General features: G+C 47.2%; 2 protein-coding genes across 6 annotated transcripts; one reads left to right on the top strand and one right to left on the bottom strand.

The window, feature by feature from the left end:
- Window positions 1–2933: 2933 nt before the first annotated feature.
- DLL1 (delta like canonical Notch ligand 1) lies at window positions 2934–11454 on the bottom strand. The gene is made up of 11 exons (XM_063097047.1): window positions 10592–11454; window positions 10197–10493; window positions 9667–9727; window positions 9212–9469; window positions 7238–7298; window positions 6582–6712; window positions 6268–6437; window positions 5937–6153; window positions 4146–4944; window positions 3465–3579; window positions 2934–3359 (listed from the first exon to the last, which is right to left on the bottom strand). Exons 1-11 carry the CDS (start codon window positions 10655–10657, stop codon window positions 3354–3356), a joined length of 2181 nt encoding a protein of 726 aa, XP_062953117.1. The 5' UTR covers window positions 10658–11454; the 3' UTR covers window positions 2934–3353.
- Window positions 11455–24116: 12662 nt separating this feature from the next.
- Window positions 24117–110764, top strand: FAM120B (family with sequence similarity 120 member B). 5 transcript variants are annotated; one of them, XM_063097779.1, is made up of 11 exons: window positions 24117–24177; window positions 32572–34005; window positions 38004–38184; window positions 48563–48664; window positions 58118–58290; window positions 62539–62631; window positions 92179–92385; window positions 93909–94017; window positions 95774–95866; window positions 98607–98658; window positions 108746–110764. In XM_063097779.1, the coding sequence occupies exons 2-10, from the start codon at window positions 32593–32595 to the stop codon at window positions 98645–98647; spliced, it is 2412 nt and encodes an 803-aa protein (XP_062953849.1). In that variant the 5' UTR covers window positions 24117–24177; window positions 32572–32592; the 3' UTR covers window positions 98648–98658; window positions 108746–110764. The 5 variants fall into 5 exon arrangements, with proteins under 5 accessions (XP_062953849.1, XP_062953852.1, XP_062953853.1 ...); XM_063097780.1 differs by lacking the exon at window positions 24117–24177 and adding an exon at window positions 28984–29064; XM_063097782.1 differs by lacking the exon at window positions 48563–48664.
- Window positions 110765–143196: the final 32432 nt, after the last annotated feature.

Genomic DNA, 143196 nt, shown 5'->3' on the forward strand with positions numbered 1-143196 from the left:
GATTCAAGTTCAATCTTCTTGGCAAAAATACTTCCACGCTGGTGTTGGCCTGTGCATTTAATGTCTCCTTTACTCAACGACATAAAGCGTACGTGTGGAGACACGTCTGCACAGATGAGTCAACACAAGCTCCTCAAGGAGCGTTCACACGGCTGCCTGTTCACACCTTGGTGATTGCTCGTTGCTTTGAGGTTCACAGACACGCAAAATTAAAGATGCAGTTGTGCCATTCTCCACTGAGAAGGACCAGGGCTTGCTGAGAACAAGGGCAAATTCCGGGGCTGGGGTGGAGCAAGCACACAGTGAGCCTGGAATGTCCTGTGGAGCCTGAGAGTAAGACAGTGCTCAGAGATCATGGGACCTGCCAAATCCAGCGTCCACAGGGAAGCCACTTCTCACAGCCCCCACCGCTGGCTCGTCCAGGGCCCCCAAGCATCAGAAAAACGACGGTGACACGGTTACCCACTGAATTAAAATGATTCAGTCTACACTGACATGAATGAGTGAGTGAATGAATGAGTAGATGGGAAGGGGATGCCCACCCTAACTGCAGAAAGCCAAGTCACAAATATAGAAGCGCGACCAAGTCAGAAGCTCCCCACTTAACGACTTTAATAACGAGATTCTTTGTACTATTGCTGCAACATTTCTGGAAGTCCAAAATTATTATGTCCAAATAAAAAATGAAAGAAAGTAATCTAAGGAAAGGTACGTGTGCCCTGGTGTGTGGCATCGCCAACGTCTTAGTGCTGGTGCATGGAAGGTGGACTGGTGGGAGGTGGGGTTTGCAGCCTCCTGTTCCGCCGGCGGCCACGCTGCAGACACGTCTCAGGACTTGGGAATCCTGAAGCACAGCCCCAAGCTTCACTCCTGCTGAAGGGTCTGGCATTGCTACGTCATCATCGTAAGTGCATTTATGGTCCCCTCCTTCCCTACTCCTTGCAGCACACTTGGAGAGAAAAGCAGTATGGCCTTGGAGGCTGGTGCGGCTGGCATCGTTTGGTGTGGTGAGTCACAGCTAACCTATAAATCTCCAGGTTTTTCTTTGGCTGTTTTAAACTTCAGTGTACCTGCAGATGGCATAAACTCTGAAAGCCAAGGGACCAGCTGAGCTCACATAAAAATGTCAGTTTTGGAAGGGACTAAGGGCACCTAGTCCACAGAGCGCTGGCATTCCAAAGCAGGTTACTTGCCTGCCCCAGATGAAGGGTGAATTTCTTCCCTGACTTTACAGGAAGATCCGGGAAGGTGAAACTGAGGCTACCTCTGAGTGCTTTAAGTCTCTTTCGTAGTGTGTTACATATTCTCGAAGTGCATGAGCCACTTGATTACTTTCCGAGTCAGACCACTTCCGAAAGTGGAGCGCACAGCTATCAACCCTTCCCCCAGGCTAAGTGCACAACTTTCCTGGGCAAACCGAGACACAAGGCCACCGTGCTCTTTCAGCAGATCCTATGCACTATTGACAGAGCGTTGACATCTTCCTCGGTTATTCTAGAACTTGCTGCAGCACTCTGTGAGCAGACCAGGGAGAAGGCAGAGGTGGAGGCGGCCCAGAGGCCTGAACCCCAGCCACACTTTGGCCCGCCCCTGACTTCTATGTAGGGACAAAGTTAACTTCACTGGAGGTCATCACTTTGAAGCATTATCCCAAACCAACAGCCCGCGTTGGTCATCGCGGCAGGATCAGGGTGGGGGGTTCCTCGTGTGGTGTTCAGTCCTCTCTGACATGGGATTCTATCAGCAACCCCTCTGCACACCCTGACATGCTGACTTGCCGTGTGAAGACGGGCGTGAGCCGGGGTGGAGGCGAAGGCGGGGCAGTTACCTCTTCCTGTCAGTTAATCGGGCCCAGGAGCTCAGCCCACTGCCTGCCCCTGCTGACCAGAGGTGAGCCACCGTCCCCTAGCGTGGACCTGTCTCTTAGCCGACAGTCCCATGCAACCAAGTCGCAGGGCCTGTTAAATCCTCCAAATCTTGTTGGCAGGAAGTTGAGTCTCTGACGAATAATGAGTAATGATTAAACCAGAGTCTGGAGCCAGACTGCCAGGATTTGAACGTTGACGCTGCCACTCAAGACCACTAAGCAAGTAACTTCGCCTCTCCAAGACTCAGTTTCCTTGCCTGTAAAATGGGAATAAGGATAATACCTGCCTCAAGGGCGCACCCTCGGGATTAATGATTCACATCATGTGTCTGGCCTGGGTCTGGCACAGAAGCAGCACCCAACAGAGACTGCTTTCATTATTACTGTCACCTGTCCCCCCACGCCTGCAGCAGAGTTAGAAAGCAACTAACTTTTTTGAATTAACTGGAAATAAACTCACAAATGAACAAATCAGTATTATTCCAAGACAAAAAGCCTTTGCTGTGGCGATAAAAAAGTGCCCCATCAGTATTTGATCCCAAATGAGACCTGGTTCCAGTCCTTAGAAAAACAGGATCCAGAATGAGAGAAGGACGTGGCCAATCTCGGAACGTCGTCGGCACCACTGGGCCTGGCGTTGCGCAGCCCACCCGTCGGCGTCTCGGGTGCGGGGGGCGCTTTGCGGCCCTGCCCTCCGCGCCTCACCTCAGCGCGGCCAGGAGTGGAGCCGGAGCCGTGAACGCCAGGACCTGAGCAGAGAGAAGCTCGCACGACACGCCCAGAAAGCGCAAGCGACCGTGCCTCCTGGTTGTCGTTCATGATATTTATTTTGGAAAAATATTTTAAAAAGAAATTTCTTCATTAACAAAACAGTAAAAAACTCAAATAACATTTGCACAATATTCCATAAATACATTTATGTACAAAAAAATATAGTCACATAGACCCGAAGTGCCTTTGTACATATTTACCGAAATTTAAATTATAAAAAAATGAACATCACAAAATACTCAAGCTTTACAGATATCATGAAAAATATTTTTACAAATCCAAAAAATAACACACTTTTTTTTCTGTCTAGAAAAAACACATTTTAGTATCAAAAGGGACAATAAAGGCAGTGTTTGTGTTTCTAATCCGAGAAAAGACTGGCTCATCAGAATCTGAAATATACACTCCAGGCAGTGCATGCTCCGCACGTAGCAGTTCAGTCCGTTCACTTAAATATATTCTCTGTAAAAGCAACTGTCCGTAGTGCAAGGGAGCGTCGTCAGGCGGCGCAGCTGGGGCGAGAGCCCGCCGGGCCGGGCGCCGGCGCCGTCGCTTGGCTAACTTCAGGAAGAGAACCAGCTCGGTCCGAGTTAGTTTCTCAGCAGCAGTCCACGGAGGTCTCCCTTTCCTCTCTCAGCAGCATTCACGGGGGCATATATCCTTGGAATTTTATTTATCTTAAGAGAAACGGGAATTTTGCCATATCACTTCCACTTTACACCTAGAGGGGCCCACAAGACAGATGGGAAGTTAGTTCAAGACAGAGAGAAAGTCCCAGCCTCAGCCGCGTCCGGCCAGGGCAGGCAGGGCCGTGCTGCACACTGACCTCAGTTGCTATGACACACTCATCCTTTTCCGATATGACGTACACCGACTGGTACTTGGTGTCTTTTGAAGTAGAATAGACAGAGTCTGGCCTTTTTCTTTCAGATGATTCTCCACTGCAAAGAAAATCAAAAAGAACCACAGTAAACACGTGGAAACACTTCTGAATGACCAGAGCTTGGAGGAAGACACCCCCAGGCGGCTTTTCCGCCTGGCTCCTCCTGATCACATGGCCCCCCAGGATGTCAAGCCCATCACCAGGTGGCCTTTCTGCCTGGCCCTTGCTGACCCCACGGCCTTCCCAAACGTCAGGCCCTTGACCAGGTGACCTTCACGCCTGGCCCCTCAAGTCACGTTGTCCCCCCGGATGTCAGGCCCTTCCCCAGGTGGCCTTCCCGCCTGGCCCCTCCTGACCCCATGGCCTTCCCAAATATCAGGCCCTTGACCAGGTGACCTTCCCACCTGGCCCCTGCTGACCCCACGGCTTCCCAAACGTCAGGCCCTTGACCAGGTGGCCTTCCCGCCTGGCTCCTCCTGATCACATGGCCCCCCAGGATGTCAGGCCCTCCACCAGGTGGCCTTCCTGCCTGGCCCCTCCTGACCCCACAGCCTTCCCAAATGTCAAGCTGCTCCCCATGTGGCCTTCCCACCTGAGCCCTCCTGCCCAGCCCACAGCACGCACCCCCTGAGTGTGGTCGGGGTACCCTTCTCCTCCCCTGCGGAGCCCTGGGGCTGGCACTTGGCATCATGCTTGCTGTGTACATCCCTGATGGTGGTTTCGTCGCCCTTGAGGTCCTGTACGAGATTATAGTCCACTGCCGGGTAACGGGCTTTGAAGCCGTTCTTGTCGGCACTGTGGTCCCCATGGAAGTCTGCCTTCTTATTGGTGTTCTTGATCTGCGTGGCCCCGATGACGCTGACCGAGATGTCTTTCTCCCGCTGGCAGTTGGCCAGGTTGTTCATGGTCTCCGTCTCCCCGTGGGAGGGGTCAGCGGGGGGTCGGCGCTTCTGCAGCCTCAGCCGGATGCAGACCACCACAGCAGCGCAGCCCAGCAGCAGCATGAGGACCAGGACGACGCCGGCACACACTGCCACCCAGGGGAGCGGCCCGCCCTGCCCCTCCAGCTTCTCGGTGAGATCCACCACCATGGGGCCGGGGGCCGGCTCCGGGAGCAGGAATTGACAATTGGGGCCCCCGTAGCCCTGGGCGCACTCGCACACGTAGCGGTGGCCCCTCTCATGGCAGGTGGCCCCATTGTGGCAGGGCGCCTGCTCACACCTGCGGATGGGGGCGCTGCAGTTTTTGCCCGCATAGCCGGGGGGGCAGGTGCAGGAGTAGTCGTTCACGCCGTCCCGACAGGTGCCCCCATGGGTACATGGGGAGGAGGCACAGTCATCCACGTTGTCATCGCAGTGCCGCCCAGAGAAGCCGGCCTGGCAGCGGCACAGGTAGGCATCGCCGAGGTCAACACACTTGGCACCTGTAACACAGGGACAGGAGCAGTCACATCTCCTTGCAAGCATATTCACCAAACAAACATCCTGAAGCATCCCCTGCATGTCTGCCACTGTCAGACACCAGAGGAACAAAGACAGACCAAAGACAGCCACGGCCAAGCTGAGCCACAGCTGAATGCAACATATCGCATGAGCTCAAATACGAGCCGTTGGGAGGAGTCCAATCTAGCTCTACCACTTAGAAACCATAATAAGGGCTCTCGTCTCTTGCACAGTTGTTTCAACAGGCACTGTGCAAATGCTCTGCTGATGCTGCACTGATCTTCACGACAACCTGATGAGGGACCTGCCCACAGACTCAGGCTACCCATGGGGAAACTAAGGCTGAGAGAGAGTAACACATGGGCCCACAGTTGCACAGCAATGACAACAGCAGGGACTGAGAAGAAGGGAGGAAAGAAGGAAGGAAGGAAGGGATGGAGGAAGAACAATTGTTCCAGAATATTCTGGCCCACCTCAAGCCCAGCTTCTCCTTCTGTGAGTTTGCTTTGGGCACCCTGCCCCTCACACACTAGCACGAGGCCCCCTGTCCACAGACCACACCCCTCGCAAGCGACACATCAGACACTGTGCTGGGTGACAACGCAGAGATGGGCTTCCCTCCAAAAGCAAAGCAGCCCTGTTGCCATTTCAGCGTGGCCCCTGCAATAGGGACGGTCCCAGACCGAGGAGAGTGTGGCCCTGAGCAAGTGGTTTCACCTCTTGGCCGAGGCTTTCCCTACAGAACACGAGAACAAACGCTCCTGCCTGCCTTTCTCGCTCCCTGGGCATTTCCAGACTCAAGGATAAAGTTTTTATGGAAAATTCCTGACTGTCCGGACAAAAGGGCTCCGTGAACTCAAAGCAGCTCACAATGCAATGTACTTGGCTTGAAATTAAATGCACAAGCTTTCCAAAGCCTTCTTAGTGTTGACCACTTGACACAGCCTGAGCCATGGCAGCTGTGTCCCCTTACCATTAGAACAGGGTGAAGGGCTGCAGCGATCAATTTTCTTCTCGCAGTTGAAGCCAGAGTAGCCTACAGGGCAGCGGCAGGCATATCCCCCATCGGGGTTGTCTGAGCACCGTCCCCCGTTGAAGCAAGGGCCATCTGCACAGGTCATGGCGCTCAGCTCACAGACTTTGCCATAGAAGCCAGGGGGACAGATACAGGAATAGCTGTTCTCGAGATCCTATGTCATGGAGAAGATCAGAAAAAGCTCTCCAAAGTTGCTCCAAGACACCCACATGCTCTGTTCCAAAGCAGGGCTGTCAGCTTCAGAAGGAGACATGGAGTGCCCACTTACCGTACAGCTGCCCCCATTTCTGCAGGGGCTGCCCTCACACTCGTCCACCTCCAGCTCACATGTGGAGCCCGTGTACCCAGGCCGACAAGAGCAGGTGTAGCTGCCCTGCCCCGTGTTAGTGCAGGTGGCCCCATTCTTGCAGGGCTTATGGTGCGTGCAGTAGTTCAGGTCTGTGAGGGGCGGAGACAGGAAAAGGAGGAGACAGGAAGCCCAATGTCAAATGCAGGAAGACAATTTTTCCACTGACCAAAGAGCCAGGGAAGGCCAGGGCCTCTCTGGAAGGGGACCAGCCGCCTTGGGGAGAGGAAGCTTACCCTGGTTGCAGAAAAGGCCCCCCCAGCCTTCCTGGCAGTTACACTGCCAGGGCTGCTGGCAGGTGCCATGGAGACAGCCTGGGTATCGGATGCACTCATCACAGTACCGACCCTGCCAGCCCACTCGACACCTTGGGGAAAGCAGAACAGAACTGAGGGATGCTGGCCATTACCAGACAGACTGACATGTTCTCGCACACTAGAAACCACCTTCCAGCAGTGCCAATAAGCCACTGGTTCCCAAACAAGGCAGGGCACTAGATCACCTTGGGAGCTTTGAAACACAATGATGCCTGGATCCTGTCTCAGTAGTTCTGACCTAGTGGGCACGAGGGGCAGCCAGGTGCCAGTGTTTCTAAAAGCTCCCTAGGTGACTCTGATATGTGGCAAAGTTTGAGAACCACTGAGATGAACTCTCATTTTCTGTGCCAAGTCTTTTTAACTGCTATCTGTAAATTCTCACAACCATTAATGACCTTACACATTTCCTAATATTTATTAAGTAGGAACAGCAGGATAACAGCCCACCACTCAACTAACCTTCACAGAGTTTTCAAATGATCACCTAGGGACGCTTTACAAATGTGCCAGCATAAACAGATAACGGGAAAAAGCAAGGAACAAACCAACAACAATGACAACTTTTGCTGACTTACTTGCACTCCCCTGGCTTGTCACAAAACCCATGCAGCTCATCACACCCCGGCAAGCAGATTGCTGCAAGCAAACGAAGAAACACAGGGTTGAGCTCACCTCAGACCAGGGCTGCTACCTTGCCGGGCTGGGACAAAACTTGCTTGGCTTGGCCAGGACCCACAGCCCAGTGAATCTCCCCAGGCTGTGGAGCTCTGACCCATCCTGCCCAGCAGCTCTGGACTTCACCCTGGGGATGCGCACTCTTCTTAACACAGTGGCTCAAGGACAAAGGGCTCTCGGAAGCCCCCACCCCCATTCCATCCCCTTTTCTTCTAAGAGAGGGTCAGAAGTCTTCCCCCTCCTCCTCCCCCACTTCCCAATTCTATGCACAAAGCTCCACCTCTTAATATCCCAGAAAGTGTGGTGCAGATAAGAGTGGACAGCTGGTGTGCAGGGTGCCAGGGCAAGACAGCTGCTCTATTGTCTGGCCTCTCCTAGCAGCTGCCTCAGCGCAACAATACGGCCTCCCCCAGCCCCCAGGTCTCCACCCCTCACACACTCCCTTGGCGTGTACACACACACACACACACACACACACACACACACACACACACACACACACACACACACACACAGATGCCCTTTCCACCAATGGGAGCAGGCGGGTGTCCCCACTGCCTATCCCTGGACAGATCTAATCTATGGCACGCGCACGCTGGGGGCAGGGGAGAGACTCCAGTGTTTGAATAAGAAGAAAAAAGTTTAAGTTTCTGGCTGCCCCATGGCAAAGAAGAACAGGGAGGACAGCCAGGGTGGGAGGCAACAGGCGGCCAGAGGCGCCCGAGGGGGTCGAGGCAGCCGCTGAGGCTTTGAGCTGGCTCATGTCGCCTGGTTATGAAACTCATTAACGAGCAGCTCTGCAAGTTTTTAAGAAAACAGAACCAGCTCAGGCTAAGGCGGAGCTTAAAAGAGGCTCAGTGGAGTCCTCAAGGAGATTGGGGAAGCTAAGCAACAAGGACATTTAGGCATACACTGAATGTGAAGACCCACCCTCACCCACCCCAGGCTCAAATCAAAGCTGAGAAACTGCACCCCTGCCCTTCACCTCTCCAGGGCAGAATGAACGTTCACTGGGGTTTCTGGGTAGCTCCAGGACCCACCCAACCTCTGACTGTAGAGAAATCAATACCCAGGGAACGGGGCATCCTGGGCATGCAGGTGAGGCCTACTAAGGTCTGGATGAGCCAGAACCAGGAGCCAGCAGGGTCCCCACAGGTCCCCCACCCCCATCCTGGTCACCCCGCTGTCCATGGAATTAGGACACACCAATACCTAATAAGCAGGTGGGTGGAGCCTATGTCACTATCCTAAAGACACTTCTTTTCCAAGCAGGGTGCTGTGTGAGCATTCAAACAAGAAGGGGCATGTGTGCCCCTCACCCACACTGGACTTGCAGACCAGCCTCAGCACACAGCCTCTCAGTGTCCACAGACCACACAAGTGAAACCTCTCCTTTGGACCGTATCACTTGGAATATTTGGAAATGCCCTTGCACTTGCCAGTGAGACGCTGCCACAGCAAAGAGAACTTTGGCTAGAAGCACGCCCCTGCACACACAGACTCGGCTCTTTTCCTCCCTTCCTTCCTCCCCTCCCTCTCTGATACACACGCCTGGGGTGGCACAGGCTTTACTTCCTGACCCCTGGCCCTGGCTCTAAAATCCTCCCTGATTAAGAAAGGCAGCTTCCTATAGTGGATAAACACTGGCTTGGAAGTTAAACCTTCTGGGTTGACCCCAACTCTGCCACTGGTTAGCTGTGAGGGCTTAGCAAGTCACTTTGCTCTCTGGGTCTTGGTCTCCACACCAGAACATCTCCACAGTCCCCTGTCGTGCTAAATCCCACGATCCCAGTGGCTCATAAATACCCCTCGACCAGTGAATGGCCGTGTGAGTGGACGACTGAGGCGGGCAGGCGCCCTCCCTGGGGACTCACGTTCTGTGCAGTACTGGCCTTTCCAGCCAGGGTTGCAGACCTTCTCCCCTCTCTCTCCACAGGTGAAGTGGCCGAAGGCATCATCTCGGGGACGGCAGAAGACTGAGCAGCCGTCCCCGTAGTAGTGCTCGTCACACACAAACCGGTAGGAGTACTTGAGGTCCGTGCGGCCGCTGCTGTGCAGGTCCTGGGACCACTCCTCGCCCACCGTCAGGTGCCTCTGGGTGGCCAGGCGGCTGATGAGTCTTTCTGGGTTTTCTGTAGGGAGAAGATGCTCCGGGTTGGTTCCGAGGCATGGGACAGAGGAGCAGGTGCACTGGACGCCTGCTCCATCCTGAACTTTCCGCGGGCACGTGCAGAATGAAAGATGCTGAGTGTGTTTCTGGGGCGGGGTGGTGTGAAGTTAATTGGGGGGAGCAGCTTACAAGTTTGGGGGGTTGGCGTTTCGTTTTTACCTGTCGTGAGGTCATCAGGAGAATCTGTGTGGAGAGCCTCAATAATCAGAGAGAAGGTGCCCTGGGGGAAACGGGGAGAGGACATAAGATGAACCAGAAATGCAAAAAGGAAAAAATCAAAGTCCTTCGGGACAACCAAGTCGGGACAGAGGCCCGGTGGCTGCAGACCTGCATTCGGGGTCTCTGTATATGGTTTGCCCTCTTCTCACTTTGCTTAAGGAAATGGAAGAACTTTTAGAAGAGTGGTTTCCTGACGTGTTTTTTCAGCCTGTTAGCACAGGATATTACGTTCCAGAAAAAAGGAAAGGAGTGCGCGCAGGCCTGCGGGCGGGGCGGCGGGGAGGCCGCAGGGCAGCTGTCACTGGTCCCCGGGGACGGGACCCCGAGGGGGCAGGGCTGCCACGCCGCGCGGGTCATCGCACACCCAGCGCGCCCGGGAGCCGGGAAGCGAGACCCTCCCGGGCGCAGGCGCCCGTCGATGCGGGAGCCGGTCCGCTCGCGGCCCCGTCCGCCCGCAGGTGCGCACTCACCGGCCAGGTGAAGCCGAAGGGGAAGCGGATGGGGTTGCTGAAGGCGGGCCCGGCGCCCGCGCCGTCGGGCAGGCTGAAGGAGTCGACGCCCAGCACGGGCGTGACGGCGCTGCCGTAGGTGCAGGGCGGCTCGGGGGACACGCTGGCCTGGTAGTGCTTGAGGCACACGCGGAAGAAGGTCCTGCAGGCGCACGGCGGCGGCCCCGCGCCCCCGCGGCAGCAGTTGCGGTTGCCCAGCAGCCCCTTCTTGTTGACGAACTCCTGCAGCTTCAGCTCGAACACCCCCGAGCCCCGGACCTGCGCGGGGAAGGACGCGGTGAGCGCGCGGGCCGGAGGGGCCGGGGGGCGCCGCCCCGGAGTGTGGCTCCGGCCCGGCCGCGCACCCGAGCACCTACCTGACCCAGCAGGGCGGAGGCGACGGCCAGGGCCAGCGCCAGCGCCAGCGCGCGCCGGCCGCCCATGGTCTCCCCGCACGCGGCAGCGGACGGAGCCGGGGGTCGGGTGCCCCGGGCCGGGGGACCAGCGCCTCCTCCTCCCAGAGTGCGTCCCCAGCCCCTTCGGAGGCTGCGCTCCCTGGGTCCGCCCCTGGGTGTCCGGCGGCAGCTCCGGGGGCCGCGAGGAGAAGGCTGGCTCCGGGTCGCCGCCGCCGGCCGGCCGCTTTCGGTTTTCCTCCCCTTCGTCCGGTGCACGCGCAGGTGAGGGTCGTCCGCTTCCCGGTTAGCTTCGCGGGCGGCGGGAGAGCGGCGGCGTCCGGGTGCTCAGCCCAGCTCCCGAGGGCGCCGCAGAGGCCTCCTCCGCAGGCCGACCCAGGAGCCGCGGTCTGGAAGTCCCACCGGCGAGGCGATAATCCCGGGGCCCGGCAGGGCGCGCGGAGGGCGCGGCCGGTGGCGGGGCGGTGGCTGTCGCGGCGGCCCGGGGTCACTGGGCGGCGGCGGTCGTCCCGGGAGCGCTGCGGACTCTCCTCTCCGGTGCCGCCGCACGGACGCGCGTCGTTCCGCGGAGTCCGGCCGGTGCCATCCGAGTGAAGGCGCACGGAGCGGAGGGCCCGGGGCGCGGGGGAGGCTCAGCGCCGCGCTGCCCGTGCGCTCCGGCGACTGCCCCGGGCCGGGCCGGCTCTCCGCGGGCGCGCGCCGAGGATCTGGCTCCCGCCGGCGCCCGCCGCCTTATATCCCGCCGGCCTCCCGCGCGGCTAATGAGATGCAAACGAGCGGCCCCCGATCCGGCGAGAGCTGTCACAAAGGAGCCACTTTTCCAAGCCCTCCTCTCAATGGATCGCCAAATGGTCAGTGAGCTGTAAAATGTGCAACCCTCCTCCCCGCCCCCACCCCGCCCCGCCTTCCTCCCTCGCCGCACAAAACGCGCTCATTTACATTCCGGCGAAACGTCCGCCGCCGCAGTCCCCTCTGCTCCCGGCGCTGCCGCCGCCGCCCGCGTCCCCTCCGCACTCGCGCCCGCGGCCGCAGGCTCGCGGGGACCCCCGGCGACACGCGGGGGCGGCGCTGCGCCTCCCTCCCCGCGGCGAACGGCCCCACGCGCGCGGCCGGACTCGGCCTCCGGAGCTGCCCCGGCCGTGGCGCCCGCCGCCCGGTCTCTAGGGACGGCGCAGGGGGTCGCGGGGGACGAAGTGAGCGCCCGAGTGCTCGGCGGGCCGCGCCTCCCGCAGGACGCGCTCTTCCCAAGGAGGAGTCTCGGGCGCGGGCGGGAAGGGCGGGGGACGGTAGGAAGTGGGCGGGCGGAGCGGTGGGCAGCGGCGGCAGTTTCGGGAAGTTTGGGGAGGTCGGACACGGGCACACCCCCCGGCCGAGGATGGCGACGGCGCCTCGGGGAGCGCAGATGGGGCGCGCCCCGCTCCCCCGGGGACGCCGGCCTCCTCGCGTCCTCGGCCACGGGGGGTCGAGGTCGAGGTCGGGGTCCGGGCAGCGCGTCCCCGGAGCCAGGAGAGCCTGAAGCCGCGAGCCTTAGACTTTCCCCCTCGTGACAGACAGACGCGCGCACACACACAGACACACACTCACACGCACTCACGCGCGCGCGCTCACACACAGACACACACTCACACGCCCTCACGCGCGCGCACACACACACACTCACATGCACTCACGCTCGCGCACACACACACACTCACATGCACTCACGCGCGCGCACACACACACACTCACATGCACTCACGCGCGCGCACACACACACACTCACATGCACTCACGCGTGCGCACACACACACACTCACATGCACTCACGCGCGCGCACACACACACACTCACATGCACTCACGCGCGCGCACACACACACTCGCACACACCACCTCCCCCGCGCGACTCTCGGCCGCCGCCACCTTCCCGGGGTCTCGGGCCCCTCTCTCCTGGGTACTCCCCCTCGGCTTCCCCCCGCTTGGTAAAAAGTGAGTTTGGTGTGTGTCGCTCGCGTGGCTGTCATTAAGGCAGTGTGTTATTGTGCGAGGCTGAATCAGTGGCTCTTTGTGCGCTCAGCTGTATGGTAATGCACACAGCACCTGCTCCCTGCACAATGTGGAGAGAAAAAGCTCCCCTCCGCGCGCGCCGCGGCCTCTGCCACAATGTCCCGCACATGTTCTAAAGACCCTGCAGCCCCGGCCCCCCAACCCACAACCTTAACACAACCATCACCTTATTAGGTTGGTACACGTCCATCAGATACTAGCACTTTTGTGCTCGTTTTTTAAAGGGAAATGAGTTTATTGGGAGGGCCGAGAACACACATATCACAATGAATTATCTAAATTGCTCTCACACTCACAGGCGAGATGGACAAGTCGGTTGGGGCACAGACTCCTACTTCGGCATCTAGCTTTGTGCTGGGCACACACTCTTCCCCATGCCTGTCTGCTCCTCCTTAACACCCTCCCCCACACACACACACCTAGGTGGCAGTTTCATTAGGATACAAGGTGTGACAGTTGGAGTGAATGTTCCTTTGTAGCACCTGGCCACAGAATCCTCACCGTAGGTGTGTGATGGCTGTCTTATTGGTGAGAACACACACTGTCACGATGGCAGAATGTGACTTCCATCAAGACAGGTGTCTTGATCACAAAGTATGTGATGCACAAGAGAGGAGACGTTCTGAAACATCAAGTAAAACCATTGGCAACAGCAATCTAAAGAATGGTGAAGTCACCCACAGTGGTCCCTCTGGCTATTATGTGGCTGGAACCATGACTCTGTGGCTCCTTTTTCGGTGACCTGGACTGTGTCCTGCTACCTTGTCTCCCAGATGCCCGTAAAGTTTCAGGATCAACAGAGATGTTCACTTTAGGATTTCCATTCTGCCTCGTGGAAAAGTAAAGAGTTAATCAAAAGTAACATGCATATGTTTATGGCTGAGGTGAGAATGGCAGGCTTGGACCCCACCCCAAACCTGACTGTTGGTTTGAACTTGGACCCTACTGTTTGCTTCAGAACAAATGGAAGCTTCAAAAGATGCTGCCACCCCAGTGACAGTGGCAAACCCAGTGTGGCTGTCCTTGGGGCCTCTGTAAGGACTTCCTACATTGACAGGGTGGGGCCGGCTCGAATTCTAATTTAATCTTGCCACCTAGTGTCAGGATCCTTTTCTCTCTGGATCAGTGTTTCCTATGAAAGCTAGTTTCTGAGAACCCTGCTCCCTATGGCACAGGAGCTGCTCTATGGGGGGTGGGTTGGGTGAGAGGATTCCAGAAGCGGGGAGAAGCAAAAGAAGAAAGCAATGAATGTGAGGTCAGAATTCAGAATCCTCTGCGCCTGCGAGACTGAGCACAGATCTCAGTGAGAAATGAAATATCAGGAACCTTTTAATTAGGAAAATGGAAGTGGGAAACAGGCTCATTTGAATGCTTGTTTAGAAAACTGGAAATAAAAAGTTCCACGCGCAAGGGCTTAAACTTTACGGAAAAAAAGACTTGCCCCAAATCTTTAACAAACCCCCTCAGTATCGAGTGTTTGTTAAACTGACGTGGCACAGATTTCTCGATTACAGCGGCAAAGCGGAGCTGAAAGGCATCGTAAAATCCATCAGAATCCTGCCCAAAACGCTCATTCTTTCCCAACTTAATTTATGCCACGCGATTCTGTATTGGGGAAATCAAGCAGAAAGCCCTTTTCTTCTTCCCCTCCTCCTCCTGCTCCTGCTCCTGCTCCTGCCCCCCCCCACTTTCCACCCCCCCCCCCCAAGTCGGTTCCTCTCCCTCTCTCTTTCAAAAGCTGAGCTAACGGGGAGACTGTTTAACTTCAGCGCTTCTATAGGAGGCTGTTGTAGTTTAACTCCTGCGCACCAGTAGCTGGGATGAACAAAGGAGAGACTCGAGGTCCAACTATTCATCCTTTCTTTGCACTTTAATTTTCATTGATTGGGAAGACAAGGGGAGCCCTTAGGGATTTGAGCTGGAGGGGGACGACACGCCTTTAGACGCCATCAGCCCCCTAGCCAGCCATCTGCTCCGAACCAAATGGCGTTTTTTCACTCCCTAACTGCATGTCTCTATACTCCTACAACTAAGCGCTCTGAACCCCCCAAATGCAGGAGGGAGCTAAGCTAGAGGGTGTTAAATAGACTTTGCTCAGGGTTGGCCCTAGCCGCTGGATCCCCTCCTCCCCACGGACACCATAAATCCTCACCTTGCTCATTAGGAAAAAATAGGAAACTTTCTTTTAAATACTTTTTGATGTCTCAGCAAATTTACTGTAAAAAGTGAGGCTCATTAGGGCTTAGAAGACACCCAATACATCAGACACAGGAGGGAAAGGAGGAACTTCCTGCCTGGTGGTGCTGCTTTATTTTTCCCAGGCATACACAACCCGTAGACTAACGCCAGTGGCTGGGCTAGGCTCGGATTGTAACATCATCAGAATCATGGCCACAACAACCACACCTGAAGTTCTCTGTTTGCTGGAGATGCTGGTTATTTTCACCATTGTTTTGTTAGGCCACTTGGGAATAAAAGCTCATGGCCATAGTCTTATCAAATTAAACGTGCCCATCCTCAGCAATGTACATGACCTCGCACTGTGGTCACCCAATCCTATTCCAACCCCCCTTTGCCCAAAGAAAGGTTCTATTCTCAAGGTATGTGTGTGGTGTTGGCTGAGGGTAGGGGCTGGGGGGCCTGGACAGATTGCAATAAACAATGCCCAGAACAGGCTTCAGACCTAGGCCAGCAACAGGTTCAGATTTCTGTGTAAACAAGTCTGTAGACTTGAGTGGGGTTTGTGTTTTCTCAGACCCACTGAATACTGTATACCCAACAGAGAGGTTCTCTTATTCCCAAGAAGAATTAGGGTCCTTGTTCAGAACAACAAAATAAAAAACTTCCAGGCAGCAAATCTGGTGTTGATCAAACATGCCAACTTACTTGAAAAAAGAGGAAGAGGAGGGAACCTAAAGCACGTTTATTAATTAGCATCACTTTCACATCTTGCACCAACACACCCTTCTGCCCATTCTCCATTAGTCACAGTTTTGGAAACTTAAAGCAGTTAAAGTAGAGGAATTGACTTGCCTGCTGTCAGAGTAGGAGGCTCTTAGACTTTTGTGGTAAAGTCTCTGTGTGGTGTGGCTTCCTTATTTCCCATTCCCTAAGGCTGTCCCTGGACAGGTGAACATAGAGCTTAGGAACATCTCCCCCCCCCACCTTTGGCCTTCTCTGTTAGCCGGACACACTCACCCAAATGTACATACAGATGTGTTTGCAGGCGGTTGCAGTGATGTCTGGACCTCTGCATGCTCACCTAAGCCATCATCCATCCGCAGCCTGGAAAAGGAGGGGCGTCTCCTTTATGTTTAGACAGGAGTCAGCAGGCAGAGGACAAGCACCACCACAGCTACCCAGCACGGCCCCGCAGCACCCTCCCTGGCAGCGGCGTTCCCGAAGGGCACGACGGTCCCACAGACACCCGCGAAGGCGACCTCTGCTGCGGACAGGTTTGCGTGGGGGTGGAGGGTGCTGGTGTCAGAACAGAAGCCCGGGGGAAGACGGAATCAGCCCTGACGGCCCTGCTGGGCCTCTGTGCTAACCCCGGGCTGGGCTGTTGGAGACCCCGGGAGTGGGTCGGTGGCCCTGACTTTGTCACAGAACCTTTTCTTTTTTAAGGGGACAGGCAGCCGTGCTGAGAAAAGGAAGGAATGCTGCACCCCACCTAGGTGGTTTGGGGGCGTGGGCGTCGGGGCCGCGGTGCGCTGCATCGGGGACAGGCCACCTCTTCGTGTGCGTGGGGCCGCGAGGTGGCGGCTGCAGGTCTGCAGGAAGTTGCAAAGGCATGTGCTGATTTGCATGAGAAAGGGCGAGTCGCGTGGCTCAGCTGGCGGCCCCGAGCGCAGAGGACGGCCCGGCCCCGGCCCCCGTCTCCAGCGCGCCGGCCCCGCCGTGGCCTCGGCGGCTTCCCCCGCGCACCCGCGGCTCATCTGCTCAGGGCTGTCCCGCGCCTCATCTCCATGACAAAGCGCGTGTTTACCTGCGGCCGCAGCACCGGCGGGCGCGCCTTTGTCCCGGGATCAGATTCCCGCGGCAGCTGCTCCCGGCGCGGCCCCTGCGAACCCGCTACTGATTGAACGTGCCGGGGCCCGGGGGGAGCCAGGGCCGGGGGGCCGAGGTGGAGGCCGAGTTGTCCCCCGGCTGCTTTCGGTTTGATGGGCGCCGGAGCGTGAGATCCGCGCCGGGGAGCAGGCGCCCCCGAGGGCTTCCTGGAGGTGGTGGCGGCGCGGGCGGGGCCGGGAGGTGCCCCAGCGCGCGGGGTCTGCAGCGGGGCCGCGCAGTCGGTGGGGACGTGCGGGGGAGCGAGGGGCCCGGTGGGGGTCGAGGGGTCGCCGGGCGGGGCCGCCTGAGACCCCAGACCCAGGCGCCGGGAGGTGCGGCAGGAGCCCCTGCGGACCCGGGAGGTCGAGGCGTCGCACCTGGAACCCGCGAGCCTGTGACTTCGTAAAAGCGAACGAGGGGGAAGGAAAAGGCGCCGAGAGGGCCGTGGGAGGGTGGGCCGAGCCCCTCGCCCTCTCGGGACGCGCCCCCCGCGAGGAGGTTGCGGGCACCTGTCGCCCCGGCCCCCAGCGCGGCCTGTCGGTCCCCCGGGCCGGGCCCTGCTCGCCGCGAGCTGGGACACGCGGGGGCCGAACCACGACCTCAGAGACGCGGCGCGCACCCGCAGGACCCGACACGGCCTCCAGGGTGGCCGCGGGCACGTGCGGCTCACGGTGTGTCCCCGCGGGACCCCGCGCCACGCCGGCCGCCCCGCCTGCCCTCTCTGCGAGCATCTGCCGGAGAACAGATGTGCGCACCTGCGGTGACAGGCTGCGTATGTCCCGTCCCATTCACAGGCATTCAGACGTGGCCACAATGAGCAGCCTTTGTGTGCAGAGTCACTAAATATATTAATCTGTACTCCCCAGAGCACCGGCCTGTTTAATTTTTCACTAGCAATAACATCTGATCTAATCCTTAAATCGACTCCCAAAAGCCTTCCCTCCCGCCCACCCCTCTCCTGAAAAACGTGTGAAGTTATTCAACTTTCCACCTGTTGCCTCTGAATTGGGCGTGGGCGATCACGACATCTGACGTTGGTGCAGGCGGGGGGCGGGGGGCGACGGAGAGGGCACGTTTATGGCCAGGAGAGCGTGCAGTGTGGCTCCCCAAATATTGGGCAAACAAAGAACAATAATTATTAAACAGCTTCCAAAGCAACGCAGCATAGCCACCCTTTCCGAGTAAACGCCTTTAAAAATGTACATGAAGTTCCCAGTTACCTTTTATTCACCTAACCCTGGTGGTCACTGTACACGCCAGTCAACAGGCCACACAGCCGAAAGGAAACGAAAATCTCAGATGTAAGACTTAGATTTTTCTAGCAACTGTGTTGGATGACTTTTACCTTAGCACCCCTTACTCCATTTTGATTTGTTTTCAGCCACAGTGAGTCCTTTAGTGCCATTGTGGATGTCACAATGCACAGGGACATCAGGCTGTGAATGAAGACAAGAGGCAGTTCAAACAAACCAAGCTCTTTCTCTCCCCCGCCCATTGTCCTATGGATGGGCCTTCTGCACTGGCTGCTGGGAGACCGGCTGTGCAAGGCTCTACTCCAGTAAGTGGGGGGGGGGGGGGGGATCAGACCCCAATAAACAAGAGGAAAAAGAAAGAGGGGACACATCTAGGCAAATCAACATATTTTTAAATCTCAAACCATAAAACATAACTTCTAGCACCACATTCTTTGCTGTTCAACAGTTCCCTTCCTTCTCATCATTTTTATACTTACTCCGCCCTCCACTACTTCAATCAGGAGACACGGAATGCGGATAGCACTGAGCCACCATCGAGATTTGTTTTCTTTTCTTTTTTTTTTTTTCTTAAAGAAGATGGGTAAGGGGATCTTAACCCTTGACTTGGTGTTGTCAGCACCACGCTCTCCCACATGAGCCACAGGGCGACCCTAAGATTTGTTTTCAAAGTGCTTATTTTCTTTTTCTCTTTTAGAAAAATGGGAACGGGGTGGTGTGTGTATAAGTCATCATCACTAATAACTCATGATCATACAGTGCTTTCAAAATGTATGCACTGGACCATTGCCAGATCAGAAGCATGTTGGTGAGTCAGTTTCTTAGGAATGATGACAAACTATGATTTGTTCTAGTGGTCCTTGGAACTGCTTCTGTTCCTGTCAGGAAGCTGACTGAGGCAAGACAGGTAGCTGCTTTCAGGTTGTGAAGTTCCCAGGCGCGAGTGTGTCAGCAATGACCACCACCACCTGCCAGCAGACAGCCCCTCCTTTCTCAGTGGCTTTAACTGAGTCAGATGGCTACTGAGGAGCCAACCACTGTCCCAGCAAAAGCGAAACCATGGCTGACTTAGAGGTGGGGCTGGGGTCAGACGTGGCGGGAGGTAGAAAGCTGGTCCACTTACATCCACTCAGGATCGTGGGGCTGGGGCTCCACACTGAAGTCAGACCTGCCCTCTGCCACAATGGAAATTATAAAATGAGTCAGGGAAGATTTGCCTGTTTTTCCAATTTCTGACAGTTTACATGAGATTAATATTTCTTTCTCAAAAGCTTGACAGAATTCACCATGAGGCCATCAGCACCTGGCATTTTCTTTGTGGGAAGGTTTTCACTTACAAATTCAATTTTTTAAAATAAATATAGGGTTACTCAGCATTTCTATTTCTTCTTTGGTCAGCTCAAGGAATTTTTCATCTCATCTAAAGTTGTTCAGATATTACTTCTTTACCGCTTCACTGTAGCTAATACCTAGTGCTACCATCTTCCATTGCTAATATGGGTAATCTGTGTCTTCTCTCTTATCACAGTGGCTCGCTACACGTTTATCAGCTTTATCAATCTTGTCAAAGAGCCTGACTTTTGTTTTACTGATTTTCTCTGCTGATCTAGGCAGAGACCAGGGTAGCCATCAGCTCACCTTATTTGCTTCCCTTCTTTCAAGGATCTTCATTCTTCACTCCCTGTTATCTATTGCCTAAAAATATAATTTCATATTTTTGTCTAGTTTTCTATTTTAAAGTGGAAGAACAAGTCTGTAGGAATTATTCCTTCATGGGTGTTAGGTGAAACAGTTAGGATACTTTTGGCTGCACGTAACAGAAAATCTTGATTCAATACTTGACTATAAGGAAAAGATGTTATTTCATACAATTGTGGGGGGAGGGGCAGGTATGAATATTAGTTGAGTTAGTGACTCAACCGCATCATCAAGGCCCAAGGTGCCCCATCTCTCCACTCTGCCATTCTTGGCTTCTTAGGTAGCTCCATTCCCCGACAAAAGATGTCTAGAGCAGTCCCCAAAGTCACAGATGTAACAATGATCATCACAGGGACAGGGATATTTTCTCTCTGTATGATACCTTTTATCAGCAGCATTTCACGCACGTCAGCCACATACACATCTGTACGGTCTCATGGCTGTGGCTCTTCCTCTTTCCCAGTTTTTGGGCAGTGAACTGTGACCCAAATAAAACCTTGGGCCCAAGTGGTTGTTGTATTCAAAGAAATTCAGTTCAGCATCCAAATAAGATTAAAACTAACTGCAAATAAATCTTGCAGTCTATTCAGAGGGTCAACTTGTTACAAAGAGAAACTTGTCCCAGCCATCCCCACCCCATTTCACTTCCTGTGTTTCTCTCTCACAGCTGTGCAGTCTTTTTCTCCAACGTTTTACTCTCCATTAACCCCCAACTTCAACCCAGTTTTTCTTCCTCTTTCCTTCCTTTCCTAATTTTCTCTTCTTTGTAAGTCCCCCACTCCCTGTTTTTAGATTCTCTCCCAAACTGGTAAGTCAGATTTGTCTACTGGGGCAGAGGAAAGCGCACCCATCAGTGATGAGAAGCAGGAGGTGAAAGAATAACCATATCCTGATTTCTATGGACAACTTTCCTTCTAGTTGCCCAGGAAAGAGACTGTGAGGTCATCTTTGACTTTTCCTTTCTTTCACTGTAGTGTATTATAGTAAAAACAATTTTTAAAAGCCTTAGAATTTAGACGGGCAGATTGGAGTTTGAGTAACAAGTGTGCCACTTATTACCACTTGGACTAGCTATTTAACCATGTTTTAAAACTTAAATTAAAAAAAATTAAACATTTTCCTTTTATCAAAGTAATATGCTTACAGATTTTAAATTCAAACACTATTTCTAGGTTTGTAAGGACAATATCAGTTGTCCACACCCACTCCCAGGCCCCTCCCCTACGCTTCTCTCTTAGCTTCTTCTTTTGGGATTTACTCTCATTTTTGAAAAGGGGTTTCTAACACTGTCCTTACTCTCCAGTCGTGTATGTAGTCTGTGGCCTTCCTAGTCTACAAGAGGAAGACATAACTCTCCCACTCTCACTTCTTAGACACACACACATTTATAAACACACATTCCTTTCTTCAAAAACAGTTACAGCATCCTTTCTGATTAAATTACCATTCAGTATTTACCTTATACTTACGTGACTATTCTCCACAGCCGAGGCATATGCTATGATTACATTTCCTTTTTCATACATTGTTTTGTCTTTACTGGATTCCATATTTCCTGATTGATTTGCTTATTGACTTCCCTATCTAGCTATTATTTATCATCACCAAACTCTGAAGATCCCCTTCTAAACAAATCATTCCATGGGTTTCACTTATTTTCTGGAGATATTTCTCCTGGATGCCTCTGTACCCCAATCTAGGAGAATTTATTGCCTAGGACCTCCCTTCTCGTCTCTCCTCAGTTGGATTTCCTGCTGTCTAGGTCCTAAATATTCCTCTTTTTTGACCTGCTTCTTAATTTTAGAGAATATCCTGCAGTAGCTTTCAGAGATAATATTTTTGCGCTTCCATATCTGAAAATATCTTTATCCTGCCCACAAACTTAAATAATATATCCACTGAGAGTCAAATTCTATGTTGGAATTATTTCCTTCAGAATCTTAAGTTAATGCTCCATTGCATTTCAGTTTCCTGGGATTCTATGGAGAATTTCCATTCCATTCTGATTTCCAGTCCCTTATATGTGACATTTTTATTTTTCCTGCTGGAAACTTTTAAGATCTTTTCTTTATTCTTGGTGTTCTAAAATTTTGTGATGATGTGACTTGTGTATCTATTAGTTTTGTTGTGCTGGGTACTGGTTGGGCCCATTCAATATGAGAGCATGTCTCCTAGATCTGGAAGTTTTCTTGAATTATTTCTTGAGTAATTTCCTTCTGTTCATTTTCTCTATTCTCTTTTCCTATGTTTTCTGTTTTTTAAATGTCACACCTCTTAGATTAATCTTCTAATTTTCTTACATTTTCTCCAACTTTTTTTGTTTTATCATCCGAGATATCAAATTTATCTTCTCTTTCATTGATTTTTACATTTCAGTTGTTGCTTTTTTAGTTTTCAAGAGCTCTTTCTTATTCTCTGAATGTTCTTTTATATATATCTTTTTCCTTCTTTCATGGAAGTAATACCATCTTCAGAGACTGCAGATAAAGTTTTTTATAACATTTTTTTTCTTGAATTTTTTTCTTCTTCCTGCTACTTTTATTTTACTTATTTACTTTTTTGTCTGTCTTCCTCAAATGTCTGTTGGTCCTTGGTTTTCTGTATATATTTAGGAGTGAGGAAAAAATGCTACTGGAAGCTCTGTGCAGTAGATGTCAGCTGGTGGGACTCACTGTAATGACATAAGGACCTTGGTCTGTCTACCTCCCACGCCCTCCACATTCTGTTCTGTTTCTCTGCTGCCTCTCAGTATCAGCCCCCTGCTTCTGAGAGTTTGGTCTCCCTGGTCACTCCATCATATCACCTGAATTTTTTCCTCCAACTTTTTCCTAGATTTGCTCCTTCTCCCTGGGAGTCCTTCCTCTTCCGATACTGTCTCAGATCCTACTCTTCCTTCCAGACTCAGTTCACACATTAGCTCCTTGCAGTTTTTTTCATCCCTGTCTTAGTCTGTGCTGCTGCTATAACAAAGTGCCACAGACTGGGTGATTGAAAAACAACAGAAATTTATTTCTCACAATTGTGGAAGCTGGAAGTGGGAAACCAAGGTGTCAGCATCGTCAGGTTCTGGTGAGGGCTCTTCTGGTTGTAGGCTATGTTCTCACTGTATCCTCACATGGTGGAAAGAGGACAAGACAGCTAGCTGGCCTCTTGTAAGAGCACGAACCTATTCATGAAGGCTCCACCCTCATGACCTAACTACCTCCCAAAGGCCCCACCTCCAAATATCATTTCACTTGGAATTAGATTTCAACATATGAATGCTGGGGGACACACACGTTATAAACCTTACTATATGTTCACTTGCTTCCTAATACTTAATGGACTTTAGCTTGTGCCCCCAACCACAATGTGCATGCCTTAAGACTAGAGGTCATTTCACATACTTCTTAGTGTGACCCAGGACGTGATTGATTTTACTTAGAAGAAAAAAAACAAAAAGAAACTAAAGCCTTGTATGCTGAGAGATTCCTTCCCAGGTCCTTCAATGCACACATGGTGTCACTTCAATTTGACAGTGTGTTTTGCCTGCACAGTCAAGTGCTTTGCTGTGAAGGAAATCAACACCTAGGACAACGTTTGACCACTTTACTTCCCTGGTGGAGGCCTCTTAGCCCACCAGGGCTCACAGCAGCCCTGAGACAGGCCGTGCGTGACGACAGGTTTTGAGGTGCATTCTTAAGTAATTCGGTAGTATTATTAATTGAAGTATGTAAAACTTACTTTTTTAAAAAATAAATTAGATTGGTTTCAAGGTTATTCTTGTCTCGTCGCTCACATGTGGCTACCAGAATGTCTTCTCGGGTGTGATCCGGAGCGGGCACACCCTGCGTGCAGGGTGACCCTCGTCCACCCATGCCCCTTCTCTCCACCGCCCCTGTGCAGGCGTCGCGGTCGCCGAGCCCCTGGGAAGCATCACGGTCGCTCGCTGTCGCCGCTCCTGCCCCAGCCAGCCGCCTGGAACTCTTACATCCCATTCCAGATTGGCCAGCCCGCCCACGGAAGAACTCCAGCTCCCGAGTAATTCTCCACAGCAGCAGGGACAGTCGTGGCGTTCACCGCGAACGGCTCACGTGTGCAGGTGACATGACGTGCCCGAGGTCACGGGGCAGGCAAGAGCAGGAGCTTTTCACCACCCTCGCGGAGGCCCGTCGGTGGTAGGCAAGGCTGTCGGCTGGCAGCCGTCACGCCAGTCTCCGGCCACCAAGGGCCGTGCCGTCCCCGCAGGCGACAGAAACGCGAGTCAGGCGCGGAGCCCGCGCGCACCAGGGTGGCCTCCGCGGAACAAGGCAGGCGCTCGCTCCCGCCCCCGACGCCGCGCGCTCGCTCCCGCCCCACCGCCTGCGCGCTCGCCCCCGCCCCGGCCCGCCGCCTGCGTGCTCGCTCCTCCCGCGTCTCCGAAGCGGGGGGCGGGCCCTCGAGCGGAAGCGCCTCGAGCGGAAGCGGAAGTGCGGAAAGCGGCGGCGCGAAGGCGGAGCGTTCATAGACGGGTCGGACGCGTCTCTAGGTAGGGCCAGGGCTCCGCTGCCGCCTGTTTCCTGCGTTCGTCTCGGTGCGCGTCGGCCCTCCCTTCTTCGGACCCGGGCCCCAGCCCCCCGCGAGCGTTGGCTCCCCGGGGAACCGACGGGGGCGGCGGGCGGGCGGGCCGCGGCGCTGTCCGTGTGTCCGACGGGCCGTTCGGCGTTCCTGGACAGATGCGTGGGTTCGCGGAGGGGAGCGGCGGGGAGCCGACCAGAGTGCGGGGCGAGGCGGCGCGTGGGTCGCTGCGAGCGCCGGAAGGAGGCAGCGTGGCGAGCGTGGGTGCTGGTGCGCGGGAGCCGCAGGCCGGCAGCGGCTCTTGCAGCCCTTCGCGGAGCTGAGCGCCTGGAAGCGGCCGTGGGGAGGACTTGCAGGGCGTGAAGTGAGGCGGTGACCTCCCTGATGACCCGGGGCCCTGGAAGCGGCCGTGGGGAGGACTCGCAGAGCGTGAAGTGAGGCGGTGACCTCCCTGATGACCCGGGCCCCTGGAAGCGGCCGTGGGGAGGACTTGGAGGGCGTGAAGTGAGGCGGTGACCTCCCCGATGACCCGAGCCCCAGGAGGTGGCTGTGGGGAGGACTTGCGGGGCGTGAAGTGAGGCCGTGACCTCCTTGATGACCCGAGCTCCTGGAGGTGGCTGTGGGGAGGACGTGCAGGGTGTGAAGTGAGGCCGTGACCTCCCTGATGACCCGAGCCCCCAGTCGATGCACAGTGAGAAGCTCTAGCCCCGAGGTCCCTGCCACTCACTTCCCAGGTGTACTGGAGAGTCTCGCCTGTACCTGTGCTCCCAGGCTCCTCCACGTCGAGACCCATGCTTTTGTTTTTGACTCTGTCTCTGGTCTTCCCTCCACAACACCCGTCTGTTTACCTCACTGTAAGGAGCCACCCTCTCTGCCGCCGCCGCAGACTTCTTACAGTCCCTGTATGTTGATTTCCTCATCCCATTTCTGCCATCTCCAAGCTTCACCATTAGTGGGTTTTTCCTGACCTTGCCATTCCTTCTGGTTGGAACTCTGCTTTTCTACCAGTTGTGTTCTTGAGAGGCACTGACAACACTGTAGCTGTGTCAGGCCCCTCACCACACATCTTTTTACATACACCATTTCTTGACCACCTTACTTCCCAGTTTTTTTGTTTAATTTCTGACTACCTGATCTGCCAAACGTATTGCAGTCATTGATCAGGTCTGGCACGCTGAGAAGACTGGCACGGGCCAGCCCGTGGCTCACTCGGGAGAGTGCGGTGCTGAAAAGACTGGCACGCTGTACATGACATCTGAAGTCACTTGCTGTTCTTAGCATTCTGAGGTTCTACTTCATCCGTGTACCTGACTCTGGGTATCATTTGTGGTGCAGATTTACCGTAAAGCTAAGGAAGTTCAGTCTTCCAGGTCCCTCACTTGAATGGGCCCCTACCAAGGCACTGGGACCTCGGCAGCCTTGTGTTTATAATTTGTGTTCTTTTTTTAAAAGAGGGACCTTAAATTGTATGTTTCTGGCCCTTCACAACTTGAATCCTTACAAAACTCGCCTTTTGTCATATCCTGCTTCCCTGAGATTTGCTTTCTTATCCTTCAGACTCACCCCCACCCCCACCCCCTACCTCCTGCTCTTTTACCTTCTAATGTGTGCTTGTTATTGAGGCTTGTAGAGAAAATGTGCATGAATGGAACTAATCAAATTCCCGCTGCAACCTGGCTTTATCTTGCTCTTGTGTCAAGAGGGAGATGTTAGAGCTTGGTAACTCAGCACATTGGGCAGAATCTTTGTAATTTCTTGTTGCAAGTTTAAGAGCATGTATTATTAGATTTATTTTGCTGTGGAGTATACCACCCTCTTTCAGAAAAGGTTGATGGTAGGAACGATGGTCCACTTAATTGAGATCATAAAAGTGACATTTAGCTCCATGGAAACTAAAGTTATATACACTATGGAAAAATTCATTTAGAGGAATTTATTGCAACCTTTCTTGTATTACTTTGAAAATGAGGCAACCCTAATGCTGTCGGTTATTTTCATAGAGCTTTAGAACAAGTATAAACAACTATTTTCATTTACTTGTTAGACATCTGTTTCTTTGTACGGTGTTCTGTTGGAAAATCTTCAGAGGTTTAAAATGTTATTTAAAGTTTAACTTATTATATAAATATAAGGTATTTCTAAAGGATTTTTTAGTAGTAGTTTAAAATCCCCCAAATTTTAGAGGTAAATTATTATCTTATTTTTACAGATAAGGAAATCAGTGATGTTCAAAGAGGTTAAATGATTTGTCTTCAGCCATACAGTAAATCAGGGCCTTTGCCTAGCCAAAAAAGCCAGTTCCTGAGCACTGTTTTTCTTATAAACAAATATTATTCAATAAAGAGGAGTTTCTTTGTTGGCCTTTATTGAACATTTAATACAAAATGGACCAAATTGTATCCTTCAACATGTCTATATATCTGTATCTATCTATCAGCACACATCATATATGCACACTAGGTTCTGTAAAAGTAGGCAGTATTAATACTGTTCCTATTAGGACTTAAGCTGAAACAATTAAGTCTATATAATAAAGTCATTGACAGTAAAACCATGGCCAACAAGGACAACTTTCTGAAGAGGAGAGTTTTCTGGATAGTTCTGGCTTTTGCCAATTAAGCACCAAACTATGCCATTTAGGATGGGAATCTTTCTAAACTATATTATTTCTCAGTGTTCTTAAATAGAATGTGCTGAATGTTACATGAACTTAAGGATCTCGAGCAAACACTTGAAACATAATTTGCTGTGATGTAGACGGTGATGTTCTTAGGCTTGTTGAGGTATATACAGCTGTTTTTCTATTATTCCTTTGGAGTTTTTATGTCTGTACACTTTTTTGGGTTTTTCTGTCCTTTTGTTTTCCTCACGTCAGGTGTCAGCACCTCTTACTACTGTCAGTACCCCTGTCTAAAGTTTCTCTTTCCATATTTTACTGTGGGTTTAGGAGCTAATTATTAGAACTGATTAGAAAAACAGTCCATAAATGATAATGAGAGCCTGAGGAAGTTTGCTTTAAAAGTTTCATAGAAAGTAATCTAGCTTACAAAAATTGTAAATTTAGTAAAACCTCTCTAGAATTTATATGGCTTTGTTTTAAAGTTGGAGATAATTTAAGAATTTTGGCTGGTGCTGGGCTGATTTTACTAAACTTTAGGCAACTGATAGATGTTTAATGAACAAATTTATAATATAAGTATAAATAAAATTGTGCCACAACAATTGCTGAGGTGGTTCTGATAAACCTTATTTTGCAGATGCAGAAAGTGAAGCTTATGGAATGCAGTAAATTGCTCAAGATTTCACTGTTATTATGTGGCAATTCTGTTTTGTTCTCGGGCCTTTCCTTTCACTGCCTTTTGTTCTCTTCTCTCTGTGACATAGCTAAAAGGGAGTGTCTTGACATCGGCTGGCACTAGTGGTCATGGCCAGTCTGGCATGTGTTCTGGGGGGTCTTCCAGGGCACCCTGAGTCTACACATCTGTACCTAGACATATCAAAGTATATTATGATCGCTGTAGGCTTCCTGTTTCTCATTCCAATAGGCTTCTTTGAGATGCCATTGTTGAAGAAAATTCTGATGCTTGTTAAAATGGTTAAGGAAGACTTTATTTAAGGCTATAAATAGAGGAGAGAGATTGGGCTCAGCTCTGTATACAGCAGGGACAGTTGGGGATTTATACCCAATGAGCAGAGCAAGGCAGTGAGAGGATAGGAAACTACAGAGAGTTACATAAGTGGAAGAGGGGATTCTTGTTGAAGGCAGACAGGGACATCAGACATCAAGGGTGGGGGGCTCTCTCTAAACTATCTAAGTGAGATTCTTGCTGAAAGCCCAAGATTGAGGCCTGGTCAAGAAGAGGGCTCAGAGGGCCTAACTAAAATGTGAGCAAGGAGAGAGCCTTTGTCAGTAACAGGAGATTCCTGGAAAGCTCAGCAGTTGAATGAGCCCTTTACAGAGTTCCTCTGAAGCATCAAGACCAGCTTAAGTGGACCCACCCTTACTTTATTCATTCACGTGTTTGTGCATAAATATTCAATAAACATTGAGCAGATACTATCCCGTGTGCTGGCATGGAATAAGTAGTAATCTTTTAGGATTTTCAGTCCCTGTTTTCACCCTACTGGTATTTAAGGGATCCCTGTAAGTTTCACTTTTTAGGTGGAGCTAGTAGGGAAGAGAGGTAAGAAGAAGCAGAGCAGACCTCAGATAGTCCACATCCCCCCATGGGGAATGTCCTTGGGAGGGCCCAGGCCCAACCAGCAGTTAACTGACAGAAATTATTTCATCCTTGGAAATAAAGCAAGAAAAAAAGAATATTTTTATACTGTCATAGTGGGCTGTTGTTTAACAGATTCACCCAAGATTAACTACTTTTCTAACAGAATGTACCTTGGTTTGACTTTGCTCTTTAATCCTGATTAGGTCCCAAACACTGTGATATGATGATATGCTGATCTGTTGGTTATTTGTCTGTAGTAATGCAAATTATTTCTGTCTGGTAAAGATAACTCCAAAGGTTAACTCTAAAGGTTATAGCTTTATTGTCTCCAACTTAAAGAGCTTATTTTAGTGTGCCTTTCCTGTTGGGCTGTGTGAACTCCAGCTCCTCCAGTGCTCTGAACCAGCTTCCCTGTATCTCAAGCTCCCTCGCTAATTACTGTTTGCACGAGTTATGTCTTTTAGCTTTTGAAAATTATGCTTCGACACAGTTGAGATGCTGGGTGTGTTCGAAGGCTGCCACAGCTTCTAAGTACTGGTTGTCCTTCTGCAGAGGCTGCTCACCATGTGTGAAGTACCCCGTGGGCTGTCCACAGTTCCCTTGCCCCTGTGTCCAGGGGCATCTGTCAGTGTCAGGTAGGGTTGATATGTTTATGCTGAGGCATGCCACTCTGCTAATTTCTACAAGTGTTTGTAAGTTGAAGGGTTGTGAGGTAGGGGCTTCTGGACTTTTCTTTCCTCTTTCTGCATTGAGACTGGGCCAGCTATGAGGGGAGAGTGGGGCCAGTCCCGGGAGCTGTGCTTATGCTCTGGCAGCTCCTTACCAGATTTTCTTCATTGATGCTTTGCTTCCCACACCTTGGGGAGCTGCTGGAGGGCAGTGATTCTACTTTGTACCTTCTTTTTTTTTTTTTTTTTTTTGTCTTTTTTGTGACCGGTAAGGGGATCGCAACTCTTGGCTTGGTGTCGCCTGCACCGCGCTCAGCCAGTGAGTGCAGCGGCCAGCCCTATATAGGATCCGAACCTGCGGCGGGAGCGCCACACTCTCCCAAGTGCGCCACGGGGCTGGCCCTACTTTGTACCTTCTTTGGCCACATTTGGAGCCTATAAACTTGTCAATTCCTCATTTCTCTTTATGTACTGCCCTTGGATTCATTCATTTATTCATTCAAATATTTATTGGGCCCCTCACAGGCCAGACATTGTGCTGGGTGTCAGAATATTTCAGAGCCCACCGTAATGGTAGTGATTTCCTGAGGGTCCCAAGCTATATTTTGGGCAATAAGATGCCTACCTAATGAGATATAACTTCTGTTTTCTTTCTAAACAACAATTATCAAGGTAATGAAAATTTCCTGTATAATTTGTAGATAGGATTCATTTTATCTATTATTTTTTTTAGTCATCTTATCTATAATAACTACCTGTTGAGAGTGAAAAATCTCCGTATATGCTATTGGCAATAAAAGGCTAAAGCAGAAAAAAATTATTTAAAGTAATATCCACAGAGTTTTCTATATCTTTTTAGACATTTTATTTCACACCACACCAGTTGCACCGATTGGGTGTTGTGCCCATTTATTGCTTTGAAGATGCTGAAATACCTGAAGGCATCCTGTAATGTCACAAGTTCCCAAATCCTTTCCTACCCCAGTTTGTCTTGGTAAATGCCATAGAAGAGCACCCTACGTAATATAACACTCTGAGTTAGTTTGTGATTCAAAATGGGAAAGACAGGAAGAACTACTACCTGCTTAATTAAAATAGTGAGCTTTTCACTACTGAGAGGAGAAATGAGGAAAGCATTTGAATAAAATCAAAGCAGAACACTGAGCCTGACTTCTTGAAAAATAAAGGAGAATGTTTTAGGAAATTCAGTGTTGCAGCTTGCAGTTTTAGTTGGAAATGCTTGAAACAAAAATCCCGTTTTGTTGGCAAGAGAAGGCAGCCACATGTGGCAGAGCTGCTGCGCAGGTGTCTGGAGGGGAGAGGAGGGCTTGTTTTGCTCCCTCTCGCAGCTTCACCCCCCCCCAAGTCGTGTTGGCTTCTTGTGCATTTTGAGCAGTCCAGCCAGTAACTTTGGGAGCTGCCTGAGCCTGGGAGGCCTGCTGGCTGCTGGCTTCCGACCATGGTGGGCTGCAGGGAGGGCACCTCCAGTGGCTGGCTATGGGCTCTGTTGGAGCTTGGTGAGAGAAGTGGAGTCTTCTCTCACAACACAGAGACTAAGTCAGACTCCAGATTTGTAAGATTCACCTTTGGCCCACTCATCATCAGTAAACCTTGCAAGGCCTACAAATTCAAACCTGAGCGTACTAGACTTTGTCCATTCTGACCACCCTTACTTGTGTTCTTGTGTTTCCTGCCTACAGTGTTGGAATAATAAGGAGAAAAACACCCTTTGCAGAAATCAGAGTTTAACCTTCCTGGAAATAGGATCCATGCCCAGGAATCCAAACTGTAGAACCACTTTATAGTTGAGACCATCATGTTATGAAGCCCAGTTTCTACTTGAAAAATTCAAATACCTTGGCTTTGTTTCCACAATAAACTCTATACCAGTAATAACGTTATGGTGATTTGGAATACATGTATTCGTGTGTTTCATTATGTTTAAAGCCACATTTCAACATAAAATTTTTGTATATTTTCAGTATTAATGGTTATTTTTCTTTTTTTTTTTTTGACGTCTGGCTGGTAAGGGGATCTGAACCCTTTACCTTGGTGTTATAACACTGCTCTAACCAGCTGAGCTAACTGGCTGGCTCTACGAATGGTTATTAAACAGAAAACTTCAAATTCTACTGTTAGGAACGAGTGATCATTAACAATCAGTACATTCTTGAAAGTCCTGTGAGGGTGCCTTTCTCAACCTAATAATTTATTTATAGTTTCTTCACTTGTAAAATAGAGCTTATAATCTTTACCTGTCAGAGTGGCTTTAAAATTAAAGATTTTGTCTAGTAGTTGACGAGTACACTATATTATGAGAGTTGTTACCGATGTTGTGCTTAGTCAACATATGACTACTGTCCTCAGTCCTAAATCTAGGATAGAGGCATTGTTTGTTTTGTATGCTGTTTGCATGTAAAGGATTTTTGGTTGTGTTTTATCAAAAGATAAGAAGCCCTGATGATACAAAGAAAACTATAGTGAAAAAAATAGACCTTTAGGATAAAAGATGTCATCATGGAATTTTTTCTGACCTTTGATGGACGTTATTGCCTTACGTGAAGAACGTCTTGCATTATGTCTTACACTATGTTTGAGGACATCTTAATATATGCAGGACTCTGCTTAAATTTTTTTCCGGTGTTGAATTCTAACTCTTAAACTACTTTGGATCTGTTTTTAAATTTTAGAATGGGCAGTTTTCCATTCGAAGTCAGTCAGCCACTATCTCAAATGTTACAACATTTGGTTTAGTAAGTTTTTATGTAGTTTTCTTTTTAACACTTTTATTGAGTTTTACTTGACACATAGTTACAGTGTACTGTTTGATGTTTTAGCATATGTATACGCCTGTGAAATCATCACCATATAGTAGTGCACATATCTGTCACCCCCAAAAGTGTCTCCTTTGGAATCCCTCCCTCCCATCTGTCCCATCCCAGGCAGGCACAGATGTGTTTCTGTCACTACAGGTTAGGCTTAACTCTCAGTGAATTAGAATTTTATATAAATCTAATAATACAGTACATATTCTTTCTTTGTCTGGCTTCTTTTACACAGGAAAATTATTTTGAGAATTGTTCATGTTGTGTGTTTTAATTTATGTTTTAGGTTTTTAAAGACAATTTCTATTTGAGTCCCTAGATGGGAACTATTACTTCTTTGAGAACTGTTAACCTTTTCTTGAATTTGGCTGAGAAATACTTTGAATAATAGTGAACCTTAAAAGATTGCCACTATGTCTTCCTTGTGAAAGTCCAGTTCAAGTAATTAACTTATACTAAGGAAAAGTTTCTCAAGCATTTTAATTAAAGACCCTTTAGGCCCTAACCAGCTTATCATATTACCTTGGTGACAAGATTTTTTGGAAATGGAGAACAAATAATAAATATTGTCTTGTGTTTGCTTTGAAAGGTGCCATATATCCAGTGATAATGCTGTAATTACTAATTGCTAACTTTTTTTTCTTTCCAGATCCTTCCCCAGAGTTCAGTTATGGGTGTGAGAGGTTTGCAGGGATTTGTGGGAAGTACCTGTCCACATGTCTGTACAGTAGTAAATTTCAAAGACCTGGCTGAGCACCACCGCAGCAGGCATCCAGAGTGCACTCCTTCGGTTGTGGTTGATGCCATGTGTTGTCTCAGGTACTGGTATACTCCAGAATCTTGGATCTGCGGTGGCCAGTGGCGAGAGTACTTTTCGGCTTTGCGAGATTTCGTTAGAGCTTTTACGGCTGTTGGCATCAAGTTGATCTTCTTCTTTGATGGCATGGTGGAGCAGGGTAAGAGAGATGAGTGGGTGAAACGAAGACTCAAGAACAACAGGGAGATATCCAGGATTTTTCAGTATATCAAGTCACACAAGGAGCAGCCAGGCAGGAACATGTTCTTCATCCCCTCAGGGCTGGCTGTGTTTACGAGGTTTGCTCTCAAGACTCTGGGTCAGGAAACTGTGTGCTCCTTACAGGAGGCAGACTATGAGGTGGCCTCCTATGGTATGCAGCATAACTGTCTTGGGATTCTTGGGGAAGACACTGATTACTTAATTTATGATACTTGTCCCTACTTTTCAATTAGGGAGCTCTGCTTACAGACTTTAGACACTGTCATGCTCTGTAGAGAGAAGCTCTGTGAGAGTCTGGGCCTCAGCTTGGCAGACCTTCCTCTTCTGGCCTGCCTTCTTGGCAACGACATAATCCCGGAGGGTATGTTTGAAAGCTTTCGGTACAAATGCTTGTGCTCCTACACCTCTGTAAAAGAGAACTTTGACAAAAAAGGCAACGTTGTCTTAGCTGTTTCAGACCACATAGATAAAGTTCTTCGCTTGCATCAAGGTGAGAAAAAACTAGAGGAGATATTGCCTCTGGGACCAAATAAAGCTCTTTTTTATAAAGGAGTGGCATCATATCTTTTGCCAGGACAGAAATCCCCATGGTTTTTCCAAAAACCCAAAGATACAATAACTTTGGACAGGCAAATAATATCCATGAGTTCAGACCCTGAGTCCAAGCAAGAAGTTCCCGTGCATATGAACCCTGAATCCAAGCAAGAAATTCCTATGTGTACAGACCCTGAATCCAAGCAAGAAGTTCCCATGCATATGAACCCTGAATCCAAGCAAGAAATTCCTATGTGTACAGACCCTGAATCCAAGCAAGAAGTTCCCATGTGTACAGAACCTGAATCCAAGCAAGAAGTTCCCATGTGTACAGACCCTGAATCCAAGCAAGAAGTTCCCATGTGTACACACCCTGAAATGAAGCAAAAATTGCCTGTGGGAACAGACCCTGAATTTAAGCTAGAAGCATCCATATGTACAAACCCTGAAATTCAACAAGAAGACCCCATGAATATGGGGCCTGAAACAAAGCAACTAGTAACCATGGTTTCAGACCCTGAAATCTTAAAGGTATGTGGATGTTCCTATGTAAATCTAAAATGTCATGGTTGAAAATATATCTATTGATGGATTTGTTGGTGAATATTTACTGACTGCCTGCAATAGTTAAGGCACTTTGTGGGGAGGGAGGGGACACAGAATAGGAGCCTGTGAGTCTAGTTAGGAAGTGTGACATCATGTATGTGAACACTCACATTGTAACCTACATTTGATAATGTCCCATGAATATGACATAAGAGCTGTAGGAATTTGAGAGGGAGAGAACATGTGGGTTAAAGTACAGGGAGAAGTGCCCCAAAGAGGTAGAACTCTGGAGCCAACCTCATTGTGGACCAAAATTTGCTTTGAGCAGGCAAAGACTTGGGGGCTGTGGGAACACTAAAGGTGTGTTTGGAATATGTGTCACCTTGGGGCACAAGTAGAACAGACTGGAGCATGGGGTTTGAGGAGGAAAAGCAGGGAGAAAAAATTGGAAAAGGTAGACTGAAACCAGATTGTGAAGGTTATTAAATGCCACACTAGGAGTTTGGGCTTAATTCTGAAAGAATTATAGAACGTTTGAGGATTTTTGATGGAGGGCCACTGCTTATTAAGCACCTGTGTGCTAGGCACATGACATATCTTTTTCACTTGATCCTCTCAACAGCCCTGTGAGACAGGCCCTGTAGTCATTTTATAGATAATGCGCACGTCCGTGTGAATGTCTCAAAGGGACATCCATGAGTCTGGAAGCAGACTTAGGGTCTCACCTGAAAGCCTGTGTGTTCCTGGCATGGTGAGCACCCCATCTTTCATCTATTTACACAGGCTGCCAACTAGGGATTGTCTCTCCCACTTCTCATAACCAATATTCCCAAGTCTTGTTAATTTTACCTGTTAATGACTCTTGAAATATTTCCCTGTCCATTTCTGCCATCCTAGTTCAGGCTGTCTCTTGTTTAGATTACTGCAAGAACTCTTCCTAAACAGACTTTTGCTCCTTCCTATGCATTTGTCATGCTGTATGTAGAAATAAAGCCCTTTATTTGCATTTTTTAATCCTTAGGACAAAAACCAGTAGTCTTACCATGGCTGTGGCCTGCCAGCATCTGTCTCTACCCATGTCTCCGGCTTTGTGTTCACTGTTCTCTCTCTTTTCTGTATGGTCATCACAGCCTTGCACATGCTCTTCTGCCTCCTGGAAAGCTCCCTCTACCACTTCTAGTTAATGCCTACTCGTCTTTCCTGTGGTGACTCGGGAGTCACTTACTCAGAGAAGCACCATGTGGTCCCTGCTGGCGTGTGTGCCTGGCATCAGAGCACATGCCCAGTTGGAATTTCATGTTTGAGTGGACAGTGTCTTTCCTACTCGACAGTGGCAGTGCTGTGAGGCAGGCCCTTGTTTTATTTTCTCAGTGCTGAGTCCCTTATGCCTCACCTCCTTTCTTCCTCGTCGTAGCTGTTCGTTAAACATGTGCTAAGTGAGCTATACCCCTTTTCTTGTCCCTTTAGCTTCTCTCCTTAGTGACCCCTTCCCTTCCTCCTGTACAACTACATAGATCTCTCCTGTCTTTTAAAAGTCTTTAACCTCTTTCTCTGTTACATGCATTGTAGCAGTGAGCTAACTTATCAACACAGATAATTACAGTAAAAAGTAGAATGTGATGCATCTTCTAAGAGAGTTATAGGTGAAAAAGTATTAAGAAGCAAGCCGAGACTGTCCAGAGGCCTTAGATGACGATGGTCGTGTTCCAGGACAAGCTGGGCTGGCATCACCCGCCCTGCTAAGCTCTGCCTGACGCGTTACCTCTGAAGCTATGCATAGGACTCAAAGCAGGAGGCTTCTTCAGGAATTCTCTCACTTTCTTGCTTCTGGCCTACTGACCACACCCATGTCACCTCCCCAAGCATCAGTGAACATCTAGGCCAGCAGGAAAGGTGGATGTCATCTCGTTAAGTCAAATTTGGAGTCAAAGGCTTGGGTTTAAACCCTGGGTCTGCCCAGTGCTGCTGTCATACTGCAGGATGTCACTTCACCTGTGAACACATTTGCCCTCACGTGAGAAGGGAGACAAGAGCATCCTTCGTAACAGAGCTGTGTGATGGTTAAATGAGATAATGCAAGAAATGCCCTTTGATACTTATAAACCACTACATAAATTATATATCTTTATGGAGAATCAGCTCTGTATGATCTACATTAAGCTAGTACTTCTGCGTCCAATCTGCCAAAATTAAAGATTTCTTGGTAGAGTAAATGTAATTTATTAAAATTTTCTAGATAAATCTGTAAAAATATCAACTCTTTTGAAGTAAAAGAGATTAGAAGTGGAAGGAGGAGTGGACAAAGCATTGGAAGCGATTTTGCCCTTCAAGGATTGTGAAGTACGTGACGGGAGCACTTCTGATGGGCTTTGTATCAAAAGGCCCACAGAAGAACAGGCCCCTTCTGGTGATCTTCAGCTGGTCAGAGCATCGTTAGTACTCTATGACTCTATGATACAACTTAGATAATTCCGTAAACTTTTTTTTTTTTTTTTTTTTTAAACTTTACTGACCTTAAATATGCTGGCAGGTCTGCCTTGGTTTGAAGAAATTGTAGCAGTGAAGTAGACATTTTGTCATGTGTCTAGGTTCCAAGGAGAGCAATGCACTTGGATCGTCTCATAATAATCGTTAGTACTTATTGACAGTGAACTGTGTGCCAGGCCTCTAGGAGTAAGTGCTTTTCGTGTATTAATTCACTTAATCCTTACAACAGTCCAGTGAGGTTGGCACTTTTATTAAACCCATTTTATATATTAAGAAAGTGAGGAATAGAGAGATTAAGGGTCAGATTGACAATAATGAATCAATATAACTAGGACTACTTGTGTATGTATAAATGAGACACTCTGCTCTACAGAGTTTTTGATATTCCAGGTTATCCTGATGTCGTATTTTAAATGCCTGTACTAGCAGACTGTTTGGATTTAAGTTTTGGATAGTAATCTAGATGAATTTATTTCCACATTAATGAGAATGTTGTTCATAGGAAAATAAAACCTGTGTATTATAGACCTTATGATCTTAATTACTGATTTAATGAGAAAGTAAAATTCATTTAAATCATATATCTCATCACCTATGATGTGCCAGTACTGTCTTGGCATTGCAGAGGAGAAACAAATGTCCTTGGCACATAGTTTTTACTCAATAAACAGCTACTGAACAAGTGAATGAATGAAAGCAACACAGTTTCTAATCCCAAGCAGTTTGTAGTTTAATAGGAGAGGTCAGACAAAATAGAGAAATGAATCGAGCCCCCTACGGCAGGGGGGAGGTCAGTTTAGGTTGGGGGAGGAGAAAAGGGTTTATGGAGAAAGTGATGCTTTAGGTGAACAGTAACAGGAAAAGGCTTGTGAAATGGGATGTCACGAAGGAGTGAGGGAAAGATTGTAGGTGGGTAAGTTTTCGTGGTGCACAAGGCAGGGTAGGAGAGGATTGTGTATTCCTGAGGAACGGCGAAGATGTTTCATTGAGACTGGATTATGGCAGTTTCTGTGAGGGTGAAATGGTGTATAAGGCTGGAAAAAGGAGATCGAGGCCTTACAGTGGGACCTTGAATGTTACGGTGAAACATTTCTGGCAGCCATTCACGTGCGTTGAGGAAGGCAGTGACTGCACCTGTTTCTAAGAAGACAACAGGGTGGTATGAAAGATGGGCAGGAAAGGGAGAAACTGGGCTGGGGGTCAGTTAGGGGCCTTGCATAGCAGTGCTGATTACTGGGACGCTGTCAGGAAGACAGAAGTGAATACTGCGGAGGTGACAGGTGCGACTGGGATACCAAGAGAGAAGGAAGAGTGACTCAGAGTTTTGAACGTGTTAGCCCAAAGGAAGGAAAACACAAATGCCGGCTTGATGTCCTGAGTTTTAGTGGCAGTTATTCCATTTCTAGTTCCTTAAAAAAACTGGCATGTGATAAAAGGTGTTGGCTTTTTCTGTTTTGTTTTCAAGGAGAAATCAATTGCATTTAAATTTTTGACAGGTTGCGAGGACACATCACGTCCAGGCCGAGAGCTACCTTGTGTACAATGTCATGAGCAGTGGCGAAGTCGACTGTAGCAACACCCTGGAGGACGAGCTGGACCAGGCCCTCCCCAGCCAGGCCTTCATCTACCGTCCCGTCCGGCAGCGTGTTTACTTTCTCTTGTTGGGAGACTGTAAAGGTGAGAACTGGCTGGACTGCCTTAGTAATGGTCCTATTTGAAGTTGAATTCAAAGAAGTTAGCCAGATGAAGTAGAATGCATTCTTTCAGTACATGGAGACAATTAGCTAGGGTTTGTTTCTCTGTAAAATCTATAATCGAGAACCACTCGCATCTGTAAAAAATTAAGGATAAATGCTATGGGACATCTATGTCTCATTAGCAAGCAGTTGATCAGTATTCATTAAAAGAAGAATGCATTGTTTTTAAAACATGTCATATTTTTATGCCTTTAAAGGATTCATGCTTTTTTAAAAATGTGTAAACTCTTTTAGGAGTGTAGGGCATGTTTATTATGAGAAAAAGACAATCTCTACTTGGTCGCCCCTCAAAATGTGATTTTCGTAAAACGATTTTACAGAATCTGGTATATCATATTTTAAAATATAAACAACATTCTCCTTTAGAATTTTTGTAATTAAGTTTGTTTTTTTCCCATCTGTATTTCCCTTGCATACTTAGCAACAAGAGTAGGGGGAGGACTGTCAATGGCCAGAGCAGTGAAAATGAGAGGACTTTTAACACCAGATATAAAGTTGATCAGGACCCTGTGACTCACTATTAGAAAAGTTTGGGGGGGGACTCAGGAGTGCAGAAGAGCACTTCATATTATGAACCAGTTATGCTTAATGTATTTAGTTATCTCTTAAGTAAGACCTTGCTCATCTCAGACAGAGACCTAGACAGGTATTTTATGTTTTTATTTGAGAGTGCTTTGGTAAGACACATGGCTTAGCACACTATTATCAGGATAAGAGATGGAAGCAGTAGGATCCCCATGAAAGGATGCCTGTGATACATTTGCCTAAACAGCATTGTTTCCAAACATGGCGATGTTATTATTAATGTTATTCTGTTACTTCAGAAAATAAACATTTATATAACCTAAGGATGGTGATAGAATCATCAGATTAAAAAGTCCTCATTATGCTTTTTTGGGTGGTGGGGATAGGGGGATTCTTTGAATCCAGTTTCCTTTAAATTCCTGGCACCACCCAGCATGTACTGTGTTCTCCCATGTATGCTGCAAGACCTCAAACACTCACGACCTAAGGAGGAGGACACGAGGAGGGTGTTTAAGCTGACTTAAAAACAAAAATGAAACAACTTATGTAATAAACTTTGGGACCAAATATTGTCTAAATAATTGTTTTCTATTTCTTTTTCTTATGTGGCCCTCTGCCCATATTCTTTTTTTAAACATGAATGATTGCACGTTGACTCTAATTATTTTTTAAAAATATCTTCCTCATAAAAAATTTTTTACGTTTTAGAATAATACTTGGAATTGTTTTCATTAAATGAGATTAAACTATATAAACTTCACTAACTTAAATTTCATACTTTGTTAATGTGATTTATTTACAGTCATATGGATAACTTTATTAGATAATCACATAAACAGGAAGAACTACTCAAATTGACTTCTCTACATAGTTGATCTTTAATTCCTTTTCTTTTCCCTCAACTTTTTGGCTTTCTACGTGAAGTTTACAATTTTAAGATATGAAAATAAAATGTTGCTATTGCTGGTTTATTTATAATAATAACAATAAAGTATATTCTATGTTATTTGCTTGGCTTTATTTGTCCACATGTACTTGAAAGTGATGTATATTCTATAGTTGTTGAGCGTAGTGTTCTGTGAATATTGATAGTGTTGATAGGGTTGTTCAAGTCTTTTACTGATGTTCTGTCTACTCGTTCCTAGTTCCTGAGAGAAGAGTTGTTAAAATCTCCAGATAGCATTGTGAATTTGTCTGTTTATTCCTTCAGTTTTGTCAATTTTTGCTTCAGGTATTTTGAAGCTCTGTTTTAGGTGCATATACATTGAAAATTGTTATATTTCTTAGTGAATTGACCATTTTAATATTGTGAGATTTCCCCCTTTCTTAAAAATCTAGTAGGATTCCTTGACCTGAAGTTAGCTTTTTCTGATATGAATATATGTACTCCAGTTTTCTCACTGTTAATGTTTGCATGGTATATCTTTTTTTCTATCCTTTCACTTTTAAACTATTTCTTTATATTTAAAGTGCATCTCTTTTAAATAGAATATCCAGTTCTAACAATCTCTATCTTTTTTTAGAGTGTTTAGACCATTCACATTTAATGTAATTATTGACATGGTTAGGCTTAAATGTTCCATTTTGCCCTTTGCTCTGTACTTTTTCCTCCTTTTTTGACTTCTTTTGGATGATTAATTGAATATTTTGTTATATGTCCTCATCTGGATTATTAGATTTACCCTTTTTTGTGCGGTTTCTCTGAGGTTAACAATATATGTGTTTAACATCACAATTTACCTTCAAGTAACATTATACCACATTATGTCTAATGTAACCCTCTTATAGCAGGGTACTTTTATTATCCCCAACATTTTTGGTATTGTTGTTTTATGTCTTCTGTATATTTTAAAAAACTTTTTAGTTGGAAATAATTACTGACTCAAAGGGAGTTGCAAAAATAGTGCATAGATTTTCAAAAATAGTGCCTAGCTTCCCCCAAAGATGACAAGACAGAGTACAGTATCAAAACCATGAGATTGGTATTGGTACAAAAATGTTAACTATACTACAGACCTTATTCATTTTTTACCATTTCTTACATGCATATGGGGAGGGGGGTGGTTCTATGCAGTTTTATCCCATGTGAAGTTTCCTGTACACACCACCCCAGTCAAGATGCAGAGCTGGCACATCACCCCAGAGGAGCGCCCTGTACTGCCTGTGCTGTCCTTGTACATGCACAACTTTCCCACCCTGTTCTCAGGCATTCACTAATCTGTTCTCCATCTCTGTTTCCATTCCTTTTGAGATTGTTATATAAGTGGAAGCATATAGAATGTAACCTGTGGAGATTATGCAGATATTTAAAACCCCATAACACATGGTTATTACTTTTAGTTGAAACCAGGGGTTTGCAGACTTTTTCCGTGAAGGGTCAGATGAGAATGGATGCCGTAGGTGTTGGGACCAGGCTCTGTCACAGCTACTCTGGGGTTGTCCTGACAGAGCATCTGTGGACACTAGTACCTAAAAGACACATGTGGCTGTGTGCCAGTAAGCCTCTATGTAAGTTTCCCAGGTGACAGAATTTGAATTTTATATAATTTTCCTGAGTCACAAATTATTTTCATTTTTTCCCAACCATGTAAGAATATGAGAGGCATTATTAGCTTTCAGGCTGTATATAAACAAGCAGGGCAGACTTGGCCTGCAGGCTGTAGTTTGCCAACCCCTACTTTAAACAGTCAATTATCTTTTAAAGAAATTAATAAATGAGAAAATTCTTTTCTCTGTACCGTTTCCAGTGCTCTTCATCACCTTGTGCAGATCCAGGTTTCCATCTAGTGTCATCTCCATTAGAAGAGCTCACTTGGATGTTTCTTGCACACACTCTTCAGTCTTCTGAGTGTCTCCCCTGAATATGTCGTGTTCCATCTTTGCTTCTGAGGTGCAGTTTTGTTGAGTCTGGAGTTCGAGGTAGTTTTGTTCTGCACTGTAAGGTGTTGCGTTTTCCTCCGGCTTGCTTCTCTTTTCACAAGATGACAGTGGCCATCTTATTGTGTTTCCTCACATTGTCAACGTTTTTCTCTTGGTCACTGGTTCTCACTATTTGATTAAGATTAGCTTTGGAGTGGTTTACTTTGTGTTCTCCCATGTGGGGTTCTTGAGGTTCTTGGATCTGTGGCTTTATATTTCCTGTCAAATTTGAAAAAAAAAAAAAAAAATTGAGCATTATTTCATCAAATATTTTTTTCTTTCTTAATCTCTTCCACCTCTTCCTCTGGGTCATTTATTGACCTCTCCTCATAAGGGGACCACATATTTTTGCTTGTTCTCATATCTAGTATTTTTTTATTGTGTGCTGTAGCATTTCAGATTCTGTGAACATTGTTGAATTTTGTTCTGTCAGGCAGTTAATTTACCTGATCCTTTCAAGCCTTGCCTTTACACTTTATTAGGTGAGTCTGCTGTAACTTTTACTTTAGAGCTAGTGTGACCCTACTCCTGAGACAGGACTTTGCTGGGTCATCCCCTCAGTGCCCAGGTGTTTGATGAGGTCTGTTCATGCTGGCTGGTGTGAAGTCCCCTGTCTTCAAGCCCTGCACCAGCTCCAGTTGGTCAGCTCCCCAGCAGCTATTCTTGCCTGGCCTGTCTTGAGTCTTGCCCTGTGCACACACAGCTTCATCTTTAACCAGAGTCCCAGGGCGCCTGCTGTCTGCACAGCACCCCGCAGACCCAGTCATGACAGCTTACCTCCAGTCTCTGCCTCCTCGTCCCAGGGACTGTCTCCTTCTCTAGGCTGCAGTCTGGACAATGCCTCTGGATAGAATGTTGGGGTGATGGTGGGTTTAGCATTGTTTCCCTTCTCTCTGGGATCACAGTCTGACACTGCCCATTGCCCAGCACATGAGTGCAGTTTGTTGATGGCAGGAAACCATCCAGCAGCCCTCCCCCATCACGAGCATCACCCTCTGTCCTCCAGCATCATAGTTGCTGATGAAGCCAAGTGCTCGTGTGACTCATGTTCCTTTTTTGGTGACTTTTTTCCTTTGGAATGTTTTGAGATAGTCTCTTTATCCTTTATGTTTAGCAAATATCCTTTCCTCTATGACCTCTGTTTTCTGGTAGTAGAACTGCTGTGAGATGGATGTTGGACTCCCTGGGTCTCTGCTCTGTGTTTCTTCATCTTATAATCTCTGTCTCTTTGTTCTGCATAAGGGAGCATCTCACCTCTTCACTTCTCAACTCTTTGATGGAAGGGTTGCCCCTATCCCCCACCTCTCTCCATTGAGGCCCACTTTCCACATGCTCTGGATTGAGTCCCCTGCTTCCCACTTCTCCATTAGAGTGCTCTGCCTGTCTTTGCCAGCATGGGCCTGATGATTGGATTCATTCTGGAGTCTCTGGCTTGTGGGGAACACCACCTCTCCTCCCCTTCCCTCATAGACTCCTGCTCTCTGCTGACCCCTATATGTTGGAGCGCCTCACAGTCAAACCCACGCTATCTTGTTCACCTGGCATTGCTTTAAGAGACTGTGTCCATGTTGACAAATACAAAGTCTATTTTTCTGGCTTATGCCATTCCTCTGAAGTCTAGGTATGGTCCTCATCAATTCTGTGTATTCTTCAAGTCCTTAAAACGAATTCTCCCAAATTCTTCCCTTATTCCCTGTCAGAAGTCAGTTCCACTACCAAAGCATATTGTTGTTTTCACTCTCAGGCTCACCATAGCTTCACGTACATGGTTATTTATGTGGTAACGTGTCTGGTGCCTTTTCTCTCCCAGCTGAGAGCTGAGCTAATGGTGACCTCACAGTGGCGTTTTGCTGCACCTTGCAGATTTCTTGGTGGAAATTCGGTGATCGGTGTATGTTTTTTGAAGGTATGTTTAAAATGTTACCTTTTCAGGGATATTTGCATTTAGCATCGCATTCCTTAGAAAAGGGTAACTCTAATGGTTGACTTTCAGACACAGGTGAGGGAGTGACTTGGTCTCTGAAGTCCCATGAGATGAGTGGCGATCTCCATGTCCATCTGACTAGCAGGTGGGAATCCAGCCAAAGTGATATCTAGCGTCAGTGGTGCCTGTAAACCACAAGGTAGATTCTGAGCACTAGAGCCAATCTCTGAAACTTGCACAGCTTTAGACACTCAATTGAACCAAAAGGTCTCAAGTCACAGGCACTGAAGTGATAATGTTGATACTTCAAAGTTCCTCCTTACAGGTACATTTTGGATAGCCGATCCTCTGGACACTCCAACTCATGTGATTATCTCAGAGCGTACCTCTGTAGGGAGTGTTGGTTTTTTCTGCTCCTATATATATTTTTCTGCAGTTGTATATATGGTGTTTTGATATGCCAGATGGCATAGTGGCCAAAGACGGGGGACCCTGAGGGCACTCACAGTCCTCAGCCCTTGCCTGGCTCCATACCTGTTCTTGCCTCAGATTCTAATAGGTCTCCCTAAGGATAATCTTAGCTTAAATCACTTTATGGAACCTTACACATTTTAGGAAATAGAAGATACTCAGCAAGACGCAATAGGTAGAATCTGTTCTGTTCTTTGCCTTTAGGTCTCACTAGTTAATAGTGCTAAAGAAAAGCCACTTGCATGCTGGCAACCTTTAGCAACTAAAGTTAATGACCCTTTGTCCTTGTCATTCTCGCCTCATTTTTACCCAGCAGACTTGGAAGGATCCCATGGACACTTTGGGAAAAGTTGGCGGTATTGGGATGGGAAAGTCCCCAGCCTTCTGAATAAACCATCCCCGTTCAATGGGCTGAACACCCTGCATAGCACCTAAAGGCTATCAACTCATTGAAATCCTAAATACCTACTTTTCAAATATGTATACAAAAAAGAACATTTGGGGAGTTTTTCTATTTTTTAAAGACTAAGGCCACACACAATTATAGATTAAACCAGCAGTATTAAAATGTTACAGAACCATAAGGACAAATATATTTTTAGAAAGTCTGGAGGATTGTTATCAGACTGGGAAATCCCAATAATGAGGAGGTTGGAGTGGACATTGATGCTGGTCATTCTCTTCCCTGCCCAATGCCACCCCATCCCCACTCTGGCCCACTTGAGCAGAGTCAGTGTCGTGAGAGGGAGTAGCAAAAGAACAAGCTTGATGGTGGTATTTTTCCATCTTTCATATGAAATGTTGTCACATGAAGTAAAAAGTAAAACCAACAAGGACCTTCGCCCAAGTGTTTGCTTTGCTCTTCTGAACTCAGAGCCTAGCAAACTGAAAATTCCAGTGACCAAGTCACTCTTTCTTTTAGGAATTGCCAGACTCAACTTCCTCTTCTTTTTCTTGGTACATAAAGGATTATTTCATTATAATTCAGACAAACTAAATTATTGCAAACGTTTCTGACTGGTTTCAAAATGCATGTCAGATTAATCCTATGAAATGACGTGGTGCCCCAAAGAATGGGCTAAACTGTAGGATTTTCCAATAAAATAGGTTTATTTTTTAAGATCATCTCAGGTAAAGCTTTGCATCTGCCTCTGGTTTTAGAAAGGAGCACTGGGGACTTGTTTGTAACTGTGTTTGTAACAGTGATGATCTGGATTAAAAATGAAAAGCACTGCCATCTGAATATTTAGTTTTGGATAAAGATGTTGTACAGAGGACAAAACTTATATATTCTTTGTGAATGTTGACATTTCTAGCGACTGTGTGCTAGCATTTTACCCTCTTTGGTAGATGGAAACAAAGGCACGTTGAGGGGCTGTTATGTGAAAATTAAGAGTTTTTCATATTTGAGGCTTTGTGTAATAAATAGCTGTCAGTACTGAATTTCAAGCAATGTAGTTCATGTTCTCTCTGTGACCGTATTGTGTGGTCAGTGAAACTTCACCAGGTTTAAGTCATCACTTTAAAAAGTAAAAGCTTATTTCACTGATTAAGAAATACCTTGTAATTAATATGGGCATTAACCCTACGTGGACTAAATTATGGAAACAAGGAAATTTGGTGTCTGTACTGATCTTCTGCCGTGTTTTGCTTGCTGATTCTTGTACTGAATCATGGTTTTATAGATCCTGTTGAACTGTTCTACATGGGCAGCTGTTTCCTTCTGGTTTGTAACTGACTAAACTGCATGACATTTTTCTTGGAATTTTCATCCAAAAACTGACTTTCTTATGGCTTAACAAGAAAGGAAATAGTAGAAAATCTGCCTGGTGTTTTTTAATAAAGGACACCAGTGCTCCCCATGAAACTATCTTTACTTTCTCTTTATAAGTTATTTAGAACTAAAACTCTTTGGGAAGCCGACCTTAAACTTCTGTGTTGTGAAGTTTCAGATGACAAATGATCACTTCTGCACAGATGGCATGCAGTGTGGTGTTGTGAATATGTTGGTGGTTCCTCAAGAAGACAGTGGCAGTGTTTTGAGTTCCTAAAGCCTCGTCGGAGTCGTCTTTTGGCAGAGAGACTGCACCCTTCTTGAAAGAGCACTTCAGGACGCCACCCACTCGGCTGACTACTTTTCAATATAATGAAAACCTAGTCAGGAGGGTTACTTAGAAAGAGGGTGTTTCCTTTGTTTTTGTGGGGGTTTTTGTATTTTTTGTTTTTCCTCTTTTTTATTGAATCATAATTGATTATACATATTTTGGGGGTTCAATGTTGATGTATGTTGATCAAATCAATATTACTAGTGTGTGTATTGTTACAAATCGTACTTATTCTTTATGCCCCTTGTCTAATCTCCCCCCATCCCCCTCTCCCTCCCCCTCCCACCTCTGATAACCCTAGATTTCTTCTCTCCTTCTGAAAGAGTAATGGTTACTGTGTTGATTTGTTGCCTAGATGATCTGTCCAATGCTGAGAGGTGTGTTCAGGTCCCCCAGTATTATCATAGAGCAGATGCTTCTTCTATCACTCTGGAATGGGCTTTGTGGAGAGAGACATCCTCTTTTCTTCGGTCTCCACTGGTGACTCTCCTTGTGTCAATGCACTCGAGGGGCTGGCAGGCCATCTGCACGGTGGTTGTGGTGTCTAGCTGCTTTTGCAGCAGCTGTGGCTATTGTGGTGGCTGTGGAAGTAGTGTTTTTGGTGTGTTTCTTGCCTGGTTGCGAGAGGAGGGCTCAGTCCCTAGATCTATGCCTCAGGACCCCGGGCAGGTCCTGTGGCAGTGGCAGCGTGCCTGGTTGCAGGAGGAGGGGTTGGGGAGGGCCGGTTAGGAGAGAAGTGGAGGCAGGAAGAGGCATGGTGAGTTTGAAGACCATGCAGTTCTTCAGCATGGCTGAAGCATGAAGTGTGAGCCAGAGCCATTGTTCTCAGTGGGGCCCACTCCAGAAACCTGCTGAGCCAGGACTTGGGGAGTGGGCTGGATCTGTGCTTTCACACAGCCTCTGGTGATTCTGCGGCAGCTTGGTGTGAGAGCTGCAGGGTGGAGAGGCATACAGTAGGCAGACAGGGGTCTTCACTTTTTTCTGGGGTTCTTGGGCAGCTATTGAGGGATCTTAGCTAAGAAGCAACCTGGTCAAGTTTCATTTTTAAAAAGCAAAAACCAAAAAGCCTCCATTTACAGTGGAGGACGGCTTGGATGGAAATGGAGTAGGGACAGGAGTGCACTGGGGCCTGTTGCCACCGGTTGAGGACAGGCAGTGATGCCGGTGTGGGGGAAGGGTGGGTGGGCTGCAGCCAGAGTCTGTTTACAGGCCTGTGGTTTCGTGGGTGTGCGGAGTGCAGGAGAGGTCACAGCCGAGATGCCATGAAGCTGGAGTTACCATCACTAAGATAGGGAATACAGTGGGGAAAAGGCATTGGGAAGGAAGATGGTAAATTAACCTTCAGGTGTGTTGAACCTTAGACACCTGTGGGGAGAGTAAACCTAGTGGTTCAGTCATGGGTCTTCTGCTTACTAGATATGCGATATTTAACCTCTCTGGGCCTTTTGTTCCTTTTGTGTAGCATGGGGATGTAGCTACTACTGCCTCCTTGCAGAGTGCTTGTGAGGGTTACACAAACAATGTGGAATGTGTGGGTGGACTCGAGGAGTGAGTGAGCAGGTGAGGCTGCTGGCAGGGAGCTGGCCCTGTCGGTCAGAGCGGAGTGGTGGCTGCAGAGGGCTGTGGAGTCCAGGAGGGCTTGAACATGCAGGAGCCCAAAGAGAGGCTCGCAAGACAGGAGAAGGGCTGGTGGAGGATGGGGTCCTCGGAGGGTGGTCTGGAGGCCCATGGGGCCAGGGCGGGAAGGCAGGCGGGGGAATGGGCAGTGGGTGCTGCAGAGAAGACGGGCTGGGAGTGTTGAGTAAGAAAGTCTTCCTCTCACCCCAACTTGCCGAGTAGAGTAAGTGTTGGAGTCAGACTGAAATTTTTATGGCAGTTATTACCAACATGCAGAAGAGCCTTTGCTTTAGATTATTTCTACCAGCTTTTCATATAGTCTAATGCAGTAATAGTTTTGGTAGATGCTTACGTTAGTTAGTGAGTTCAAGACCAGAAAGGACTCCCGTGTTCCAGCAGTTTTCTCTAAATGTTTTCTGAACAGCGTGGGGTGGCAGGGAGGGAGGCAGGACGTCGCAGGAACCATCAAGATGGTAAGCTGTCTGCTTGTTTGTTTAATTGTTTTGTTCTGAGATTTTGGTCAGTTCCAGAGGTTATAGTTTTTGTTGGAATGAATGGATTACCCTCAGATGGAGGGTAGGAAACCAACTGTTGGATGACTAAGGTCACCCAGGCACTTTGGTTGTGAGAACTTACTGCGCTCATGGACTTTGAGTTGGCCCACCTGGGCAGACTGCGACACTGAGCGTGGTAACACATGTTCTTGTGCTTCTACTGACCCAGCTATCTTTATGCAGATGGCACCAGCACCTGCCCGGCTGTCAAGGAGTGGTTTGTGTACCCTGGGAACCCACTGAGGCACCCGGACCTCGTCAGGCCCCTGCAGATGACTGTTCCAGGTACAGACAGCCTTGATTTAAATAAGTCAAAAATATATTCATTGTGTAAGTCCAAAAATGGATCAGTTGTGGAAGCATCTTTTTCCAGAACTGCATGTACTCAACCCTTGGCCCGCGATGAATGTACCTATCTAATAACATACTAAAACAACGTAAGAAAGGGCGCCATAGCAGATTTACCTTGGACCGGTCTGCCGCGTGGCTCTGCCTCTCTTCTCCCTCCACCCTGCTCAGGGTCCACAGCAGTGGGAGAGGAAAGAAGCATCGGTTGGCCGTGGTCAGAGTCCACTGCTGCAGCGGCCCCAGGGCCCAACCCCCAGCAGTCACTCAGCAGACGTCCTCAGCGTTTGACAAGATTGGGTTCTTGATATTCGGTTTCAGTCGTCTCTTTTCTTTTCTCCACCACTGAAAGTTACTTTGATGAGTTCTGGAGCGGGAGAGAAGAGGTAGAGGAGTGTTATTTTAACTGGAAAAATGTTTTATTTTCATGGGCGGGATCTTAAAACACGAGGGACAGAAAGACAAAGTTCACGTAAAATTAGCTGAGGGAAACCTGAAGAGAAGCCTTTCTCCGTGCACGTGGTCAGTGTCTGAGGAGGGTCAGGTGTTTGCCACTGCAGGGGGGCGTTCGAGGCGGGGTTTGTTTGTAGTGGCCCATGTCATTGTTTCAGAGAACAAGTGTTTTTCTAAAACTTTGATGTTTTATATGTGTTGAATGCTCTGCTGTCACTATTGTCTGTCATCACACAAGCCTGCAATTTACCACATATGGCTCTGAGCACTGCAAATGGTTTTGTTTTTTGGTTTTTTTAATAAGTGGAATTGTGTGGGGAGAGAAGCTGAGAAAAGCTATTATAGGGAATGTTCCCTTATTCTGTTAATCAGTGATAGACTCAAATCTAAAAAAGTAAATATCACAAAAACAGAGTAAAATACATTGACATTTGTTTTTATAGCGAGAAGTATTTTTTACTTATTTTTATTTTTTTATTTTTTTAATTTTTAAAATTTTTTTTTTGAATCATGATTGATTATACATATTTTGGGGGTTCAATGTTGATGTATGTTGATCAAATCAATATTACTAGCACATATATTGTTACAAATCACAATTATTCTTTATGCCCTTGTCCAATCTCTCCCTGTCCCCCTTTCCACCCCACCCCCACCCCCCAGTTACCCTAGATTTCTCCTCTCCCTCTGAAAGAGTAGTGGTTACTCTGTTGATTTGCTGCCTAGATGATCTGTCCTATGCCGAGAGGTGTGTTCAGGTCCCCCAGTATTATCATAGAGCAGATGATGCTTCTGTCACTCTGGAATGGGCTTTGTGGAGAGAGACATCCTCTTGTTTTAGCCAAAAATATTTTCCAAAAACGTTTTGTTATGTATGTAATTTTCATCTTATAGTATCTTTCTAAAAATAATATGGAAAATGATTATTACAGTTGTCTTCATTGTTTGAATTAAAGAGAATATTTGGCTGTTCATCATCATATCATGAGTTGATTTTAAAGCCCACTCTGTATAATGTTTACTAAATTCTAGAAGTCATATTGGTATCAGAGAGACTCCTTCTGGGGCTTATGGAGCATTCTCCTTGGCTGAGTTGCAAAGTCTTTGCGTGTAGCTTCAGAGACATGAGTCAGGTTTCTGCTTCTGGAAGGAGTTCTGGAAGCCAGCGCCATACACGGAGGGCCATGTCTCTGACACATTCATGTAAACTAGAAATATGGTTTTGAGCTTTCATTGCAGCTGATTTAGACAAATGATTCTCTTCGTTATTTATGATAGACAAAATTTAAACATTTAAATGCTTTTCAGTATCCATGAGGAAAATCCCAAAGAATTTTATACTAAAGTGGAAGGCAGACAATCCAATTTCCTGTCTCAGGCATTCTCACTTACACAATGTATAATTGAAAAGAGTAGGATCCTGCCGATTGACCCTCTTTCCACCTTTCAGGAAAACCTTTGAAATGTTCTTGTTGCCACCTTAGAGGCAGCTGTTTCCAACTAAGACAAGCAACAGTGTTGCCATTAGAGTTACCATCGGATCCCATATCTGATTTTTCTTGTTCTTCTAAGTTCATTTTAATTAGGTTGATCTCATAAATGCTGTATTTTTCAGTGAGTCTCTTGATATAGTTGCCAGTGTTCTTTCTCTTTTAAAGACTTTTTTCTCTGAGCACATGTGATTTAATACTTGCTTTCTTCAATGGTAAAAACAAAAAAGAAATCACAGATATTTTTCAGCAAAGTGGAAGGGAGGCAGAAGGGTTGCAGGAAAAAAGTATAGAGATTACTTAAAAGTTAGGAAGGGGAAAGAATTAAAATTGACCAGCCAGGGAGCAGAAAAAGAAATCTCATTACTGGTTGCTATGGTCTGAATGTTTGTGTACCCCCAAATTTATATGTTGAAAACTTAATTACGACTGTGTTGGTATTAGGAGGAAGGGCCTTTGGCAGGTGATTAGGTGACTAGGTGGGATTTAGTGCCCTTATAAAAGAAGCCCCAGAATGCTGCCTTGCCTCTTCCACCATGTGAGGACACAGTGAAAAGGTGCCATCCGTGACCAGGAGGTGGCCTTCACCAAACCATGCTGGCACCTTGATCTGGACTTCCCAGCCTCCAGAACCTTGAGAAATAGATTTCTGTTGTTATGTTACCCAGTGTTGGACTGGATCATAGACCCCTCTGCCCTGTCCTGTGCAGGTCATGAGTCAGGTAGCTGAAAAAAGATTCTGGCGGCTGATAACAGGATAGACATGCTTTATTCTGATATGAGCTCTGCCGGCCAGCAGTTCAGAGCAATTGCCTTTCATACTGAAAGTACACAATGCTGGCAACAAGCCAAGGAGTACATGGGCGTGCATGTGCAGTCGCACCACTCTTATATAACTTGCTTATAATGGATATGCTGAACATACCCAGCCAGATATGAGGCGAGGGGGCCTGACTATACTGACTCCGTTTTCCTCACACCCATTTTATGGTATTCTGTTATAGCAGCTCACATGGACCAAGACACTGGTCTGATTCCTGTCTGTGTTCCCTGTCTTTGTGTCTGTGCATGTGTGTACATGTATAGGATGCATATGCTACATTTCATTTATTTTACAATATGAGGGCACTTCAAAAACTTCACGGAAAGATTTGTGTTATCTTTTAATTCTATTTTCCCATGAATTTTTTAAAGTACTCTTTGTATCCTGAAAGATGGTGTTTCTGAAACACAATGAGGATACAGCTTAGCTTCCTTTCCCTGTCGTGGCTCCTAAGGTGGCCATGGGTTGTGCGTGTGTCTCTCGTTCTCCGTACACCACGCCTGCTCTCTTGCGTCTCCATGTCTCTAACATTCTGCATTCTGTGGGTGCAGACCAGACAAAAAGCAAGAATTTGAAATAGCCTTTTCTATCACCAGAACTGGAGGTTCTTCTTTAGACAAAGTACAGGTGATATTTTCTGTTCTCAGTGTCATTTGTTAGTCATTACAAGCATATCCTTATTTTAGAAACCTAAGAAAGTTAATTGCACACATCTGATTGGTAATTTGTCTGTCTTGAATGACTTAAGTGTCACTCAATAATCACTAAGAGTAGAATTTCTTAGCTACATGAGATCTTTTCATTTACCAGAGCTTACAGAATATCTTAAAAGACTGTTTTACAAAATGAAATGAGGTGAAGTCATACATTTCATGGAAAAGAAAAGGGAGGGCTGTAGTTGATTTATTCTGTCATTTGCTGTTAAAGATTGTAGTGAAGTTTTTTTGTTTTGGCTACTCCTACATATACCATTGAGGGTTTTCATCTCGACATTCAGTGCATATGGGTCAAGAAAGTCTTGACAGATCTTGGAGATTTCTGTGAGTGGTAAAAGAAGGCTGTTATGTATGTGCGTGTGCATGCACTCGGTAAGGGGCTGCTCATGTACCCACCAGTCTCTGAACTACCTACTCTGGCCATCACAGACCAAGATAAGTGTGTTAAAATCTCAATAGCAGTTTTTCTCCCGTTTGTAAAAATAGTATGAAGCTTTGTCAAGTAAGTGTATTTCCAATGCACAGTAGAGTCACAAAATGAGAGTTGGATTTTGATTTGAATACATTTCATAGCCACATTCACTCATTAGATAGACGCATTGTAACAATGTCATTTTGCAAGCACAACATTAGACCACTTATCCACAAAAGTGTGGAGTTTTATATATTGAGCTCTTAATGTATTCTACTCTGTTTGTATCTGAATAAATTTTTTTGCTTATTATAAATAAGCTATTGAAGTTCATCTGGCTAGAATAAAGGTTCACTTTGCATGTGAGTACTCACGGTTTTTTATTTTGTTTTCTTTTGTCCAGGAATGCTCTACCAACAGAGAATGCTAAATAAATATTCATTTAAATTGAACTTGTGAATTAAAACTTTACAAGTGAACTTGAGAAATAGAATATATGCAGGTTAATTCTAGGAGTTTTACCTCTCAGATCCTGAGAGTGGACAAAAGCCAGACTTTTTGTTTTTGTTTTTGTTTTTGCCCTAGCAATATGCAAAGAAAATAACCTTGAGATAATTTTAAAAACCCAGCTATTAAAATACTTTTTTTCCATATGGACAACACATAAAAGTGTCATGGGTTAGCATCTAGCATGTCTTTTATTCATTCACCTGTGCTTAGACCTGTAAAAACACAAAAGGGGTTGTTTCACACCTTCACCCTGGGGTGAAGTCCTCCCAGACATCCTTCAAGATGGTCCTCAGAGCTGTCAGTCATAGAAATGACCTCCTTTGCCCATCCTCCTGCTGGGTCCTCTGGGGCTTAGTCCCTCCTGATCAGCTCCAAGGCTGTCCTATCCATCTGTTCATACAAAAACTTTTACCAAGTTATGTAATTAGATTTCTGAGGCTGATGTGTTTTAGATGTGCTGGTGGGCGACCTGGAGTCCAGATTGCTTGTTTAGGTCTCTAGATTACTGCTGGAAACATTTCAGCTGCCCATGGAACACTGGGCAAAGTGCAGGGGCCACCTTTGATTTTTGTTGGCAGCATGTCTTCTCCCACGACCTAGATTTTGTGTGTGTGTGTGTGTTTGTGTGTCTGTGTGTGTGTGTGTGTGTGTGTGTGTGTGTGTGTTCTTTTCCACACCAGCTGGTTTGAGCTGCTCTCCTCTGAGCTGATCTACTTTACAGTTGTAATTAAGATATGTTCCTTGTAAACAGAAATTACTTACTTAATTTCCTTTGCATTTTATAGTCTCAGCCATTGTAGGTTATCACACCAGAGTTAACCATTTTTCTTAGAGTGAGCTTACCACTAGAAGAGAACTAAACTCAGTGGTCCTTCAAAAAAATTCACGCCCTCCCCTAGTTAAGATGATGACTGGAAATCTGTCAGCTGAGGAGTAAATCTCTGCATGGACAGGAGGACCTGACATTTTGGAAAAGAAGCAATATTATAATTAAGGCCTTTTTGTAGAGTCATCAAAGGACCTCCACATGTCCAAGGGATGTTCTGCTTGTAGCATCAAAAGACAGAACATAACCTTGAAATATGCTGCCTTCTATTAAAGACAAAGACCTGCAAGTTTTGGAGAAAGCTATGGATATGCCTTGTTTCCTAATTTAATATACACATAGGCATTTAGTGAATATTTCTTGACTAAGTAAGTTACTGATTGAATTTAGGATTAAAATTCTGATATTAAAGAGATTTATGAGGGCATGTTTTTCATTATGGTAGTTTTCTATAATCTATTGTATTATTAGACCTCCTCAAGAACCAATTCCTTTGTTATTGGTACGTTTTCTTTTTTGTCCGTGTAAACGGTTTCTTAGCCTTTTTGTTGAAGGATGTCGAGTGGTATTCAAACTTTGTCTGCATCAGAATCACCTGCAGGCATGTTTAAAACATCACTAGGCCCCACCCCTAGAATTTCTAACGTCTGGGATGGGACCCAAGAATTTGCATTTCCAGATGATACTGAGGTTGACGGTCTAATAAAAGATACTGGGGAAGGAAAAGTAAAACTCATCAATTCCATAAAGAAATGGTTCAGTCCATTCATGCGCACTGATGCCTGCACTTGCAGCTTCTCTGCTGGCGCCTCACTGTGGAACCCTGTTGTTTTCTATCGCAGTAAGCGCCACCACACCTGTCTAGCCCAGAAGCCGTAAGTCTGGGGTCTTCCTCTCCCTCTGTGTATCTTTCACCTGGTCGTCTCTTAGATCCCCCTTAGACCCGTCTGCCTCTTCCCATCCCTCGCCTCTCTGCCTTCTTTCCGTTTCCCTTTGCATGTTCCTCCAGTCAAACTCCCATGTAGCCCGAGCCCTCTTCCAAAGCACAGAGCACATTCTTTCAGGTCGGCCTTCAGTGTCTTCCTGTCGTTCTTAGGGTAAAGATCTGTGCTGCCGAGGTGTCCCTTCCCTAAACTTGCCCCTTTCCTGTTTCATCCTAATTAATTCTTGCTCTTCACATCTCAGCTCAAATCTCTCTTGCATGCTCTTCCCCCGCTCCCTAGTTGGAGTCCTCTGTGCTTTTCTTCTTTAGCTCACTTTGTAGTTCTGTATTATTGTTGTTATTTGCTTAGTTCCTGTGTGTTCCACTAGATTGCAAACTCCCTGAGGGCAGACGCTGAGTCTTTTTCATTCCTACGTCTGGCTCCAGTTCCTACCATGATGTCTGGCATGTGCTAGTTACTCAAAAGTAGACGTTAAGTGGCTGATGAATTGAATGTTTGGACAGATGGGTAGGAAGGAGGACAGCAGGAAGGGTTTTTATCACATACCCATTCCTGCCTCCTTTCAATCCCAGAGGAAATGTTCTTCATCCAGCAAAGCCCAGCCCAGATGTTCCTGCCCATCTCTTCTATGAAAACCCCCTTGAGGCCCTTGCCCCAGTCTGTTGTTCTCTTTGACCTTCAGTATTCCTAATGAAACCTTTGCACTGTGGTATTACAGTTTGTTTGCATGCTTTCTCCTGCAAGCTCTCCCCAGGCAGCACTGTTCATCTTTCGTGTGGGGCCACTGGGACCAGGCAGAGCACCTAGGACTGTAGGCATCAGTGCATATGAACGGGTGAATGGCTTTTTCAGTTCTCAGCCTTCACAGAAACTTCTGTGACAATGTAGGTTAAAAAAAAAAAAAAAAAGCTGGTAAACAATTGAATAGTTTTGTGTTTCTTTCCCTCCAGTCTTTTTTTAGACAGACACTTATAAATCTCTTCCCTGGAGTTTTGTCCCTGCAGGGAGTGAGTCACAGGGCCATGAGTAAGCAGTCCCTAACTGTTCATTCAGGAACAGCCATAGTGTTAGTTTGTCACTCACACTATACTCGTGTCTACATATACCTCATGAACCTCTACTTTTTTTCTTTTTGTATTAAAATTATATGTATAAGCAAATGAAAGGCAAGGCAAAATCTTACACTGTCCACCACTGGACTCTCTCAGCTATGTTCATAATGTTTTATATGCATTGAGAAAAAGGACTAGAAGCTGTATTCCAAATATGGTTATACCTGGGTGGTAAGATTGTTGGTTATTTTTATTTTCTTCTCTATGCTTTTCTGTTTTTTAAAAATTTTTACAATGTTTGACTTTTGTGTTCAGAAAAAAATACTTTTCAAATACTTTAGTATATTTGAATAACTATAGTAATGGAAGATGCATTATTTACTTAGATCAGAGGTTGGCAAGCTTTTTCTGTGAAAGGTCTGATGGTGAGTTTTTAGGTCTTGCCTTCCATGTGGTCTCAATCATGTCATCAGAGTAGGGTTGGAGCCACAGACGGTGGGCACACCAGTGAGCGTGGCAGTGTTCCAACAGCACCTTGTTGGTGGACATTGAAACTGGAATTTCATATCATTTTCTCATATTATTAATTTTTTTCAGCCATTTTGGGCTGGCCCGTGGCTCACTTGGGGAGAGCGTGGTGCTGATAACACCAAGTCAAGGGTTAAGATCCCCTTACTGGTCATCTTTTTAAAAAATAAATAAATAAATAAATGAAATAAAGTAAATAAAAATATGAAAACTGTTTTTAGTTCACAGGCTATAGAACAATAGGCAGCAAGTCGGATTTGGCCCACAAGCTGTAGGCCCTGCCTTCAATGATTATTTTCCTGAAAGTATGTTTCTAAGATGTAGTTGCTGACACAGTGATTATCTCAAAATAATATCTCTATCTTAAGTACTAGTGCTGTAGATATTTTTTTGCAATTATCTTTGGCATTTTCTTTCTCTAAAGAGAAAAAAGATTTTTTTTTCCCCTCCAAAATAAATAGTGAGCAAGCTTTTCTGGTAGAGGGAACACTTCTGCCATTTCAGAAATGTAGGTGACTTTTGCCTGCTTGCTTCATTCTGGTGATGGAAATACACCACTGAGTATAGTAAATGGCATCGTGGACATGTAAGAAAAGAAAGAGAAGAATTTCCTTTTTTGAGTCGTTTAATTCTGAAACCATGTGGCAGTGAGTTTTGTTTCCTTAGTAATAGATGTGTGCGACACTTAGATTCTAGCCATCCTTAGACTTTTGGCAAACACTATATGAGTATAGCCACGTGGCCCTAAAAGAAAGTCACAGCTGCTGGTGATAGCAGGAGATGTGTTACCGATCACAGTGTGCCCGATCGTAGTACTGGCATCTCTCTGTTCAGAGGTAGAGACAGAGCTGCCCCTGTGTCTGCAGCTGTGTGTGTCTTCCTTCAGACACACCACAGTTTCTTGTGATTTAAGTAAATGACTTAGGGCTTTTTCTTTTGATTTTAACCATTTAACTGTATACATAAAATATGGAAATGAAACACTCATAGTTAGATTTGGGGAATTTCTGTTTGTTTAATAGGTTTAGGGAAGTGCTTTCCAAAGCACAGGGTCTACAGACGACCTGCCTCCAAGCCTTCTCGGTTGTTAAGATGAAGATTTCCAGACACCCATACCTGTTAAATCAGAATTTCTTCACATAGATTCCAGCAAAGTGCATTTTTATAGTCTCTACAGCTGACTGTTTTGCACATGAACGTTCAAAAACCATTGGTTGAGGGGAGTAAAAGAGAGCAAACCAAAGGGGTAGATTGATGATGTTCCAACCAGTGCTCCATCGTGGCTGCATCTATCTCAGTACATTTGAAACATGTTCTGAAAAGCATTCTTAACTATAGAGGGTACAGCCTGGGTGAAACAAAAAAGCCCCTAGTTTCCCTCAAAACTTAGCCATTAAAATAAAGACAAAGAATGCTTTCAATGAAATACACATATGCCTGTCAGTTAGGTTTTACTTTGTTTTGTTTTTAAACTAGCAGGCTCTGTTTATGTTTGCTTTCTAGTTCCTTTGTGCTTTAAAGTCCCAAGTTTATCAGGAAGGGAAGAGATTTGCTTCCTTTAACTGTGTTCTACAAGAAGCATATTATGACTTGCTGCTGCAAAGAATAATGGTAAATGGACCGTTGTTTTTTTCACTAGGGGGGACGCCCAGTTTGAAAATACTGTGGCTGAGCCAAGAGCCAGGAGTACAAGCCCGGCGTTTGGACACACTCCTAGCCTGCTTCAACCTTTCCTCCTCCAAAGAAGAACTGCAAACCGTGGAGAACCCATTCAAAGCTTTGTGCTGCCTCTTGATCTACCTCTTTGTCCAGGTAGTGTTGAGCTCCTTGTTCCAGTCACTGCGATCTGCTGTTTACTGCTGGCCTCACCGTTCGGGAGATGCGGGCTGTGGGATGTTGCTGTGGGCTGGTCGCCTGAGCATCGTTTTCCTATGTCTGTTCCATGGAACATTTAGTCCTTTGAGATGCTCTAGAAGTAGAAAAGGTTCTGTGCTCTCTCAGACTTAGAGACCGTGGTGCACATAAGAGTACTGGTGGCTCAGGAATCTTTCAGGTGAAGGAAACCGCTTTGCTTTGCTTAAACTTTCTCATGCTTTTTGTGCCTGCCGATTTTTGGGGTGTTGTCCGGGTGGCTGTTCCTGGGTTAGTGCAGTGTGAGAAGGGACTTGGCTGCAGTCCAGGCTTCTTCCTCAGTGGCTCTGTTCCTCTGGGCAAATCGCTTCAGCTTTCTTGAGTGAAGTTCACCCCTTCGTCCAGCTGTCGTTGACTGAGCTCTTGCCTTTGTCTGTCTGAAAGTGAGATAATAATAACAGCTTCCTCCCAGGGTTACTGGGGCAGTCACATTCTAGAAAACATGAAAAGCGTTTTGCAGAAGTGCCCCAATAAGGTGCTTGCGGGTATCGTTGTCATCACCATTGCTGTCCTCCTAACCTGCTAACTTAGTATGCTGTAGACCATAGACCATGGTTAGGAATTGCAGCACTTAGTGTATGTGTGAAATCGTAAAGGCCAATTAAGAGATTTCCCTTTTTAATAGTTTTCTACATACATGATAACATTTGGACACCTTAAAGAGGGGCTGGAGATACCTCCATCTTCCAGCCCCTCTTTCTTTGCACACCTCCTCCCTGCCTCCCTTCCCCGCTCTGTTAATTTAAGATGATTTTTGTCTCACTGTTGACAAAGTGTCTGTCTCTTCAGCCCATCGACTCTTTCTCTTGAGCTCTCCTGGCCTCTCAGGCCACTTTGTCAGCTCTTCTGATCTCCCTATGTGATGAGTCTACTTGTAATAACCATTAAATTTTCATTTGCCTGGAATAGAGTTATATAATTCTGTTTTTCAGACCTGAATTTACATTATGAAATATCGATTGTCTTTAAGAAATTTATTCTTATTATAGAATTATGTCCCAAGAGAAGCTTATGCTGGTTTTTCCTTTCTAAATGTCATCTTGGGCCTGCCTAGTCTAGCTAACTCTACATTTTATATTTTGTGAAAATGTGGTATGGCTAAATAGCTCTTAGAGATTTTATTGTTTCATGATTGGTTTAAATGTATCAAATAAATTTAATTTTTGCATTGCTATTTTGAGTAGAATCCTTCATTATTTGCACAAGAGTTATTAGCAAAAGTATAAACTAATATAGGATCACAGGAATTAGTTAATATTTAAATGTAAAAACATATTTCTTTTGATATTAAATATGCACGCATATAATATCAGTTAATATTTTCTGTGCATTGTTCATTAGTCTACAGGTGCCTAGGGTTGAAGTTGAGCCATAGTGTGGATTGGGAAGTGATGGATAGCCAATATGCAGTTTCCTCACCCATAAAAAAAGTGTGTTTTGTCCTCAGTCCTGTATGTGTGCAGCCACAGGTATGCCGTTGCGTCAGTACTCCTGGGACACAAACGTCGAATTGTTTTTTCCAGCAGTAGAGATGGGTTGTTGAGCCTGTTTGTGGTCATTCAACACAGCTCTACTCTCTCATTAATTGTGCAGGTGATTGTCAGTTATTAAAATCCACTTCAACCAGAGAAAGTCCAGAATCTTAGAATACTAGCTTTACATCCCTGTATGTATAAACCCGAAGCAAAACCAGCATCAGGAGGAGAATTTTTACCTTTTTCCTGTTAATAATGACCTTTTACATAAAGTGTCTTCAGCGTAAGTTATCACAAGTAGACTTGGTGGCTTGGCTTTAAAGGAGATGTTTAAATTGGAACCTTTTAAAACTAGAAAACAACAAATGGACCAGCCAATGGTATTCCTTAGATTAAGAAGGTACTGTATTTTCATTCACAGGGATAATTATTCTCTTAGACTTAGTGAAGCTAAAAAAAATAAATTATAAAAATATCATAGTTTTATATAGTTAAGCCTAAATTAGGTGTTTCAGTGTGCAGTATGGATAAAATTGAATACTATTCAGTGCATAGAAACTGCAGAGAAAGTAAACACACTAGTTTGGTCTGACCTCCAAGTTAACAACAATAACAAAAGATTTTATTAAAGCCTTAGCTGGGAGAATCCTCTGAAAGGGTGAGTTTGCATCATAGAAATGGTGCTTATTTTATGTAGTGTAAAATAGAGCAAATGCTTTATGATAATACACGCCTTATAAGTGTGACAGTTATATCCATGGCGTGCAGTTCTAAAAAGATTGGATATTACTAAGGATCTTTGGCATCCTCTAATATGTTTTAAATTTAACTATAAAAATGGTGGTAGAGTGTGAAATTGGTTAACTATGAAAAAAGATGACATTAAGTAGTTACTCTTTTCTCATAGGTTGGTATTTTAAGAGCAGTGTTCTTCAAGAGTTACTGATGGCAGGAAGAATTACATACCAACGCAGCTCCGTCTGTTCAGAGAGATGGGGGTCACACTTGGTCCTGCTTCTAAGACTGGGATCTTTTCTCTTGTTCATGAGTACCATACATTTGTAGATTTTCTCCCCTTGACATAATTAGAATTGCTGTCATTGATACAAAGAGAACACCTCCTTTGGAATAAAAATGGGATAGTATAGTGACAGAGAATGTCACCGGATCTTACACTATTTTCAACCTGGGCGGAGGTGACACCTGCGAGAAGTACTTGATGCGATGCCTTTCGTGGTCCCTACGGAGCAGTCTTTCTGATTTGTGTGTGGTGGGTCAGTTTATGGGGAGTAGGCATATTAGCCATTTTGATTACCCAGGAAAAATCAGTGGGATTGTCACCGGCGGGTTTGTGGTTGTTTTCCTGGTTCTTTGTCTTCAAGCCTTTGCTTGCCACAGAATGCGCTCCTCTGAGAAAAGAAGTTCTGTATTCCGGTAATGACAGTAAGTGGCTGAGTGAGGAACGTTGTGGCCTCATGACCGGGTGAGGCAGTGGAGGGCAGTGGAGCAGAGCTCACTGTCGGTGGGTTGCAGTGCCCGTCCTTTTTGCTCTTCGGTCCTCTCTTCAGCTTCATAATTGACTTGACACCCAGCTGCTCCCATTCTGTTTCTTCCTTTTTCTGGCTTCTCTGTCTCTCCTTGTTTCTCTCACACTTTCTTGTTGGACCTTGATTCCGCAGAGGGTTGGATAGGACTCACATGGGGGTCTTGACTTACTCTAACCTGGAATCTGAAGACAGGTTTCCTCTGTGTTCACTGAAGGTGGTTATTTGCCCCAGCTCTCGGCTTAGCTGTGGATGCTCCCTGTCCAGAAGCACCAAAGTCGTCTGCTCTGTGCAGTTTCTGCCAGAAACAGTCCTGTGTATTGCTCTAAAACTCAGACGTAGATGGCACCTCGTGATTCCTCCAGACATTCTGGAGCTTTCTGCCTTGCTGGCGAGTAACCTTCCTAGAAGTCCAGGTTCCCTTGTCTAGTGTGGCCTGCGAGTTGTGTGCACAGCCGAGGACACTGTGGAGGAGAGCTTTACAGCCAGGGGCTGTGGGCAGTAGAGGAGAGGCTGTGCTTTCCCCACCCACATGTCGTCTGTTGCCCCAAGGTCTGATGGACTGCACGGATGTGCATTTGTACCTCTGTGTGTGCCTGGGTGTGCATGTGCCTGTGATTGCACCTGTGTGTGTGCACACATGTGCCTGTGTGTGTACCTGTGCGTGTGTCTGTGTGCATGTGTGTGCCTATGCCTGTGTGTGCATATGCCTGTGAGTGCGCCTGTGCATGCCTTTGTGTGCATATGCCTGTGGGTGCACTTGTGTGCACCTGTGCCTGTGTTTGTGTGTGCCTGCATACTTACACCTATTTGTGCATCAGTCTGTGTGTGCCTGTGTGTGCACATGCCTGTGAGTGCACCTGTGCATGTGCCTCTGCACCTATGTATGTACCTGTGTGCATGTGTGTGCTTGTGCATGTGTGTGCCTGTGCCTATGTGTGCGTGTGCCAGTGAGTGCACCTGTGTGTAGGCACGTGTGTATGCCTGTGTGTGTGCACACGTTTGCACCAGTATGCACCTGTGTTTGTGCGCACCTGTGTTTAGTAGTTGAGATCAATTTACAAGAAACGTTGATTTTTGTTTGTTTTTCCTGTAGCCTAACGCTGGCTTTCTCTTTCTGTCCTTGTCAGGTGGACACTCTTTGCCTGGAGGATTTGCATGCATTTATTGCTCAAGCCTTGTGCCTCCAAGGAAAATCAACCGCACAGCTTGTAAACTTACAGGTACAGACATGACTGATTGATTGTCACAATCCTGAAGACACCCATACAGTGATTACAGGGTCAGCATTCTTTCCAACCATTTTTTTCCCGTTATAGTTGGTATTTCACAGAAAAGATCAGGAAGGCATCTTTAGTCAAGATCTTTTCATGATGTGGTGGTTTGTCTTCATTTCTTAGCTCCAAGATGAGCAGCTGATTCAGATGCTAACAAGCGCTGCCTCATTTCCAGTTTTGAGAAAAATGTAGTTCTCTATGTCGTTTTGAAGAGAATAGTTTATTTGATCCTATATAAACCATATTAACTTCTGGAAAAGAGCACTTTCTTCTGGTGTTGGCAGCTGTGGCCTGTGCTCGTCCTGCGCTGCCTGCCTGTGCACCACTGAGGGCGGGTGCTGGCCGCACCTCCCTGGCCTCCTCTCCCAGCACAGTGCTCAGAGCAGGTGTTCAGTGAAGACTTGCACATGGGCACCTCAGCTGGGAGATCTGTATCCACTGTTGGTTTTAGTCAAACTTTGCAAGAGTGTTTTTTCTCTAATTTCACGGAAATGGCCTAGTTACAGCTAAACTCCGTGACTCTTCTCTGTGGCTGCTTCCTTTTAGGTCTGTCTGACAAGTATTTATTGTTGGAAGATCCCAACGTCAGGTCAGTTGTTGACGGATCCTTGAGGCTTTGCTTTATACGTGCCATTTGATAATGATAATTAGTTTTATCCATAGTTTCTATTTTATTGTGTTAGTTTTTACTTGTCTTTCTAGGGAAAAAAACTAATACATTTCGTTTATAAATGACCTTTTAATCTAACCTCAGAACTCTTCCATAAGTTACTCTAAGTTTAATTCATAAACTTATTCTCATAGCAGTTCAGTTAAATGAACAATGCCAGATTTTTTCTTTTGTATTAGAAATTTCATCACATCATTTTCAAAAAAGCTATTTTTAAGTGTTTTTTTTTTCTCTGTTAAGCAAAACAGAATTTTAAAATGTGAACTTTGAGTTCTCAGGAGATTCATACTAATTCTTAACACTAGGCTGCAGCCACAGCCTCGTGACTGTCCTCCCAGGCCTGCTCGTACCTCCTGTTGGCTGCTGGTTCCCTTCATAGCTGCTGAGCTGCTTCGTCATAGCCGGGGACCCCTCACCTGCTCTCCTCTTCCCCATCAATAAAATCAAACAACTAGGCAGGAGCAGCGAGCAGCTTTGAGGTCCCGTCATCTGTCCTTCGTTGCACAGATGAGGAGACTGAAGCTCCTGAGGGGCATATGCAGCAGAATCGCTGGAGTTTGGGAGTTGCCAGTGGGGAGTGATTCTGGGTCTGTCACTCACGCACTGGACGGTCTTGAACAAGTGTTGAAGATCATGTGGCAGGTAACTGAGCTTCTCTAAGCCTCGGTTCCTCTCGTCTGTGAAATGAAGAAGTCAGTATTAGACACGGCCAATGTATGATGCTCTTTGTCTTTGGAGGCATCAGTGTGCGCAGTCCCACTCCTGCACCCCACAGGCTTGGCCACACTCACTGCCTTGTCATTGGCAGAAACGAGGGAACCCAGTCCAGCGTCCCTGCCACTCTTCCATTTTCTTGGGAAAGATGTTGTTAATTAAGAGTAAAGACGTCGTAGGGAAAGTTCACTTTACAAGCACTCCCCCAAGCACACCCCGTCATGCAGAGGCCGTTTCTCAGCCTTCTGTTCACTGGCTGTGTTATATACAAACGTAGCAGAGATTTTTCCCGTTCTAGTTTTTTCCCATCAAAAATGGGGCCTGTGCCAGCTGTTATTAATCATTGCTTCCTACTGAGAACTCTTAAGTGGGCACTTGTACTCCCTGTGATCCCAAGGTCACTTAGGAAAGTGCTCCAGCAAGGATGGAGGTTTTTCTGACAAGCCATTGTCCACCATGCACCCAGGATTGTCTTTGACTCCTTAGTAGGGAGGGCTCCGCCTCAGCCCTGCTTGGCTCCCTACCCCGAGAGACGGAGGTGGGAGTGCGGAGAGGTGGGGAGGGTCATATCCAGGCGCAGCCTCCTTGCAGCTTGTGACTTGGTTCTGATGGCTGAGAGTGCATTGCAGCTGGAGTCACCTGAGGCTGGTGTCAGTCATGAGCTAATTGAAACTCCAGGTGTGTGGCCCATGTCCCACTGACTGTTGCTCACAGGGAGTTTTTTAAATGCCTGTTAATTGTTAGCCCAACATTACTTTTCTTATTCCAGCAGCTCAGATACAGCTTTAAAATTATGTACATATTTACATATTTAATAAAAATCCAGGTGATTGGATTATTTATGTGAAGGTATATATTACATATTTATATATATATGCCCACATTCATTTATGTGCATAGAAATTTGCTGTCTGTGAAATCAAGGAACATAAGAACCCTTTACCTGCTGTAATTACGTAAATAAAGAAAAGAAGAAGGAGGGCCGTGTTACTTACACTTGAGGAAAAACAAAACATAGCTCTCTTTCGTAAAGTACAAAAGGCAGTTACGCGATGATGGGGCCACTGCTTCCCTGGCTCTGCAGACGGTCAAGAGGAGCCAGACCTAACTTGCACGAGTGGCGGCAGTGGTCATGTCCAGTTGTGGTTCTGTGCTCTCTGAATGCAAACTGTGCATTTGCTCGCCTTCCTGTTCATGCTAATTGCTGTCCTGTGAGCTTTCAGCTAATAGTTCTAGAGCACAGGCCTGTTTATTGTACTTTAAATAGGACACATGATCCTTGATACATAGTTTGTACAGCCCATGTGAAAATATGCATACATATTAATATATATAGGATTTAAAATCTCTTTATAGTAAGGGAGTAAAGTAAATTAAGCAGTAGACCATATTATACAGCAAATAAGTAACTTGTGAAGTCTATTTAAATAGCTTTAAGTGGGGAGGGTAGAGTGTCACGTGTGGATGGTTTAAGACAAGTTGCCTAGGACAGAGGGATAACCACAAACCCTGGTGCCCTCACTGGTCTCTGTTTTATTTATATCATGAGGTATGCATTCCTGTGGACACTTGTGTCTACTGATCACTTTCCCAAACTGGAATGTGGCAAGAGGAGCCTGGACCTGGTTCAGGATTCCACCTGTGCTCAGTAGTTTCTGACTTGGGCATACCTCATGCTGTCTAGGAATGTAAAATGGGGTAGAGTATCTACCTTGCTCACTCCTCGGCATGTCATGAGAACCTGACATGCCCAGGGTATTTTATAAAGTCCGCTATACTGTGATCTATGTGGAAATATTATGACTGTCATTATTTCATTATTCTGTCACTAAGCCAAATAGAGGGCACACCTCTGTGCTCATATGGAGCCAGGCTGGGTCTGCACTCAAACAGTATGCCCTAAAAGTGTTTTTGCTCCTGTCCCAGTGTGCTGTGGTAATTTTAAATGTGCTCATGCCTTCTTTTGGGGGAACAGCCAAAGAAATTCCTTTAGCTTCCTTGCACATGTTTCTCTCTGCTGTGGGTCCCTAGAAGGGACACAGCCTTCCTCCCCCGCCCCTGCTGGCTCTGTTCAGTCTTCTTGCGGGCAGAAGGCTCCCCGCTGCCAGGAAGCCCCAGACTCGCCTCTTCCTCACCGAGAGCTCAGCCACCCCAGAGGAGTGGACTTGGGGAGATTCCAGTCCCCTTTTCTAGTACCTTCTAACTGCTCGTTAGGAAGCTCTTGGTCATGTTTTGGTTGGAGAATTAAAAGGAAAAGAGATATGAGTTGCTGAAAATGGAAAATTCTGTTATAAAATTCAAGACATGCCACATTAGAGAATGATCTGATGTAAGCATTGTATTTCATTCTGTGAGGGCTTTCAGTGTCCCAGGCACACGACTGTTGGGGTGCTAGCCATTTTCACTGATGTTTATGGGTGCACGTAGGAATCTGTTCTTTGTGTGCACAGACAGCAGGAGAGAATGTGTGTGTGCTCTTTCTGTTGAACTCCTAGAACATGGTGAATAATTATTGTCCATGATAGCGGCAGCTTTTAGTTAAAGTGTTCTAGAGAGGCCTCAGACAAGGCCTGAAGTCCAAGTTTTTACTTTAATGCAATCCTGTGAATTCTGAGTCCCCAGTTACCCAGTTGACAGCTGTACTGTGACAGTTGTGCACACCAGATGAACATGGTATTCTCACAGTGAGATTACATCAAGAAAGCACTTGTTAAACATGATCTTTTTGTTATTTTCTTTCTGAGATTTCTATATGTGATTTAAAAGATCCATCTTTTAACCTCCAGCTTCATAAACTCCTTATGTGGAATGTACATTTTATATTTTTGTGCTTTAATAATTGAAGTTGTAAAGATTCCAGGAATAATTTGGAAGATCACCTAAAATGAGCCGTCTTTACCATTCACTAGACTAAGACCTCTTTGAAGGAAGGGACAGTGTTGTCACTCCTCTCTACTTCCTGTCAGCACTCAGGAAATTGATAAAACACACACCGGTGTCTGCTGGGGTGGGCAGGGTGCATCTGATTCAGCAAAGCAGTTGTGCAGAAACAAAGCCAGGTGCCAGCGGCACCCACCTTTGCTATGCTCCCACTGATGCTTCTCTGTGGGTTCCCAGCAGCACCAGTCTGAAGAGCCGATTGTGGAACTTGTGACTGGCCTGGGGACTAGGGGATGCCAGTGGGCCCTGCAGAGGCTGGTCTTGCACAAACACAGGTGCGGGAGCACCGTCGTCCTCCTCAGGATCTTCCTCTTGGGTAACTGCTGCACGGGATGCTGCGAGCTTATAGACTGATGGTCAGACCTGTAGTTGGTGAAGCCAAAAGCCCTTTGCACTTGTGGGCACAGATGACTAGAATGATTTGGGACTTACTCGACTGGCTCCTGGACTGAAAAGCTAAGCCAAGACTCTGGAGTCTGCAGCCTTAGAATGAGGGAGGAAGGGGTGGGGCAGAGTGCGAGGAAGTGGCGGGCAGAAGAGAGTGTCCTGTGCCTGTGGCATCAGGCCGCCCACCACACCACCTCCTGCGGCTCCCGTTTAGTGCCGTGCCCATGTTGGAGTGAACACATGTGTTCTGTGTGCATAAACCTCCTTACACTTTGAAACCATTTGGGTTTTCTGAGACCAAAGTGTTATAAAGCAAACCTAATGGGAGACTTATATCTGAAGCGTCACATCTGGATGTGAAGGACAGGGATTTAGGCTGGATGTGGGGAATTTCTCAAGATGGTAGGCAGAAGAAAGTCTGTGTCCCTCTGCTTCTCTGTCTCCAGCTTTCTCTCCTACTTTACCCGGACTGTCATCTGTGGCCTATGCCATGCATTCTTGGTTTTTAAAACTAAAGCCGGGTCTTGCACTTCTGCCTTTGGTTTTGTCCCTGTTCTCAAATAACATCCATCTGAAAAGAAGTTGTGAGGAGTGTTTTCAGTGATAGCAGGTGCAAGTTCACAAACCCAAGGAGGAAAGAATTGCTGAGGAAAAAGGCCCTGATAGTCTTCATTCATGAAACAGATCCCTCCCAGGAAGGAACTCGAGGCAGAGTGGAGCAGAGTGGGGTGAGGACAAGAGAGAGGGCAAGGCCGGCCCCACGACCTACGAGACAGCCTGGGCCCTTCCTCCAGCAGCTGGAATTGGGGAAGGAAAACACGCATGCTGTTTTGAGCCTACCAGAACTGCAAAAGCTGGACCATTTTGTACTTTAAAATGTTTACCTGTCATCGCTATTGCATGGAATGATTTGGGGCAGACTTAGCAGTTGTTGGTAAAATAACTGTATGCTCAGAAGTAAAGTGGTTGATGACTGAATGAAAAGGTCTGTTTATAGGGGGGACAGGAAGCCCCTTGGTATGGTAATGGCAATGCTCTATATCCTCACCGCCAAGGAAAATGCTTAGGGCCTAAATCGATTAAGGAAAAATAAATTAATAAGCAAAATAGAGACTCAGTGACATGCTACCACTCAGTGATACAGTGGCTGTACAGACTTTGAAGATATAATAAAAGTTTCTCTGCAGTGCTAGGAAGCAGCACTGAGTCACTGTTACTGGGAATCAGGTTTTGCTCTCTGAAGGCTAAAAGGGAAGCAGAGCTCTCCCCCCATACAAACTTGTGAGATGAGATCTTGGATACATGGGTTGCTGAGAGGTGGGAATCACAGGTGGCTAAAGCTGGTTATGTTCTGGCCAGCTTCCTTGCCAGAGTTTCCACTTGCTCATAAGAAAGAGTTGTGTGTTTTTAATATGGACTTGAAAGGGGTGATTGAGAAAGGGAAGGAAACGTGGGCACGGGTAGGCAAGCTGGTCTACTTAGCTGGGACCCATGCTCTGAGTGGCAGGTGCTGGGTGGGCGTGGTGTGGGTGTGGGGGAGGGGCTTCAGGTAAGTGCACCTTCCTGGGGTGCTCTTGGCTGTGGGCCTCTGTCAGGAGAGCTCAGGGAACCAACATGCTGGGGCTTCCACACGGGGTAGCCTCAGGCCAGGATTGGGGCTCTGGTGGATGGCCAAGCTAGCCAGGGTACAGAACTTGCTGAGGAGTGAAAGACGGGTAAGGAGTGTCTTCTCATTGCAAGCTGTTGAAAAACATTTTGCCTTTTACCAAGAAATGGGAAATTTGTCAAAATAAGTGGCTAAAATGAACAGTACCATGCCCCTTCACCTCCTTTTTAGTCCTGTTGATGAGGGTTTGTGTCAGGACACGGGCCATGCAGGCATGGTCACTCTGCTGCCTGGCCGCCGTAAGCTCCAGTCATGGAGGTGGCTGTGCCCTCTCACATGCCCCCGTTCACGTTCAGGACTTCAGTGAGAAAAATGCAGTGAGATGTGCCAATCCCAACTGAGTGCACATCTCAGTTGGGATTGGCACATCTTACCATCTTAAGATGTGCTAATCTTTTCATCTTACCAATGTAGTTTTATAAACCTGGAATAAATCACTTTTAAGCTTGTTTTAAATTTTGACAGTTGTGACTTTAAACAGAATTTTTTCCTTTCAGGTTATAGAGAAGCTGTAAAACTCACCAATAGAAATTTAAAATAAAATAATTCTGTGCCATCGATTATCCAAATCATATTTTTATCTTGCTGCAAATCAAAGTTAATAAAACTTTAAATGATAGTCTTGTGGAAGGCTAAAATATGCCACCCCAAAGTACACTTCTTTGGCATATTTTGATGTTTTTTCAGAAAAACTGCAGACACTGAATAGCTCTGAAAAGCTGTCTTTTTGTAAAAGAAATTTACATCTACAAAGGAAATCCACTTTAGTAAAAACAGCAGATGCAGACAGAGGCTCTCTCCCAGGCCCCCTTACCTGCCTGCACAGGGATCTAGGAGTGATCATACCCACCCAACCCAGATGGACTTTGTCACGGGCAGCACCTGTTCTACTGACAGCTCCTCCTGGAGGTGGCACTCACTACCCAAGTGATGTCGCCACACAGTGAGGCCGCCTTAATCACCATGTGTTCTCCCCTTACCCTCCCATCACTTACCACCACCTTTGCCAGAAGCCCCAGCCCCTATTCCTTTGTGTAACTCAGGGTGCTGTAAAAACTTCAATCATCTGGTTATGTTTGGTGAGACTCTGTGCTTGTGCACATAATAAATACGTATGCCTTTTCTCCTTTTAATCTGTCTACTCTCAATCTATTTCATAGACTTTAATTATCAAACCTTCAGAGAGTGAAGAAAAAGTTCTCTTTGCCCCTACTTGTCTCACTGTGTCAAAAGTTTAAACCAGGAGTTGGTAAACCCCAGTCCACCTACCACCTACTTTTTGTAGGGCCCGTGAGCTAAGAATGGTTTTTACATTTTTAAATGGTTAGGAAAAAGTCAAAAGAAGAATATTTCATGACATGTGAAAGTTAAATGAAATGTGAATTTCAGTGTCCAAAATAAAGTTTTATTGGTACACAGCCACCCTTATTCATGTATGTATTGCCTTGGCGCTTTCGCACCACAAACACAGAGTTCAGTGGCTGTGAAAGAAACATATGGCCTACAGGGCCAAAGCATCTACATCTGGCTTTTTACAGAAAAGTGTGCTGACCCAGCAGGTCGGTCACCAGACGGGAGTGGCGTGTCCTTGTCTCCCTGCCGCCCTTCCATGCTGGGTCTGGCATGAACTACTCATAACGATGCTGGTAATTGCTTCATGAATATAGCAGTTTTTAGAGAAATTATGAGGGCTTCTGTAGTTAGTTTTCATGCTGATCCTTTGAGGTAAATGAGTCCTGTCTTATTACTTGTTAGAAGAGTGAAGACATGAAGGAGAACGTGTCAGGGCCGTGGTTCTGTGCAGGGGCACAAGTGAGGATGCACGTCCCCTGACTCTCGGCTTCAGCCCACCTAACTCTCCTACAATCACACCCCGATCCGTGATAAAGCCTGGATTTGGGAGTGTTCAGGGGTCAAGGGCATGGCTTATCCACCACTGGGTCCTTTCTATCACCTGTTAGGATACCTTAGAAATGTCACGTGCTTAATAAGTTTTTAATACTGAAGTTTAATGTTGCCCATTGGTTTGGAACACAGTTGGACTTTAGAGACAATTTAGTCAAGCTCCTCTGTCTTACAGACTAGGGTCTTAGGCTCACATTAACAGAATGATCTGCTCGAGGCCAAGGTACTAGTGCATATTAGAGCTGATTAAGAAGCCACAGCTCTGAGCTCCACCAGGTACTCTCACTGCTTCATATCTTCTGCCCAGACATTCGAGCACCTCTAAGGTGACAAGCAAGCACATTATGTATAGAAAGCAGATTTAGAAACCTTCCATCAAAAGATCTTTACTCAGTACTGTTCTTGTTGGTGAATCCTCACTTTCCAAATCCAACATTTAAAATTCTCTAGATGGAATCAAAATGCTTTAAGGATATGTTGAGATCAAGCCCTTAGAGGGGTGCTTTACTGATTAAATCCCTAAAACAACCACAGAAATACAGGAACGTACAAATATTTATTCAGGAGGTATTTAGAAACATGCTTTCATTGTTAGGCACTCAGTAAAAATTGGGTGAATGAATGAATGAATGGTAGATATCTTAGTTTGGGCTGCTATCACAAAATACCTCAGACTGGGTGGCTGAAACCACAAGCATTATTTCTCAGGTTTGGAGGCTTGAAGTCCAAGATCGAGGCACTGGCAGATCTGGTGTCTGGTGAGGGCTCTCGCTGGTCTGCAGATGGTACCTTCTTGTTGTGTCCCTGGGTGGCAGAGAGCAGAGCAGAGAACTATCTCTCATGCCACTTCTTATAAGGACACTTGTGCTCCTTATGGGGCTCCACCCTCATGACTTACTCACCTCCCAAAGGCCCCACCTCCAAATACTATCACATTGGGGATTTAGGCTTCAACATAGGAATTTGGGGGGAGGGGGTACAAACATTCAGTCCATAGCATTCCACCCCCTGCCCCCTCAAAGTTTATGTCCTTCTCACATTCGAAATACATTCATTTTATCCTAGTAGTCCCAAAAGTCTTAACTCATTCTACCATCAACTTTAAAGTCTAAAGTCCAAAGTCTCATCTACATATCATCTAAATCAGATGTGGGTGAGACTCAGCCATGGTTTATCCTGAGGCAAAGTTTCTCTGCAGCTGTGAACCTGTGAGGTATAGGACAGATGTTCCCACTCCACAAGGGAGAGATAGGGAAGAAGGAAGGAGTGATGGGTCCTGAGCAAGTCCAAAATCTAGCAAGACAAACTTCCCAAGACATGAAGGCTTGAGGATGACCCTCTTCAACTTGATGCTCTGTCTTTGTACTCACTGGGGCAGCAGCCCTGCCTCCACAGCTCTGCCCTGTAGAAGTCTTGTGCCTTTGGCTCCGCCCAGCCGCCCTGCCCCCAGGGCTACACTGGGTGCTGGACCTGCCCTTTGAAATCAAGTTGGAGCAACCCTGCCCGCAGCCCGTGTGCTCTGAGCCTGCATGGGAATGTCAGCCCTGATCTCTGCATTGCCCTTGGATAGCATGTGTTCGTAGCCAATTAGCTCTAGTGTGCAGCCTTGTAGTGTATGAGAAGTCTGACAGCCATTCGCCATTCTATTGCATTTTCTCTGTTTCTTTTAGTCCCAGCTGGTATTGTTTATGCTGGGATAGTCCCATTTCTACTCCTAGCTTCTGCTGAGATGACTGATTAGGTTCATGGTTCATACCCACACTAAATCTTCTCAAACAGCCACTTGGCCATACCCTTCGGGTTCTCTTTCAAACACATGTTCTCATTTCTTGTAATATGAACAGACTGAGAATTCTCCTAATCTTTATGTATGGGTTCCTTTTTGCTCAACAATTTAATCTTTAATTCATTTCTTTCCTCTTGTATTTTACTGTAAACAGTCAGGAGGAACCAAGCTGCTCCTTCAACACTTTGCTTTAAAATCTTCTCAGCTAACTATTGAATTTCTTAGCTCACAAAGCCTACCTTCCACAAAACACTAGGATATAAACACTGTCCCACCAAGTTCTTTGCCACTTTATAACAAGGACCACCTTTCCTCCATTGTCCAATAACATGTTCCTAATTCCCATTGTGACCTCATCAGAATTTCCCTTAATGTCCATCTTTCTACCAACATTGTGTTCAAGATTACTTAGGTATTCTCTGAGATGACTGAGGCTTTCTTTACTTCTCTCTTCTGTTTGAGCCTTCACCAGAATCACCTTTAAAAGCCCCTTCACAGCAATATTGTCGTTTTCTAGCATATACCTCAAAATTCTTCTAATCTCTACCCATCACCCAGTTTCAAAGCTGCTTCCACATGTTTATTTATTTTTTACAGCAGCACCCCACTTCTCAGTACCAATTCTGTATTAGTCTGGTCTTCCATAACAGAAGATAGAAATTGCTGAGATTAGATGACTTAAACAGCAGAAATTATTTCTCACAGGCCTGGAGGCTTGAGGTCCAAGCAGTGTCTGGTGAGGGGTCTTCCTGGTTTGCAGATGGTGCCTTCTCATTGTGTCTTCATATGGCAAAGAGAGAGAGAGAGCGCATGAGCAAGAGTGCTCTCCTGTGTCTCTTCATGTGAGAGCACTAATCCTATTCATGAGGGCCCCACCATCATGACCTAATCACCTCCCAAAGGCCCCACCTCCAAACACTCTCACACTGGGGATTTAGGCTTCAACATCACAATTTGGGGAGGACAAATCAGTCCATGACAGTAGAAATAGAATCTGTTGAAAGTTTTATTGGGCTTTTTAAATTGATATGTAAATACAGAAGATGACTGACTAATTTTTAAACCTCTTAAATTAGATAAACGAGATGGCAGAGAAAGTAAAACAGCTGGTTTTCCTGTTTTCCTCATTTTATTCTCTCTCATGCACACATGACTTCCAGTATTTAACCCAAAGCTTTCACAGGCAGAATATCATGGAGTGACTTTGGGAAAGAAGAGAGGTTTGGGGCAGCATTTGAACCTGGAAAAGGACGTTATTTGAGGACTTGGGGTTCCCGGAACCAGCTGTGCGGTGCCTCCGCTGGGCTTTGCAGAGTGCTCCAGTCCACTGAGTCTGCCCCTTGTCCCTGTAGCTGTAGTTACATATAATGTTATATGAGTTCTGATACTTGCTGGAGAAAATCTGATCTCTGTGGGTAAGCAAGAAATTGGGAGTAGAAGGAGAGAATTGAGAACACAGTGTGGAGAGAAGGAAGAGGTCAGCTGGAAAGAGCTCTCGTGATAGAGAAGCGAGAACGTGGAGCCGCAGCACTGGGCTGGGCCCCAGCCGCCAGCAAGTGCCTGCTGGGCGGCCTCACCTGGGCGGCCTTTGCTCCAGCACAATTGGGACTGTCTTCTCCCTCCTGCTTCAGTGTCTCATTCCTAGATAGAAGGTTTCTCTTGGCTTAGAGGATCTTCAGAAACATGGATGTTCTCAGGAACTGGGAGAGCCCCATGACTTGCAGTGGAAACTGAGTCAGTTATGACTTCCATGGAACCTTTGCATGTTGCAGGTACTCAATAGATAGTTGTCAGTTTGCTTAATGTATCCATAAATTGCTGTACTTGATGTGTAGGCTGTAGTGCTGCTGGATATATTTTGTCTTCATGAATAAGAATCTTTCAAATATCATTTATTCTTTTGTGGCAGAAACAAATCACAGGATATAATTTCAGTTTTACAAAAAAAATGTACCTTTTGCTGTAGGAATGTAGTTTCTTTTTCAAAACCCCATCTGCAAGTTGACAGACGTTTATTACAGGGGTGTTACAGAGGTGGGGATGGTAGGCTCAGTCTTCATCACCTCTGTCCCCAGTGGTGTCCAGGACATCCTTGTCCTGCTGTCTGCGCCTCACCACCCTTACCAGCGAGGTGGCCCTCAGGCCTCTGCCTCAGGCGTCCACAGTCACTTTTGGAGGCCCTGTCCCCAGACTCCCATGCAGTCACTTATTCTCTGAGACTTGGCTACTCCACTGGGCTCCGCCTAAAAAGTGGGTGCCACTCTCTGTTCTCTCAGAACCCCCCAGCTATCTGAGGGTCTGCCTCCTTGTGAGGGACAAGGCTTAGGACCTCATTTTTGGAGGGGCTCCTAACTTCTCTGCACTCCTGTTCCCTCTTCCCCTTTCTGAGCCCAGGAGCTACCATCATTCTCTGTCTGACTCTCACACCTGCTGCAGGCCTGAGTTTCTTAAAGTTCACCGTCTCCAGTTAGCTGTTTGATCCTGTGCCTGTCACTGACGATGGAATGTATTGGATGACTGAAGAAGCTGTGGCAACGTTGTAGCAGGGATATTATCTCACTACATTTCTTGTAAAGATTAGCCTTTTAATATCTTTACAGACTTGTTTTTCTTCTGTTCTTTAAACTTGTTTTTCTTCATGTAGCTTTATACTTATAAACATAATTACAGTCCCTCAGTATTCATGGGGAGTTGGTTCTAAGACCTCCTGCAGATACCAAAATTCATAGATGCTCAGGGCCCTGGTATAAAGTGACCTAGTATCTGCATATAACCTACGCGCATCCTCCCATATGCTTTAAACCATCTCTGCATTACCTGTAATACCTCATACAATGTAACTGTTCTGTAAATAGTTATTATACTGTATTGTTCAAGGGACAATGATAAGGAAAAAAATTCTCTATGTGTTCAGTGCAGACATATTTTTTAAAAATATTTTCTATCCGCAGTTGGTTGTATCCAGGGATGCAGAACCCACAAGTAGGGAGAGCCAAGTATATGTAGTCCTAACATGGTCATGGGTCCCTTACAGGCAAGAAGTCCTGCACCAGAATCTGTCTCGTGTAGTGCTGTGTCCAAGTAGGGTTTCCTGCGTGGATGAGCGCGCCCACCGGCCACTGCAGAGCCTCTCGGTCACGCAGGAGTGTGTCCCACATACAGACGTAGATGCTGTGTAGACAGAACTCGTGGGAACTGTGTGGCTCGCCTGCTTAAAGTACACAGCTCAGTGATTTTTAGTATATTTACAGAGTTGCTCAGCCCTCACCATCAATTTAGAGCATTTCTGTCACCCCAGAATGAAACCTCATACCTCTTAATGCAGGCCCTGTCCTTTCTCTCCTCCCTCACCCCACCCCACACTCCTCAGCCCTGGCAGCTACTCGTCCACCTTCTGTTTCTATAGATTCTTTTGTTCTGGACATCTCATATAAATGGCATCACTCAGTATGTGGCCCTTTGTGTCTGGCTCCTTTCACTGAGCACATTTTTGCAGGCCATGTGTCCTGTGACATGCTAGTGCTTCAGGCCTCTTATGCTGAGTTCTGTTCTGTCGTAGGACGGACCACATTGTGCTTATCAGTTCATGAGTTGATAGGCTCTTGGGTTATTTCCACTTTTTGGCTCTATGAATAATGCTGCTGTGAACGCCCACGGGCAAGTGTTTATGTGGACCTGCTTAAGGATGTTAGTAACTGAAGCCTCTCTGTTCTTTTAAAAAATACCTTTTGTCATAATAAGAAGCTATTATTACTGAATTCAGAAGTTTCCAGAATTGTGGATAAAAAACATTTTGAATAAAGAAACTTCCATGTCCAGATGTAGAAGACAAAAAAAGAAATTCTCCAGACAGAAAAGGCAGGCTCAGCCACCATCACCGGAGGCCATGGTGGGAGCTCCCTCCTGCCCTGCAGTCAGGGTGTCTTCACGAGTCAGGACTGGAGAGCACATGGGCAGAGGACGCAGGCACATGGAGAGCAGGGAATCGAAATGACAACAGGACGCGGAAGGACGACGGCTCGGGTGTGGAGCAGAGAAGTGGTGGGAAAACCAAAGCTACCGAGGGGTGTGTCCAGACCCTCACGCTCAGTTTTCAAGGAAGCCAACTTTTCATGCTGTTTTCCTGTGTTAAATGAGTCACTCATTCTTTTTGAAAAGTAGAGAAAACAAGCTTGAAATTAGGAAGTTGGTCTCACATTTATTCGGTTATTTTTAAGGAGTTTATCCTATTGATGTGAGTGGAATGAAATTTTTTATTAGGAATAATGTTAGCTTATTTTTTATCTAGACATACGGTATATATATTTCTGCCATTTGGTAGAAGCATAGTTAATGAGCTCTGTGTAATTTATTGTTTATGCTCAGTTTAACTAAACTTAAATTTTTGTGTTTTACTTGTTAAGGAAGTGTGTTTCTTTATACTGGATTTGTCATAAATGCTAAGAAAGCCTCAATTCAGGTACCACCGTTACAAATTATTTTTATCACACTAGTGTTAAAAGAATGATGAAACATTTCTTAGAGGTCCCTGAGATTGGTATTGCAGAGGCACCTGATAAACCAGTTGGACTATTTTTGATTATTCCAATATGATGGTGGTACTGGGGGGTGATTTAAATTCACTTTGCCCGGCAAGTGTCTCCCTCAGTGTCTTTCCTGACTCTGATTCCTTGAATGTGAGATCATTCTTAGAAGAGAAGATCGTATCATTCTTTCAGCCGACAGTTGTACCTCAGAGTAGGGTTACATCTAATTTCTCCTCACTTCCCTTACGTACAGTGTGTGTGTGTAGATAGGTAGTTACAGATGTGGATGGCACGTGCTCTTTCAGGACCCCTCCTGTGTGTGAGTGTGAGTGTGTGTGAGTGTGTGTGTGTGTGTGTGTGTGTAGATAGATGGATAGAGATGGAGGTGCAGGTGTGGGTGGGGGGAGATTAGGGAATTTGGGGTAGATTCTGCTTTCTTAATAACCACAGCGCTTGGATCTTGATGAATCTGTTGCGCTGCTGAGCCTACCCTGATGGTGCTTCCCTCTGCTTTCTTCTGTTAAATACACAGTCAGTGTGCTTCTGGTTTAAGCCACTGTCAGTTATGTGACTTGCCATCTGAAGTGGCTCTTCCGAAGCACAGCTGCCCAGCAGCACATCCTGCAAGTCCAGGTCTCATTCCCACCTGTCTTCCTTGTAGTGACCAGTATGTTCACGCCAGGGAGGAGCTGGTTGGAAAGTCCCATCAGGGTTCTTAGAGGCAGTACCCATCAGTTGAGGTTTTGATGAGGCGAGGCAGACAAGGCAAGACGGGGGCCAGAGGACAGAGGAGCCCACTGTGCAGAACCTCAGAGCGTGCTGAGCACAAGTGCAGGACGGGAAGGTGCAGGGGTTAACGAGACAGGAGGAAGTGGAGGTGCAGTGGGTCTGCCTCTGCCTCTCTCTGCCTTCCTCCTACCCTGCCGTCTCTCTGTCCTGTTCACCTCGTTTGACAGGTTCTCTCCAGGTACAGACCCAGCCACAGAAGGAGAGCATGTTGCTCTTTGATAGCTCCAGCAACCTTCCCAAGAAAACTTCTTATTTGCAAGTCCATTCCTGAACCAAATACTCCTTTGGCTGGAGGATGGAGTCCTGGACCAATGCTGGATAGTGTGCTTCCTGCCCCAGGAGGAGGGCAGAGGACCAGCTGCAGTGTAAATTGAAGAGGGTTCCGTGGAGTAGGAGCTGAATGATTTCCCAGATAAAGAAATGACTGGCAGGAAAACAATGTCCTTTACAAATACTGTGGAAAAAATAGAAGATGCCAGGAGAGCATACCTCAAAGTGATCTAGGCTTTTCTGAGAGAATATTCAGTGGACAGTAGTTTCTAACTCATCTAAGTAGAATTGTGGTTGGCTGCTGTTTTCTTTCTGTTGCCTATTTGCATTTTCTTTCTTTAATAATGCATTTGTATTGGTTGCATAATAACACAATTGAAACAAAGGACAAAGTGCTAAGCAGCCCCACACACACTCACACATATACATGTGTGTATAAAATTCTTAAGAACCTGCTCTAAAGTCAAGTTTTTTATAGACATCGTATCGAATTCTCAATAAAATACAGCTAAGCAGTAGACTGGAGTTCAGAATTAATTTTCCTGAAGCTAAGAATGTTAGGAGCGGACTCTAATCCCTGGCTCCCTGACTCTGAAGAGCTCGGGAAGCAGCCTCGGTGAGGGCAGGAAGGTCTTAACTAAGAAGCCCTTTCTTCTGCCTGGAGTCCCTGTGAGGAGCCGAGCAAGGAGGAGACTCAGGTGGGGTTTTAGCAAGTTCATCTTTGTAGCTGTAGAAGAGGTGGGAGCAGGCAGGAGCTTGCGGAGTCGGTGAGCCCGTGAGTCTGGAGGCCTGTCATGAGCATGGGGGCAGGAGGCAGTGCCCGGGGCGCTTCAGACAGACTTCAGTGCACCACACGCTCGTGGCTGTTTCCTCTTTTCATGTAAGTTTTTCTACATTTGTGTGTCTTTATACTTAGTTGTACTTTCTTTTCTCTATTCTTGGGCTCTTTCTATAAGAATCTGTTTCTCCTCTTTATTGACTGTGCTTATCAGTTCTGTACCTTCAATGTAGGTAAGGATGTGATTGGAAATGGCAGAGGTTTGCGAAGACCACCTCCCTGGCGCGGCAATGTGCCTCCTCTCCCTGCACACCTTTGGGCTGACAAGAAGGTTCTAGTCAGAGCTGATGAGGCTGGTTCAGTCCGCAGGACAGCAGGAGAGCTGAGACAACATGCTGAGTTTAGTAAGCTTGCTGCTGTTCCCACTTGATGCTGTGGCTGTCTTAATGCCCTCCCTAGGGTGTTGAAGCCCAACCTGAGTCCATGGACAAGAGTTCCTGTGCACTCCAAGTGGCGCTTGCCAACTTACCACCTTTGTTCTTTGTGTCAGTTTAAATTCTAGGAATGTACTTCAACACAATTCACTTTGTGCCTGGTTTAAAGCTGTGAAATAAAAATAAGGTGGCGTTGGATAAGAGCATGCATGTGATGCAGCAGGGGTAGGGTTTTGTGTCACTTGCTGAAGGCGGGAGTCACATGCTATTACATGTTGCTTTGACACGGGTCTTGGTGTGTGCGTGGTACAGCGTTCACTGCCTTTCCCAGTGTCCCATTGTCTTGTACCCTCTGGACGGAATCCCACCCCTGCCCCTTTGCATTATGAGAAGTAAAAGATTTCAGAATGTGGTATCACTGGGTTCCTCAACGTTAGCTCAGACCCCCACGTGTAATTTCTTTTTTCTCAGAGACAGGACCTGAATATGGTAGGTTTCCCCATGCAGCCTTGAAATGTAGTTGCTTATTTACTTACAATACAATAACGATTTTTAAAGTACCCACTATATGCAAGGCTAGGGCATAGATCAGCCAGGGCAGGAGAAGCCTGGTGACAAGACAGTGCTTCCCCCCATGGTGACTTGTCTGACTCCGGAAGTCCAGTTGCTCATCCTACCCTAAACCTTACAGTGTTTGCAGAGGCTTGCATGTGTGTAGACATATCTGGTCCTGTCACTCCTCTGCTTAGAGAGGAGCGGCCCTCCAGGGCCTACAGCCCAGAGTTGCTGATGCGGTAAGCAAGCCCTGTGGCCCGTGGCTCTGTCTTGCTTTCCCAGATTCCATCTTCTCCTGAACATGTTCCGTGCCCAAAGTCATGCTGATTAAGTCACTGTCTCCCTAACATGTCCTGCATGCTCGCACTATCTGCTGACTCGTTTCTCTCTCCTTCCCTGAGTATTTGAACTAGCTGTATGCTGTCCTGTTTGTGGTTGCATGGTCAATGTGCAGACACTTGCAGCTGTGTCCAAGGCAGCCCCTCCACCTTTCAACAGCTCCTTACCACAAGCAGAGTTCTGTCCCTACAGGAGGCAGCCTTGCCCTGAGTGCTGGGTGTGTGAGGTGGCTTCCACAAGAATTTGTAGCTAATGTGGGGTACAGCTGGGCCAAAGGAGAATGTGGGTGTTGTAGTGTCTGTAGGCCTTGGTGCCTGGCCCCTGTTGAGGACTGTGAAAGTCCTGGGGGAGGAAGAGGGGGCTCACGTAGGTGGTCATGCACCTGCTGGTGCTCTTCAACAAATAAAAGTTTTCTTTTTAGAATGAAAAGTATCAAAACCATTGGGCAAAGATGATCAAAAAAAGGACAAGTAAAATTTGAAATATAATATGGGAAATCTCAAACAGATGCAGTTGTTACACCCAGTGCCGCTAGGCAGGTGGTGCGCAACTTTAGAGGGTCTCTGTCCTCATGAACCATTTTTACCACCCTTCATGGAAGACTTTGGGCTCCTTCTGTCCTGAGTCAAGAAGGTTGAGCAATAGCTGGATGTGAGCGCACGCTGGACCAGGCCCTCTGATCACTATGCCCCTGCCACCACATCCTCACCACTGCCTGCCATCCTGTCTTCAGAACATCTGACCCGGCAAGGGCCAGGGAACAGACATCTCCTCTTTTATTCTGTAAGATTGTGCTTACCTACAACCAGGAGACTTCTAGTAAAGGATATTGTATAGAAGCTCTAAAATCAAACCAGGCCTCTTGGACCAAAGAAAGTCACTTTATTTTCACTGCTTTGCTGACTAGTAAATTGCAATGTATTGACAGTGTTCTCCTCGCTGTGTTGGGATTTCCACCTGCTTATAGGACAAGACCCTGGTGAAGAAGTGCCTGAAACTGAGAATAGCATTTTGTTCTATACATGCACCGTTTTACATAACTGCCAATAAACTCCAATAAATGAACCTTCCTTAGCAGAGAAACACCAAACAGTCGAGCTATTTACTGTTAAATATTTACAGTGAGGCATGAGGAACGTTAAGAACTGGTTTTTCCAGTTTCCCTGTTGCCTTCAGATGCCAGGGAACAGTGTATTCCATTACCTCAGCAGGAAGAGCTGGAGCACCTTAAGTCCTGTTTCCAAAATACAGCTGCTTTTACGTATTTGTTTTATTTGTTCAGTTAGACAAGCCAAAGACCAGGCCTGTCAGCCACATTGAAGAGGTTGATGCTAACTGGTGATTCTGAGCCTTAGATCTGACTTGGGTACCCAGGCTGTTCCTAAATTCCAGGAGTTCTTTAGGAAAGAAGAGCTCCTGTGTGACTTTCTGTTACCGCAGAGGCTCAGGTTTTACTATACAGCTTGTGAAAATAAAATCTCTTCTCCCCATGTAACCCCTGTTAGCATAAATTTGTTGTTTTTTCTGTTTGATGAGTAATTTGGAAATGAGTTTTGGTCACCAAACTTTTCATAAGCCCCCAGTTTGCAACATATTGTTTTAAGTGCATCCTCAGGCAATTTGGTACCAGCCTCTTCCTTTACAGAGAGATGCATGTGTGAGGAGAGGCGTAATTCGTTTTCTAAAACTTACCTTTAATTAGGAAAATAAAAGCACAAGGCAAACATGCCTGAGAAACACTTTTAAAACATATTTTGGGAAATAAAAATTTCACAACCACAACACTTTGGAAATAATATCTTCTGTCTCCCAGACCTGCAGAAGCACAGGAAAGCATGTGCTAGTGCCTCGGATGTGCTAATGGCTCCTGGACATAAACTCACAGTCATTGAGTAACTGAGTGATGGGTGAGCATCTGGGGCCCCAGCACCAATGTGGCCTCTCTCGATTCTATCCGGATGTTTTATCCTCACTGATATTTAGAGAAGCAGGCAGAAGCTGAATTAACATCTGTGTAAAGTTCCTCAGATTAGAAATTTCACTGAGTACAGATGTCACCTCTGCTGCAGGTCATATGACCTCTGCAGACAGCACGCCTTGAGCCGCACCCTCCCCTCCCTCAGATCCTGCCTTGGTGGTTTGTCCGATTTTGGATTTGATCATCTGTTTAATTCTTCCGAGTGGAGCAATAAAGAGGTAGATTGTTTGTAAATTGTGAAATGGGAGCACGGCAAGTTCAGTTTACTTTTAGCTCGAATGAGCCTGAGGGAAATCAGTTTATTTAGGAAGATCAGCGTGAGCCGAGGTGTTCCCCCCGAGGGCTTCTGTTGTGGCCATTTCCTTTCTCCCCAAAAAGATACTATGTTCTCTAATTGCTACTTTTTCATTCATTAATATCATCAGGAATTGATGAGGCCTGACTTGGAATCACTTAGTGTCGTGTTTGTTGTTGAATTGTTTCACTAAAAAAATTACTAATCCATAACTCTGAGTTCAGAGCACATTCTAACCTCTAAGAATGGATACAGCTCTCATTTAGGGGTAGTTATTTTCAAGAGCAAACTTTTCGGTTTCCAGTTTAAAAAATAATCATCTTTCCTCTTTCCTTTTCTGAGTGTTTAGTGACACAGATGGGGCATTGTTGGTCTCGTTTTTGACCCAGGTTGTCATCTGTTAGATGAGCTCTATTGATATCACTTTACCTTTCCCTGAGGACTTTTACCCTTTTCTTACTGTAGCATAAAACAACCTTATATTTCAAACAGAGCTCTGTGTTTTTGAATGGCCTTTTGAGGACATCAGTAGGCTATGGTCTAGTGTGCATCTGTCTTTGTTTCCATTACACTGTAGTCACTTGTGGACAGGACTTTCATGTTCACGCTGTGCCTCAGCGGGTGGTTAAAGTATTAATATGTGAAGTAAGTCCAGTCTGTGGTTGTTGCTATAATCAGTTTCGAGTGTGGAGGTCTGCGATTTCAGCATCTGCCAAACAAGAACTCTCTGTGGAACATTTACAGCATTCATAGCATAGAGGAAACGGGTTCACAAAGCAAAAGCCTCTGAATTCCATTCCTTCTAGAATGGAAACTGACTGTTGGCAAAACATAGATCTCAGGACTTTGTGTTGTTCTTAACAAGTGTCTCAGTTTAGGTGTATCATGGTTGGCTTTTGCTTACAGAGTTTATGTGCCGAGTCAAAATATTGGCCTGTGTTACAAAGTAAATCAGTAAGTAACACAGTAAAGCAATAATTGTGTCCTTGTAAACAAGCATTGCATAAAAAATGGAATCAACATGTTTCCTTCTAAAGACTATACTGCCCATTATATTGAGCAGGAACATTTGATAGAGAATAAATATATCATATTATTTTCTGACATTTAATCTACAAACTCATTTATTCAATAGAAATTTGAATTGCTACAATGTGCCAGACTTGTAAGAGGGGGTGCAAAGAAGATAAGGGCCTTCAAAGAGTTCATGGTCTCCTAGGAAACAAAGTTTAATACGTGAAAAATACAGTGGTAGATAAGCACAAGGCACCATGGGAGGCAGGGCAGAGGGTGGCACCACTCTTGGCGTGGAAGATACCTTAGACCTCTAAGGAGGAGGTGACTCCTGCACTGGATCTCAAAAGAGCGGGTAGAATTTGAAGAGTCAGAGGTAAGAAAAGGGGAAGGATGGGGGGTGTATCAGAGGACGGAGCTAAGGTGAATGACCTTAGACAGAACTTTGCACAATTCAGGAGTGTGAAGAAGACACTGGGCGCAGAGAGCCATGTAGGCCACATGAAGGGGCTCAGACTGATCTAGGGAGTGGGACATGAAGGACTTCGGGCAGCAGAGTAATGAAGCCCTCTGGGGGTTGTATGGGTGCAGGTGGTAAGGTCAGTGGGGAGTCTGGACCAGCATGCAGGACGTTGGGATGACATGAACTGGGGCAGTGGAACTGAAGATTGAGTTGGAGAGATGGCCAGGGATGTTCAGGAGGTAAAATTGTCAGGTCCTCCTTCGTGATTGCAGAGTGAGATAAGGGAAGAGGCCATATGATGACTCCAGGTTCTCTAGTTTGGTTCTCAGTGGTAGGTGAACACGACAGGAGATGAGATGATGCAGAATTCAGTTTGGTGACGGTCCCATATAAGATCTCTGTCTCCAGACAATAGGATGTACAGGATTAATGCCGGAAGAGAATTTGGTGTTAAGGATAGATTTAGAAGGCATAGACATATGCATTTGTCAATAGATAAGAAAAATGAGGTTCAGTTGGGGATGTAGCTATAGTGAAAAGGATGGGAAGCCAAAAGAAATAACACTGTCATTTGAGGAAGGACAGAGAAACATGAGCTCTGGAAAAGATGGACAGACTGTGGTCAGAGAGTGTAGATGAGACTAAGGAGCATGGTGTAAAAGATGGACAGACAGTGGTCAGTGTAGAAGAGGCTAAGGAGCTTGGTGGAGAAGATGGACAGACTGTGGTCAGACAGTGTAGAAGAAACTAAAGAGCATGGTGGAGAAGATGAACAGACAATGGTCAAACAGTGTAGAAGAGACTAAGGAGCATGGTGGAGAAGATGGACAGACTGTGGTCAGACAGTGTACAAGAGGCTAAGGAGCATGGTGGAGAAGATGGACAGGCTGTGGTCAGACAGAGTAGAAGAGGCTAAGGAGCATGGTGGAGAAGATGGACAGACAGTGGTCAGACAGAGTAGAAGAGGCTAAGGAGCATGGTGGAGAAGATGGACAGACAGTGGTCAGACAGAGTAGAAGAGGCTGAGGAGCATGGTGCAGAAGATGGACAGACAGTGGTCAGACTGAGCAGAAGAGGCTAATGAGCATGGTGCAGAAGATGGACAGACAGTGGTCAGACTGAGCAGAAGAGGCTAAGGAGCATGGTGGAGAAGATGGACAGACTGTGGTCAGACAGAGTAGAAGAGGCAAAGGAGCATGGTAGAGAAGATGGACAGACAGTGGTCAGACAGCAGAAGAGGCTAAGGAGCATGGTGGGGAAGATGGACAGACTGTGGTCAGACAGAGCAGAAGAGGCTAAGGAGCATGGTGGAGAAGATGGACAGACTGTGGTCAGACACGGTAGAAGAGGCTAAGGAGCATGGTGGAGAAGATGGACAGGCTGTGTTCAGACAGAGTAAAAGAGGCTAAGGAGCATGGTGGAGAAGATGGACAGACAGTGGTCAGACAGAGTAGAAGAGGCTAAGGAGCATGGTGGAGAAGATGGACAGACTGTGGTCAGACAGAGCAGAAGAGGCTAAGGAGCATGGTGGAGAAGATGGACAGACAGTTGTCAGACAGTGTAGAAGAGACTAAGGAGTATGCTGGAGACGATGGACAGACTGTGGTCAGACAGTGTTGATGAGACTAAGGAGCATGGTGGAGAAGATGGACAGGTGTATGGGAGATCTCTGTACATTTCCTCTTCAATTTTGTTATGAACTCTAAAAACATTAAGCATTTTTTAAAAGTTGATTCCTGGAAAGGTGAATAAAATTAACATACTTCTAACAATTGATGAAGAAAAAGAGAAAGTTCCATTTTCCAGTGTATGGAATGAATAGAAGGACATACTTATAGATAACATGACATCAAAGAGATAGGAAAGTATTAAACCATTGAAAATTTCGGTAAAGTGGGCATATATCCTGAACAATACGACAACCTCATAATACTGAAATATGGAGAAATAAGGAAAGCCAAATCGTTCTATTTCTCCTGAAGGCACTGATTCTGAAATGAAAACTGGTCTCACTAAGAAACCAGAAGGCCAGAGGATTCTCCTGGGAGTCTTTCCAAACACCTGAGGAGGAAACAACATCCATGTGACACTAATTCTTCTAGAGAATAAAAAAGAGAAGCCTTTATATCTTTTTTTATGTGTCATGCAAGCATTGCTACCAAAATCTAGCAAAGATATAAGAAATGAAAATTTTAGGCCATCTGTCTCATGCAAATAAATTCAGAACTTCCAAACAAAATATTAGCAAATCAAATCCAGCAACATATACAACTGATAATATATGATGACCATATTGGTTTTATTTTTGGAATATAAGGTTGATTTAACATTTAAAAACTATTATAGTTTACTTTATTAGTAAATGAGAAAAGGCATATGGTTATATTAATGGATATTGAAAAATATTTGATTAAGTTCATTACCTGTTCATGGTTTTTACCCATGAGAGTAAAAACTCTCAGCACACTAGTACTAGAAGGAAACTTACTTAATCTAATAAAGATTATCTGCAAAAATCTACAGTGAAAAATCATACTTAATGGTGAAATATTGAAAGTTTTTCCTCTGTGGTGGGAATGAATCAAAAGTGCTGTCTTTGACCATTTCTGTTAAACCAGAGGTCAAGCCAGTGGAGTGAGTCAGAGGAAAGTAGTACCAAGCACAGGGTTTGAAAGAAAGAAATAAAACTATTATTACTGGCAGATGACATGATTGTATATACATGGAAAACCCAAAAGAATCTACAGACCAATTGTTAGAATCAGTAAGCAAAGTTAGCAGCTTGCTAGATACAAAGTCAATGTATAAAAACAAATTGTGTTCTATAAAACAACAACATATAAAAATAACCTCCCAATTTTTTTAAGTTAACACTAACATCAAAGAAAAAACATGAAATAATTATGAAAAAAGTGGCACAAAATCTCTATACTGACAGCCACAAAACATTACTGGAAAGAATTAAAGAAGACCTACTAAGTGGAGAGACACACCATGTTCAGATGATTCAGTATTTAAAGATTCCAATTGTCCCCAGATTAATTTGCAGAATCAGTGTGATCCCGCTCAGACCCCCAGCCCACAGTGTCATGTAATACAGCAACAGCATGGAGGGGCCTGTCCACACAGCAGCAGGGAACCTCACAAACAGTACTGGCCAGAAGTAGCTGGAGAGAAAAGTGTATACACGGCCTGATTCGTTGTTATAAGTTCAGCAGCAAACAAAGCTAGTTTACAGTCTGCAAAGTTAGTTAGTGCTTACCTTCGGGGGCAGTGGACAGCATCAGGAGGGGCCCGGGGGCCTTCCGTGATGCTGGCAGAGTGCATTTTTTCTAGGTGTTCTCTATGCTGTGGTTTTGTGAAGATTCGAGTGCCGCACGTGAGATTTGTTCATTTAAAATTTACATAAGGATGGCTTTGGCTATTTGGGGTCTTTTGTTGTTCCATGTGAATGTTAGGATTGTTTTTTCTGTTTCTGTGAAAAATGTCATTGGTGTTTTGATGGGGATTGCATTGAACCTGTAGATTGCTTTGGGTAGCATGGACATTTTCACAGTGTTAATTCTTCCATCTTTTGGGGTCCTCTTTGATTTCTTTCAGTAGTGATTTGTAGTTCTCTTTGTAGCGATCTATAAAGATCTTGGTTAAATTGATTCCTAGGTGTTTTTTTTTTTTTTTTTTTTTTTTGGTGACTATTGTAAATGGACTTGTCTTCTTGATTTCTTTTTCTGCTAGTTTGTTATTGGAGTGTAAAAATACTACTGATTTTTGTGTATTGGTTTTGTATCCTGCAACTTTACTGAAATCATTTATCAATTCTAATAAGAGTTTTTTTGGTAGAGTCTTTAGGTTTTTGTATATGTAGGATCATGTCATCTGCAAACAGAGACACTTTGACTTTGTCTTTTCCAGTCTGGATGCCCTTTCTTTCTTTCTCTTGCCTGATTGCTCTGGCTGGTACTTCCAATATTATGTTGAGTAGGATTGGTGAGAGTGGCATCCCTGCCTTGTTCCTATTCTTAAAGGAAATGCTTTCATCTTTTTCCCATTCCAGATGATACTGGTGGTGTATATGGCTTTTGTTGTATATGGCTTTTATTGTGTTGAGATACTTTCCTTCTATACCCAATTTGCTGCGAGTCTTTATCATGAACGGATGATGAATTTTGTCAAATGCTTTTCTGCATCTATTGAGATAATCATATGTTTTTTGTCCTTGATTTTGTTGATGTGGTTTATCACTGTATTAGTCCACTTCTGTTGCTTATACCAAAATTCCTGAAACTGGATATTGGCATGTAGTTTTCTTATTTTGTTGCATCTTTGTCTTATTTTGGTATCAGGGTGATGCTGGCCTCATAAAATGAGTTTGGGAGAATAGCCTGTTTCAATTTTTTGGAATAGTATGGAAAGAATTGCTATTAACTCCTCTTTAAAGTTTGGTAGAAGTTAGCAGTGAAGCCATCTAGACCTGGGCTTTTTTTTTTGTTGGGAGACTGCTGATTACTGCTTCAGTAGCACTGCTTGTTATTGGTCTGTTCAGGTGTTCTATCTCTTCTTGGTTTAGTTTTGGTAGTTTATGTGTTTCCAGAGGCATTACACTACCTGACTTCAAATTATACCATAAAGCTTTATTAACCAAAACAGCATGGTACTGGCATTAATATAGACAGATGGACCAGTGGTACAGAGTGGAGAACCCAGAAATCAATCCACATACTTACAGCCAACTGATCTTCAACAAAGAAATCAAGAACATACACAGGAAAGGACAGTCTCTTCAATAAATGGTGCTGGGAAAACTGGATATCCATGTGTAGAAGAATGAAACTAGATCCATACCCCTCACCATATACTAAAATCAACTCAAAATGGGTTAAAGACTTAAATATTTAAGACCTGAAACTATAAAACTCCTAAAAGAAAACATAAGGGAAACACTTTAAGATGTAAGACTGGGCAAAAACTTTATGAAAAAGACCTCAAAAGCACAGGCAACAAAAGAAAAAATAAACAAAAGGGATTACATAAAGCTAAAATACTTCTGCACAGCAAAAGAAACAATTGACAGAGCAAAAAGACAACCCACAGAATGGGAGAAAATATTTGCAAACTATACATCCAACAAGAGTTTAAAATCCAGAATATACAAGGAACTCAAACAACTCAACAGTAAAAATAAACCCAATTAAAAAATGGGCAAAGGAGCTGAATAGACATTTCTCAAAGGAAGACATACAGCTGGCCAACACATACATGAAAAAATGCTCAACATCACTCAGCATCAGGGAAATGCAAATCAAAACCACATTGAGATATCAGCTCACCCCAGTTAGACTGGCTGTTATCAAAAAGACAGAATAACAAATGCTGATGAGGATGAGGAGAAAGGGGACCCCTCCTGCACTGTTGGTGGGGCTGTAAATGGGTGCAGCTACTATGGGAAACAGTATGGAGGTTCCTCAAACAACTACAGATAGGATTTCCATATGATACAGCAGTCTCATTTCTGGGTATATACCCAAAGGAATGGAAATCATCATGTTGAAGGGACACCTGCACTCCCATGTTTATTGCAGCTCTATATACAATAGCCAAGTTATGGAACCAACATATATGTCCATTGACGGACAACTGGATAAGAAAAATGTGGTATATATACACAGTGGAATACTACTCAGCCATAAAAAAGAATGAAATTCTGCCATTTGCAGCAACACAGATGAGCTTAGGGAAAATTATGTTAAGTGAAATAAGCCAGACACAGAAGGAGAAATGCCACATGTCCTCACATATATGTGGAAGCTAAAAAATAAATAAATCAGAAAGAGAGAGAGAGAGAAAGATCACAATAATATGTTTAACTTTCCAAAGGAGAGAACAGAACTGTGGTTATTAGAGCTAGGAAAGGGGGAGTTAGTGAGAGATTGGTTAAGGGTCACAAAGAATGTTTACAATTTGTAAAGATGAATATACTAATTATCCTGATCTGATCATTACATATTATCAACAGGTATTGATATTTAACTTTGTACCCCACAAATATGAATAATCAATTATGTTTCAATAAAAAATAAAATTAAAAAAAGTAAAACTAAAAAAAAATTACATCAAAATAGATGAACGAGCATAGAAGGCATGAGCACAGAGATGAACAGAAATTGATTCAATTACAGAAAAATCTGCCAAATCAGAGAATTGCCCCCCAATGCTGAGAGAAAATACGTAATATGTATGCTAGTACAAATTATCCATTAGTTCATTTGACATCAACTGAGCAGTCATTGTAGGATGTACTGAGCTGATAACTGGGGCTGCAGTTACAGACAGGGACCTGTCACCCTCATGGAGCCCACAGTACTGTAGACAGGTTCCGAGCACCCGCTATCTGCCAGGGTGGAGACTTTGGGGGTGGACTGGGCCTGGGGCTAGGCTGAGTAGGGTACATTGTGGTTGGAGTTTGCAAAGAGGGGGACCCTGGAGGTGGAGAAAACGGCATGCTAGAGTATAGCTGTCCAGTAGAGCGCTCTGTAATGAGCCAAGTATCGCACATCTGTGCTGATGCAGACCCTGGCCACTTAGCCACATGTGGCCACTGAGCACTTGAGGTGTAGTCAGTGCGTCTAAGAATCTGAATGCTTAATTTCACTTGATTTGAATTCTGATATCATACGCAGTCACTGTCTACTGCCATGGACAGACCACACAACAAATGCACGGATGCTAAAGCATAGGGCATGTCGCACTTACATGGCAGCAGCATGCTAGCAAGATGCTTGGGACAAGAGCAGACATGCGCCAGGACCCCAGCAGCAGAGCCCCCACCTGCAAGCTTCCATAGGGAATAGTCTTCTCTGACACATCCTTTCAATCGGAGTCAGCTCAGCCCCACATACTTGTTTAGTGGTTGCTCTTTCTTAAGAATGAGTGTTTTTTAGTATAATTTTAATTTTTAAAAGTGCCGTACAATGAAATATTTTGATCAAACCTTAGATTAACTCTGGGATAATCCCAGTTCATGGTAAATTTCTTAAAATGATTATGAAGCTTCTTTTATTGTAATAAGTGAAGACTTTCCTATAAAGGGGATAAAACATCTGTAACTCTTTTCCTAATTTATTTCAGTTTTATAAACTATATTAGATATGTAATGACTTTTAAAATAACTCCTGGTTAATCTGAGCAGCACGGACGAGCCATACCACAGCTGACTCCACTGTGCAGAGTGCATTGGCAAAGTCACTTGGATGCTTGCTGGTGTCATTTCACTCTGCGGGGTCAGCACGAGCCAGGCACCCAGAAGTGACACTGAATGCAGGAACCCTCTCTAGCACACTAGTCAGCTTCCTCATTTGAGAACAGTCAGAATGTTGGACGTCAAGGTAGATTTGACAGTGTAAGGAAGTATTTTATATTGGTACAATGTTCTTAATTTGTAAAAATTATCAGTTCATCAACCCAATGGCCCTATCATTTTATTCTTAAATAAGTACATATTTAAAATGATGTTTTTAAATAATTAATACCCATAATTAATACAATCGAGTGTGATTTTTAAAAATACGGTGAACTCATTAGTGTCTAAAATGATACCCTTGTCTTCTATTCCTTCCTCTTGGCCATTAAGGAGGGTTTTTCAGAGAAAAGTAAACATAGAAGTGAGTGATCTTGCAAGCACTTTCCTAGCAGACCACATATTTGACATGCATGAGAGGACCATAGAGGTTCCCGGGAGGCGGGACGCACCATGTGTGTGGAGCAGGCCTGCGCGTGTGTCTGACACTGGAGCAGATGAGTGGATGAAGATGCACTCTTACTGAAGAGGCACTGCCTTGTTTTCCCTCAGCTGAGCTTGTTTCCAGGGCTCGGGACACATAGATCTCATGGAACTCAGCTTGGTCCTGTGGTCCAGTTACTGAGCCCATGTCTGTTTGAGCAGAGCTAACACTGCACCCATGTCCTCGGTGTGTGTCTGTCTCTGCAGCTCGATTACGTCAACTCCAGAGCTGTGCAGCTTGGATCTCTGCTCGTCCGTGGCCTGACCACTCTGGTTCTGGCCAACAGTGCCTGTGGCTGCCCTTGGAGGATGAGTGACTTCATGCCCTGGAATGTGTTTGATGGGAAGCTTTTTCACCAGAAGTACCTGCAATCTGAAAAAGGGTATACCGTGGAGGAACTTTTAGAACAAAATGTGAGTTCACAGTTGTTTTGCACATTCAGAAACAATATTTTGGAATCAGTGGCTCCGAAGCATCATGAAAACGCAGAGTCCAGGGCTGGGCCTCAGAGAGGAGGGCAGTGCCAGCTGTCCTAGCAGCCACTTTGCTTTAGAAACACACATGCTTATCAGGAGCACCCCCATGGCCCCAGGCTTTAAAAATTTATGTGAATAACATTAGGACTTCTCTTACATTCTTCACATTACTGTTCTCCTAATAAATGATCACATTATTCCATAAAGCCAGAAACACATGATCTGCAGCAGTAGCTTCAGGGTCAACATACCTAATAGCTCTGCTAAGATACTTAAATAGGACTTCTGCTTGCAGAGGACAAGTAGGGTCTCACCCAGTCTGACACACATTTAATTTTTCAAGGGCTTTTACTCCTCTCCCTTTTTTTGAATGAATGCTCCCTGCAGAAGTGCCTCCACAGACATCAGACTAATCTGGTAGAAGTTACGATTTATCACTTGAAAATGTTCCACAGAGCTGCCAGTTTAGTTGGGACATTGGGAGCTGTTCCAGCTTTATACGTACAATTGCTCCACGATTCCTGGAAGATTTCCAAATAAGACCTCAAGCCAAGCTCATTTGGAATGTGTCTTAATACCCGCAGGGACACGGGAAGTGGTGTGATCCGAGAGAGTGGGCTGGTCTGTTGGGATGCAGTACTCCAGGCTTTCATACCAGAGAGAAAACATTGATGTGTTGCCATCACCATTTCTCACCAAAAAAAAATCCAGGGTATAAGTATCCAGAACTTAGAAGCAGCCCAAATTATGTACAGACAACAAAAGCAGAGTAAGAGGAAAACCATTCTTCTGCTCTGGCTCATTTGATGTAGAAATGATGGCAGGTGCACATAGCCTTACTGGCCCACAGACGTAAATCACTAATAATGGATCTCTCTTTCTGTATCTAATCTCTCAACCAAGTGCAAAGTGATTGTAGGTTCGCACTTGTGGTTTAAAAAAAAAAAAAAAGTCATGTAGAACGGAATATTCAGTATAATAACAGCAAGCTAGAAGGAAGAGGTTGAATGCTACACTCTCAGTCAGCTGTTTTTGTGACCTTGACATTTTTACAACTAAGAATTGAAGTAATAAGATATATTAAATGCATGGATTTTTTTAAAGGTAAGATTATGTAGTAATCATCTAAATTGTCACAAGAGTACTCGAAGATTCTTTTTTAGAAATAATTGTTTAACCTCCAAAAGACAAAAGCTACAGGGACATCAAGCTGCTTGATGTTCCTTTTCTAGTGGATTCAGGAGAATACCAGTTTTCTAAGAACCTCTTGTGAAGTGATAATGTTAAAGGAAGACTGTGCAGCTGTCCTTGTCTGGGTACAAAGTGTGCAGCTACAGTGATTTAATATCCTTGGAGACAATTTCCACCCATGGGGGGTGTCCCCGAGCTTGCTCTTTGTGACCTGGGCCCCTTGCCAGAAGGCACAGCCGGGCTCTTGTTTGCATCTGGTCTTTTTGCAGAGATCTCGTCTCACCAAATTCCATAACCTGAAGGCCGTCGTCTGCAAGGCCTGCATGAAGGAGAACAGGCGCATTGTGGGCAGAACACACTGGAACTCACAGCACACAGGTGGGCCAGACACTTCACGTCACTAGGAACATCGACGTTGTAGGGCTCCGTGAGGATAGGCCTTATCTGCTTGCAACTTATTGATAAAGAATTCCGGGGAGAGACTGATTAAGTGGGAAGAAAAGAATAAGATGATAGGGCTCTACCCGGGGGGTTGCATTCTGGTCCCATTAGGAAAAAGACGCTCAGTAGGGATTCACCTGGTAATCCAATAATCAGGAACTCTTTCTCTGGGTGCACATTCTCCTTTCCAGGATGCCCCGAAGTACAGAGGCCGTTTGGGGAGAGTTGTTTCATTTGACAAGAGTTTATTTCTTCTCATAATAGAAGTGCGTTAAAAAAATTTAGAGTATAAAGAAAATAATTTAAAAGGAAATATGGATTACCTGTAATTCTGTCGCCTAAAGATGACAAGTGTTGACAGATAACGTACTTTTGCAATGTTTTTCCGTGCTTCTGTCTCATCACGATTCACACTTTATGCAGTTTTGTTTCCTGTTCCCTTCGTAGCAGTGTCACGGTCACATTCGAACACACCTCTGGTGTGGCCACGGCCTCTGCTACCTCTGCGTAGTGCATGTTGGCTTCACAGTTTCCCTGTTCTGAGCTCTGAGGTTGTTTCAATGTTTTCTCATTATTCATGGTGACTTTATGTGCCTTATTTTTAAATAAAGTATGATGATTTACAGAACTATAGATCAAAATGTATCTCATTTTAGATCAGTGTTGCCAACTTATTTTTAAAAACCTTTTTGTCCCATTGCACCTTCACTAGCAGTGATTAAGTTGTTCTCTGATTAAGTTGAGTCTCTGTTCTGTGGTGCCTTTGACAGAATTTAAAAGTTGGTTTTTGTTTGTTTTGTTTTGTTTTTTAACTAATTTGATAGATGAAGAAGTATTTCTCAGTGGATGCTTCTTTTTTTGTCAGTGAAGTTGGATATCTTACTGGCTTATTTTGTTAATGAGATTCTTTTAATTATTTTTTCATGTCCTCCTTTGGTTAGTATCTGTTCCTGTAACTATAGCAACTCTATTATTTTTCTTGATGGAATAAAAGAATTTACCCCGATTTTCTACCCACCCAAACTATCTTAAGAGTCCTACTTGGTGTCAACTCGGAGGCTTTGTGTCCTGAGGGTAGGAGGCCCCTCTGTGTCCTGGCCTCACCCGGGGTTGTGCATAGGATCGAGAACAGCTGGGATGTATGGCGATTCCCACCGTGCAAGAAGAAGGCTGCTTTTCCCCAGTTACTAACCCTTTTCTCCATCTTTTAACTTTATCCTTCCAACTGTGGATTGAAAGAATCTGAGAGACCAGAGCAAAAGTTTATTCTGTGCAAAGTAAACGCACAACATTCTGTCTGCATTGCCTGTCCCCTCCATTGGTTGGCAGCCTGGTACTCAGAAGTCCACACTGTACACACAGCACCACAGGGCTCTCACTCCTCAAGAGCTTGTCAGCAAGCGCTGCCCAGCAGCACAGAAACCTGCAGGCAGTTGGATGCCAGCCGTTCAGGTGGCAGCACTGCTGGGATTTGCAGTCTCCCCCTCTTAGCACCAGTATAAGATTCTCATGGAGTATGTGTTTAAAATGCAGATTTGTAGCTCTTACTCCTTAGCCACATACTCTGGTGCTAAAGCCCCTAAATTTGTATTTTTCATGAGCTCTCCCTGTAGTTTTAAGAACACTAAAAGTTTGAAAGCTTGCTACACTCTTAAACATAACTTGCTAATGTGCCGATCACATATTCCCACAGGGCGATGGGGAAGGCAGGGCCCTGGCTCCCACAGGACAAGCTCTGGGTACAGCCGTTCTGGCCAGGGACAGCCATGGAGAGACCAGGGACCAGGTAAGAGGACAGTGGCCACACACCTAGAGGACTTCACATTGGTATTTAAACTCATATTTCTTACAGTTTTGAGAGCCAAACTTTATAGACTTTGAAATTACATAAGATTTATAATTCTGTTGTTTCAAATACAAACACACCTTTAATTTAATTCATGATATTTTTTACTTTTGTAACCTCTAAAATGTGTACAGACATAAAACGTTGCTCACATTATCCCCTAAAGCACAGCAAGTTTTCAGCACTAGCCTAGCTGGCATTTTGGGATGTGTCTCTGTGAGCTCTTGAGGTCATCATTGGTCAGGAGGCTACGTAGGCTGCGGTCTGTTGGGTGCCGAGTCCTTTCCTCTCGTCCTCTTGAACCGCACATTTAGCAGACAAGGGAGTCCCCTCTGTAGCTCAGAGTAGATCAGAGTTTATGTTGAATATTTTGGAATGCCCATCCCTGGAGAGAGAGAAAAGCTCCGTGAGTTTATATTTACATTTGCTTTAGACATTTCCTTGAACTAGCTTAGCCTACAGGGACTCTGTTCTACCAAATCATGCTACTAAATCTTGTCTGGAGCTTCTAGGTGGCCAGTTTGGAGCTACTTAGAAACTTCTGCCCTCTTACCATCTCCAATGCAGTGTAAGCTCAAGCCCCGCATCCACTTGGTCACCAGCATAGCTCAGGGCCTCGGCCACACCCCCCTGACACACACAACCACACCAGCAATGACCACTGACCTGTCACGGGAAGTGCTCCAGGCTCTCCCAAGCCAGGGCAGTGGGGGGCTGAGGGCCTCGCCATGCCCCCTAACACCCATAGCCAGCCCAGTGATGACCACTGAGCCACTGCAGGAAGCACCCCAGGCTCTCCCAAGCCAGGGTTGTGGGGGGGCCAAGGGCCTCAGCCACACACCCCCAACACATGCAGCCAGCCCAGCAGCAACCACCAAGCCACAGCAGGAAGGGCCCTGGGTCCGTGAACTGGGGTGGTGGGGGGCGAAGGCTTTTTCCACAGCCCCTTGACATGTGCACCCAGCCTAGCAATGACCAATCCACTGCTGGAAGCCCCCTGGTCTCCCCTGTGGGAATGAGGGGGTGCCACAGGCCTCAGTCCCACCCCTCCTCCTTCCTCCTTCCCTCACATTTCCTTCCCCTTTCCCCTCCCCCTCCCTCTCAACTGCTCCACAACATCATAGAATGTAAAAGAATAATATTAATAAAACTTTTTTAAAAAAGGAGTTTAAGGATGAGAATATTAAGGGAGAAATTAAAAGGCTGTGTAGACAGCATAGAAGCCAGGAGAGTGTGTTTCATTTGCATTTAGCCTTACGTGTACAAAAATGCTGCTGGTGGTGCAAGTGTGTTTTCTAATTTCAGATGTTTCTCTATAAAGTAGGTGTTACACGCATACCACAGAGTCAGTCTTTCATCAGGACTGGAATATATTTTTCCAGATCAAATAATCCACTTGCTTTTCAGTTTTAGTTACTGTAGTTGAATTTTAGGCCAGCACATTTTTGCTGGGTTTTGCCTACCTTTAACTCCCATTTCTGTATTTCTTAGAGGTATTAAAGTAGTCCAAGTAGAAAGTTGTCACTGTTTCCAGGACAGAGTTGACAGGCAAAATTCCTTGTGTTAGTAAAAAAACTAAAAACGTATTTAGTTTTAAAATTTATTTAGTTTAAAATTGTATTCAAAAGTATTTAGTTCCTGCCAAAAACTTGGCAAGTTTCAGATCCTGACCCTGGCCTAACTGGACTGTGTGGACAAGGTGGGGAGGGTGGGAGAGTGAGGTGTCAGAGGGACACAGGCCGCCAGGGTCAGCATCAAAGCTGCCCTGAGGACAAACGGCAGAGCTTCAACCTCTTCCTTGCTGTGGCTCAGCCCAGTGATGAGAAAGGATGTGTTAAATTCTGCAGGCAGTAGCCACAGATTTGCCTGTGATTTCTTCAGATCATCACTTCCCTGTGGTGGTTCAGTAGGAGGCCTGAGTGGTTACTGGTCATCTGTGGTCACAAGGGTAGGGGAGTGACAACAAGCACAGTGGAAGTCCCTGTTCAGTAGAACAGCCCTCCCCTCTCACTGCCTCCTGCTACAGCCCAGAGCTCACACTTCTGGGGGGTCACAGGAGAGGCACAATGACCAGTCAGGTGTGTGAAAGGCACATGCTTCTCTACGCTAGAAGAAAACTAAGAGCAGGGAGAAATTTGTACAAAAGTGTTATTTTTAAAATGTGAAAAACTGTCACCTTTCTACTAGTAAGGTGGTTCTGCTCTGAGTCTCTTTCCCACATTCCCATCTATCGGAAAGGCAAAAAGTGGCCGACTGTGCCATGGGCTGGGAAGGGGAGCTCTCGGCTCAACCGCAGAAGAGCCACACAGGGCTTTTTCTGCACTTGGCAGCACATCCACTGTGAGCCATCTGCATGTGGATTTCCACTTCCAGAAGTCATTAGCAGTAATAAATGTCTAGATGTCATGCAGATGGCCGGGACTGGTGTTAAGAGGAACAGTTTTGACAGTTTCCTTCCACTAGCTGCGCTACCTCTTAATTAATTGCTTCCGCTTTAATGGAATAATTATAGAACAAAACTTTAACGACAGGTGGCCACAACTGAAAAGAGAATACTGTTCTGTCCCCCAGATACAACTCAGCACGCTGTTTTTGTACATACTTAGAAATGTGCAGTTTTTGGCTTGAATATTTAGAGAGACGTCATTCTTAATTTGGTTCTCATCCCTATCTGGTGCAGGAAACAGACAATATGAGCATGACCAGTGGAGAAGATACTAGTCAGCCTCCAGGTAAGTTCACCACCTGCATCTTCAGAAGAAATCAGTAAAACGTGTCTTTATAATATAGATCTTCCATATCAGTGCCAGACTTCAGAGTTCAGATGTTAAATTCTACTGACCTGGTGCTAAGTTAACTTGGTTTCAAGACAAGTTTGCTTCCTCTAGAAAAAATGTGGAGAGAAAAACATGCAGCGTCTGAATGTGAAGTCCTGACACTGCCCTCCTTCAGAGCAAGATCCTCAGAACGACATTGCCAGTCTTACCTGCAAGGAGAGAGTGGCCCACAGGGACCAGACTTCGCTTGAAATAAGGGGAAAATGCTCTTTTCAGTGGCCTCCCCCTCAATGATGTAAAAAGCTTTTGCTGGCTTATTTTCAGAAGTTGCGCCTGATTCCATGGCCCAAAACAATTATTATTAACGTCTTCGTGAATTTCAGTCCTATCTTTTCATCTATGTATAGTGAGGCATAGTTGATTTCTTTTTTTAATAACTTAGAATCTTACTGCATCCTACTTTTTTTTACTTAGCACTAAATTCTGAGGATCCTTTTCCATATCATTAAGTAGTCTTTGAAAACATGTTGTTTAACAGTTACTATTTATTATTATTTGTTATTACAGTTATTTTTTCAGAAATTATTTTCTAATTAAAAACTAATCAGAAGTAAAGCTTTCAACTATTTCTTCTCTTGGTCCTCAGAAGTGTTTGTACAGAAAAGGAAGTAGAAACGAATTTCCTGCCTTCCTGATGGGAGAATTAACCCTGCTTGGAGGGCTCTGCCTGGGGCGCGACACAGCGTGTGTGGCTCTAGGCCGTCTGTCGTGTCCCCCTTTTCATTTCGTTTTGCCAGGCTCCAGCGCAGAGTTTTTCTGGCAGTCATATGAAGACAGGCCGGTTCTGGGTGCAGTAAGGCAGGAAGCCTAATTTATGATGCCACTAATGAATGGTGCATTGTTGTTCTTTATCCGTGAACATCAAGGAGCTTTTGTTTGTAAAAATCATTTTAAATGAATCCAAGGTCAGAGTAATTCTTTTCATGGAAGAATTTTCAGAGAATTCAAGAATTGAAAATTTAAGCTCAAAATTGTACTAAGCTACACCCATGGGGAGAGGAACTGCCAGGGTATTGAAAGTGGAAAGAATTCTAGGTTGGGGTTAGAAGACAAGCCCTCCACTAAGCAACTGTCTCCCCGAAACCTTGAGCTCCCCACCTGTCCACGAGAAGTGTGTGCAGGTGGGACTGTTCACTTCCCTCCCACCACCCTGAGACTCTGGAGGTACTTGGTCCTCTTAGGAAATGCTCATGCCTGTTCACCACATCCTTCCAGTTGTTGCTTCCTTTAGAAACAAAATAAGCCCACGCAGGTATTCACAGACGAGTGTGACGCCTGCCCTTGGAAAGTTACCCTGACCAAGAGCACAGGTGTGCATAGGTCCAGGCATTGTCTGGTCTTAAAATCCTATCTACTGTTTACCAAAAAGGGACACAGTCTCCAGATATTTTGATACATTTGTATTTCTTAGATTTAAAATACCCTAGCCACTTCCTTTTGTTCCTTCTTAAGGATGTTTGCTTATCTAATTATTTTTCATGCAAGTCTCATAGGACCTACAACATTATTTCCTAGCTTTGGAAATAGATTTTTTTCATGACACTTATAAGTGTTTTCTATCTGAATATTATCTTTCTGTTCCTTTTTATTTCTTCTCATTTGAAACCACTACTGCTTCTAGAAGTTCTGTTTCTTTGCTGCTTATTTATATAACTTTGAAATAAATTTCTCATCCCTTAGACTAAGAGTGTAGACTTCTATGAAAATCGTTTTCTCCAGTCATAGTATCTAAATTCTAACTTGTCGATAAAATATTTGTGTTCAATTAAAAGCTTAGGTAAGCCATTGAGTTGATATAATCTTTATTACATTTGAAAAGCAGTGCAATGAATTTCTTGTAATCTTAATATTATTATTTGTTATCTCTGCAGTCAAGTCTTCAGATGAAATTTCCATATATTAAGAAATGAAAATAAAACAAAATATATTTATTATGTTATAAGCATTGGGAGAAATCACCCTCGGAGACCGATATGGAAAAGGAAAAAAAACTTTATTGCCGGCTGCCGGGACCGCACCAGCCAATTCAGAGTGCAGCGGCAAGCCATTTTTGCTTTCAGTTTTTAAAGCTGCAAGCATGGCAACTCAGTTGCCCGATCACCGTACTAGGAGTTATTAGCCAATGTAAGCAAGCCAACAGTACATAAGCTAATTTTGCAGTTAGCATGGCTCCTCCCAGCCCCTCCCACATTTTCCCTCCCAGGTTTTTCCCACCTGAGTTTATACAAAACGGAGGGGTTATTTTAAATGGCATCGGTCCTGCTCTCAGAAAAAGGACATTACTTCATTTACTCATAATTAAATATAGTTTTACATTTGGAAGACATTTTAGCATTCAATATATTGGGATCTTTGTGAACGATGTCGAAGAAAAGGAAGGAGAGGCATCTGGAACTACTGTGCATGAAGGTGCAGGTGTGAGAGCATCACGCTGATGTGAACAGTTGTGTCCCTGCAGTGGCAGCGTGATCATAGGAGACGTTTCATTTTCTGCATCTCTGTATTGTTTGAAAAATGTTTTTATGGTCAGAAAAGAAATTAATTTGGGGTGGGAGAGCCAGAAGATACAGAAAATGTTTCTTTATTCAACATTCTATTAGCCAGAACTCCTTGCTGGCTACAAATATAGTATTTGGGATCCAAACTGCCTGCTTGTGCTGGGTGATATAAGTAGAATTGCTGGTTCCAGAGATACATGTATTTGAAATTCTGACTAATACTGTCAGATTACCTTCTAAATAATGTCACTACATTACCCCCACCTCAGTGGCTAGTCTCCAGCCATGCACAAGTGGCTAACCGTCCCATCTCTCACTGTGCTGAGATCTTTGGTCAATTTTTTGGTCAAAAAGGGTTTTCTATTGATTTAGTTTGCATTTCTCTGAATATTAGTGAGATTTTTTTCCCCATACATTTACTGGCTGTTTTTATTTCTTTCTGTGAATAATTCACATCTTTGGCCAAATTTTTCTTGGGCAATTTTTTTACGTTGCCTTGTAGGGCCCCTTTATATTTTATAGATATTAAACCTTTGATGATCATGTATTGGCAGAAAGGATTTTAAAAAGTGATTCAGCTATATTCTGTGAATAAGAGACTCGAATACACAAATAGGTTGGAAAAAAACACAAATTCAAATAGTCAAAGACACAAATAGGTTGAAAGTGAAAGGATGGAAGAAATATATTCATGCAAATAGTAGCCAAAGGAGAGCTGGGATAGCTCCCTAAAATCTGGCAAAACAGACTTTAAGTCAATAAATTAACAAGAGACAAGAACATTGTTAATAAAAGTTTCAGTACATTATAACATTTATAAACATTTGTACACCTAATAACAGACCTTCAAAATACATGAAACAAAAATTGACAGAACAAAGAGAAAAATATACAGTGCCACAGTAATAGCTGGAGACGTCAATACTCCACTTTTAGTAATAGAACAACCAAAGAGGAGAGAAGTAAGAAAATAGAGGACTTGAACAACACATTAGACCAACTAGACTTAACAGATATGTACAGAACACTGTACCCAACAATAGCATACACTTTCTTTTCGAGTGCACATGGGACATTCTCCAGGATAGACCATATGTTAGGCCACAAAACAGGTCTCAATAGATTCAAAATGATAGATATCATACAAGGTATCTTCTGTGATCATAATGGATGAAGTTAGACATCAATAACAGAAAGAAAACTGGAAAATTCACAAGTATGTGGAAATTAATTATTACACTAAACTACCAATGGGCTTAGGGAAAAATCACAAAGCAAATTAGAAACTAATTAGAGACACATAAAAATTAAAATACAGCATGCCAGAATTTATGGGATGCAAAGAAAGCAGTGCTCAGAGGGAAATTTATAGCCATAATGCCTATATTAAAAGAAAGATCTCAACACAATAATCTACCTAACTTTACACTTTAAGGGATTAGATAAAGAAGAGCAAAATAAACTTAAGGCCAAAAGGAAGGAAATAAGATTAGAGTGGAAGTAAGCAAAATAGAGAATAGAATAACAGCACAGAAGATCAGTGAAACCAGAAGTTGGTTCTTTAAAAAGATAACAAAATTGACAAACTTTTAGCTAAAATGACAAAGAAAAAAGAGGGAAAATACAAGTAACTAGAATCAGAAATGGAAGTAGGGACGTTACTGCTGACCTTACTAAAATAAAAAGGATTATAAGAGAATACTATGAAAAAATGTGTCAACAAATTAAATAACCTAGAAGAAATGGATGAATTCCTTGAAACACATGAATTAACTAAACTGACTCAAGAAGAAATAGAAAAATCTTGACAGACATTTAACAAGTAGAGAAACTGAATCAGTAATCGAAAACCTTCCAACAAAGAAAAGTCCTGAATCAGATGGCTTTATCAGTAAATTCTACCAAACATTTAAAAATGAAAGAACACCAGTTCTCAGACTCTCAAAAAAAAAAAAAAAAAAAAACCCTAAAGAGGGAGCATCATTTTCTAAATCCTTCAATGAAGCCAGCACTGCTATGATACCAAACCAGATAAAGACATCATGACAAAAGAGAATTACCTGCCGACATCCCTTACAAATATAGGTGCAAATTGAAACCAACAGCATATTGATAGGGTTATTCACAATGACCAAATGAGATCTCTCCCAGGAATGCAAGAGTGGTTCAACATAAGAAAATCAATGTAATATATCACATTAATAGAACAAAGGGAGGAAAACACATGATCATCTTAATTGATGTAAGGCATTAGACAAAGTCCAATATCCTTTCATGATAAAAAAATAATACCCTCAAAAGACTAGAAATAGAGGGAAAGTTTCTTAATATGATAAAGTTTATTTGTGAGAAATGCACAGCTTGCATCATGCTCAATGATGAAAGACAGAAAGCTTTCCCCCTAAGATCAGGAATGGGACAAGATGCCCACTTTCACCACTGCTACCCAACATGGTACTGAAGTCCTAGCCAGAGCAATTAGACAAGAAAAAGAAATAAAAGGCATCCATATTGGAAAAGAAGATGTAAAACTTCTTATTCACAGATATCATGATCCTATGTGTAGGATCCTAAATAATCCAAAAGAGGTCTGCTAGAGCTAATAAACAAATTCAGCAAAGTTGCAGGATACAAGACCAACAGGCAAAAATCAGTTGTTTCTATATATCAGCATTGAGCAATCCAAAAAAGAAACTAAGAAAGCAATTCCATTTACAATAGCATCTAAAAGAATTAAATACTTATGAAGAATTTAACCAAGGTGGTAAAAGACTTAGTAGAAAGTAAAGAGGACTTAAATAAATGGGAAGATATTAATGTTGCTGGATAGGAAGACTTAACTTTAAGATGTCAGTGCCACCTAAAGCAACCTACAGTATTCAACACAATCTCTTATCAAAATTTCAACAGGTTTTTCCACAGAAATGGAAAAGCCAATTCTCAAATTTATATGACGTTGTAAGGAACTTTGAATAACCAAAACAATCTTGAAAAAGAAGCATAAAATCAGAAGACTCGAAGTTAGAAATTTACTGTAAAGCTACAGTAATTAAAACAGTATGGTACTAGCATAGGGCAGACATATAGACCAGTGGAATAGAGTAGAGAGCCTAGAATTAAACCCTCAAATAAATCTGTACACAAAATCAATTGATTTTCAGCAAGGATACCAAGACCATTCAGTGGGGCGAAAGACAGTCTTTCAATAAATGGTGTTGGGAAAACTGGATATCCACATGACAAATAATGAAGTGGGACTCTTACCTTACATCATATACAAAAATTAACTCAAAGTGGCTTAAAGACCTAGACTCGAGCTAAAAGTATAAAACTCTTAGAAGAAGACATTGGAGAAAATCTTTACAATATTGGATTTGGCAGTGACCTCATGAATACAACACCAAAAGCACAGGCTACAAAAAAAAGATAAACTAGACTTTGTCAAAAATTAACAACTTCTGTGCTTAAAATGTACTATCAGGAAAGCGAAATGACAACCTACTGAGTGGGAAAAAATATTTACATATATACCTGATAAGGGATTCAGATCCAGAATATAAAAGGAAATCAGCAACAAAAAACCGACCAACCCAGTTCAAAAATGGACAATAGACTTGAATAGATATTTCTTTAAAGATGTACAAATAGACAATAAGTACATGAAAAGATGCTCAGCATCTTTAGTCCTTATGGAAGTGCAAATTAAAACCACAATGAGGTACCACTTCACACCTACTGTAACGACGGTAAAAAATGCAAAATAAGAAGTTTTGGTGAGGGTGTGGAGAGACTGGAATTGTGCACTGCTGGTAGGAATGTAAAATGTCACAGCTGCTATGGAGAACAATTCGGCAGTTCCTTCGTTAAACATAAGTAGAACTACCATGTGACCCAGCAAGGCGACCTAGTTAGAGTGAAAGCAGAGACTTAGACGGGTGTTTGTACACCAGTGTTCATAGCAGCATTCCTCACAGTAGTCAAAAAAGTAGGAACAGTGCAAGTGTCCACAGACGGATAGATGATGAACAAGCAGTGGTCTGTCCACACAGTGGCATATTACTCAGCCATAAAAAGGAATGAAATTTTGCTTCAACACTGTCTACTACGAGAATCCCTTGGTGTGATTTTCCAGCCTACTGGTTCTTTTTAAATTTGAAGTTTAATTTCTGTCAAAGTTAAACCTTCACATAGTTTAGAGAATTAAGTAGTTCTATAAGGCTGTTCAACAGGCATGCCAATCCCCTCCCTCAGTGTTTCCTGAAAGCACTACTCATTCTTCAGCTTTTCAGGGGATTATTTGTAATACTCACTATGTTTCTAAACAGTGTATATATTGCTGTTTTTGATTTTCTGTTTTAGGAATTATCTATTGAGCTCTCACTGTGGAAATTAAGGAATTTGCCCTTTCACCTCTCTCCCTACCACTGCATTTTCCCATTTTCCCAAAGAGTTATACTTTCCGGTCAGATTATATTACTGTTTCTATGAAAGAACTATTCACAGCTAAGCCAAATAATTATAACTGCCTTTACTTTTTTGCATTGCATTTGTTTTTCCCTAGACTTGGACTCTTGGTTTTGTCTATGGTTTGTTTAGTTTTCCATGAATTTGTCATAATTCAATTTCAGATGCTCCCCCATAAATCTACACACATTCGTGCACTAGGGATCCCGTCTCTTGAACTTCTCAGCAGTGATCCCTGCACCTGGCCTGCCCCAGCCTCAGCCGGGCCACCTCGCAGGCTGCATCAGCTGCCACCTGAGGTCATCTCAGGAGTTCCTCACAACCCTCCTGCTTGGGTTGGGGTCCGGAATCCTTTATCCTCTTTCTTGAGTTATTCCCTTATCCCGAGAAAGAGAGAAAAGGGCATAAATTTTTTGAGCCTTGCAGGTTTGAAAATGTCTATATCATACCTTAACATTTAATAGAAAGTTTACCTGGTTGTAGAATTCTAGGTTGGAAATAATTTCTCTTAAAGTTTTAAAGACATTGCTTCATTGCCGCTGGCTTCCAGTGTTCCAGGCAAGAATCTAATGCTTTTCTGGTTTTCACTCCTTTGTATGAACCTGTATTTTCTCTCTGGGTCTTTATAGGGCCCTCTCTTTGTTGCTACGCATCTGAAATTTCATGACTGTGGGTCTGTTTTTACCCACCGTGCTGGGCACTCAGTGGGACTTTCTGTCGGGTCCCTACGTCCCTCATCGCAGAGTGCTACAGTGTTAGTGACCTGAACAGACGGCGTTGTGATTGCCTTGGTGCACCTTTGACCTTCAGTTTTGCTGCTGTAGAGAGGTGTCCCACTGGCTGCCCGTCGTCCTGCCTGAGTACAGGTGCCGTGCGTGTGTGCTCAGGTCTCTGTCGTTGCCCGTGGCATCTCCAGGAATGGAGCATGGAGTGGCAGGTGTTTGTCTTCCTCCTGTGTGGCCTCCTTATTCCACCTCCTTCCTGTCATTCACCTTCTAGTTTGCTGGAACCTTGTTCCAAAGTGAGCACTCTCTGCTGGGCCTGTTCCCACGGTGGAAGCTGTCTTTGATGTGCTGCAACCATGTCACTGAGCTCCCTGCTGTCTCATAATCTCCAGAGAGCAGACGCAGCTCTTTTTGTTGTTTTTCAGTAACGGGAGCTGCAGCTTCAGAACCAGCGTTCTAGATCCCACACCATCAAGACTTTGCCATGTTTGGTCAGCTTTCCGTGTCTCCACTTTGCTTACTAACTGTGACTTCACCTCTTGGGTCTGCCTGTGTCCCATGGCAAGGACGGCGTTGCCCTGGCTCTTAAAAAGGCCCAGCCTCCCGACGCCTCCCGCAGAGGCCCCTGTGGGGGAGGCCAGCCCCCAGCCCTAAGACCTGTGCCCGTGGACCCCCACTCCAGTGCGCCTCGCCTGCCTGGGTGGACAGTACCACAGAGCTAATTCACACCTCTCAGATCCAGACCTTTCCTTGGGTGATTTCTTTGGTGATTCCTTCCCTCTGCTGTGTCTCATCTCGGGTTTGACACTGTGTTGTGCACAGTCCTGTTGCCATCTTGGGTTTCCTCTCCTGGAACCTCTGTGTCCTTCTCTCCTTTCTGAGAAATTCCCTCACCTCTGTCTTCTGTCCCTCCCGTTCTCTAATTGTGCTGTTTTTAAATTCTGTAAACTCTAGAATTGTTCCTTATTTACAAGCATACTCTTTTTTGTTTCGTGGCTGCAACATTCACTCTTACATCTCTGAGGAAATTAATTATGCCAGTAGTTCTGTTTTATTTTGTTTTTTCTTCCTTCGTAGACACTATTTTTTCCAAGTTCCTTTTTCTATTTGTTTGTTTTGGTCTGTGTTTTCTTTTTATACTTTTTCTCTTAAATGCCTGGTGGTTCTCGAGGGCCCACTCTTGTTTAGGAATTGGACTTTAAAAGGTGATTGGAAGCCTGCACGCCCAGGTGGGCTCTCAGCTGTGGCCTTCTCAGTAATGGCTCATGGGGAAGTCCTGATCCTAGAATCCTTAGCTCTTTTATCTTGGGTTGCTCAGTTTCTTTAAAGAAGAGTCCTTTGGTCTCTTTCTGGCGACAAAAAGGGAATGATATAAGTGAAAAATTCTAAAGAAGCTTCAAGTCACCATTGACACTTGGGGTGGGGAGTTCTGTCTTGTGTGGGTTCGGATTCCAGTGCCATTGACATGGATGGACTTCAAGGAGAGGAGAAAGACAGTAGCTCTGGGGCCTGTCCTGGCTGAGGTACTTGCACCAGCCGCAGTGGACTTTGGAGCCAGAGACCTCAGTTTAGTTTCTTCTCTGCTGCCTGCTGACCTCAAAGCCACCACAGGCTTCTCGGCTCCTGGCTCTTCTCTCTGGGAGCCTGGCCTTGTTGGTGCACGTCTGAAGCGGAGTGCACACTCCATGCATCAGTGGCCGTGGCCGTTTTCTTGTTGGCTGGGTCCAGGCGGTCAAGAACCAGCCTCAGTCAGGAATTTTGTAGAGATCTAAGAACAGAAGCTGGGCACCAGCACTGGTGGATCCAGGGGAGACGGATGAGTCTAGAAAGAGCCCTCGAGTGGCAGGGAGAAAATGATGCCACCATGTGCAGGCCATGGGAAGAGTGTTCCAGAGGAGACGGAAGGCAGCCCGTGTGTCTGAGATGCTGTGACCTGCGACACAGGAGCGCGAGTTAGTCCGCCACCAGTGGACTTCTTACCAGCCTAGGTGTGAATCTCTGCTGTCAGCAGTTAGGAGATGCATGCGATACTAGAATTAGGTAGGGTGTAATTAAGTAAAAAATAGAATAAAATCCTCCCAACACATCCTCATGTCTTCTCGCAAATCTACATGTCAGTTGCTGCAGACACCTTCAAACACACTAGGGTGGACTGCTTCGCCCAGAGGGAGTCGCAGCCACCCCACGCCTGCCCCTCCTGCTCAGGGCCTTCGTTCTCAGCAGGAAGGGGAGGAGAGGTTTGGTGCTGTCACTTGTCGCATGGGTTGGACTCTCACCTGATTGCTTGTGTTCTAGGTGGTCCTGCTGATACCTGCATGCTGGAATGGGACAGAACCTTCCACAGTTGAAGAAAACGTGGTTTTAAAAGTAGGACAGTAAGAGTGAAATCAACACATCTTGCTTATTCTGCAGTCAAGATACGTAATAAAATTCACCTGTATTTTACACATTACAGACATGCAGGACATGTGTTGAATGGCATAAACTGGACATGGTATGTGTTTAGACTGTTCTGTGTGTCACCTGTGCCACAGCGGGGGAAGGGTTGGCACTCTTAAAGGAGCAGGAGTCAGATGCAGAACTAACACACGACGGCTGGAGGTCGCCATCAGAAAGCAACCTGCTGGCCACGCCAGAGTGTCACTGCACCTGCATTCTTAGCTACTAGGATCATGCCTAACTTAAATGTTTGTAAACTTACGGACATCCGTGGTGAATGTATTTTCAGAAAAGAATTAAAAAATGGAGAACACAACTTGGACATAGTTCTGGGGCCACGCAGTAGGCACTGCAAACCTCTCTCCAGCTTGGGAAGGTGGAGTGCAGAGTATCGCCAGAACCCCCAGCCCCCATTCCTCATTTGCTTGGCTGTGTCGAAGCACCAGACTGCACCCACCACACTCGAGAACTGGAATATTGCTTCACAGCAAGTCATTCTCCCAGTGCTTGGCCCCATGCTTAAGAATCTTGTAAAAGTTTGATTCATGCACATCGTTAGTGTTTCCCATGCTTCAGCTCTTATGTTTTGGTTCCTTGTTTAAATTTGTCTTGTGAGAAATGCTGCTTTGTTATTGGCTCAGGAGTTATCCATTGGTGAGTGGAAAAGACTGTCTGTGTTTACCATTTTGCTCCTAGGAATTTAGCCAGACCATCGTCATTTAAATGCAGCCAACCTGGTGACACATGCAGAGGTGACAGGCATGAGTGCGAGTTACTCTGTGCTGCCAGTGCCTTGGAGCTGAGACGCGAAGGCAGTGTGCACAGGGCTGCGTGGGTCTGCTGGCTCCTCTTGTGTCATGGTGGTGATGCACGTCTGCCACTTATTGCCAAGTATAAATGACTACTCTGCTGTTATGAATAAGAAAACATGACTTAATTTTTGCTTTTGGTTTTCATTAGGACCTATCACTAAAATCCTAGAGCTGATAAGGAGCTTGGGTATCTAAGCCAGCAGTCCTGGTGACAAACAAGGTCTTGTAGGTTTGTGGTGCAGCGGCTCAGGCCCCGGTCCTGACCCTGCCTTCGCATGTGGCCCCAAACTGGTGTTGTCATTCTCCAGGCAACGAGTTTGCTGCAGCTCACAATTTCTCAAAGGCATGTCCTGCATACACCCCTTGGAAGGAGGAAAAATGTTCATGCCCATGTTGATTTGTGATCATTATTCTAAAGTTATTTAAAGGTGCAGACATAATTCCTTATGCTTAAAGCTCTTGATACAACTTTCAATCCAAGATGTCATAGAAATGAAAGGAAAATAAAATTGTGGAACAAATACTGCCATTGCCACAACCCCTGATAGCTTTCTGGGGCTGGCCAGCAGCCTATGAAGGCTTCATGCCAGATGATGGCCAATTGGACCCCCTCGGGGGCTACCGGGGCCAGCCTCAGTGGAAGGACAGACGACATGGGGAGCAGGACAGCAGAGTGGGACATGACCAGGTTCTGCCCAGGTGCCACACCAGGCCATGGTGCGGCTCCTGGTCCTTCCTGTCACCCTCTCCCCACCCCCTAACACCTGAGACAGGAGCTTTACCTGGAAGTGGAGCATCCGCTGGGGCCAGACTTCCTGTGGGGCCAGCGCTGTCTCTAGCCCACTGCTGACCACATGCTGAGCACCCTCCACGGTCAGTGGTGCTGGGGACAGGGTGGCAGGAGGGGCTCCCCATCCATGCATGGCATGTGCAGTGAGAATGACCTCGCGTGTGGTATACTTGGAGATGATTAAGGGTGGTCGGTGACAGCTGGTGAATCTCAGATGAAGTCTGTGTTTAAAGTGCCTGTTGCTTGGCTCTAATAAATCAGATATTTTTTGCAGCTTTGGCACTCAAGTTACATTCAGTTTTTTTTCCATCCTTTGAACTTTCTGTTTAAATTTCAAGCTCTTACTTAGGAAGAAAGGTAAGTAGGCACTGGCACTTCCTTGCCATTGCAAAAAGTAGCAAGGGTGTCTGTTGTGTGTGTGGGTCCGTGTCCCCCGTGTGGTGCTGGAGTGAGGCCTCATGGTTCTGGGCTGGGCACACGCGTTTTGTTCTTTAGTCTCGTCTGTTTCCACCTTCACACAGAGCTGCGACTGTGGCTCCCACTTTGTGCACGTGTGGAGAGTCATGCTGTTGACATCAGGAGGGGAGGTGCACCACTGCATTAACCACTCACTCAGTGGGAGGAGACACACGCACCACTTCTGCACCCTTTGGAAGCTTTAGCACAGGCAGGCCTCTCCTGTGTGGGGAGAGGGGGGTGCCGGGGCCGGGGTTGTCTTTCCAGAAGTCGGTGGGCTTCTCGGGGCCCTGGAGTTTCATCTCTGCTTGTTTGATGCCACGTGGGACATCCAGGGGTGTGACCCTCGTACCCAGCCACCTGCCCCCACTGTGACGTAGCAGAAGCGCTTGTCTCCCAAATGTTCCTGGAAGCACTTTGTAAAGCACTAGCAAGAGCCAAAGACTTGAAGCAAGCTTTACAAAATTGACCGTGCAACTTACTGAAACGGTGATAAAACCAGCCAGCAGTTGGCAAACATTTGTTTCTTTTTTTCCCTCTCATTGGCCAAGTGTGCAAAAAGGTGCTAGATTACTAGAAAAGCTGTTCATCCTCATCCCTCCAGTCTCCTGCGATGTCCACAGACCTCATGGTTTGTGTCCCTGTTCCGTCTTCCTGTTTCCCCAGCGGTCCTCCCTGCCCCCGTGGCTGACTTTGTTCAGGCTGCTGCTGCATGTGGTCTGGCTTGGTATAGCATTGCAGCTGAGCACTGAAGCCTCTCGCCTGCCCTTGGTTTGCGAGCTGTTTACTGTTCTGAAATAGAAAATTGAAGGGCGAAAGCCAGCCACTCTACGAATGTGCTGTGTCTCATTATTGCCAGCTTTGTTAGATGTTAGACAGTGAGAAGTTAACCTTTGCAACCTGGCCAGCCACCTGAACTAAGTAGAAAGAAAAGCAGCAGCCTTTCAAAAACAGATTTATCTTCGTTTCTTTATGATTTCTGCAGAAAGGCTCTTTCACCTGGGGAAGCTAAAGTAAGACTAATCCCTGTGGGACACATTAAAAGAGTGTGCCTGGTTCCTGCTGGCAGGGCCCACGACCAGGTATGCTGCTGCCAGCCTCCCGCCACCCTCTGGATGCTGACATCCATGGTGGCACACCCTTACTAGGAGGTCACAGCTGGAGCATGGGGCAGTCCAGCCCCAGGAGGGACTTTCAGCTCCCTCTGAGTTGATGGCAGCTGCAGTATTTCTAATCAAGGGTCCCATGAGCAACCCTTGAGTTCTAATAAAGTTTTTAGTAAAGCTGGATAGAGTGATCCAGGACAGGATCACGTGCAGGTGATGCAGGTTAGACACACACCAGCAAGCTGCACAGTCTCGCCGTCTTCCAGTCCCATTTGGAGGAGGCAGATTCGGTGTCGGGAACAGAACCCTGTGCTAGGCCTGTTTCTGGTGTTCATTCAGCCTCCTTATCCACCCCTTCCTCACATCGCATCTGATTATACGTTTGTATAAAAACATGGAGAAAGAAGATAATTCTAAATGAAGCCACCATCCTATCTACTGAGCCACATGCTTCAAGCGACAGCCTTTAAGTTGAGACTGGGACCGAGATGAAACGTGTGAGCATGAGGACGGGCCTTAGCAGGTGTGGCTGCCGCACCAGGCACGAGCTCAGCGTGAAGGGGGGTCTTGCAGCTGAGGAAGCCTAGCTCCAAGGCAGCCGTCACAGCACCAGCGATGTCACCCAGCAGGCCCTTCCAGCCCCCCCAAGCAGCACCAGCATTCCACAGCCCAGTGCTTTATTCCATTCGCAAAGGGGTTTCCCCTCAGAAATCCTACGCTCCCGCTGTTCCTTTACAATATTCTGGGCTTCGGTACATGTCCCTGTCACCGTTTGGCCCCTCCCTCTCAGAGCCAGCCCCCAGCGGAGTTCTGTCTCGGTGACATGAGGTGAGGCACAGTTGTGGCTTTCCATGAAAGTGCTCCCAGCACGTCGTAATCTGCTGACTGCCGAGCCAAATATTTCTGAGTTTGTGTCGGTAAATGTCATAAAAATCACTTTTCTGTTCTGCTTGGACACTGAAGGATTTTTTTCTCTTAAAAAGAGGCAGCAGATCATGTGACGTACACCTTCCCAGGTTGTCATGGACAGGTGCGTAAAGGTGGTACTTAGGCGATCCCAGAAAACGTGGCTTTTGACTCAGCCCAGAGGAGCAGTCCTCATTCTTACTGACCTCAGGCTTCTTTACACTTAACGATTATTGAGGACTCCAGGTTTACTGCATCAAAAATTAAAACTCAGAAATTTTTTAAATACGCATTATTAATTCATTTAAAAATAATAATACATCAACTACATGTTAACATTGTTTATGGATAAAGCCCCTATATTTTCCAAAGCAAAAAAATTTACTGAGAAGAGTAGCATTGTTACACACTTGCAAATCTGTGATATCTGGATCCTACAAAAGACAGCTAGACCCTCACACACACTTTCACAATCACACTATGGCAACGAGGTGTTTTGCATGAAGTAAAGAAAAAGGAGTTCTTCAGTAGCCTTTTCAGAGAACTATGGATTCTTCCTCAGTACCCCACAGAACTCACAAGTGCGGTGCTTTAAAAGCTGCCTGCAGTGAGGGGCCTGGAATCGGTCAATGAACCTGCTGTTCTGTCTCAGCCCATTGGTCTGTCCTACACTTTGAGCGAACTTTTTCCCTGTGCACAATGCGGTATCCTTGTGCTTTGATCAGTTGGAAAATACTGGTTCACTGAGTTATGCAGATCTTCCAAATATTGACATTTTTCATTATACAATACTAAAAAATCACATTTGTCAATATCACCACCAGTCTTACCAGGAAACTCTTAAATGTTAGGAGCACTCAGGCTCCTGTGGGTCACACAAGTGATCCAAGCTCTAATTTTTGCTTGAAATCTCAGATTTTTATCATTGGCAACAAATACTGTTAGTTTTCCTTGAATCAACAACTTCAGAACCTCTGCAGAGGGAAAGAGCAGGAAGGAAGAGGGGCAGGGTTCTAGCTCTGTATGTAATTCTTAAAAAAAAAAAATGCAAAAAAGTCAATGCCTGTTCAACCTGGGTGGCCAGTACAGGGGTGTTGAAGGTGTTTCCTGTATATTTAAAATATTTTGTAATAAAAATTAAAGTGACTTTAAAAATAATGAATTGATCTGGGAAACTCAGCAATCCTAAAACTGAGTGTATAAACAAGGGAAAAGGAGACTTCCCTCCTTTCACTCTCCGGGTCAGGAGTGGAGGCTGGACTGTCGCAGACCCGCCTGGAAACCCGCGGGAAGGAGGTGGGCAGACAGCACACCTGTGGACAGCTCCGCTAGCAGAGATGACGGAGAGGATGTTTTGTTAGGCACCAGGCTGACCGCTCAGGTCAAAGGCAAGTAACTGGTCCTGCCCACAGGAGGAAGAGGGCAACCTGTCCACCTGGATGGGGCAGAGGACAGATGCACGAGCAGCTGGAAGGAGAGAGCAGCACGTGCAAGAGCAGTGGCTGCGGGTGGTGAGGGCTCCAGGAAGGAGCCTCAGGTCAGACTGCAAGCAAGGCTGGAGATGCCAGAGAAGGGTCTGCACCGGATTGTGCACTTTTAAAGAGGTTTTCTGGGTTCAGTAGTAGATTGCTTTGGCAACATGAAAAAGATGGACTGGAGGAAGCCAAGTTGGAAGTAAGGAAGGAAGAGTCAGTGGACTGCAGGTTTAGGAATACATTGGCTCGTTTGTCACAGAAACTGTATCCAGAACTCCTGACGTGCCAGGCAGTGTCTGGATGCTGGAGCCACAAGCTGTCTTGAGGACCCTTGCCCTCGAGCACCTGTGGTCTCGTGGGGGAGGTGGGCAGTCGTCCCCCAAGGAGTCATCCACCTGCTCCTGAGGCGGCAGGAGGCTCCCCTGCCAACAAGACAGACTCTGGCCCACTGAGGTTTTACCGCCTTGGTTTATCTGATTTAGCAGGGCTGTGGGGTTATGCCGATAAGTCAAATTTTGTTTGTTTAAAACATGTTTTCAGCGCTGTGGTCGAGAGGCGGCTGGCTCTTTCTGCTCATCTCCCTCCAGTTCAGGCCTGCCTCCACCTCCAGAGTGGACACGCTCACGAGTGGACGGAAGGATGCAGACAGAAGAGAGCAGCAGACAGACTGCGGGGCAGGAGCCCAGGTGAGCTGTAGGAAGAGACAGAGATGTCACAGAAACGGCAGTGGGCGGAAATTTCATTTAAAGTTCATAGAAACAAGTAAGACAGATGGAGCTTTTTTCTCCAAAGGTAACCATCCTGCAGTGTCTTCTTCATTTTCTTTGCCCTCGTGGCCCTGCTGGTTTGGAACATGCCACAGCTCCAAATCCTAGACCTGTGATAAACTTAGAAGTTGTTTGGTGAAATACCTAGAATACAGAGATTCAGAGGAAATCAGTTCAAAACTACAGTCAGCTTTAAAACTTTTATGCAGATAAATTCATCATTAAAAAAGCAGATCAATTCATTGATAATCTAACCCTTTTAGTCCAATTGTTTTTACCCTCTTGCTCACTAAGTTATTTAGCACTGCTGGTCTATTCCCTCTTTCTTTGGAGAGCTCACCCTCAGGTAGAGTCATTCTGGCAACTGAACAGCTAAAAAGGTGGTTAGAAAGAAAAGGGGCAGTTATCAAAAGCCTGTAAAACTCCAAACTGCACATCAGCCCCTGACACATGGAGAGTTGTTTTGTATGAGAAGTCGTGCAAACTGCGGGGACAGCCCAGCAGCTCTGCCTGTGTGGGGAGCGCGGCCCCGGGATGTGGCGTGGCCCCAGACACGCAAACGAGTGACACAGGCACACACACACACAGGGGACCTGAGCTGGGGACCCTCTGGCTTTCTGAGCTTTCAGAATGTGTGTTCTTTGTGGAAGGGAAAAGAAAGGAACCCAGCCTCGGACAAGGAAGCTGGCCACACGTGCACCTCCTTCCCTGCTGCCCCTGCACGCAGCCCAGCTCAGCTTCTACTTCAGTTTTTTTTTTTTTTTTTTTCTAGAATTACTGTTGGTAAACTGACAGCTCTTTTGTTTATACGAAGTCAAGTAGCCATCTAAAACAAGTAAAAAAGAATGAGAAGACATTTTTTAAAATGAAGGCCTGATCCGCAGTTTCACCTTCTGTGGTCTCAGTTGCCCACATTCAACCGCAGTGTGAAAATATTAAATGGAAAATCCTAGAAATAGTTCACAAGTTCCGAGTGGCTGTCCTGCTGTGTTACCTCCCTTTGTCATGTGGGCATCTCATCACCTGTCAGCCCAGTGAGGGGGAGACGTTCACTGGAGCCCCGGGGCGTGTTCTTACAACAGGTCTGTGGGGAGCTGTCACTGTTCACTGCTCACTGAGCCTGGTTTATAAGTTAAACTTTACCATCGGCATGTGTGTGTTCAAGACACGTAGCATGTAGAGGGCTCAGTGCCACCTGTAGTGTCAGGTGTCTACTGGGGGCTGTGGAACCTGTCCCCTGTGGCGGTGGCTGCAGTAGGTGTCCGACGGGGCTGTCAGAGCCGTGGGAGGCTGGATCCTGTGTGGAGCTCTCTCTCCCCATTTCTCCCACGGGCGGGATTGCAAGTGTCCCCAGTGTGCGCCTGGAGCCTCCCTAATGCTCTTCTGGCCAGTCGCACGCAGGCCCCGATGGTCATGCTCCTCTTCCTGTGTTGCCAACTGGCCTCAGCAGGAGTTTAAGCCCAAGAAAGCCTCACCCTACCTGGGACAGAGGATGCATGCACAGAGGTGGCCTGCACGGATGCCCCGGCAGTAGCAGGGCTGACCTTAAGTGTGAGTCCCGTCTGCCCAGAGAGCCTGCTCTGTGAATGTGCCTCTTGCCTGTGCCGCTGCCATGCCAGGCTCCTGCTGTGAGCAGAAACCACCCTGGCAAAGCGTCTGTGCAGCTGTGTTGGCTTGCCCAGGTGCGTGGGGAGGGTGGCCAGGCTGCCGGCAGGGGCAGTGGTTGGTGGGCCGGATGGGCTGTACCAAAGGCAGTTCAGGGTCATTTAGGGCAGTGTAGGAAGGCAGGGCGCAGGACAGCCGCAGCCATCTGGACCAGGGTTGTGTCCTCTTCGTGAGTGGTCTCCTTCAGAGCCATCTGCTCACCTGTGCCATAGCGGCCATCCACACCCAGAGCAGGACCATCCTGAGAGATCTCTGTCGCAGGCAGCTCGAGGAAATAAGCTTCTGGATGCGCACAGGCGCATCCTTTGCTGCAGCCACTGTGCATCTCATGGTCCAGAGGGAGGCTGGGCGGGAACAGAGGGGCCGTGCTCTCTTCGAGTCTCCAGGGATCCCCCCACAGCTGCTGTGCGGAGAAGCTCCGGGTTGTCTGCTGTCAGACCGTGTGTGGACGAAGGCTCCAGCCTGAGAGTCCCTGGACAAGTTTGCCCCACAGGCTGTTCCCAGGCTGCCTGCACGCTCTCGGTCAACACGCTCTTGTTGTGTCCAGCTGGCATTTGCTTAGGAACAGTGAGATAATTTTAAAGTTAGCCTAGGAAAAAAACAACAGGGAGCTAAATCTTCCACCAAGTAACCATACACATTCTGAAGCCAGGTAAGCTTGGATTGGAGGCTTCCCCCCAGTGCAGCACCTCCCGGGAGTCACACATTCTGCATGATGAATGCACAGGGCACTGGGTGCAGACCTGCCTGCACTGCAGGTGACCCTCCTCAGACACAGCTCAGGTCGGCATCTTGCCCTCCCCAACCACAGGCTTCCTGTGGGCAGAGTCTGTCCTGTGCGTGGCTGTATCTCCACCACCTCATGCAGCCTCTGGTACATTCTTGGTCATTTGAAAACAGGGAATGAGTACGTAACATGTGGTTTGACTTTGGAAGGAGTGTGAGCTACAGGTCACCATGGGCGGCCTCACCCGGCAGCTCTGGGACCGTGCAGCACGGGGGCCCAGCACACAGCACCCACCAGCCCAGCCCTGGCTTCTGGAGTTCTTCGTTCCCCGCAGCTCGGTCCACAAGAACTGGGGACCAGGCCAGGACAGGTGTCCACAAAGCTCCTGGGGGCATGTGGCTCTATTTTTCTTATTTGCCCTCCTCATGGAAAAAATCTCCATGAAAACTATTAGTAAAAGACACAAAGAGAGAACTCTGTACTGGAAATAAAATAAATGCACCAACATGATCCCATCAAGTGAAAAGGGTCATGACAAGCCCTCCCATAAACTACGTCCACTTCCCATAAAGTTATTAGTTTTTTTAAGTCACAAAACATCTCTTTCTTAGTGATGGCATTTTCATTTCCATGTCATTATCCTTTATTAAACTGTCTACACAAATTTTATTGTTATTTTTAGCTCAGCCCTGAAGCTTAGTTGTTGAAATAACGCTTCCTGAACCCATCTTACCATGCTAAGCAGTTAACTCCTGGACGCCTGGGAGCTGGTCCAGGCATCTGTTCATTACTCACGTTCTTGAGTGATTCTGTGCCCAGAGCTGGGGCTACAAGGGTGGGAGATGCCCCGTCCTCCTAGGTCACCTCTGGTGCACAGACACCTGTGGCCTCACTAGCAAACAGTCACCCAGAAATTGAGGGCTGCAGCATTTGTTAGAAACACAGAAGAAACATGAAGCTTTGGAAGGAAGTAGAAGCTCTGTGCCTTCTGTCTGGGTTGTAACGTGTGGATTGTGTTCAAGGACAATTGTTCAGTCAAAGTGCAGGGCCCCTGGCATCTGCCCTCCCCACATGAGCCTGTGGTGGAGTTTGACTCCATCGTTACTGAAAATCCCAAAGTCCAGAAGAAAAATCATCGAACAAAGGTGTTCTGAGTTCTGAACAGCAAAAAGACTATTAGATAATTAATATTTAGAGCATGAATGGGAAAGATAGGGCATTTCTCACGTTTACTAAGTTATTCTATAACAGGTCATGATAAATGGCCCGAAACATGCTTCCTACACCCCCCACAGAAGAGAGGCCACCACTGCGACTCTGCCAGCCTGTGGCCTGGTCACATCAGCCCCACCTGAGCACCAAGCTGAGCAGGAGCCACCAAGCCTCATCCACGCTGTCGTCCGTATGTCCAGAGAGATGGCAGCGGGGTGGGGTTAACGAGGCATCTGGGTCTTCAGGTGTGAAGAGGGGCTCCCAGGCTGTGTGGCCACGTCGCAGGCCCTGGGCCTGTTCTGCTTCTCACAAGGGCTCCCAGATGGTGGAGCAGCTCAGCTGGGGGCTGAGACTCTCACAGGGCAGGGGGTGCTCAGCCTGGGAGCCCCTTACCAGGGCAGAAGGTGGAGCCTGGTGCTGTCCCCTGTCAGTTTGATGTGATGAAATCGAGGCTCTCGAGATTATTCTGGGTCATTCTGGTGGGCCTTCCATGTGATACTCAAAGACTTGTACAGTGAGGCAGGCAGGATGGTCAGGCAGGAGCAGACAGGGGGACGCAGCCAAAGCTGAGGCACACAGGTGCCTCCAGGAGCTGGAAAGGAAGGAACGATTTTCCCCTGGAGCCTCCAGAAGGGAACAGCCCAGTGCACACCTGGATTTTAGCAAGAGGGGCTGCCCTCTCCTCACAGGCTCACAGTCAGGGGACTTCAACAAGGATGACTAACCTGGAAGTCCCACGGCCCTCGGTGGCCAGTGGAGGGCAGACTGGACACCCCCACTGCTGGTGAGGTCTGTGGGTGCTGCAGGCAGACCTGTCTGCAGCTTCTGTCTCCTCCACTGCTGGTGGTCGTTTATCCACCCTCAGCCTGTCAGCTGACACATCCTCTACCCTGTTGCTGGGTGGTTCATAGAACCTGTGCTCTGTGCTTTGGAGTCATGAACTACAGGAGATACTTTTTGAATGTTTCTTTGGAACTTGGAATTGAAACAGGCAGGGCTGAGTAGAGCCTCTGCATTTCCACGCAGGGGCTAATTGGCTTCCAGAAGCTTCTAGAAGCTCCATGTTGAGCTTCCAGGCAGGTGGCAGAGCTCCCCAGAGCATACCTTGGGCCATGCTCACAAGGAAAGGCTGGGAGGGGCAGGCTGCAGTGGCTCTCACAGTCAGCCGGGCAGAAAGCAGGTGTCAAGCAAGTGGGAGGTGGTGGTTGTGCTGTCCCGGCAGGGCTGCCGCCCCGCAGGGCCGTCTGCTGACCTGCACCCAGGAGATCCACAATGGTCAGTCTCTTGGATCCCAACTGCCCCCAGGCTGCAGCCGTTCATGGGGCCACACAGCAACCCCCAGAGCAGGAAATGGGGCAACAGGACAGCTGTATGGAGAGTGGCCTGCAGAGACCTCAGTAGCACAATTCCCTGGGAGCTGGGGGACCTACAGGGGCAGCTCAGTGACAGCTGTGCTCAGTGATTGTCCTGACGGTGTCGGGGACTAGGGTGCAGAAAGCTGACAGCAGGGCTCCACGGTAAGGGCCAGGGTGTGAAGACTTCTGGACTGATGGCAGTGAGCTGGGCTGGGCTGCAGAGTTCCTACAGATGGCCTACGCCACGGGCCACCAGGGACATCGGTGCCCCTGGAAAAACCCACTGGCTCATGCAGTGCCCCGCTCCTCCTCACCCTGAGGAGGGTCTACACCACGGAGACAGTTGTGAGCAAGCCTAGAACCAGGACTCAAGTCGTCCTCCCACCGGTGTGGCACGGGCTGCCGAAAAACAGCCAAGCAGCGCGACAGCCCACACAGCACAGCGTGGACGTGCAGCGTTGCAGTGGCAGAGGCCACAAGTGCCCGCTGCCTCGGCGGCTGCCTCACTCGCTTCAGTGTCGCCTCTTCTGAGGCAAATTCCACAGGGGCGGGCAAAGTACCAAAAACAACACAAACCTGTCAGGGAAAAATAAACAAAACCCTAAGTTGAAACAAGCCTTCATACTTCTCGACATTGAACTGGAAACTTGGGTAAATATCTTTAATTTCTTTCTGAGCATCTAAAAGTCTCAGCATGACTTTCTCTTTCCCCAGGAACCTTTCCAGAGCGTCACCCACATAGCACCTGAGCACAGCAAAGGCTCCTGCCGGCTCTTTCCGTTGAGATCTGCAGCTGCCGCAGAGCTGCTGGGGGCCCAAGGGCCGGGCGCTCTCTGACTCATTTTTGTGCCCCGAACACTCGGGATAGTGACTTCCACGCAGAGATATCCAGCATATATTTGATTGAGTTTTATAAGATTTCTGTTTCCAAAATGCATCATTCTGCGAGAGTTTTTAGATCTTTTTTTTCCTTTTATAGATTTGGTCCAACCTGAAATATTCTGTGTAATCACTCTGTTTGCCTAAAAAAAGCGAAATGTGTGTGTGGTAATAAGAGCCTGCTGGAGCCCAGAGGACGCCTCACTAATTTGATACCAAATCTGACGACCTCAGATGTTTTCTAAACATGGTCGTGACCCAGGACCGGAGGGAAGTAAAGGACAATTCACAGTGACAGCACAGACGTGATAACATAACCTCAAGCCGGACACCACGTGACCCTTGTTCACAGGCCCGACACTGCCCAGGATCCAACTCTGTCCTAAGTGTGGCTTGGGTCCCAGGCTGCCACTGATCAAGGTCCCACCAGATGAGCCCTGGGGAAGGTGACCGGAAGAAGATGGGGCTCAGGGCCCCTGCAAGGGCCACTCACTGTGACAGCAGACAGGCTTGCCACCCGGTGTCTTCCCCACACATGGAATTGTGGTGGAGTGAACGTGGTCCACAGCCGCAGGGATGACAGACTGTCTTCATTCAAGCGGCAGGAAAACCAGGAGTCAATTTTTGTTCGTTTTACTATTAAAATCAAGTTTATTGAGGTACAATTTACATCCAATAAAAAAAGAGTTTTTAAGAAACGTAAATACCTGTGTAAGTACCACAAGTGATACACAGAACATTTCTGACCAAAAAGTCCTCTTGTGCCCCAGCCCGAGCCCCTGAGAACCTCCATCTGCTTTTTGTGCTTTGCTGCCTGTAGGGAAACCCGCGTTTATTCCTGATGTTGGAAATGTGTTCTCTCTTTTTTCTTGATCAGTCTAGGGTGCGGTTTGTTAATTTTGCCAGTCCTTTCAAAGAGCCTTCTTTTAAATTTGCTACATCTCTCTGGTGTCTCATCTTTTTCCATTGATTTCTGTTTCTTGTTATGTCTTCATACGTTGTATTAATTTTGTTGCCCTTTTTCTAGCATTCTTGGGTCTAACGTTAGGCCATTGATTTTAGGCATTTCTTCTTTTCTAAGTATAGGCATTTAGAGCTTATATGTTTCCGACCGAACAAGTACTACTTTTCTAAATGTTGAATTGAAAATGATTAAACGTTTTGTAAGTTTTGTTAAAGTTTTAATCTGAAATTCACATAGGTTCACACATTTCCTTGAGGATTTCCTCGCATGTCACTGGGGGGATGTAGCCTGTTCAGTGCAATCCTGGCTTTGTCCCTTTGGATGTTTCTCTTGGTTGTGGGAGCTGGGACCGAGGTATCGGCAGCCCTGGGCTTATCCAGGGAAGACGACGGGGAGTAGGATGTTTTCCACACAAGTGCACCTCGGGAGGAAATGCACACTGAGTTCTTTCTCTGCACTGCTTGGTGCTGGTAAACCAAGAAAAGCAGAAAAGAGGCAAAAGGAGATTGTTGGCTTTCCCAGTAGCGTTCTGTCCACTGGGCACCAGCAGACCCAGCAGGTATAGCTCATGCAAAGGCTGTCACTGCTCTCCCCTCCGCCACCCCCATGCAAGCCAGGACATTTGTTTTTATCCAAATTGTGTCTGTCCCTCTGGCGACTCGGGGTTGCTCTTCTAGATTTTAACCTGATTTGTTATGGAAAGGAGAACGGTAGAGTCACTGCCCTGCCGGCCTCTTCCTGGTCACTTTGGAGCTTGCAGATGGACCTCGACTGATTTGGACCTAGAGGCAGAATTCTGAAGTCATCTCCACAGGGCTGGCGGCAGAGCCCTGCTCAGGACTGGCGTGCATCCAGCCAAGCAGAAGTCTGCCGCAGACATTCCTGGGCTGGGATAGGATCTGGCTAAGGATTGTCCTGGGATCCCAGGAGGGTCAAATCCATGCTGGGATCGGGCACCAGTGAATGGTGAATTCGTAAGGCCTGTGAATTAGGCAGACTCTGGTCTAGCGCACAGACAGGCCTAAAAATAGAGACCAGGAACATCATGGAACAGAGGCTCTCTGCCCACTGCAGACAGGGAGATGTGCTCAGGGATGGCAGACATGAGCCAGGACTTCTCTGGAGTGATGAGGTGTTTACAGGAGAAAGTGTGCCCACCGTCTCCTAGCTGCCATATTGCCCCAGTGCAGATCCCCATGCCCAGCTCTGGGGGGACACAGCCAGGCCCCCTGACTCAGTGATCACAAGGCCAGGCCTGCTCAGCAGAGATGGGGCCCCACGGGTGTACCTAGGGCCGGTAAAAGGCAGCCACTGTGGCGAAGCTGGTAGTGACTGATATCAACACCAAGACCCTTGTTCCCTGAGCTGTTCTCATGCTGGTGACGATGGAGAGTGATGTTTGAAACCTCACTTCAAGGGGTCACACAAAATGCAGAGACACTCTGAAGCCTGAGAGACAAATCACTCGGTCACACTAGCCGGGGACCAGCAGCATGAACACCTTCCCAACTGCGAGTGCCTGCCCTGCGGGGACCCCACCTCTGCTCACCTCCACCCCTGAACATGTTTACTGAGGATGTTTAATTCTCTTTGGAAACAAGCCCGAGACGCAGATACCCAGTGGCAGCAGCGCTCCCGGGGGCTCCCAGCCGTACTGCAGCCAGCGGCTTTGTTAACAGTGTCGCCGCTGGTTAAGCGAGGCTCTGCGACTGCACTGGCGTGTGAGTAATCGGCCTCGGCCGCCCCCAGCGCTATTCAGGCCCCGCTAATCTCTGTGCTGAGACAAGGCAGCGCCCGGCGGGCAGGGGAGAGGAGATGTCAGGTACATCCCGAGCCCACCTCCCGCCCACCCTCCATCTGTGCCCGTGTCAGGGCTTACGGGAACATATGCTGCCTGTTGCTCACTGACCATCTGTTCCCAGAGCTGATGAAGTGTCCCCGTTACCGTGGCAACGGAGCCCTTGATTGGCGGCGGCACCACAAACATTTGCTGCTCAGGTTTCACTTTTATCTGTGCTCTGGAATGGGGTTGGGGGTTGGGACGTGCTTGGGGCTAGGGGGCCAGGCTGGGGGGGCCGGATTGGTGGGGGGCGGGCTTGGGCCCCGGGGGGATGGGGGCCCAGGCTGCGGGGGCCAAGTTGGGGGGGCGGGCTAGGGATGCAGGCTGGGGTGGGCGCAGGCCTTCCTTCTGCATTCTTCCTTCCACTCTCCTGCCTCCTCTCCCCAAGTCCCCTCTGCTCTGGGCCTCTCCCTGCCATTCGAGGCAGGTACAGGCAGGAGTAGGGCTGGCAAACCTGAGAGGTGGGGCAGGGGTGCCTGACTTCAGACCAGACCTTCCAGAATTCCAGGCTGATGTCTAAGGGCTGAGGACCCACAGCTTCCCAGTCCAAGTCCCGTGGTGGTGGCACAGCTGTCCACACCCCATGCTGTTTGGAGAGCTGGTGTGATAGGAATAAGTGGACTGTTACTGCCAGCAGAGGCCGCGGCTCCAGCAGGCTCCTGGGTGCATGTGCAGTTCTGGAAGACTCTGCAGTCTGAGTCCCACAGAGGAAGGTTCTGGGCTTGGGTTGAGGAAGCTGCTAACGTCCCCCAAGGAGGCAAACCACCACTTCTCAGCTGAGCCACCAGCACAGGTCACTGCGGCTCAGGCCCATGCAGCCAAGAGCAAGACCAGGGTCAAACTGGACCTTTGTTCTTTCTTCTCTGAGACCTGGGAATCGAGTGTCACAAAGTCTTGATTCTGTTTCTCCTGCTGCCTCACAGGCTGGTAGCAAATGTCAGTGGGAGCCCCACTTCCGTCTGTGTGGACTCCTGGGACTGAGGCTAGCAGCACAGCTCTGCTCTGCCCAGGACTGGTGGGCTCTGAGGGGCACGTGGAGTGAGCCCCATGTTCCTGGGGCTCCCCAGTGTTTCATCATGAAGGGCAAAGCATCCAGCATCCCCCCCAGTAAGAAAGGCACCAGGCTGGCCTGCTGGTAGCTGAGATGGCCCAGTCACCAGCCTCCTTCCCAGAGGACCAGGCACAGAGGCCAACCTCCACTCTGAGCTCTCTGGGGCCTGCTCGGCCCTGGATACTGGGCAAAGTGGACTGGCATGGAATGCCCGCATTTCCACAATTCACCACAAAGCCAGTGTCCGTGGAAGATTCCATTTGGGACAAGGAGAAGCCCCCTCTTGGAATGGAGTCAGCCCATCACAGCCAAAACTCACCACACCTGCTCAGAGCCCTTCCAAAGTTGCCCTGACCAGAGCAAAGAAGACCCAGGCTTCAGGCGGCTACTGCTCTCTCTGCTAGTGGGTGGTCACGGCACCCGGAATTTTACTGAATCTGTTTAAAAAGTCCCTTTGTGGCTTAGAAGATGACTTGCCCTCAGTTGGGGGCCTGGCTCACTGGTTATTTTATAAGGGTGGCCTTCCAGAGCTCGGCAGGGGCCATCCACCACGGATGGACACTGGCAGACCCCTCCCCACCGTTGTCCCTTTCCTGGGTCCTCCCAGGCTGGAGGACCCCTCCTGACCTCAGTACCACCCTTCAGACTCCAACTCCCACCACTGACCCCTCCAAGACCCGCTACACGATTGCCATGTCTCTGCAGTGCTTGGTCAAGCTTGTAAGACCCCTCATTTTGTAGGATGCTGAGCTTCTTAACAGCAGAGACTTTGTCACTTGTTGAATTATACTTTCCTGTGTTATCTGTCATGGCCGTTTGTGACCATAAATAGTGTTATGTAAATAAAATTAAAATCTAGTTTTCAAACTACTCCCAAATTAACCAACAAACGTGTTGGGCACCAAGTGAATTTAAGGGCAAATCAACCTGGAACTTTACCAAACTCCTGCTAGTAGACTTTATAATCTCAACTGAAATGAAAATTTCTTCATAAGACCTTATTTAAAATTTAATCTCCAACACATACACTTAAAAGATCCATTTGCAGGTTACTTGGAGAAAGACTGGAAAATATCGATTTTCAGCTGTTCTGTTTCCTCTATTCCAACAGCACTGAGGTTGTTCCAAACACAGAAATAGAAGGAAAGATTCCAAATGTTTTTATGAAGCCAGCATAACGTTGCCACCAAAGAGGTCGGTCAAAAGAAAGCACTCAGCCAGTCTCAGGTATAAACAGCCGTGTAAAATAGCAGCACACAGACTCCAGCAGCACGTTAGGAGAGTCACACACTGTGACTAAGGGGATTCACTTTGCTTTGTTTCGTTTTGTTTCGCTTTTCTGCCCAGTCAAGTAGGAATGGCTCAGTATTAGGTGTGTTAATACAAATCATCACTTAATAGAGCAGAAGAGAAACAATATGATCATGTCTACAGATGCTGGCAAACACTGGGTGAAATCTAACATCTGTTCTCTATTTTTTTAATGCTCCTGATAAAGTAGAAAGTGACAAATGGCTTTTTGATGTTGAAAGTGACCTCTCTGCCTCCTCCCGAGCGTCCCGCCAGTCACGAGGACAAAACAGACTCCCACTTTCCAGCATTTTTACAGTGTTTTGGAGGCTCTGTCCCAGGCAACTAGGACACGACAGAGAAATTAGAAGTAGACAATGGGAAAGGAAAAGATAAAGTGACGATTACTTACAGATTGTTGTGCGTCTGGATAACCCGAGAGAAGCAACTGAAAAAAAGGTACAAAACACAAGAGAGTCTGCAGGTGTGAGGGCAGAACGCAGAGGTCGGCAGCCTTTCTGCACAGAAACAAGGGCCACTGGGAGAGGATGGAAGAAAAGATTCCATTTATTATTGCCTTACAAAAGATAAAATATTCAAGAATGCGGTTAGGAGAAGATGCGAACCATCTGCAGCAAGAGAACTTCGCGGAGCCTCTGAGGGACCAGGACGTGCCCCGAGACGCGAGCCTGGAAATAAGACTCGACGTTGTTAAGACGTCAGTTTTGCAAAGTTAATGTGCACATGCGGTGCAATCCCAGGTAAAATGTTAACTTATGTTTTTAATCAGACAGGCTAAATCTAAATTTGCGTGAAGAAATAGTGAAGAATAGACAGGAAAAACCTAAAAGAAAAAGCAAATAATAGAGAAACTAGTTCTATAAGATACTAAAACATGTTTTAAATTCTGTTTAAAACTAAATGCTACTGGCAAATGAATAATTAGAAAGTACAGAAATAAACTCCCCAATACATGCAAATTATATGATAAAGACATTTAAATCATTGGGGAAAATAAGATTTTCCTCTAATAGTGTTAAGATAAGTAGGCAGTCTCTTAGAAAAACTATAAAGCTGGTTCCGTAGTTCACCAAAATTAATTCCAAGTGGAACAAAGATTTAAATGCAAAAAAAAAAAAAAAAAGTGTACTAGAAGAGACCATGGGAGAATTTTTTTATTATACTGAAGTATGAAAGGCCTGAATACAATACAAAACCCAGAAGCCATAATAACATTAATAAATGTGATTACATAAAAAAAAAAAATCTCTGCACCAAACAAAACACCATCATAACCAAACTAAGGACGATGATAAGCTGGGAAAAAAAGTTGCAACTTACACCAGAAACAAAGAGGACTTTCCCTAATATTTGCATCAACCAGAAGAGACCAGTAAGGAAAAAGAAGCAAAGGGTTTCTACGGCGTTCACAGAAGGGAAATATAAGGCATCTTAACCACATGAAGAGATGCTCAACCTACCCCCAAAACTGCACTGGGGACCATGTCATCTGAGAGGGCACCCGGCTGGGCGGGGGTGAGGCAACAGAGAACACTTCCTTCCCAAGGGGAGCGAATTCGGCTATATCCATCAAAATCACACATGCTTGCAACATGTGGCCCAGCAGTTCCATTCTTGTGAATTTGCCTGTGAATGTAGTCACGTGCACGGGTGGCCAAGGCGTGTCCCCGTCCTCACGTCGCTTCCTCTGCTCGTGTTACGCTCCCTGCAAGCTGAGCAGACACAGGCCTCTCAGGAGCTCCAAGCTCTTGGTTACTCATGGTTGAGTCAGAATTCTGCACAGGGGTCCCCACCTGCCCCCTTGGCCTCACACCCTCCCTCCCACTGAGATTTTGACGCCCCTGTGTGTTATTCTGCTGTGAAGCCCTTCCAGCCAGGCCCAGACCCGCAGCTCCACATGCCTGGCAGGGCGGCTGCAGAGGTCCTGTGCAGCAGACCCACTGGACTCCATCACATAGGTCCCCTCGCAGCCTCTTGAGGATGTCTGTGCTGAGTGCAAGGTGCCTGTCTGTTGAGGCTCCAGAGCCGGTCATGGGTCACTGCCTCTGGGCCCTGAGGTGGGGGTTCTGTACTCTGCCCACTGGCCATCCCCACCCCGCATGTCCCCAATGTTCCTAAAAACAAGGGTGGACTTTGTGTGCTGAGAGGGTGGCTCTGCTGGGCCCAGGAGATCCTTTGAGCAGAAAAATTGAAGCCAGCTGCCCAGGCCTCAAGGAAAACAGACAAGGGACAGGCACGTCTGTATCCAGACATGTGTATCTTTAACACAAGCAGAACCTGGGGTGAAAACGCACTGTGCCACCCTCCCTCACATAAGACATGCGCTGCACAGTCGCAGGCAAACTGTGGAAATGCGTCCCCAGCAGTGGGGCCTGAGGCAGGATGTGAGGGGCAGCTGGCAGGGTGGCCGCATGCACAGCTGCATCGAGAAGCCGGATTCACCCACGACAATGTGGACAGTTTCAGCCAAACCAGGAAAAAGCTGCCCCTGGAGCAGAGGGGTGTGCAGTGGTAGGAAAAGGGAGCTGGGCTGGCCACCAGCACGTCCTGGCGAGGCCTGTGAAGTTGCAGGACAGGAGGTGTTTCCAAAGCCCCCGAAACAGAATGTGAGCGTCCCTTCCTAACTGACATTTCAGCACATATCTGGGTGGGAGATTTTTCAACCCTTGAACTGATTCCCAGAGAAAACACAAACAGGCTTTATGTCCCTTTTTTATATTTAAAAATAAAAAAGGCACAGAAACACCCTTGCTGAATTTCCTGATAATTTATTCAATGACATAATGGATGTCTTGGCACTCTGCAGCATGATTTAGACCAAGTGGGGGTCCCACCAGCCAAGGCCAAGGACAGCGCCTCCTCTGAGTGCACATGAGTGCGCGTCACTAGACTCGGGTACAAAGCTGAGGAATTCCTCTCGGCCTGTGGCCCTGGGAGGCTGTATCTGTTTCAGTAGCTGCCACCCAGCACCCTCCCCTCGATACAATCCAAGTCACCGTGAGAGAAGGGTAGATTGTGCAGTAAATTCACCGCGGAAAGACGTGGAAGTTATCTATTCTAGAATGACTTCAATGTGGGTAGAGTTTAAGGGCCCTGGAACTAGGGAATTGGGTTTAAAATTGGGGTCTCCGATTCTGAGAATCCGCCTGATGCAAACCTTGGTGAAATGGTGACAGCCCCTGCCTGGGAGTCTCATTAATTCTCCCCACTGTGTGTTCCTTGACTCTCTGGCTCACGGGAAGCCCAAAGCCAGGAGCTGACTTGGGGCATGGGGGGGCAGGGGGCAATGTTCCCACCGCTTTGTTTGGGACTTTGAATTGAATCCGTCTTTAGCGACCAAGTTTGCAGATGCCGGGAAACCCGCTCTGGGTGCTGGCTCACTTCAGCTGGAACAGCGGCCTGTGTCCCTGCAGGGCCCCACCCTCAACAGGAGGACACCCCCATTGCTGAGCGTCCCCTTGTCCTTCATGGGAGCCTCTAACCCTGAGTCCTCCCCCGCACCAGCCAGGGTCTCCTCGGCCAAGAGTGCCCGCTGGCTCCCTCGCTCCCATTCCTGTGACGCACGGCCGCCCCTGACAGTGCAGCTCACCACCCCTCCCTCCGGGCCCCTGGGGCAGCATTTGCCCCACCGCTCAGCTGACGCTCTGAGAAGTCACTACTGGCCTCCCTGTGAATGTCGCACAGCGTTCCTCCTCTCCCTGTTTCTCGGCCTCCTCTACGTAACCAGCGCAGCCCACACATGCAGGATTGGCGTTCGTGCCTGGAAGGAATGCGCTGCAGATGCGCGCACAGGCCACACGCGCGCCCCGCAGCAGGTGGTCTCCCGGCCTCCTCCTCTCCACGTCCCTGCTTGTCCCTGTGGGCCATCACCAGCACCTGGCCGATGGGCCGACTCTGCTCTGGGCTGTCCTTCCAGTCTCCCAACCATGTCTCTCCTACGCCTGGTCCACTGTCCGGAGCCCCAAGGGGAGCTCGAAGCCCTTGGGGACAGCTCTGATCGTGTTCCCTGTCAATTCACCAAGGTGGACCCCATGGCCGAGTAGTCTAACCGCTGATTGCCTCTGCCTCCCCACAGCATGTCCTGCCAGCTCTTCTTCATCTGCCGGATGATATCACCAGAGGGCCACAGGCCACAAGCCAGAGGAGCCGCCGGAGCTGCAGCACAACCTAGCAAACGTGCAAGCACACGAGGCTGCCCGACCTCCCCACTCCTGCTCCAGGGCCAGCTCCAAAGCCACCACTCCTCATGCGCACCTGTGCCCTTTGTGACCACGTCAGAACAGAGCCAGCTGCCAATCTCGGGGCAAGCACCTTGGCTCCATGACCCTGCACAGACTGCGGGCCATGCAGGGCCAGCAGCCCTGGCCACGTCGATGGCATGGCCAAGGTCACTGCACCTCACCACACGGTGCTGACGATCTCACATGCAGTCCCATGTCATTGTGTGTATGGGCTGAGGCAGCTCCTCACCAGCTACAGGAGGATTCAAGGCCAGGGACTGTGGATGGCGCGTGACGCATACAAGGACAGCCGTGGATGGCGGGTAAGTGTGAGTGCGGCCGTGCGCCAGGAGCACCGGGGTCACGGGACGCTGCGAGCAGGTGGAGGGGTGGGAAGCCGACCCCTGCCATCGGCCCCTGCAGGTGGTGGGTCCAGAACAGGGACCAGCTCCCCGCACCTCCTCTGCCCTTTCCTGTCTGAATTTGCTGCAAGCTCGTGTGGCATTCGTGATCCAAAAAGAAGGGAGAAAATGGGCGAAGGAAGGAAGAGCTGGGTCTTGCTGCCAAACCTCCTGTGTTTTGGCCTCTAGCTCTTCAAGAAATCCGATCATCCTGCACAGACCCCAGAGAGGGCACAGGGATGGAGGTGCCGGGGCGGCCGGGCGGGCCTGCCCAAGGAACCTCAAAAGCCAATGGCAGTTTTGAAGCGGGGTTCCCAGCAGTGCCCTCCGTCTCTCAGAAGGACTGAGATTGCAGCCAGCGCCGTGGCACGGCTGCCCGGGGCTCTTGTCCCCTCGCACGTGTCTTCCCTGATGGTCGTGTTTGACGGCTCTCACGTGCTGGGAGCCCTGCCAACTGGCAGGCGGGGACGGGGGACAGGGTGGTCTCAGCCGCTCATCCTGAGGGGGGTCGCACGTGTGCAGCAGGTGGGGTCACGGGGAGCCAGTCTGGGGGTACCCGAGCTGCCCCGTGGAGAGAGCAGGAGGGCCTGGGGCCAGGCGGAGCATAGCAGGGCAGCTCCTCGGGACCACATCTGGGGGTGGCAGCTCTGAGCTCTTCGGCAAGGGACTTGACCTCTCTGCACCCCAGTTTCCTTGGCTAGGAAGCGGGACTACAGCAGGGCTGTGGTGGGACCAGCTGTGGTGTCAGCACCCAGTGCACAGAGGGCACTTGGCAAACGCTGCTCCTTCCATCTTCCAGGAGCCCCTGCCCCGTCATGATCTCCCAGGGCCCCTGCTCCTCTGACACCAAAGACAGGAGCAAAGCCCCTGAGGAAGGGGTGCTGAGGGGCCTGAGGAGGGGCCCCCAAAAGCCAGAGCTCAGAGCAGCTTGCGGGAGACCCTGCAGGCGATGTCGCCGTCACCGTCACTGTGGAGGACGGCAGCTCTGCAGGCACGGCGGGATCAGTGTCGCTCCTCATCACTTGGCAATTAGGAGTTAGTGCATCTGTGTCAAAGAAAACTGTGCTCCACGGAAGAGTGCTGAGCGTGTGCCACTCGGGGCGGCTGTGTTTGATGCTCCTGCATCGAGCGTGCTGTGCTCTGGCTGAGCCACCAGGCACCTGGCAGATCTGCCGAGACCGGAATCGCAGCGAGTCCCTCGTGATGGCGAGAACCGCAGTCTGTGGGCTACACGGATCTGACACTCTTGTGAAACGGTCGACACAGCAGTTGCGATGCTGCTGTATCTGGGTCCCTTGCCTTTGTGTGGCATGTTTGTGTCGTAATCACAAACCTCAGCAGCTGTTGCCACCGCAAGAGCAGCTGATGGTTCTCTGTGTCTCCTCCCAGGAGACATGGCTTTGCTGTCACGGAGATGCAGCCTCTCGACTGGGCAGAGTCCGACAGCGTCCACTCGGAGCGCCCCCAGGCCTGGCATGCTGTCCCTGCGGAAGCTGCTGTCCCTGCGGAAGCTGCTGTCCCTGCGGAAGCTGCTGTCCCTGCAGAAGCTGCCAAGAACTCTCTGGGATGCTCATGGGTCACGCGATCTTTCCCCCGGGAGTCCCTGGGACTTTCTGGGGAGGCAGCGCCCCCAGCCCTCTTCTGAGAAGGGAGAGCGATGACCATGGTCTGGGGAGGAGGCAGGGAAAGGCGGGGGCTCTGGGGCAGCTGGAGGCCCTCGGGGCACCCCCCACGGCCATCAGCAGCTGGAGATGCTGAGGTCCAGGGTCATCACTGCCTGTGCACGGGTCCTGTTAGGACCCGTGGCAGCGCATTCCTAAGAGATGAGCCAAAGGAGGCCCTGGCGGGCAGAGTTTTCCTGAACCTCAGCAGCCGCCCAGCACGGCCCCAGGCAGGCAGTTCCCAGCCGTGAGTGCGGCTGCGGGTGGCTTGTCCAGCCTTTCAGCAGAGTCTTCTGTGCGCAGCTGCTGTGCGTCCTGTGCTTGGAACAGGAGCATTATGCGGGACCCAACGTGGCGCCGGATGACTCCTTTGTTGCCCAGGTCACCCTCCTTTTCTGGGCCCCATTTCCTTAAGCAATTTTAGCAGGATTAAAGTGAAAACTCGGGATCTACCTGTGGTTCTCACTCTGCCCTGTGTCAGAGGCACCCGGGGGGGCTGGATCCTAAACACCGAGGCCTCGAGCCAGACCATGCAGTGGCAGGACCCAGGGTGGCCTCATGCCTGGGCACGGCTGGCTGGTCCCTGTGAAGCCCCGTGAAGCAGGGACCCTCAGTCTCCATGGTTCAGAGGGGTCACATGTGGCTCTCTGATCTGTTGTTTCATCCACCAACTTTCCTCCACACAGAGGCCCTAAGAGCATCCTTGTTTCTCTCCTTGACACATAGAGGTGATGTGTGACCTGAGATCTAGGCAAAAACTGAAAACAGTGGGGAAGAGCCATCGTTGCAAAAACTGAGCTTCCTGATGCATGGTGGCTATTTGGTGCTCCAAGGCGCCTGCTTATGGCCTCTGGGGGATCTCAGGCTTGCGTTCCAGGACAGAGCAGTGGTCTGGGGCCAAGCGCCCAGATGGGCTTGCAGGGGCGGGGGTGGGTGAGTTCCACCGGTGCTCTGCACACCTCTGCTGGCCTCCTGGGGCTGAGCAACACATGATGATGCACTTTGCCCACATCTGTGCCAATGCTGAGCAGTCTGGAGGGAGGGACATCTAGAAAGGAAGTTGAGTTTCAGAGAAGAAACGGTTCCCAATGTGCAGCAGCTTGTGGGTGGCAGCGTCTGGACAGAAGCAGGTTCTGCCTGTCCCCACATCTACATCCACATCCCACACCCATTGCCCTGCACACAGCCACACCAGGATCACAGAGTCCTCGGACAGTCGGGCTCGGTGGCCGGGCTTGCTCATGTATGGAAGCAGAGGGGGGTGGCACGCTGCCTGGCAGGACTGGGAGGCTGTGTGCAGAGCGGCACAGGGAAGACCCTGGCATCCTGACGGGTTAGGGCAGCAGGTGGGGACACTCTGCGGGACACTGAACCTGATTGTTAGGGGTGGGATGGCAGCACACGTTAGCACAGGTGTGACAGTGTGGGGTTTTCTCACAGAGACCGCCTTGGCCATGGTGGTGATCAGGTGACTGTTAAAGCCACTGGGGACTACTTGGAGGCAACAACAGGAAAGGAACCTCAGGAAAACCTTACTTCAGGTTGGAAAGAGTTGCGGGGCTGTGGGCCACCCTCAGCAGCACACCAGGCCGGGACCCAGGGCCAGGGGTCATGAGCTCAGCAACAGTTCTCGAAAACATGTCAGACCTGGTAAAAAGATGATTTGCTCCAAAATATGAAACTACAACATCAACATTTAAATGTTTACAAATAAAATATCACATCTACAAGCACGATACAACTAGATCCTAATTTAAATTAACTTAATGTGGGTTATTGTGCAATTTAACACATTTGGTAGGATGTGGGTGGGGCCTGCAGAGGTCAGAGGTCTGGAAGACTGAGAAACGGAGACAGAAAAATAGAGAGAGACACAGAGTCACAAACTGAGACAGACAGAGAGACAGAGGAGAAAGAGACAGAGGCGGACAGAAAAGAGAGTGAGGGGCAGAGGGAGAGAAAAGTGGTCAGCGGGACAGAGAAGCTCTCTAACATCCCCTCTCACCACGCATTTTCCTGAACTGAGTGGCAAAGACTTGGCAGGCACCAGAGCCTGGAGAAGCCACAGCCTGGTGGCTCTACTGTGTTTGGTTTTTAGGGCCACAAATAACCTTTCACCTTGCCCCTGATGCAAATTGGTAGCAGTCTATTGAAGCTTTCTTTTTGTTTCTGTTTCAGCAAAAATGAATGAGTTAGCAGGTGTATTAGTCCATTTATGTTGCTTGTAACAAAATACCTGACACTGGGTGATTTATAAAGAAAACAAATTTATTGCTTACAGTTTCTGAGGCTGGGAAGTCCAAAGTCCATCTGGTGGTGGCAACAGTGACCCAGAGGTCTCACATAGCAAGATGGTGGAAACAGAGAGATAAAGACAGACTCTCCTGTCCTTTTAAAGCCCTCAGAACCACGCCCCTGACCACCATTATTAATCCATTCACTATTGCATGGTCCTACAATCCAATCACCTCTTCAAGGCCCCACCTTCCAATGACCATAATAGGATTTCCCACCCTCTTAACAGTCACAGTGGGGACCAAATTTCTAATACATGAAACTTGGGGGACACAGTTCAAGCCTCAGTGAGTTTGGGGGACATAATTCAATCCACTGCAGCAGGGAAGCACCAGGAACCCCAAGTGCCCCCCAAGGTCCTGACCCCTCCCTTGGGGCCTGAGACACGTTGTGACTGTGGGGGACACAGGAAATGGGGTAGACTCATCCTCAGCACACAGGGACACTTGCGGCAGCCGTGTTTATTGTGCTAAGCTTCTTAGACAGACAGCAATTAGATATAAAAAACCGTTCAGCACATACAAATCCCTTGTACCAGGTGGCAAGAAGCATCGAGCAGCTCACACCCATGCAACGTACGTAATTTCAGCAGACAGAAGGGGCTGCCCCCATCTGCTTTAGCCAAAAGATACAAGGGCAGGGGCCGCACGCCAGAGGCCCCTGGAGATGACGGTCACATGCTAAGACCCAAGTCAAAGTCCAGCTGTGCCTGGGAGGCCAAAGTGTAGCCTAGGAAATGCTGAACAGTTTTTTAAGAAAAATAATGCATGATATAACATGCATAATAATATCTAGCATGGAGAATTTGCATTTTTGTGTAGTTTTTTATCATTGTATAATCAAAATAATCCAAAATTCACAGCAACACCCAGTGAGCAGAGAGCCCCACAGGCCCCTTCCCTGCTGCACTTTCTGTCACCCGGCTCCGGTGCCTGCTCCGTTCAGCCCCTCTGCTCTCCCCTGGGTGTGACCAGAGCACAAGAGGAGGCAGGAAGGGCCTTCCCAGCCAGTGTCCCTGTCCACCCACAAACAGCCCGGAGGGTCCCTCCCCCATGCCCTGCACCGCCTTGTGGAAACTCCGAGCCCGTTTTCGGTGCAGTCCTGCCCACTCGCTCCCACCAGTGCTCGTGTGCTCCCTCCTGGGAGCCCTGAGGGACCAGCAGTTCTCTCCTGCCACCCCCTCAGTTCTCACGACTGTCACACAGACAGGTCATGCACCTTTGTCCACACCATGTTCTCGTGGACCGAGACTTCTGAGAAGTCTCAATAAAACTCCTCAGTAAAACTGGCCTCAAGACCTGGGAAGAACCGAAGAATTGTGCCTGTGCCACCCAAAGGGGGAAAAGAAAGGAACCAGAAGCAGGCAGGGTGGCCGGCGGAGCAAGGCGAGGTGTACGGGAGGAAGACAGGACGTGACTCGGCCCAGGACGAGGGACAGAAAGACGAAGCGTGGGGTGGAGAGAAGCGAGCGAGCCGCGCACGGAGCTCACGGTCCTGCTCCGCGGAGCCGCTGGGGCGGCCTCGCAGGACGGAGCAGGGCGGGCCAAGCCCAGGTCCTGGTGACACTCTGGGAAGTCCTCTGTTAAAATCGAATCGAGCCACAGGGGCGACCAAGCTCACTGAGTGGCTGTAGTGAGGCGCAGCTGTGGCCGTGTCTGGCTGGGGGACCAGCCTGGCAGTGTGGACACAGCAAAGCTGTTCACCCGATGGATCCATAGGGGCTGCCCCAGGGGGAGGACCAGGCAGAAGGACCGCCGCCGCCCTCTTCCTGCGCTCTTTGACGACAGAATGAAGTTCTTGGTAACAGAAGTGCTAGGAAGCATGAGGGTCTTCAGAGCAGAGCTGCAGACAGTGGCTGCTGGCCGAGGACCATAGCCATGAGTCCACGCCCGGGCCCCCACCGCCACTGCCACCGCCACCGCCTGATAGCCATTTATCATGGCGACACCTAGCCCCACCACTGAGTGTCAGCACCAGTGCTGGTGAGACCCCGGGGTGGCTCTGTAAAGGTAGGGTGTCTGCATCACCCAAACCAGGATGTTCCAGAAAGCGAGGGGCAGTGGCACGGCCCAGCTCAGGCTCCAGGCCCACAACGGCCATACCCCTTCCTCCTACCTGTGCATTCAGTCATTAATGTGATGCCCAGCTGCCCAGTGGTCACTTTGAAACATGATCTGGGGACATGAGAGGCCCTGAGGGTGGAAGCCCTGGGCAGCAGCTGGACGTGGGGCCTGGACTTCCGTTACCTATGCAGCCCCCTTGCTGCCTGGGGGCTGGGGTGGAATCCAGCCCTGCCCAAGTGCTTCACAAGAGCAAGTCACTAAACTCTCCAGCCCGTTTGTCACCACTGAAATGGGGCCACCCAAGTGCCCATGGCGAGGAGTGGGGAGAGTTCCCACCAGGGAGAGACTGAGGGCTGCAACTGCCCAGATGGCAGCTCCGAAGGGGACGCGGAGCACCGGGGGGAGCCTGAGCCACACACAGTCCCAACCCCATGGGCTCCTCTCTTCACAGTGAGTCCCCCGAGAACTGGGCACACGTGTCACAGCAGTGCTTGTCAACCGCAAGGCACTTCCAAGAGCCATGGGCACAGTGTGGGCCATGGACAGTCTGGGAAGGCACTCTGCAAGGCCAGGGCCAGCGGGCGGCATGGAGGGGTGGCCTGAGCTGGACCTGGACGACAGGAGGCAAGGGGATGAGGGGAGGGAGGGGGATGGGCAAGCCGGCAGGGGACAGCTCACCTTCCCAAGGGAAGACGACACTGAGCACATGAGCAAGGCATGGTGAGAAGCTCCAAGAAGAGGGACACCAGCCACCCTGTGGCCCATGCCCAGGCCATGCCTCAGGGCAATCCTGTGAGCACTGGAAGGTGTGGATGCTGACAGTGGAGCCTGGGGCTGCCTGGAGGAGGAGGGTGTGAGGGGGAGAAGTGGGGGCAGCCAGCTCCATCATCAAGGGCTCTGTCATCGAGGGCTCTGTCATTGAGGGCTCCGTCATCCAGGGCTCTGTCGTCGAGGGCTCTGTCATTGAGGGCTCTGTCGTCGAGGGCTCTGTTGTCGAGGGCTCTGCAGAGGGCTCTGTCCAGGGCTCCATCATCAAGGGCTCCATTGTCCAGGGCTCCATTTTCCAGGGCTCCATCATCAAGGGCTCTGTCATCGAGGGCTCCATCGTTGAGGGCTCTGCTGAGGGCTCCACCCAGGGCTCCATTGTCCAGGCCTCCATCACTGAGGGCTCCGTCCAGGGCTCTGTCGTCGAGGGCTCCATCGTCGAGGGCTCTGTCCAGGGCTCTGTCGTTGAAGGCTCCATCCAGGGCTCCATCGTCGAGGGCTCTGTCCAGGGCTCCATTGTCCAGGGCTCCATTGTCCAGGCCTCCATCACTGAGGGCTCCGTCCAGGGCTCCATCGTCGAGGGCTCCATCGTCGAGGGCTCCGTCCAGGGCTCCGTGGACGGCTCAGCACTGGGTCTGGCAGCGGCTGTGGTTTGGGGAGCAGAGAAGACCCCCGAGACCTTCTCCAGGACAGAGTCACTGGCTCTGGCAAAGCAGATGAAGCAAAAGCCCGACGCATGAGTCCAGCCTCGGGGCTCCCGGGGGGACCCAGGACCGGAGGGCGGCGGTTTCACTCCCGGCACCGTGACTCTGAGCTGACGTTAACCCGAGCTGTCCCGGAGGCGCTCTCTGTGGGGACAGACGGACGGAGGGACAGACGCCCGGGACACCCTGCAGCCTCCCGCGCACTCAGCCTTGGAGCAGCGTCCGGCCGCCTGCGCTCTGGAGTCTTCGTTCCGGGCCCGCAGGTGGCGGAGGCGGTGGCGGAGGCGGTGGCGGAGGCGGTGGCGGAGGCGGTGGCGGAGGGACACGCGCGGGAGGTCGGGGGAGCCGCGAAGGTGGGGCCGGCTCGGAGAGAACGGAAGTTTCCACGTGGCCACTGCAGGGGCCGAAGGGGACCCGTGAACACTTGAGCGGATCGAGTGTCACCGCCCGAGCGAGAGCGCGTCCTCCAGCGGCCCCACCCGGCCACGTGACCCCGAGTGCGACGAGCGAGGCCGGCGGCGCCACCCGTGAGAAAAGGCGCGGACCCTCCCACCAGGTGTCCGAGAAAGGCCGTTTCCAACGAAGAAATCATAAAAGGTGCAGAAAGCGGTCTCGAAAATTCCTCAAAGAAATGCAAATTAAGACACTTGGATGTCACAGTTTTGGTGACAGCTTTTAAAACATTCAGCAATGAGACTGCTAGTATTTAATGCCACAAGAGAACTTAAACTGAATCCGTGAAAGATGAGGGTACTTTAACAGTTTGAAGAAAAAACTGAATCAAGACAATAGGAATCCAGGAGCTTCTGCCGTGTCCTCGTCAATCTGGAGGAAGACGGGCCTCAGGGCGGGACGTCACTTCCAAAGTGCAGTGGACCCTGGGCTCTGTCTTCCGGCTGCTTCGGCCACTGCCTCTCAGCAACACGTGTGTCCTGGCATCACACACGTCAGTAAATGCACAGCTCAGGGACACTTTCCTGTGCGTGTATCTGCGTAACCAGCCTGAGACCCACACACAACCTTCCCAGAACCCCAGAAGGCTCACCACATTTTTTTTTTTTACTAAAATAGATAGAAAATATATAAATGAGCAAAGAAACCCCCAAACATAAGGAATTTTAAATGACCTATGTGTCCAACGTCACTAGCAAATCTGTGGGAAGGCACGAATGCGCAGCCACAGACACGGCACGTCTGTGCAGTTCTGCCTGGGCCTGCCCACCCCGCACACCTTCCCCACCCCGAGCATGAGCTATCATGAGCACACACGTATGTGCACACATAACATGCATGCACTCAAACCACATCACACACGTGCACCCACCCACACGTTCACACAGTGCACACGTGCATGCACACACACATCTGCACACACAAGCATGTACACATGTGTGCACACGCACATGCACACCCACCTGGCACATACACTCACACACTCTCTCTCATCCTTCTGTTTTGAAGATGGGATCCCTGAATCCATCAGGTCGGTTGTCAGCACTAAGAGCAAACAGAGACCCAGCTACGCAGCGTCACTAGACAGAGCCCAATCGAGGGCACCTCAGACCCCAGCCCAGTTCCTCAGCTGCTCTCTCCACACCAAGTCTGGTCCTCTGTTGGTCCTGCCCACATGTCACTTGTGTCATGCGCAGGATGCAGATAAGTGTTAATCTTCTGGATGTTTATTTTATGTCAGAAGTAATAAGATCAAAAAATGCGAGTAGGCTTAAGCAATATCAACAGACATTTATTGAGCAAATACTAAGTGCAAAGATCCAGCGCTGTGCATTGTTGGGGGTGGGGGTGGGGACAGGGTGAAGGTCCCTCAAAGGGCCTGCAAAGACGGCTGCTCGGGGAGATTTCACATCCCACAGTCTTGGAATCTCCCCTCTCCCACCTACTGCTGCAGCTGCTCCCCAAGCAGACTTGACACGTAAGACAAAGCTCCTTTGCTGCTGGGACTCAATGGCAGTCTTGGGGTCTAGTGCACAGGGGGCCTAAATGGGCCAGGAGGCAAGGGAGAGCCTGCCCCAGGGACAGCAGAGAGCCCCAGATGCCACCAGGCGAGGGCATTTTACGAGGGGTAGGAGGAAGAAACTGGCTTTGCAAAGCGTCACTTAGGGTCATATGCATGGTGTTCCCTGGCTCCCAATGCGTGATGCAGGTGCTCTCTGCTTGAAGAAGAAACTTAGTTTGCAGTGACCAATGGCCTTGGCCAGACCAGTGTGGCCTACAGAACAGACCTGGGCATCCTCCCGATCACCACCTCCCTAACCTGGCCGCCTGGGGGGAGGCTCAGACTTTCCTCTTGAGGAGGGTCCAGCCCCAGGCATAATTGGAAGGAGGGGGCTGGCAAAGATACTAAACAAACCTCCTGCTCCTGCACCCCAAGTTTCTGCAGAAGCGGAATCAAATTAAAAACGAGCATGAGGTGGGCATTGCAGGAAACGAGAAGGGTCACAAAAGTTGGGGTGAGACCAGTTCGGGGCACGAGGAGGGGAGTCTTCGGAGGCCCCTCAGCAAGGCCCGGGGAGCCCCTTCAGGGCAGCCTCTGGGGGGAGATGTTCTAGGGCAAGAAGAGAAAAGGGCCCTTTTTCATTGGGGAGTATTTATTTTAAGCCTACGAGAGGCAAGTAGACATTTTCCTGATAGTTTTGTTTAATGGCGCAAAGGCTTTGTCACCCAGGCCAAATCCAGCCTATGTCTTCCTAAGCCTTCCATCGTGTAGTCCTGGGCACACTGTGAATAGCGCGGGGTCCACACAGACCCCCACACGGCCTCCCTCCCCGCTGCCACACGGCCTCTCCCCATCCGTGGGAGGAACAGCTGACGTCGCCGTCCAGCCACAGCCACCTCGGCCTGGACTCTGAGGAACGGGATGGCTTCAGTCCCCACCCACGGGAGGGGAGGTTCCAGTGACCTTCCAAGTTCCCTTCCCTCGCAGAATGGTTGAAAGACAGAGCTGTAGGAGAGAGATTTGCATGTAAAACAGAGGTGGGGTCCATCCATCCTCTCCCTGGGAGGACGTGCGTGGGCTTCCCTCTGAGACCCCCGGCACCAGGCTGCGCCCCGTCTCCTCTGCACTGGCCGCCCCGCTGGGCACTGAAGGGTTTCATGGAACAAGCCGTCAACACTTGGCTGAGAAACGGGCCTCTTCTCCTCCCCCTCAGCTCACAAATGGTCCTAAGAGTGTCACAGATCAAAGGAACCAGATGCCCCCGTCCTGTCACCACCTCCAGAGGACAGGAATTCACACCTACTGGGGGTGGGGAAGCCCAAGGTGTGGATATCTGCCTGGCTGAGGCGTCACCTGCCCAGGTGGCTGAGTATGAGCTTTCAAAGGGTGGCCTCTGTAGCCACCACCAGGGGGGAACGAGATAAAAGGTAGGGCTCCCTCCAGCACTGCAGATGGTGGCTGGTGGAGGTCACATTTTAGTGGGTTCTTTTATCACAGGCCCTCGGCTTGAGGCCTCTAATCCTCCTTTCTGCAAACTGGGCCCCAGGAGGGCCCCAGACGCTCCCCTGTTCTCACCCCTCCCCCACCCGGCCCCTCCGCATTTGCAGCGGAGCCACTGGTGGCGTTCGGAGGCTGCTGGTGCTACTTTGCAAGAAGGAGGACATGCCGGGAGGGGGTGGGGATGTGGGTGGCTTAGATGTGCGGATACACGAAAAACTTAATCTACTAGCTGCACTGGATCCACACGGATTTCTTCAAGCAGCTAAATTTCCCAAGCTTTTCCTATAAGTTGGCTTTGTTTTATCAAGAGCAGCTAAAGTGGCCGCTTGAGTGGGTAAGGAGCGTGGAAGGAGCATATCCACTCGGATAGGTCTCTAGGGTGGTGCCCAGAAGCGTGCGGTTGGGGAGCCCAGCCCTGCAGGGGTCTGCACATACTCAACACTTAATAAATGTTTACTAAGCAGATGTACTGCGACTTGTTCCTGCTAATTTTGGTTAATATTCTGCAGAGGTAAGTCTGAGTGTGGGGGCCTTTTGTCCCACCCACAAGTCGAGGCTGTGGAATCTTCAGCCTCAGTCTTTACACGTCTTCCCAGAGCAAGCAGGTCCCAGGTGACTGTACTATGTGAGCCTATAGCCAAAGTCCAATAAAAATACCACAGAGGAACAACTGGATTTTTGTCTACAAGAAACTGTCCTGATAATAACTGGTATATGCCATGAACTAGAGAGACAATTGTCAATAGAAAGTCCTTCCTAGAATAGACAATTTTCAATTCAAAAATTTGCCAACATGAAAATTATGTGCATGGCATTGCAGTAGGGGCGTCCCTTTCTGGACAGTTCTTCTGAAGCCTGCCTGATGCTCACGCTGTCTCCCGTTCGGTCCCGGCTCATTGAAAAGCACCATCTCCATGGTCTGAGAGTCACAGTGACGAACCGTTCAAGCCAATCCACCCTTTAGACAGAGCCAGTGCACGCTTCAGAATCCTTCAGTAAACACGTACCGGGTGTAGAAGGATCTTCCTACATCCCGGGCCCGGCTCGGCCTCACGGTACCGACGGCGGGATGAGAACCGGCCGCCGTCGCATGCTGCAGGCTCTCGGCAAGTCCCGTGGCTCTGACCCCGGACGCTCCCCTTGCAAAGACGCACCACAGCTCCTCTCCTCTCTGTCCCCTCAGTACTGCCACAGGGCTGTGCTCACAGTAGGTGCTCAATAACTGCTCGTGTGACAAATGAGCAGATGGGTTAACGAGAGCGAAGGACGGCCGCCCTGGGTTTGGGTGCTATGACTGATTCTGTCAGTGGAGGTGGCCGGCTGAGAGTGGGCTGTGACCAGGACACACCTGTCCCTCTCAGCACTGACATGAGACCACGACTCAATTCTTATCCCCCACGAGGCCGCTGTGAGGCAACAGTGGCTTTT

This window comes from Cynocephalus volans, chromosome 5 (assembly GCF_027409185.1).
Source record: "Cynocephalus volans isolate mCynVol1 chromosome 5, mCynVol1.pri, whole genome shotgun sequence".
Taxonomy (NCBI): Eukaryota; Metazoa; Chordata; class Mammalia; order Dermoptera; family Cynocephalidae; genus Cynocephalus; species Cynocephalus volans.

Bases quoted from the DNA above. Each gene is read 5' to 3' on its own strand.
- DLL1 (XM_063097047.1), bottom strand. From the start codon at position 10,657: ATGGGCGGCCGGCGCGCGCTGGCGCTGGCGCTGGCCCTGGCCGTCGCC. The intron at 10,494-10,591 runs GTAGGTGCTCGG...TTCCCCGCGCAG, and splicing joins CCTCCGCCCTGCTGGGTCAG to GTCCGGGGCTCGGGGGTGTT. The intron at 3,580-4,145 runs GTGCGTGCTGTG...TTTTCTTTGCAG, and splicing joins ACCCCGACCACACTCAGGGG to TGGAGAATCATCTGAAAGAA.
- FAM120B (XM_063097779.1), top strand. From the start codon at position 32,593: ATGGGTGTGAGAGGTTTGCAGGGATTTGTGGGAAGTACCTGTCCACAT. The intron at 92,386-93,908 runs GTGAGTTCACAG...GTCTTTTTGCAG, and splicing joins AGGAACTTTTAGAACAAAAT to AGATCTCGTCTCACCAAATT. The intron at 94,018-95,773 runs GTGGGCCAGACA...ATATTCCCACAG, and splicing joins CTGGAACTCACAGCACACAG to GGCGATGGGGAAGGCAGGGC.